The 101,724-nt window shown below is 46.6% G+C and overlaps 4 protein-coding genes and 1 pseudogene across 4 annotated transcripts; all 5 read right to left on the reverse strand.

Annotated features, from left to right (window-relative positions):
- Positions 1 to 28,484: 28,484 nt before the first annotated feature.
- Positions 28,485 to 36,558, reverse strand: LOC149128284 (pepsin II-4-like). Its single transcript, XM_089308178.1, has 9 exons — positions 36,404 to 36,558; positions 35,851 to 36,010; positions 33,971 to 34,088; positions 33,373 to 33,491; positions 32,532 to 32,731; positions 30,344 to 30,460; positions 29,697 to 29,841; positions 29,500 to 29,598; positions 28,485 to 28,810 (listed from the first exon to the last, which is right to left on the reverse strand). The coding sequence occupies exons 1-9, from the start codon at positions 36,457 to 36,459 to the stop codon at positions 28,661 to 28,663; spliced, it is 1,164 nt and encodes a 387-aa protein (XP_089164304.1). The 5' UTR covers positions 36,460 to 36,558; the 3' UTR covers positions 28,485 to 28,660.
- Positions 36,559 to 44,561: 8,003 nt separating this feature from the next.
- Positions 44,562 to 53,087, reverse strand: LOC138846893 (pepsin-3). The gene is made up of 9 exons (XM_089308181.1): positions 52,956 to 53,087; positions 52,448 to 52,607; positions 50,476 to 50,593; positions 49,329 to 49,447; positions 48,453 to 48,652; positions 46,999 to 47,115; positions 46,333 to 46,477; positions 46,136 to 46,234; positions 44,562 to 44,888 (listed from the first exon to the last, which is right to left on the reverse strand). Exons 1-9 carry the CDS (start codon positions 53,009 to 53,011, stop codon positions 44,739 to 44,741), a joined length of 1,164 nt encoding a protein of 387 aa, XP_089164307.1. The 5' UTR covers positions 53,012 to 53,087; the 3' UTR covers positions 44,562 to 44,738.
- A 7,746-nt stretch (positions 53,088 to 60,833) lies between these two features.
- LOC100356662 (pepsin-3) lies at positions 60,834 to 68,969 on the reverse strand. Its single transcript, NM_001329076.1, has 9 exons — positions 68,890 to 68,969; positions 68,382 to 68,541; positions 66,409 to 66,526; positions 65,262 to 65,380; positions 64,386 to 64,585; positions 62,932 to 63,048; positions 62,266 to 62,410; positions 62,068 to 62,166; positions 60,834 to 61,159 (listed from the first exon to the last, which is right to left on the reverse strand). The coding sequence occupies exons 1-9, from the start codon at positions 68,943 to 68,945 to the stop codon at positions 61,010 to 61,012; spliced, it is 1,164 nt and encodes a 387-aa protein (NP_001316005.1). The 5' UTR covers positions 68,946 to 68,969; the 3' UTR covers positions 60,834 to 61,009.
- Positions 68,970 to 84,912: 15,943 nt separating this feature from the next.
- LOC149128285 (syntaxin-3 pseudogene) lies at positions 84,913 to 85,543 on the reverse strand (annotated as a pseudogene).
- Positions 85,544 to 90,787: 5,244 nt separating this feature from the next.
- On the reverse strand, positions 90,788 to 99,367 carry LOC138844197 (pepsin II-4-like). Its single transcript, XM_089308187.1, has 9 exons — positions 99,276 to 99,367; positions 98,721 to 98,880; positions 96,881 to 96,998; positions 96,284 to 96,402; positions 95,354 to 95,550; positions 92,803 to 92,922; positions 92,163 to 92,307; positions 91,966 to 92,064; positions 90,788 to 91,108 (listed from the first exon to the last, which is right to left on the reverse strand). Exons 1-9 carry the CDS (start codon positions 99,329 to 99,331, stop codon positions 90,959 to 90,961), a joined length of 1,164 nt encoding a protein of 387 aa, XP_089164313.1. The 5' UTR covers positions 99,332 to 99,367; the 3' UTR covers positions 90,788 to 90,958.
- Positions 99,368 to 101,724: the final 2,357 nt, after the last annotated feature.

Raw genomic sequence — 101,724 nt, forward strand, 5'->3', positions numbered from 1 at the left:
GCAGTTTTTCTAGGTCCTTGAGGTGCGCTGAAAGCTCATTTATTTGGTACCTTTCCAATTTCTTGGTATAGGCACCTATTGCTATAAATTTGCCTCTCAATACTGCTTTTGCTGTATCCCATAAGTTTTGATATGTTGTGTTGTTGTCTTCATTTACTTCCAGAAAGTTTTTGATTTCTCTTTTGATTTCTTGAATGACCCAGTGTTCATTCAGGAGCATGTTGTTCAGTCTCCATGTGTTTGCATACTTTCTGGGGTTTCCTGAGTTGCTAATTTCCAGCTTCATCCCGCTGTGGTCTGAGAAGCTGCATGGTATGATTCTAATTCTTTTAAATTTGCTGAGACTTGCTTTATGGCCTAGTATGTGATCAATCCTAGAGAAGGTTCCATGCGCTGCTGAGAAGAATGTGAAGTCTGTAGATGTAGGGTTGAAAGTTCTGTAGATATCTGTTAGATCCATTTGGGCAATAGTGTCAATTAAATCTGCTGTTTCCTTGTTGATCTTCTGTCCGGATGATCTGTCTATTTCTGAGAGTGGAGTATTGAAGTCCCCCAGTACTATTGTATTGGAATCTAAATCTCCCTTTAAGTCCCTTAGCATATCTTTTAAATAGACCGGTGCCCTGTAGTTAGGTGCATATACATTTATAATAGTTACATCTTCCTGTTGAATTGAACCCTTAATCATTATATAGTGCCCCTCTTTGTCTCTCTTAACAGTTTTTGTATTAAAGTTTATTTTGTCTGATATTAAAATGGCTACACCTGCTTTTTTTTGGTTTCTGTTGGCATGGAATATCTTTTTCCAAACTTTCACTTTCAGTCTGCATGCCTCTTTGTTAGAGAGATGTGTTTCTTGTAGGCAACAAATAGTTGGGTTGTGTTCTGTGAGCCAGTTAGCCAAACGGTGTCTTTTAACTGAAGAATTCAGACCATTAATGTTCAATGTGACTATTGATACGTAGTGACTTTGCCCTGCCATTTTCCCGGAAATATTTTCTAGTATATGCTTTGAGCTTCCCATGCTCTTTTACTGGTAGGTGTTCTTCCTTTCCCTTCTTTCATATTGATGGCCGTGTTTCTGTGTTTCTGAGTGTAGCACATCTTTAAGTATCTTTTGCAGGGCCGGACGAGTGGCCACAAAGTCTTTCAATTTCTGTTTGCTATTAAAAGTCTTTATTTCACCTTCATTCACAAATGAGAGCTTGGCAGGATATAATATTCTGGGCTGGCAATTTTTCTCTCTTAGCACCTGTGCTATGTCTCGCCATTCCCTCCTAGCTTGTAGGGTTTCTGATGAGAAGTCAGCTGTGAGTCTGATTGGAGATCCTCTGAGAGTAATCTGACGTTTCTCTCTTGCACATTTTAGGATCTTTTCTTTATGTTTCACTGTGGTAAGTTTAATTACCACGTGTCGTGGTGAGGATCTCTTTTGGTCATGTTTATTGGGGGTTCTATGAGCTTCCTGTACTAGGATATCTCTGTCCTTCTCCAAACCTGGAAAGTTCTCTGCTAGTATCTCACTAAAAAGGCCTTCTAATCCTTTCTCTCTCTCCATGCCTTCAGGAATTCCTAGAACTCGAATGTTGGTTTTTTTAATAGTATCCTGTAGATTCCCAACAATATTTTTTAGGTTTCTAATTTCCTCTTCTTTTCTTTGGTTTGACTGTATGTTTTCCTGTGCTCTATCTTCTAAGTCCAATATTCTCTCTTCTGCTTCACCCATTCTGTTTTTAAGGCTTTCTAATGTGTTTGTCATTTGATCTATTGAGCTCTTCATTTCATTTTGATTTCTCTTCACTATAACACTTTCCTGTTCTACTAGTTTCTGAGTTTCATTTTGACTCTTCCTTAAAATTTCGTTTTCACGAGAGAGATTTTCAATCTTGTCCATTAAGGATTTCTGTAGTTCAAGGATTTGCTTTTGAAAACTAAATGTTCTTATCATAAATTTTTTGAAATCCGTATCTTGCATTTCTTCTATCTCATCATCTTCATACTCTTGGCTTGGGGTGTTTTGCTTATTTGGAGGCATCATAGTGTCATCGTTGATCTTGCTCCCTCTATTTCTGTGTTTGTTACTCGGCATAGTTAATTCTTCTTGCATCACTGTGTGTTTATTTTTTTTTTTATTTTTTTATTTTTTTTATTTTATACTGTGTCCGTGTTAAGTGGACTGCCTGCTGTTGGAGGAGCCTTGGAGGCTTGAGATGGGTGCGGCCTGAGAGCTCTGCCTGGTTCTTCCTGGTTAAGGGTGTGCAAAGGTGACACCCTCAGGTTATGCGTGGTAAATCTCTCTCTTTTTATTTATTTATTTATTTTATTTATTCAGGGGGTAAGTAACACCACAGGGCATGGCTGTGCAGAATTGATGGTATTTAGCTTCCAGTCTTTGGCTCCTCTGGACTCCCACTGGGTTGCCTAGGCTACTGAATTGTAGTGACTCAGTTCCTTAGCTCTCCCCCATTGATATGTAAATCCAGAGAGGAGGCCTGCTCTTTGTCTCTTCAAGCCTTGCAGCCTTGTAACCTTTGCAAGGTTAGGGGGAAGAGAAACCCCTGAAGCTTTTTTTTCCTTCTTTCCGGTAGTGAGTTTGCTGCACTTTCCGGCCCCCCTCTAGATTCTGACCCCTGTTTCCCCACCAATGTCTCGGGTTATTGAGCTCACCTCCCCTTCCAGCGCCGATGTGTGGACTCGGAGCCCTGAGCATCCCAAGTCTCCCCGCTGTTGTCTGTGTGGCATGCACTCCCCTTGGAGCACTGGCGTGCCGAACCTGGGGCTTCTGCGGCTCGGTCCCGCGACTTGGCTTCCGCGCGGTGGGCGACCTTGTTCTCCCAGTAGGTCCTCCGATTCATGATTCCCGTGCAATTTTTTCCTGGTTCTTTTTTTCTGCGGCTACCGTAACTCCCCTTTTATTAAACTAAATTTTCCCGGACTATCGGTGCGCGCCCTCACTATTCCGCCATCTTGGCTCCGCCCCTGTCTCTCCCTTTCTCTAACTCTCACATTTCAGTTAAATTTCAACACTTAAGAATAACTGTGTATTAATTACAGAATTAAACCAGTCATATTAAGTAGAACAGACAAAAAAACTACTAAGAGGGATAATGTATTAAGTTGTTCCTTAACAGTCAGGGCTATGCTGATCAAGTCACCGTTTCCCATAGTGTCCATTCCACTTCAACAGGTTTCCTTTTTGGTGTTCAGTCAGTTGTCACCGATCAGGGAGAACATATGGTATTTGTCCCTTTGGGACTGGCTTATTTCACTCAGCATGATGTGTTCCAGATTCCTCCATTTTGTTGCAAATGACTGGATTTCGTTGTTTCTTACTGCGGTATAGTATTCTAAAGAGTACATATCCCATAATTTCTTTATCCAGTCTACCGTTGATGGGCATTTAGGTTGGTTCCAGGTCTTAGCTATTGTGAATTGAGCTGCAAGAAACATTAGGGTGCAGACCGCTTTTTTGTTTGCCAATTTAAATTCCTTTGGGTAAATTCCAAGGAGTGGGATGGCTGGGTCGAATGGTAGGGTTATCTTCAGGTTTCTGAGGGATCTCCAGACTGACTTCCATAGTGGCTTGACCAGTTTGCATTCCCACCAACAGTGGGTTAGTGTCCCTTTTTCCCCACATCCTCGCCAGCATCTGTTGTTGGTAGATTTCTGAATGTGAGCCATTCTAACCGGGGTGAGGTGGAACCTCATTGTGGTTTTGATTTGCATTTCCCTGATTGCTAATGACCTTGAACATTTTTTCATGTGCCTGTTGGCCATTTGGATTTCCTCTTTTGAAAAATGTCTATTGAGGTCCTTGGCCCATCTCTTAAGTGGGTTGTTGGTTTTGTTTTTGTGGAGTTTCTTGATCTCTTTGTAGATTCTGGTTATTAACCCTTTATCTGTTGCATAGTTTGCAAATATTTTTTCCCATTCTGTCGGTTGTCTCTTCACTCTCCTGACTGTTTCTTTTGCAGTACAAAAACTTCTCAATTTGATGCAATCCCAATAGTTAATTTTGGCTTTCACTGCCTGTGCCTCCCGGGTCTTTTCCAGAAACTCTTTGCCTGTGCCAATATCTTGAAGGGTTTCTCCAATATTCTCTAGTAACTTGATGGTGTCAGGTCGTAGATTTAGGTCTTTAATCCATGTTGAGTGGATTTTTGTGTAAGGTGTAAGGTAGGGGTCTTGCCTCATGATTCTGTACGTGGAAATCCAATTTTCCCAGCACCATTTATTGAATAGACTGTCCTTGCTCCAGGAATTAGTTTTAGATCCTTGATCAAATATAAGTTGGCTGTAGATGTTTGGATTGATTTCTGGTGTTTCAATTCTGTTCCATTGGTCTATCCATCTGTTTCTGTACCAGTACCATGCTGTTTTGATTACAACTGCCCTGTAGTATGTCCTGAAGTCTGGTATTGTGATGCCTCCGGCTTTGTTTTTGTTGTACAAGATTGCTTTAGCTATTAGAGGTCTTTTGTGCCTCCATATAAATTTCAGCACTAATTTTTCCAGATCTGAGAAGAAGGTCTTCGGTATCTTGATTGGTATTGCATTGAATTTATAAATTGCTTTTGGGAGAATGGACATTTTGATGGTATTGATTCTTCCAATCCATGAGCATGGAAGATTTTTCCATTTCTTGGTATCCTCTTCTATTTCTTTCTTTAAGGTTTTGTAATTTTCATCGTAGAGATCTTTAACGTCCTTGGTTAAGTTTATTCCAAGGTATTTGATTGTTTTTGTAGCTATTGTGAATGGGATTGATCTTAGAAGTTCTTCCTCCGCCGTGGCATTGCCTGTGTATACAAAGGCTGTTGATTTTTGTGCATTGATTTTATACCCTGCTACTTTGCCAAAATCTTCTATGAGTTCCAATAGTCTCTTAGTAGAGTTCTTTGGGTCCCCTAAATAAAGAATCATGTCATCTGCAAAGAGGGATAGTTTGAGTTCTTCCTTCCCAATTTGTATCCCTTTAATTTCTTTTTCTTGCCTAATAGCTCTGGCTAGAACCTCCAGAACTATATTGAATAGCAGTGGTGAGAGTGGACATCCCTGTCTGGTCCCAGATCTCAGTGGAAATGCTTCCAACTTTTCCCCATTCAATAGGATGTTGGCTGTGGGTTTTTCATAGATTGCTTTGATTGTATTGAGGAATGTTCCTTCCAAACCCAGTTTGCTTAGAGTTTTCATCATGAACAGGTGTTGTATTTTATCAAATGCTTTCTCTGCGTCTATTGAGATAATCATATGGTTTTTCTTCTGCAGTCTGTTAATGTGGTGTATCACATTGATTGTCTTGCGCACATTAAACCATCCCTGCATACCAGGGATAAATCCCACTTGGTCTGGGTGGATGATGTTTCTGATGTGTTGTTGCATTCTATTGGCGAGAATTTTATTGAGGATTTTTGCATCTATGTTCATCAGGGATATTGGTCTGTAATTCTCTTTCAATGCTGCATCTCTTTCCGGCTTAGGAATTAAGGTGATGCTGGCTTCATAGAAAGAATTTGGGAGGATTCCCTCTTCTTCGATTGTTCTGAATAGTTTGAGAAGAAATGGGATTAGTTCTTCTTTAAATGTCTGGTAGAATTCAGCGGTGAATCCATCTGGTCCTGGGCTTTTCTTTGTTGGGAGGGCCTTTATTACGGTTTCAATTTCTGTCTCAGTTATGGGTCTGTTTAGGTTTTCGATGTCTTCCTGGTTCAATTTAGGTAGGTTGCATGTGTCGAGGAATCTATCCATTTCTGATAGGTTTCCCTGTTTGCTGGCATACAAGTCCTTGTAGTAATTTCTGATGATTCTTTTTATTTCTGTGGTGTCTGTTTTTACGTTTCCTTTTTCATCTCTGATTTTATTGATTTGGGTCTTTTCTCTTCTTTTTTTAGTTAGTTGGGCCAATGGGGTGTCAATTTTGTTTATTTTTTCAAAAAACCAGCTCCTCGTTTGGCTGATTTTTTGTAATGTTTTTCTTGATCCAATCCTGTTGATTTCTTCTCTGATTTCAATTATTTCTCTTCTCCTACTAGATTTGGGTCTGGTTTGCTGTAGGTTTTCTAGATCCTTGAGGTGATTTGAAAGCTCATTTATTTGGTGCCTTTCCAATTTCTTGATGTAGGCACCTATTGATATAAACTTCCCTTTTAACACTGCTTTTTCTGCATCCCATAAGTTTTGGTATGTTGTGCTGTTATCCTCATTTACTTCCAGAAAGTTTTTGATTTCTCTTTTGATTTCTTCTATGACCCATCGTTCATTCAGGAGCATGTTGTTCAATCTCCATGTGTTTGCGTATGCTCTAGGGATTCCTGAGTTGCTAATTTCCAACTTCATTCCTTTATGGTCTGAGAAGCTGCATGGTATGATTCTAATTCTTTTGAATTTGCTGAGACTTGCTTTATGGCCTAGTATGTGATCAATCCTAGAGAAGGTTCCATGTACTGCTGAGAAGAATGTAAAATCTTTAGCTGTAGGATTGAAAGTTCTGTATATATCTGTTAGATCCATTTGGGCTATAGTGTCGTTTAAATCTACTGTATCCTTGTTGATCTTCTGTCCTATTGATCTGTCTATTTCTGAGAGTGGAGTACTGAAGTCCCCCAGTACTATTGTATTGGGGTCTAAGTCTCCCTTTAAGTCCGTTAACAAATCTTTTAGATAAACCGGTGCCCTGTAGTTAGGTGCATATACATTGATAATTGTTAAATCTTCCTGTTGAATTGATCCCTTAATCATTATGTAGTGTCCCTCTTTGTCTCTCTTAACGGTTTTTGTGGTAAAGTTTATGGTGTCTGATATTAAGATGGCTACGCCTGCTCTTTTTTCATTTCTGTTGGCATGGTATATCTTTTTCCAGCCTTTCACTTTCAGTCTGTATGGATCTTTGTTGGAAAGATGTGTTTCTTGTAAGCAGCAAATAGATGGTTTTGTTCCTTAACCCAATCAGCCAATCGGTGTCTTTTAACTGGACAGTTCAGGCCATTCACGTTCAATGTGACTAATGATAAGTGGTAACTTTGCCCTGCCATTTGCCAAAGATAAGTTCTAATATATGCTTTGAATTCCCTGTGATCTTTTGCTGTGAGCTTTCCTTCCTTGGTTTCCTTCCTTTACCTTCTTTCATATTGATGACCGTGTTTCTTTGTTTCTGTGTGTAACACATCTTTAAGCATCTTTTGCAGGACTGGACGAGTGGCGACAAATTCTTTCAATTTCTGTTTGCAATGAAAAGTCTTTATTTCACCTTCATTCACAAATGATAGCTTTGCAGGATATAATATTCTGGGCTGGCAGTTTTTCTCTCTTAGTACCTGGGCTATATCTCGCCATTCCCTCCTAGCTTGTAGAGTTTTTGATGAGAAGTCAGCTGTGAGTCTGATTGGAGATCCTCTGAGAGTAATCTGACGTTTCTCTCTTGCACATTTTAGGATCTTTTCTTTATGTTTCACTGTGGAGAGTTTAATTACAATGTGTCGTGGTGAGGATCTCTTTTGGTCATGTTTATTAGGGGTTCTGTGAGCTTCCTGTACTAGTATTTCTCTGTCCTTCTCCAAACCTGGGAAATTTTCTGCTAATATCTCACTAAAAAGGCCTTCTAATCCTTTCTCCCTCTCCATGCCTTCAGGAACTCCTAGAACCCGAATGTTGGGTTTTTTAATAGTATCCTGAAGATTCCCGACAATATGTTTTAGATTTCTAATTTCCTCGTCTTTTCTTTGTTTTGACTGTATCCTTTCTTGTTCTCTGTCTTCTAAGTCCGATATTCTCTCTTCTGCTTCTCCCATTTTGTTTGTAAGGCTCTCTATTGTGTTTTTCATTTGATCTATTGAATTCTTCACTTCAGTCACTATCCCAGTTTCCTGTTGTACTAGTTGTTTCATTTCATTTTGATTCCTCCTTAATATTTCATTTTCACGAGAGAGATTTTCTATCTTGTCCATTAAGGATTTCTGTAGTTCAAGAATTTGTTTTTGAGAACTTCTTAATGTTCTTATCAATTTTTTGAGATCTGCTTCTTACATTTCTTCTATGTCATCATCCTCAGAATCTTGAATTGGGGTGTCTTTTTCATTTGAGGGCTTCATGGTGACTTCCTTGTTTTTATTACCTCGGTTTTTGCGTTTGTTATTTGGCATATTGGAGATATTTGGTTTCTTCACTGTGGTGCTTTTTCTTGTTATACTATGACTCTAGATTAAGTGTTTTTGATGGAGCCTTAGGGCTTGAGATGGGTGTGGCCTGGGAGCTCTGTTTGGTGTGCCAAAGGTGACACTCCCAGGTTAGGCGTGGTAAACCTCTCTCTCTCTCTCTCTCTCTTTTTTTTTTGATTCAAAAGGGAAGTTATTCTGCACAGCTGAACGAAGTTGGAGTTAATTAGCAGGCAAATGATATAGCCGCAGGAGCCAGAGATCAGAAGCTCTTTCCCAAGGACCACACAGGGAATCTGTTCGGCCCTCAGAGTGGGCTCAAATTCTCCTTCAGTCTCCCACTGGGTTGCCAAAGTTAGGGAATTGTAGCGTCTCTGGAGAGTGCTCACGTGAATTCCGTGAGTTCTCTCCCCCACCGTCTCTTTTTTCACAGTCTCAGTTCAGTAGCACCACAAATTTACTAGGTCCTAATCTCCTGTTAATTTGCCCTGCCCAGAGTCAGGTTTTTCTGCTAGGCTCAGGGCCGGTGCAGACCTGAGGTCGCTCTGCTTATGACGTATGTCCAAGATGGCGCCTGCTCTTTGTCTTGCTCGCCCTTGAGAGGTGAGCGGAGAGAGAGAAACCCGTGTCCGTACCAGTCACCTTTTTTTTTTCCCTCTCTCTCTCTTCCAGTCAGCTTGGTGAAGTCCCCCCCCCCCCTACCGGGGGTCGTTCGCTCTAGTCTCCTCTCTGCGCTTGCCTGCCGGTGTCTCGGGCTATTGAGGTTCAGCTCACCTCGCGTTCCAGCGCTGGTGTGTTGAGTCTGTCGCTGGTGTCCCGAACTGTGGGCTCCCACGCTCTCCACGCAGGTCCGCTCCCCTTCCAGCGCCGATGTGTGGACTCAGAGCCCTGGACGTCCCAAGTGTCCCCGCTGTTGTCTGTGTGGCACGCACTCCCCTTCGAGCACTTGCGCGTAGACCCTGCAGCTTGCGCAGCTCGGTCCCGTGGCTCGGCTTCCGCGGCTCGGTCCCGCGGCTCGGTCCCGCTGCTCGGCTTTCGCGCGGTGGGCGACCTTGTTCTCCCAGTAGGTCCTCCGATTCACGACCACTGGATCCAGAAGAGTTTCCTCTGCAATATTTTCCTGGTTCTTTTTTCTGAGGCTACCGTAACTCCCCTTTTATTAAACTAAATTTTCCCGGACTATCGGTGCGCGCCCTCACTATTCCGCCATCTTGGCTCCGCCCCTCAGTATATTGTACTTTTTTAAAAAAAGTATGTATTTGCCGTGTGATTTATTATAAGTCTACATCAACCTTTAAACTTTTACTCATTTTAAGAATTGTTGATCATTGTGTTTGGATGGCAGAGTGTTAGAGAACAAGAAAGGGGCAGAAAGAGTGACCTTGAGTCCACTGGCTTATTCTCCATGGGGCCACAATGACCCAGGCTGGTTAGAACAAAGCCAGAAGCAGAAATTCTTCCTGGGTCTCTCATGCAGAGAGCAGGGGCTCAAGTATTTCAGCCATCTTCCCCTACTTGATCAGGTACATTATTAGGGATTTGAATGTTAAGCAGAGCAGCTGAGACTTGAGCCGATACTGAAATATGGCATTCTGACATCTCAGGCAGCAGCTTAACCTCCTGTGCCACATTGCTACACCTTAACCATTTCTTGAAACATAATATGCACACAGAGAAGGTACAGATCATGAAGGAATAGCTTCATGGATTTTCAAAAACTAAGCACATCCACGAGACAGATTTCTATTCCTATAGAAAAATATCATGGGCAGGCAAATTTTATACAGAAAAGAGTTTATATTGGCTCATGCCCTGGAGAATCACATTCTGAGACTGGGCACTTCCCCCAGTACTGCCAGTGATGTTGGAGGACTTGCTGGCAGAGATCTGAGGCGGCCCAGGGAATTACAAGCGATGGCAGGAAGTGTGCATGTCTGCATCTTTCTCCTCCTCTTACGAAGTCCCAGTACCCTAGGCCCCACCATAAACACTGGAGCTGGATGAAGTTTCAACCCATTTAATGTCATTAATTTATGAGCTTGGGACGAAAAATCCTGCTTGTGCTCAGAGGGCCAACCATGTTCGCATCACGGCAGCAGCAACCACAGTCCAGGTGGGGACACAGCATTACAAGTGGTCCCACAGCTCCCTCAGGCTCTTGCAAGTCACCAGCAATATTCTGGTCCAAGGGTATCCCTGCCCTAGCTTCACACAGCATGGATTCACTTTGCCTGTTTTTGCACTTTAGATAAATGTAGTGGCACTGTACCAGGCACCCTCTTGCGTCTCACTTCTTTGCTCAGAATCACGTTTGTGAGATTCATCTCTGGTGTGTGATTGTAAGTTGGTTATTTTTCTCGTGGTGTGTTTTTCCACTGTGGTAATATATACTTTTCTGTTCTCTTCTTCAGTGGAGGGGAGGTGGGGAGTATCCATATGGGGTTCATGTGAACACTGGCTACGAACATTCTAGCACATGTCTTTGAGGGCACATATGCATAGGCTTCTATCTGGAATCTACCCAAGAGTGGAGCCGCTGAGTCACAGTGGAAGCATTTGTGTAGCTTTAGTCGAAAGTGCCACGCAACTTACCACAGTGATTGTATGTATCACTTAATTTTGCCACCTGCCCTGTATGGGAATTCCACTTGCTCCATGGCCTCCTCAATATGTGGTGTATCAGTTATTGTAATTTTAGCCATTCCAGTAGGTGTAAGGAGAAATCCTGTTGTTTTTTATTATTTATTTACACGAGAGTCTCACACACACAGGGAGAGTACGAGAGGGAGATAGAGAGGGAGAGGCAGAGATAGGTAGAGAGATGGAGACAGAAAGAGAGCCACAGAAATGCGGGTGGATTGCAGGCGCTGGTGGTTTGGAGCTGGGACAGAGGAGGAGCTGAATGCTGTCCAGATCTCCCCCGTGGGTGACTGGGCTCAAGCACTTGTGTCAAGATCTTCTGCTTTCTCAAGTGCATTAGCAGGAAGTTTAATCAGAAGCAGAGCACTCGGGACTCCAACTGGCCCTCCATTATCTGTCCTTCTAAATGTCCCAGCATGCCTTTCTGACCCCTAAACCAGACTGCTGATCAAAATGGAATAGGTTGTTAGGCAGTGGTGTCATTTATAGTTGGAAAATGAAAACAGATCCTCATTCACTGTTGTTTTGAAACTGGCAATGCACACGCCACACCTTTCCAAGTGTAAGGGTGGGAAGTGACCAGGTCCACACAGAGACTGAGAAACTTGGGGCACATGTGCATGTGTCCTCTGGGAGACTGGCTTTGTGATAGCCCTGTTTGTCCTTGGCCAAATGATCTGGGGAGCTTTGCTTCTGAGCCCTTCTCTGTCTTGGGAATTTGGTGCTCACCTTTCCCAAGCAGTTCATGCATTTTTTCCACAGGCACCTGCTGACAAGGGCCTCACAGAACAGGCCAGGCCCCAGCCCTCATGGGACCCATGTGCCTGTGGGAATTTGGATCTCAACCATTCTGCATGACTGTCTCCCCTTACACTGGCTGCTCTGACAGGCACCCAGGGACTCCATGAACTGTGCTGTCCTGTGTGTACATAAGCTGCCCTGAGTAAGGCCTTGTGCATCTTCTGTGTCCTGCAGTTGGGCTCAGTGGTCTGTTCACCCATGGACTGCTCCATCACCTGACCCTACGCTTTCCACCCTGACAGGCAGTGTTGCCCAGTGTGCCAGGGTGAGTGAGAACAGCTCCCTCCGTAGGCCATGGCTCTCATGAGCCCATTGTCCTGTGCCTTTGCAGACCACAACTGCAAGGTGGTGAATGGCCAGGTGCTCACCTGGACTGCGTGGGTACAGGGCCGTGACTGTGTTGGGGCATCAGGAGCAGTTCCTTGAGCCCATGTCACAGTTCCAGATGGGCTCCTAGTGAAGAGCAAACTCCCAGTTGGTACTCCTTCCTCATGTGCCCATCACACTGAATGCTTAGGATTTCAGATTTTCCAAAATACTGTTTACATAAAGTATGTTCAATGTTGCTGATCTAAAGTTTGTAAAGTTTTAGGAAAACGGTGGATTTTTTTCATTGATTCACAGCTGCTGTTTCCTCTTACAAAATTTGCCCCCCCCCCCCCCCCCCCCGTTGAGCTCCTTTGACCTCTGCAAGCTGCATTCTATCTGTGGGCAACTCTGCAGCTCTGTGGGTGATGGACTCCTGCTGTTGGAGCTGGGATCCCCACTGAGCCCAGAAATCCATTAGGTTAAGAACGATGAGCATTTTATAGATTTACTTTGTTTAACTGTTGCACACTCCTCTGCAACCTGGTCGCTGTCATTTCACTGGAGCTCTCAAAATGATCTGGTAGCTGATGTGCCAGCGACCCCAAGCGTTTTACCTGTGCTATCTCACACAAGCCCTTGGAGCAGTTGTTTGCCCAGATCTGCTGCTGTGTATTTTGCAGGTGAGCCAATAGAGTCTCCGCTAAATTAGGTTTTTGGTTGCAGTGTTGGGGTGAAGCCCGGGTCTCTCTCTATCTTATTCTTGACCCCATGCTCTTTTGTACTGTGCTTTCCTGCCTCCAGGTAGGGAAACTGAGGCCCAAAGAGAGGACTTAGAGAGCCCAACTCCATCTCCTGGCACACACGGCTTAGGCTGTGTTTACGCATTCCTCCTCCTAACAGGAGCTGCTGTTAAGGAAAAACTTCTATTGAAGTGGAGTCTGAACTGTGTACTTTTGATTTTTTATATATAAATATGTTTATCTATATATATCCACATATATATGTATCTATACATTGTGTGTGTGTGTATATATATATATATATATAGAGAGAGAGAGAGAGAGAGAGAGAGAATTCCTTTGCCATACTATTTACATGCCAGAGTGTATGATTCTGTGGGGTTTAATCTATTTACAGAATTTGCAATCAGCCTTTCAATAGTTTCTTTTTTTGCCATATAATTTATTTTATTTTAGTTTTTATTCCCCCCCAAAGAAACCTTTTAGTTAAAAGTACAAGTACAAGTGATTCTTCTGACCATACTCACCCTCCCACCCACTCTCCCACCTCTCCTCCTCCCTCTCCCATCCCCAGTCTCATTCTCCACTGAAATCCATTTTGTTTTTTAAGGGAAAGGGTTTATTGGAGGAAACCCAGCAGACTGGAGGGAAGGGGCAAAGAAAGAGAAAGAGGGAGAAGGAGAGCGTAAGAGAGAGACAGAGACAGAGGTCAGGAGACAGAGAGAGAGATGTGGAGGGAGGGAGAGAGGAGAGAGACACGTGCTCAGGAACAGGTCCTTTTAAAACTTTGCTGGGGTGGGGCAGACAGGGAAGTAGGAGCAGCGAATCCCATTAGGATGGGGGTGGAGCTTGGCACTGGTGGTTGGGCCATGTGGCCACCTGGCTTCCAGCAATGGCGGCAGGGGCTAGGGCCTAGGATGGTGTCAGGGTGTAGGTTGCTCCATAGATAAGACTGCACCATTTTCCTAACATTCCCCCCTTTTGTGTTTTATAAAGCAGGAGTTGTATGGGATTACATTAGTCCCAAAAGTCCAGGAGGGGTAGAGGGACGATGATCTGTCTTTAGAGCTAATTCCTGCTGACATGGAGTGATGAGGTACTCTTCACTGGCATGGGGAGATGTCTCAAGCCGCTGTCTCCTGGGTGGGGAGCCGAGTATATCCCTGTAGCAGCATTTCTTGACCACCTGGTTACTGAAGGCCTTGGATCATTCCATTATCAACTCCTGTAAACACTTAAACAGACACAGTAGTATAAAAGACAGCGTGAGAATAGCAACCAATGATTCTAAGAGAGGCATTAACCAGGTAATAAGAGGATTTCATAGAGGAGAGGAAATGAGGGGGGTCTCTGGACCCTAGTGAGGACAGTTTGAGGGAAATGGTTTAAAGCTGAACCTAGCCAAGACCGGGAGAAAAGCCACTCATTTTTTGTAGGTGGAGGGGCTTGTCTACAGAGAAAATCCTGAACAATCATGCAACATTGATCCTTTTTCAATTAACTTTATACACAGAAGACTAACTGTAGACTAAGTAAAGAGAAAAGCAATTTGCTTGAAAAATGCAAAAACCAAACCAAAGCAAAAACAACTGTTCCTCTACAGTTGAAACAAGGGCTGTTCAGAGTCATTGTATCTTGAAGTTAATTTCACTGCCTTTTTTTTTTTAACAAACAACTTTAAAGAAGCACTCAAGAATGACACATATTTTACAAGCACTTAGACATAATTATAATACAACTCTTTGAGGGCAGAGGTCCTGCATGGGAATTTAGTGCATAGTGACTCCTGTTGTTAATTTAGCAATTAACACTCTTTACGTATGACGTCAGTGATCACTCAAGGCTCTTGACATGAGCTGCCAAGGCTATTATGAAAGCCTTTTGAAACCACAAATTCCATCAATATTTAGACAAAGCTATAAGCAAAGTGGAAGTTCTCTCCTCTCTTCAGAGAAAAATATCTCCTTCTTTGATGACCACTTCTTTCCACTGGAGTCTCACCCACCAAGGACTTTCATGTAGTACATTTTTTGTCAGAGTGTCTTGGCTTTCCATGCCTGAAATGCTTTTGTGGGCTTGTCAAACAGACCGAATGCCTTAAGGGCTGATTCTGAGTTCACAGTACTATTTAAAGCAAATGTCATTCTATGACTCTGCTGTGTGGACTGCTTCCCATGTTGGAGCATTCACTCCTTTTTAATTCTATCTCTTATTATTATCAGACCCTCAAACATATCCAAATAATCACTTTTACTACCAGATTAAGGGGACTTGGGGTCCCATGGTAAGTTTTTAAACTGTACCCTTTGAAGTAAGTCAATGTATGCAGAACTATACATCTATATAGTTACAGACTTCATACACTTCATAATTACAACTTTAAGAACATGGTGATTATTCCCACTGTGCATGCCCTGTGGTTGTAGATGCTAGGATTGATTTCTAGCATTTCTATTCTGTACCATTGGTCTATCCAGCTCTTTTCATAACAGTACCAGGCTGTTTTGATTACAACTGCATTGGAATATGTCTTAAAATCTGGTATTGTGATGCCTCCTGCTTTGTTTTTGTTGTATGACATTGCTTTGGAATTTGAGGTCTCTTGTATTTCCATATGAATTTCAGCATCATTTTTTCTAGATATGAGAAAAAATATCGTTAGTATTTTGATTGGTATCACATTGAATCTGTGAATTGCTTTCAGAAGAATGGACATTTTGATGATATTGATTCTTCCAATCCATGAACATGGAAGATTTTTCCATTTTTTGTATTTATTGTCTTTTATTTCTTTCTTTAATGTTTTGTAATTCTCATCATAGAGGTCTTAGACATCCTTGGTTAATTTTTTTCCAAGGTATTTGATTGTTTTTGTAGCTATTATGAATGCTATTGATTTTAGAAGGTCTTTCCCAGCTGTGGTATTGTCTTTATATACAAAGGCTGTTGATTTTTGTACATTGATTTTATATCTTACTATTTTTCCAAACTCTTCCATGAGTTCCAATCCTCTGTTAGTGTAGTCTTTAGAATCCCCTATGTATAGGATCATGTCATCTGCAAATAGGGATACTTTGACTTCCTCCTTTCCAATTTGATCCCTTTGATTTCTTTTTCTTGCCTAACGGCTCTGGCTAAAACTTCTAGGACTACACTGAATAGCAATGGTGAGAGTGGGCATCCCTGTCTGTCTACTGGATAAAGAACTTGTCTATGGCCATACCACCCTGAACGCGCCCGATCTCGTCTGATCTTGGAAGCTAAGCAGGGTCGGGCCTGGTTAGTACTTGGATGGGAGACAATTTCTTTCAATTTCTGTTTGTTATGGAAGGTCTTTATTTCACCTTCATTTATAAATGGAAGCTTTGCAGGGTACAGTATTCTGAGTTGATAGTTTTTTTCCTCTTAAGACTTGAAATATACCTCACCATTCTCTCCTAGCATGTAGCATTTCTTACGAGAATTCTGCTGTTAGTCTAATTGGAGATCCTCTGAAAGTTATCTGGCATTTCTCTCTTGCACATTTTAGATTCTTTTCTTTATGTTTTACTGTGATGAGTTTGATTATGTGTCATGGTGAAGTCTTTTCTAGTCATGTATATTAGGAGTTCTATGTGCTTCCTGTACTTAGCTGCCCCTCTCTTTCCCTAAATTAGGAAAATTTTCTGTTATTATTTCACTAAAAAGGCCTTCTGACCCTTTCCCTCTTTCCATGTCTTCAGGAACTCTTAGGACCCATATGTTGGGTCATTTGATAGTATCCTGTAGATTCCCAATAGTGTTTTTTAGTTTTCTAATTTCTTCTTCTTATTTTTTGTCTGCCTGTATAATTTCCTGCGATTTCGCTTCTAAGTCAGATATTCTTTCTTCTGCTTCATCTAGTCTGTTAAGGCTTTCCGTTGTAGTTTTTATTTGTTCCATTGAATTCTTGATTTCTGAGATTTCATTTTGCTTTCTCTTTAAGATCTCAATGTTGTGAGATAATTTTTTCTTTCATGTCATTTGTGGATTTCATTATTTTGTAGTTGCTTCTGATTACTTCTAAGTAATCCTACAATCAAGTTTTTGAATTCCATTTCTGGCGTTTCTTCAGTTTCTTTATCTTCACATTCTATTATTCAGATGTTGTATTCTTTTGGAGGCATCTGTTGTGTTCCTTATTCTTGTTTCTTGAATTGGTGCATGTATTATTTGGCATTTGTAGAGATACTCATTGGTGTCTTTGCTTTTATGCTCTGGTGGCTTTTATCTTTGGACTATGTCTGTGTGAATTAGTGGAGTGACTGCTTTCAGAAAATACCTAGAGGTATATGGTAGGTGTGTCCAGGGAGCTCTGTTCAGTGCTCCCTTCTGAAGGGAGAATTAATGTGACACCCAGGTTCAGTATGGTTGTGGTAAATCTCTCTCTCTCTCTCTTTTTTTTTTTTTTATCAGAGGGGAGTTTTGTTCTGCTCCATTGGCTAACTTAGATTCATCTCATTTCCTCTGCTCAAAGGAGACCAGTGCCTGGGCTTTAGCCTGAGTGGGTATAATATTCTGCACTTCCACAAGGACCACACAAAGGATTTGTGCAGCCCTTGTTGTAAGCAGATTCCCCAGCAATGTCCCTCACCAGGGAACCTGAGAGCCCTGAGCGCATAGAGCCTCCCACAGTGACTGCCCAAAGTCCCAGCCACACCCTGAGCCTTCCCACGCAGCCTCAGTGTTGTCACAGTCCCTGCACATGAACCTCCCACAGTCATGAGCACCCAGCCCCCTGTCAGCTCTCCCTACCAGACTCAGGCTCGGCTGAGTTGCTGGGTGTGCATATGAGCTGGCACAGCTGTTATGTATGTCCAAAATGGTATCCACTCTCTATCGGCTTGTTATAGGGCATCACTGCAGGATGACTGGGGAGAGAAATGTGCTTCACCCCTTTTTCCTCCTCTCGTGTGGCAGGTTCATTGTCTTCCACAGGGCTCCATGCTGGATTCCCTCCAGGATTTTCCTGAAGCTTTATCACCAGTGGCTTGGACTGCTGCAGTCTGGTCTCACCTCACTCCAAAGCTGGGGCAGAGGCTCTCGGCTGCTAGGGTTCTGAGTTGGGCATGTCCACAGCCTCCACCTAGGTCCACTGTGTCCCTCTAATTTGCATGGAATTTCCTCTGCCATTTTCTCCCTCTCAGTGGTTTCTTTTTGTTTTTTTAAAGATTGATTTATTTATCTGAGAGTCAGAGATACACAGAGAGAGGAGAGGCAGAGAGAAAGAGAGAGAGAGAGAGAGAGAGAGAGAGAGAGAGAGAGAGAGATCTTGCATCCGATGGTTCACTCCCCATTTGGCCGCAACAGCCGGAGCTGTGCTGATCCAAAGCCAGGAGCCAGGAGCTTCTTCCGGGTTTCCTATGTGGGTACAGGGGCCCAAGGACTTGGGCCATCTTCTTCTGCTATCCCAGGCCATAGCAGAGAGCTGGATGGGAAGTGGAGCAGCCAGGTCTCAAACCAGTGCCCATATGGGATGCTGGCACTCCAGGCCAGGACATTAACCCACTGCACCACAGTGCCGGCCCCTCAGTGGTTTCTTAAATAGAATCATTCTAGCTTTTGAATGTATCTGAAAGTATCTGTCTACAGCTGAGCCCTTCAGTGTTCTCTCTTCTTGTGCTGCATCTACATAACATCTTCCTTTCCTTCTTTGTGCAGTCTGCACTGTGCTGACTGAGACTATAACATGTATTTATCCTATAATTTATTTTTAGAGCAGTGTTAACGTTCATAGCAAAATCAAGTGGAAATTAGAGAGTTCCCATACATTCAGGGGAGCTATGTGCCCTGCACAAGGTCACGCCTGAGTCCTTGGACAAGTCACTTTACTAAGCTGTGTTCCCCTTTTCGTGGTTCCTTTAGGGTCTTCTCTCCGTGGAGGCAAGAGCAGGTGCTTTCTCAGTGTGCTATGGCCCCTCAGATTACAGCTCTTGGTGTCTGTTTCCAGCATCTTGTTCTGAGCCATGTGGGCCACCAGTGGGCACTATTGTGCATCTGTTCTTGTTTCTCTGGAGTCCCTGCTAGGTAGACAGTTGTCCCTCCTTGTCCTAGAGTTGGCAGATGGAAGATATTTGAAAGAAATGTCAGACCAGTACTGAATGTGTAACTGATTTTTCTGGATGTTATTCCCTGAACAGTATGCTATAACAGCTGCCCGCATAGCATTTACATTGTTTCTGGGTCCTTCCAAAATTCTTCAAAAATGGAATTAAAAGATAAGTTTATTTAAATGCGACAAAAATTAAAACTATGCATAGTTTTCAAGCCTTGGCAGCTCATGACAAGAGCCTCGGGTGATTACTGACATCATAAATAAGAGTGTCAATTGTTAAATCAACAACAGGAGTCACTGTGCACCTACTCCCCATGTAGAATCTCTGTCCTTAATGTGTTGTACTATGAGAATTAATGGTAAACTCAAACAGTGCTTTATACTTTGTGTATCTGTGTGGGTGCAAACTGTTGAAATCTTTACTTGGTATATATTAAGTGGATCTTTATATAAAGATAATTGAAAATGAATCTTACATGAATAGGATGGAAGAGGGAGTGGGAGATGGGATAGTTGTGGGTGGGAGGGAGCTTATGGGTGAAAAGCCACTATAATCCAAAAGTTTTACTTTGGAAATTGATATTTATTAAATAAAATTTGAAAAAAAAGGCAGGGTGAGGGTTGGCATTGTAGTGGAGTGGGTAAAGCTGTCACCAGTTATGCTGACATCCCATATGGGTGCTGGATCAGTGCCCAGCTGCCCCATATTCAGTTTAGCTCCCTGATGGTGTTCTGGGCAAAGAAGTAGAAGACAACCCAGGAGTTTGGGCGCCTGCAAGCAGGCGGGAGACCTGGATGAATCTCCTGGCTTTGTATTGGCTCATCATTGGCCATTAAAACCATTTGAGGAGCAAACCAGCTGATGAAAGATTTGTGTGTGTCTCTATCTCTGTAGCTCTGACCTAGAAATAAATAAATAAACCTTTTAAAAAATGGTAGAACAACCGGGAGAGAGAGTTATCTCCCACCTCTGATCCATCCCAAATGCTCACAACAGTTGGGACCTGGCTGAGGCCAGGACGTGTGAACTCAATCCAGGTCTTGCATATGGATGGTTCTGCCCCAAAAGACTTGAACTATCACCTTCTGCCTCCCAGTGTGCAGCTTAGCAAGAAACTGGAATCAGGAGCAGAGCCAGGACTTGAACCCTGGTACTCTGATATGGGATGTGGGTGTCCCAAGTGGTTTCTTAAATGTGATGCCAAATGCCTGCCCCAACATGTTTTTTGTCTTAATTGTATTTATTTGAAGGCAGAGAGAAAGAGAAAGAGAAAGAGAGAAAGAGAGAGAGAGAGAAAGAGAGAGAGAAAGAGATGTTCTTATCTAAAAGTTCACTTGCTAAATGCACACAAGAATTAGTACCAGGCTGAGGCCAGGAGATCAGTCTGAGTCTCTCAGTGATTGGCAGGGACCAAACTACGTGAGCAAGTGCTTCTGCTAGAGTTCAGGGGGCAATTGATGGGCACAGTCATGGTGGGTGCCATGACCAACCAATCTATGTTTTGTTTCCCCATATGTAGAACTGGAGATAATTTCTTGGGTAAGAGTCACAGGAAGAAAGCTAATCATTAAGGTGTGTTAACAATACAGTCACTACTATGGGCACTCATTCATGCCGTGACCATCTAAGGGCTGCATTACACAACCTCAGGACCGTCCCCAAGGGTGTGAGATGCAGGGGCAGTTGTCCCCACTCTTGTTCCTCACTCTCTGAGACCTGTAGTATTCTTCTGGTTTATATTACTATAAGAGAATCACTGAGGAATGGTAACTTTATACAGGAAGGACGGTGATTGTTCTCACAATATTTAGGATCAAGGCCATGGATTTGAATGGTTTCAGTTCTGGAGTGGCCCTTCTTGCTGGCAGAGACCTGGGGCAGGACGTGGCCTGACATGCACAGAGACAGGTCATATGCTGGTCTGTCTCTGGTTTCTGTCCATCTTCTTACAAAGCCCCTAGAAGTCAAGCATGGGTGCTCACCCAATGATCTTATCTTTTATTTATTTATTTTTTTGAGAGGCAGAGTGGACAGTAAGAGAGAGAGAGAGAGAGACAGAGAGAAAGGTCTTCCTTTACCGTTGGTTCACCTTCCAATGGCCACTGTGGCCGGTGCGCTGTGGCTGGTGCACCGCACTGATCTGAATCCAGGAGCCAGGTGCTTCTCCCGGTTTCCCATGCGGGTGCAGGGCCCAAGGACTTGGGCCATCCTCCACTGCACTCCCGGGCCACAGCAGAGAGCTGGCCTGGAAGAGGGGCAACCGGGACAGAATCCGGTGCCCCGATCAGGACTAGAACCCAGGGTGCCGGCGCTGTAGGTGGAGGATTAGCCTATTGAGCTGCGGCGCCAGCCCCCAATGATCTTATCTTAACCTACTCACTTCCCAGAGGACACCTCTGGACACCATGGTCACAGGACATGTTCACCCATGGACATATTGCTTTGTGGAGGAAACTGCTGGAGATCTTGGTAAGGGGTGACACTGGGTTCATAGCACAACACTGGCTCCTGGTTCTGCCAGCTCTCTAAGACTGCAGCTAGCCCCACTGAAGGAGCCTGCCTGTTCCCAGGCACTGGAAGACTCCAGGGGAGGAGGTGCAGGAACCATCTGCCAGGATCTTGGGCTGAGCTAAGCCTCCAGGTGATATGTAAGACATGCTCTGCCCATGGGATGCCCCTGGAGTAGACTGCTGCCTGACCTGCCCTGGCTGCCACCAGAGGGCTCCAGACCGTCATTTGGTCCCCAGCTGAGTATAAACTGCTCTTCCTGTTGAGCTCAGGTGTGATTTTTTTTTTTTTTTTGACAGACAGAGTGGACAGTGAGAGAGAGAGACAGAGAGAAAGGTCTTCCTTTACTGTTGGTTCACCCTCCAATGGCTGCTGAAGCTGGCGCACCGCGCTGATCCGATGGCAGGAGCCAGGTACTTATCCTGGTCTCCCATGGGGTGCAGGGCCCGAGGACTTGGGCCATCCTCCACTGCACTCCCTGGCCACAGCAGAGAGCTGGCCTGGAAGAGGGGCAACTGGGACAGAATCTGGCGCCCCGACCGGGACTAGAACCCGGTGTGCCGGCGCCGCAAGGCGGAGGATTAGCCTAGTGAGCTGTGGCGCCGGCTAGGTGTGGTTTCTTACAGCCTGGTCTCCAACAGCATGAGGGTATTGCTCCTGGATGGAGACACAACACATTTCCTTGACTTTGGATTCCACTTTTAGGGTTCTGGACATAGTATGAGACGAGGGTATGGTGTTGGAAGCCTGCGCCATGGTGTTGATTCCCCTGGCCCTGGGACCTGCCCCAAGGCCCAAGTGATCAGAACCATTTCAAGAAAACTGATCATCGGTGTAGGGTTTGTCCTAGCAGGTAAGGTGCCTGCATTCTGCAGCAGAGCCCCTGGGTTTGATATGCGGCTCCAGAGTCCAGCTTCCTGCTAATGCAGTCCCCAGGAGGCAGTGCTGACGGCAGCATAGGGAAGTGGGTGTAGGTGGGAAAAGCTTAAGCTGCTTGCAGAGTGGGAGGATGAGCGGTATGTGCACTTTGTAGATTTTGCTTCATTTTAACTGATGCTCACTCCTCTGCAAGGTGGCCACTGTCATTGCCCCAGAATTCTCAAAATGATCTGGTAGCCAATGTGCCAGGTGTCCCAAGCATTTCACCTGTGCTGTCTCACTTACACGCTCACAGCCCCGTTTGCCCACGGCTGTGACTGCGACTGCTCTGTCTTGCAGGTGGGCAGATAGAGACTTGGAATGGTTAACTTTCTAGTGTGGAGTGTTGAACTGATTGAAGCCTGGGTCTCTCCCTTTCTTATTTCTCACCCTGTGCCCTTATGTGCTATCCTCTCCTGCCTCCAAGTAGGGAAACAGAGGCGCAAAGAGGGAACTTACGGAGTCCAGCTCCTTTTCCTGGCACACACTTAGGGTGTTTATCGCATGCCTGTTCCTAACTAGATATCCATTTAAGAAAAACTAACTTTGTATTGAAGTAGAATTTTAACTGTTTACTTCTAATTTAAAAAAATAGCATTTTTCCTGAGATGGAACTCCTAAGCCATACAATTTGCAGGTTTTAGTGTATGATTCTGTGGTGTTTAGCCTAGGACAGAATTTGCAATCAGCCTCTCAATGGTTTTTACCTACAGTCACTCTGGCTTTTGAATGAGCCCGACAATTTCTCTTTCCTTGTCACCCTTCAGTGTCCTCTCGTCCCTTCACTGCCTCCCTCTCTTAATGCTTCCTACATAGCATCTTCCTCTCCTTGTCTTCTGTGCACTGAGCCCTGTGTGTGTTCCATGCTCCTGACTGAGAATATAACACTTTTTTTTTTACTAGAGTGTACTTTTTAGAGCAGTGTTAGGTTAATAGAAAAATCAATGGAAATTAGAGTTTCCATAGTCAGAGGACCTATATGCCCTGCCCAAGGTCACCTCGTGAGTCCCTGGAAGAGCCACTTGGCTAAGCGGTATTCTCCATTCCTGGTTCCTTTTGGATGGGATCCCAGCAACTTGTCCAGATCCACGTGGGCCACCAGGGGGCACCATTGTGCAGTCCTTCTGTCCCTGACTCTAGTGTTTTGTTTTGTTGTTTTTTTTTTTTTTAACTTTTATTTAATAAATATAAATTTCCAAAGTACAGCTTATGGATTACAGTGGTTCCCCGCCCCCCATAGCTTCCCTCCCACCCACAACCCTCCCATCCCCCACTCCCTCTCCCATCCCATTCACATTCATTTTCAATTATCTTTATATACAGAAGATCAATATAGTATATACAAAGTAAAGATTTCAACAGTTTGCACCCACACAGAAACACTCTTTTGAGTACTAGTTATAGCATTAATTCACACTGTGCAACACATTAAGGACAGAGATCCTACATGAGGAGTAAGAGCACAGTAACTCCTGTTGTTGACTTAACAATTTGACACTCTTGTTTATATGGCATCAGTAATCACCCTAAGCTCTTGTCATGAGTTGCCAAGGCTATGGAAGCCTCCTGAGTTCACTGACTCTGATTATATTTAGACAAGGTCGTAGTCAGAATGGAAGTTCTCTCCTCCCTTCAGGGAAAGGTACCTCCTTCTTTGATGACCTGTTCTTTCCACTTGGGCTCTCACTCACAGAGATCTTTCATTTAGGTCATTTTTTCCCCACAATGTCTTGGCTTTCCATGCCTAAAATTCTCTCAATGGGCTTTTTAGCTGGATCTGAATGCCTTAAGGGCTGACTCTGAGGCCAGAGTGCTGTTTAGGAAATCTGCCATTCTATGAGTCTGATGTGTATCCCGCTTCCCATGTTGGATCGTTCTCTCCTTTTTAATTCTCTCAGTTAGTATTTTCAGACACTAGTCTTGTTTATGTGATCCCTTTGACTCTTAGACCTATCAGTATGATCAGTTGTGAACTGAAATTGATCACTTTCTAGTGTTCTTGTTTGCTGTAGAGGAATAGCAGGGCCCTGATCCTCATGGAGATGTGGAGTTGGGCAATGCTGCTAGGAGCCCCTGGGAAGAAACCATGAGTCCTGTCAACTGCAGCTCCTGCCCGGGGCCCCCACTGGCATCTCCTGCCAGGCCCGCTATCCCTCCCCTGCAGCTGCTCTGGACATGAACTTGTCTGACACACGGACTCCATCCACCAGCCCCTCAGGAAACCCAGTGCCTACTTCACCCACTCGGGGAACTGAGGACATGTCCCCAGGACAGTCCAGAGTCTCTCAGTCTCCTCAGCTCTCACCAAGGCCTTAGATGCCTCCAGGAGTCTCCATGCCACCTCCTGACATTCCATTGGGCTCCTTGGCCAATTCTTGTCACTCCAGAGGACCCCTTCTCATCCTCTGGGACCCAAACAGTGTCCATGTGGCCTTGTGTGCCCACCACTCTCTTGCCTAAAGTCTCAGCACTTTGCCTGCCCCACTGCAGCCCAGTGGAGGCCTCCATGCACACCTCTGGCCTCTCAGTCACTCTCCTTCCACCTCCACACTCCCAGCAACCACTGTGGCCCCCACCCATCTGGCTCCCAGAAGCCCCTGTGGCTGCAGCCTGCCCAGGGACCCAAGCAGCCCCCAGTGGAGACCCCAAGGGACAAAAAGGCTTCCTTGTAAGCTTGGTCTGTGCCTGGGGATCTCTGGACAGATGGCTCTAGGCTTGCAGCTCAGAGACCAAGCAGGTCAGCTTCTGAGTTCGATATGTGGCTTCCTAGCAAGGACAAACACCCCCACGGCTGACCAGAAGCTGCTCCCTGAAGGCGTTTGCCCAGCGCTGTGGAATTATGCAGATGTGTGCTCCAGGATCCTCCTTGGGCCCCTGGCACCTGTGCCCTGCGCAAGGGTGGCCTGCAGAGGAGGAGGCGCAGAAGGGGCCTGGGGCTCCCCTGGGACTGTGCCACCCATCATCTCCCGAGGTTTCCTGATTAGAGGTGGTCTCAGTTTCCCGAGGACACTCTGGTCATTGCCTTCTCACCTGTGGGGAGGGGGAATCCCAACTCCAAACCATAGATAGAGAAGGAGTTCCCCAGTTAACCCATTGCTGGCAGAGAAGGCTGCACCAAGCCAGGGCTGGGCTGGGCGGGTCTCCTGTAAGGCCCTGGGGGCCTCTGACTTTGCGAGCCCTCTAAAGTGAGTGGGGAGGACACTGAAGAAGGCTACGCAGGTTGAGTACCTGGGAAGGAGCATCTAGGGTGGATGGATCCCTGGGCACATAGGCCTGTCTTCAACACAAACAGCTGTGGGTGAGGAGGATGCAAAGAGTGAACAAGGGTCCTGCCACAGGGCAGGCCAAAGCCCCAGCCAAACCCCTGTGGAGCTCAGAGGCAGCAGTGGCCTGAGCTGGGGCAGGACACAGGGCTGTGTCCCCGTGCCGTGAGGACAGGTGTCGCTCCATGTCCTTGAATTCCACATCCGCATACCCTACCAACTGCAAAGGAAAATATTTGAAGGGAAAGTCAGACCCATACTGTATATGTGTAGGCTTTTATTTTTCTGGTCATTATTCCTTAAATAATACTCTATAACAGTTACCTGCATAGCACTTAGATTTATCTAGCCTTCCATACTTGAAAAATGGATTTAAGAATTAAATTGATTTTGATGCAAAATAGTTTTAATCCAAGGATATTTTTTAAAATTATGTGTTTGTTTGTTCGCTTGTTTAAAAAACAGAGACACCTGGAGAGAATGATATTTCCAACTTCGGATTCACTCCCAGTTGCCTGCAACAGCTGGGGCCAAGCTGAAGCTAGCAGTTGTGAACTCACTCCTGGTCCCCCACTTGGGTGGCAGAGCCTCAAGTACTTGAGCAGCCATCACCTGCTGCCTCCCAGTGTGCAGCTTAGCAAGAAGCTGGGGTCAGGAGCAGAGCCAGGACTTGAACCCAGGTACTGTGATATTGGATATGGGTGTATCAGGTGGTGTCTTAACTGGAATGCCAAATACGCTCTCTAAGATGTATTTTTTGTCTTAATTTTATTTATTTGAAAAGCAAAGAGACAGACAGCCAGAGAGGGTAAAAGAGAACAGAAAGATATTTCTTGTTCACGGGGTCACTTTATAAATGGCATAATAGCTGGGGTCTGGCTTAGGCCCGGAACTTACTCTGGGTTTCTGGTGTATATTTAGGGACCAACTACCTAAGCAGGTTCTTATGTGGGAATTCAGGCGAACAATTGTTTGCCACAGTCATGGTGGGCACCATAATTACATCGACTGTGTTTGGGTTCTGCCAAATCAGAGCTGGAGATAAATGTTTGAGTGAGAGTCATGGGGAGAAGGTCAATCGAGGCATGTTAACTAGCCACTCATTGCTGGGCAGTCGGTCCTGCTGGGACCTAGTGGGGACAGCATCACCCAACTTCAGGATCTTCCCCAAGGTGTGAGACGCAGTGGAAGTTGTCCCCGTAATTATCCGCACTCTGAGGCCTGCAGTTCTCATCTGGTTTTTATTACTCTAAGGGAATCCCTGAGGAAAGGTAATGTTATACAGGAAAGATGTTTGTTAGGTTCACAGTTTAGTAGCTCAAGGTCATGACCTTTGAATGGTCTCAGTTCTCATGAAGACTTTCCTGTTGGCAGAGACCTGGGGTGGCACAGATGTGGCACCCTGAGACAGGTGATGGGCAGGTCTGTTTTTCGTCTTACAAAGGTCCTGGGATTCAAACATGAGTGCTCCCTGAATGACCTTATCAAAGCTGAATTACTTGCCAAGGGCTCTCCTCTAAACCCCAAATCTGAGTAGGCATCCACCCCTTTCCTATCTGGGACAAATGACTTGGAGGATGAAGCTGCATGTGTGAGAGGTGAAACTGTATTCAAACCACAGCGCTAGCTCCTGGGCTGCTTGCTCACCAGGCCTGTAGCAGGTCCCACCCAATGACCCTGCCTGCTTCCTGTCTGCCTGCTTCCAGGCACAGGAAGCCTCCTAAGGAGGAGGTGCAGGAGCCATCTGCAGAGGACCATGTGTCTGGCCATGGCCTCCTGAGGACATAAAAGACCTTTCTGCCAATGAGACAACTCCGTGTGCATGGCTACATGTCCAGGACAGGCTGCCACGAGAGGGCTTCAGACCACCATGAGGACCACAGCTGAGTGTAAACTGCTCTTCCTGGGATGAGCTCTCTGCAGCCTGAGCTCAAACAAGCCTGAGGGTTTATTCTTGGATGGAGACTGAACACATTTGCCTGACCTTGGGTTCTACTTTAGGGTTCTGGACACAGTGTGAGATCAAGGGATGGTGTCAGAAGCCTGCTCCAAGGTGTTGATTTCCCTTATCCTGGGAGCTGCCCCACAGCCAAGTTATCAGAGCTGTTTCAAGAACTGAGTGTCAGGGTGAAGGTTTGTCCTAGCAGCTAAGATGCCCGTGTCCCACGCGGAGCACCTGGGTTTGATTTGAATACCTGCTAGTGCAGATGCCGGGAGGCAGGGGTGATGGCCACATATGGAGAGGTGTGGAGGTGGGAAAAGCTTAAGCTTCTCACAGAATGCTGAGACCACCAGTGTCGTGGGAACTTGGGGCAACAGGATCAAGTGTGGCAAGGAAGATGCAGATGAACCACAAAATCCATTCCAAAGTGTGTTGTTCTGTTCCTAATACAATCTGAGGCTCTCACTTGAATTTTAAGCAAAAGAAGGATGGGATCGACTTTATATTTCTAAAAAGACACGCACCTGTGCAAATGGGTAGAGTGGATGGGACTGACTCTGACACTGTGGCAAATTGGTAGGGGTGGTGAGTTGACACGGGGATGGCCTCGGTACTGGTTTGTAGAGTTCACACTAACACATGCCAGAAGCTAGCACCAGCCCTCAGGTGAACTCCTGCAGAGAACCTGGGGCCTGACAGCAGGGGAAGAAACTTTACAATTTTTTTCCAGTGCACTTGCCAAGGAGTACAGGACTAGCACATGGGTTTCCTCGCAGAGGAGGAAGCACTATCATTAAGTCATAGGTGGACAATCACTTGCTTTCCTTTTTTTCTTACCTCTTCCCTTTTTTCCTTTCTTCCTTCCTGTTTTATTATTTTTAGAAATAGCAGCTGACTCACACATGCACAGGCCTACGTGCCCTCCTCTGTGTGGAGAAAATGAGCCCAGGCTTTCTGGTTCCCAGGTCTTTTTCTGACACTCCCAGCAGGACCAGTTAATGCCCACTTGTCCTCCTTCCCTGCTATGAAATGTCACTGTGGTTGACCATGTCTAGTGGACATGTTTGTTTCTGCATGTCTGACTGGTGTAGTGACCCCAGTGATGTGAAGGAGACGTCCTAATGAGGAGGAGTCACACCCACATTTTCACGAGCTGTTTTTATTCTACTTTATGGGAATGGGTGGGAACAGGGTCAGCATCTACTACTATTGAAGGTGACTGTGTTTCAGGAAGGGCAGTCAGGAGAATTCTGTCCATCTAAGGGGTGCAGGGCTGGGGCCAGATATCTCTGGATGTGGCTTCAAAGCTGGAGGCTTAGACTGCGGCAGCCAGGCCCAGCTGATTGTTGGCCCGGTCGAAGACGGTGAAGTACTGGCGGATGAAGACGTCACCCAGGATCCAGAGCTCACCGGTAGAGGTGTCGAGGTTCATGCCTTCCAAGCCACTGATGCAGTCGTCATCTTCCTGCAGAACAGAGGGCAGCACAGCAGTCAAGAGGGAGGGTCAGGGTGACAGGGGCTGGGTATTCAACATCACGGCCTCCCTGGTCTGACTGCAAGGCTGAGGCAGAGGAGGGCCTCCTGGCTCTGTGTCCCGGGCTGTGGTTGTTGCAGACCTGGGGTGTAGCAGCAGCTGCTTACTGCACTGCTGGTGCACAGGGATTCTGGGTGTTATCTGGTGCCTTTGGAAGACACAAACCCCTGACCTTAGCAAAGGAGTTTAGGGGAAGTCAGCTTCTCTCTAAGGACATTAGGAAACCCTGATGCTGTTGCTGTTCCGCAGTATTCTCCTCCATGCCAGTGGTTAACTGGCAGCTGTGAGTCCTTTCCTCTCCCTGGGTTATAGGGCTGCAGCCTGGGCTGCATGTTAGAATCACGCCGGGGAGGGCCACATGTGAGTCCTCACTGAGGGAAGTCAGCTCACTGGGAAAACTGGCTTTGCACCTGACAGTAAGTGGATGGCATGGAGAAATTCTGTGGCTCATTGGAGTAACGATGTGGTCACTCTCATGCAGTTTCTCTACAGACCATGAAGAGCAGGTATTAGTCTTTCTCTTAGCTTCAGCTGGGAAAAGTGTTATCTCTCTTGTGCAGAGGGGTAGTGTGACCAGCTATGTGTGGGCCACTCCTGGGGCTGGCCCAGGGCCACCTTACCTTCAGGATGTAGGCACTGGCAGGCAGAGGGTACTGGATTCCGTTGATGGTGAAGACAATGTCAGGCAGGGAGTCTATGGCAGAGCAGCTGATGACATTCTGAAAGGTGGGAGGGTGGGAGGGTTACCAGGGGTTCCTTCTGCAGCATGGCACTCCTACCACTTGATCTAGAGAAGAACATTTTAGGCTTGACTTGCCTCGCCCAATAAGTTCTTGGAAGCTCCGATGTAGCTCTGGATGTTGGAAATGGCACTGGTGGGGCCAGCCAGCAGAGAGGTGCCCGTGTCCACAATGGCCTGGCAGCTATCAGCACAAGCGATGGTCTCTCCATTGATGGAGATGCTGAGGGAGAGATGCAAAGAAGCGTCCCCTGAGTCCCCAGGAGTTACACCTGTGACCCGGATTGTCACTCCTCAGAGGACAAAGCAGTTGGGAAGTCAGACTAGAACAGGGCCAAGGCAGGTATGTCATTTGTTCCTAATCCTAGTCTGCATTGACATCCTTCCTAGAGAGTGATGTTGTCTGATGCTTCCCAGGTTCCCTAAATGCTGAGATGTATGGCTATATGGGTTTGCTAAGCCTCACTGTGAGTGCAGGAGGTAAGCCTGCCTACTGGACACAAGTAATTGGCTATCTGATCCTTGTAGAGGAACTTGGTTCCAAGTCAGTCCTTTTTGCCTCCCCTTCCTATAAGGGGACTTTCCTGGGCTCTCTCTGGCTTGGCCAATTTCCAGCTTCCTCCTGTGCTGGCTTTTCCAGCAGATGGGGACAGCAACTCTCCTATGGGCATGTAAAGAATGGGACCAGGCCCAGGACGGGATGTCATCCAGCAGTGTGGTCTCACCTGTCCATGGTGATCTGCCAGTAGCCCTCATAAGAAACAGGCACCCAGTTCAGACTTCCAGTGTAGTAAGAAGAATCAATGCCACCAAACATCACCAGGCTGCCCTTCTCATCATCACTGTGGAAAGTAGAGGGAGACAGACAGGAATTCACTCATTCCTGGTTTGCATAGCTCTTATGTACAGCCTAGGAGCCACCCTTGATGATGTACTCATCAGTGCCAGGAGCTGTGCTGAATGTGTCACAGACATGAGTTCCTTTCGTGTTGTACCAAGTCCACACCATGGTCAGTATTATTATTTGCACTTTACAAAGACTCTGAGGGTCGAAAACATAAGGACCCTTGCTCAGGTTCACACAGAGGGGTACGGCAACCAAAAGCAAGGCCTAGAAATTGTGGTTCCCAAATGTGTAGTTTGTACCTGGATACCCATTAGAGGCCATGGGGAACACAACAGAGGTGAATACAGGATAGGGTTGATTCCTAAGGACTCCATGTTATATACCCTGGTTCTCGCCCAGGGCTGGTGTTTCGAATGTCTGGACAAATTTCTTATTGTCATGGTTGTGTGGGAGTAGAAGGGATACTGTAAGGGGTCATAGTCAGGGTCAGGGATCTGCCACACACTGTAAACAGAGCATAAGTCAACCTGGACAATGCTCTGAACCAAAATGTCCATTCTGCTGAGCTGGAGCCACCTTTGTCTAGTGGGGAGATGCACTGGCCCACAGAGATAATTTGGCCTTTATGGAAGCAGGTGATATTTAAGAGAAACTGAATAGTGAGTGTTTTAGAGCAATAAAGAATGTAAGAGCCCTTGTACTGGAAGCTTTGTTATTGGAAAATCCATTTTCTAAATCTCCACCATTTCTGGTAGGTAAGGTTGCAAATATAGAGGGCAATAAGAAATTAGTCAACGACTGGCCATTTATGAAACACAATCCCACTGACTTTAACCCACCAAGCTTTGCTGTAAACACGTGAGCGTGCAGTCAGCATGTAGCAGATTAGTTACTACCTGAGGAAAAACATGAGTGGTGACCAGCAGTGTCAAGAGAAGACAGTGAGTGGTAGAGAAAGTTGTTGACAGCCTTGAGTCCTGCATAAAAGTCTACTCAGGCAAAGCCTACCTGGTCTATTCTTTGTTCATTCTTTGACCCTACATTTGGATAATAAAAAAGAAGCTTGTCGCATTACTTTATAATTTCAGTGTTCAAGATATATGAGGGTACATCAAAAAGCTCCTAGAAAAATAGCATTAAAGGAATTTTATATCAGTGCTAAAAATTTTGGAATCTGTGCAGTCAATGGGTTTGCAAAATTTTCAAGGAAAATTAGTGTTAAATTAACAAAAAACTATGCCTGGATTTAAGCATATTTGTTCTATTGTAAACTTTTTTTTTTTTAATTTGAAAGGCAGACTGATAAGGAGAGACTGAAAAGTGTCATCCACTTGTTCAGTCCCCAAATGTCCTCAACTGTACCCATTTGCTCAGGTTGGAACCAGGCACCAGGACTCAGTCTGAGTCTTCCAGGTTGGGGAAAGAGACCCGAGTCCTAGTCACCACATACTGTACCAGGGTGCTCAGCATGAGGAAGCTGAAGAACAAGCAGTGGCGTCTGGACTCAGACCAAGTATTCCACATGGAATGTGGGTACCTGAGCAGAGACTTCACCACTCCCTAAATGTATCTTTGAATTTCTTTGTCCATAATCGTTGAAGTCCCCTCCTAAGTCACATCAAGTCTTGTGATATTTTGCTGTGATTTTTGAGCCCTGCTTTAGGCAGTTTCCCTCTACTTGGCATGTTTTAAAGGCCAATTATGAGGGAACCAATTCCAGAGAGCAACTGGCTAGGGACACTGGAGTTAAGTCAAGTCCAGGGACAAGGACATATGCTGGTAAATAACGGTGCATGAAGATGGTGTGTGTGTATGTGTGTGTGTGTGAGAGAGAGAGAGAGAGAGGGAGAGGGAAGAGAGAGAGAGAGAGAGAGAATGTGTGTGTGTGTGAGGGAGAGAGAGTTGGCAAAATTACTGCCCAAAGACTCTTTTCTCCAGACATTGACACCGACTTTGAAAATTTCATTCTTCTAAGATCCTCCCCAGCCCACCCAGCCCTGGATAAGTTCTTTCCTGGACCAGGTGAAAATGGTCCATGTGGGAGAGGCCCCAAATAGCCAACCTACGAGCTCAGGTAGACGGAGAAGAGGTCCTGGGACACCAGGCCCTCGTTCCACATGTTGTCAAAGACGGGTGTGGCATCAGAGGCAGAAATGCTGGGGTAGCCCAGACCCAGGATGCCATCGAAGGGAGCAAACAAGAAGGTGAGGCCGGGCTCTGTCTTGCTCAGGCCAAAGATCTGGTTGGTGTCTTCGATGCTTCCAACCTGTGTAGGGAGGACAGAGATGATGTCCACCATGAACACTTGTCAACAGAACACTGCCGATCTCTTGTCCTGGAAGCAGAGCAATCCAGCTTCATTTCCTGAAGGAGTCAGCATTCCCGGCATCAGGCTGGGAGGCCAAGAGAGGGACTATCTGAATGCTTGAGGGTCCCCAGTGGACAGGTCCTGGAGCTGATGTCCAGATAGCTACGGTGTGACACTGCCATGCCCTGTGGGGTTTGTGGAGCTCATGTGACTATGGAGCGGTGGCAGAAGAGAAGATACTAGCCATTTTAGCCATTCTGTCACCAATCCCTGATTCCTCCATGATATGCAGCATTGCGATTGGCCGAATGCTCCGGATACCACTCCCCTTATCTACATAAGGTTCAGCCCAAGGGTGTGTGACAGCCTTGCCATATCACCCCTTGCACCACCTAGTTAGTTTGCTCGTATGATCTCTTAACCCATCTTGCTGAAAGGACTGCTCTGGGGGATTCACTGTGGTTCTCCATGTCCTGAAGCTGGCCCTAGGACTGGGCATGTGATAAGGCAGGGAGTGCAGGTACTCCCTGGTCCCCAAAGCCCCTGGAAGCTCTCCCTAGGACTGGGCAGTGTTAGGGGGCAGAACCACAGGTGCTCACTTTCACAGTGTCGTATCCCAGGATACCAGTCATGCTGCCAGTGCCATAGGTGATAGAGAGAGTCTCGCTGGTGCCCTGGTAGGTGGAGGAGTCCTCAGGGTTGAACCGCTTGTGGAGGGCTGCAAAGCAAGAAGCCACATCATTAACCTCCAAAGGACAAGCAAGCAAGTGGGCTCTTTATGCCTTTTTGATGGGGTTTCTTGGCTTCGTTTGGGGTTTGGAGGAGAAAGGTGACCTTTGCCCCAACAGGACCTTTAGAACCCTGGTCCTCTCCTGACTTTGTTGTCAACACCATGTCATGGTGGACAGTCCCAGGCTACTCCATGTCCTTCAGAGATTCCTCCAGCAAACCCTGAGTACAGCAGCCAGTACTGTCAAATCCATCTGAGCACATCTATTCATCCTTTCATCCCACAGAGCACGTGTCCCAAACACTGATCCTAGTAACTGCCCAGAGAAGGCATCTTGTGTGAATGTCTGAATGGCTGCAGCAGGCTGAAGTTGGAGCTGTGAGAAGTCCCTGAGTGGTCAGGGTTCCCAGTGTCAGCTGGTGTTGGGCAGCAAAGGCCAGGCAGGCCAGGCAGGCTCAGGTACTCACCACAGGCAAGACTAGAGCAGTAGGTGGAGGGCACCCACAGGTTGGAGGAGCCCGTGTCAAAGATGACGGTGAAGTCCTGAGGGGGGGTTCCGATGCTGATGGTGCCAAAGTACTCAGCCTGCAGGGGTCAGGACAGTGTAGCTCAAGCACCTGGTCACCCCATCCATCCTCCCTGGGGGCCAGCTCCTCAGTCAAACTCTCCATCATCTCCTCTATTCTGACCTCCTCATCCAGTGCACCCTCCTTCAAAGCCCAGTCCTGGCCTCCATTCCCTCCTTGAAGTCTTCTCCGGTTGCTCCCTGATTGCCTCTGACTGTTCTCTGCTAAGCACATTTACACCCTCTTAGCCAGTGCCCTGCCTGTGTCATTCTGAACCTTCTACAGAGTAGATCTTCCCAGAGGATGAGGCATACCCTGTGGGCACCCAGCCAGTCAGGCCTCACATGCTTGTACAATAGTTGCTGATAAGGAGACACACAAGTCACTTAAGCATGAGAACCAATGGAAATCTCTTATTCCCAAATGTCACTGTGGACCGCAGATTTCAAAAAAATGGACCTGTCAGTGATTTTATTCTCAATATCACCACATTCCCCCTGGCTAGCTCTGCTCTAGTTACCCTGGTCTTTGTGCCTTTCACAGACCAGAACAAGCTCCTTCCTATGCTAGGGCTTTTGCAGTGGCCATTCTTTAGTTGGAAAGTGTTTTTTCGGGGTCTCCCCTTGGCTTCCTCCTTATGAATCACTTGGCACTCTCATCAAATGCCAGCTCTGCCAGAAAGTCTGCCCTACCACTTCAACCAATTCTGCCCGCTCCTCTGTGTTGCTTTATCGCTTTGGCGCAATTAATTACATAATACATTTTACTCTGTGGACCGTCTCATTACTTCACTTCATCTGTCAGTCTGGTTGTTCTCTTGTATAAAAGCCTCAGGCCCTTGGCTCACTCACTGTTGTGATCTCAGAATGTGTCAGCCTCTAGCAGGTGCTTAGTAAATATATGTGAAATGAATAAATGGGCCGATATCTCTGAGTTCTACCAAAGGCCTGCAGGCTGTGCTGAGCACTCCCAGCATCTCTATGGTGTTAATGACTTGTAGCCCCAGCTGCAGTGGATAATGGCTGTGAGTGGGTCAGCTCTCTAGGACAGGACCCTGAGGCTCAGGAAATGTAAATGACTTGGCCAAGATCACCAGGCCAGGAGGCATTAGAGCCCCCATTAGCAGAGGTCTGGTGGATCCTGCAGGTGAAGCCTTGACCACTGGTAATGGTGTTTTTGCCCTTGGCTGTGTGCTGTTCACACAGAGGACACATGGTGTCTACTGGTGGTCAGTATGTGCCAAGCATCCCAAATAAAAAGAGGTCTTGAGACTAAAATCTGATTGCATTTCCCCACTGATTGAAATCAATCTGTGGCAATTAAAGCTCATGCCCTGGCCTCTCTGTGGTCTGCCCCACCCATGGCCCCTCATAGTCACTTGAACCCTCCTTTCTTCTCCACCCTTTTCATGAACTCTGTTCTTCTTTCCCCAAAGGTACTTGGCTCCCTGTGCCCACAGGTTTACATGAGCCCTCCTGCTCTCTGGAGTCCCTCAACCACTTGGAAACCCCTTTTCTTATTTCAGTGCTCCCAGGAGTCATCTCTGTCATTCAAGGCACTGGTTCACTGAGTGACATTATCATTTGGTGTCCCACATCCTAGTCTTGCCTCTCACCAGATGCTGAGACCAAGTGAGGTCGTCTTTCTCCCCCACCCAACAATGCCTTTATTTACTGTTGTCTCCCTGAGATCAGGTGGAGTCTCTGGCTGTCACCCAAGCTCCCTGTTCATGCTCTGGCTCAGTCCTTGGGGCTGCCCCTTCCACCTGCCCATGCACTCACGTCCAGGTAGTTCTCCAGGCTCTCAGTGGACACCGTGGCGAAGGTCTCTTTGGGGAAGTACTTGGTGGCCGGGTTGGGGGTGTGAGTCTTCAGGTAGTCCTGCAGCAAGCCCTTCTCAATCAGGTTCTTCCTCAAGGACTTCTTTCTGACCAGGGGGACCCTGGGGCAGAGCATTGGTGCAGGCATGGTTACAGGAGGAAGGACAACTGGGCAAGGAATCTGCTCAGAGGGTGCTACAGAAACCCAAGAAAGGTGAGGAACCTGGTTCCACAGAAAGGAAGGAAGGAAGGGGGGAAGCTCCCATCTGTTACCGTATAGTGCGCATAGAGAAGTGACTACTGGCCAGGGGCGGGGCTAAAACCAAGCCCTGGCTGCACTCAGGGCCTGGGCTGTAAACCATGCCTCAGTGTGTCCTCCTCATAAAGGCGGAGAGAGATACCAGAAAACTCAAGAAGTTGGGTCCCAGGGAAGAAGAAAAGGAGATTCAGGACAGACAGGAGGCTGGGAAGTTGCCCCTTGAGATACTCCTACCACTGCCCAACCCCAAACTCACTTGTGGATGACGCACTCAGAGAGTGCCAGCAGGCCGAGCAGCAGCAGCCACTTCATGGTTCCTCCTGGCTCCCAAGTCAGTGGGGAAGGCAGGACGAGTGGAAGGTGTGCAGCAACAGACAGGAACCACTGCTTATATACTCATGGTCCAATTCTGACTATAATAGCTCTTATCAGTGTCTTAGTGCCACCTGGGACACACTCCAAACAGAACAGTTCCTGATAAGACAATCCCGCCTGGAGTCACGTCCTGAGAATTGGCCCGTGGAGTAGCTTTCCACTAACACCGCATCCTTCCATTGGAGTGCACTGCCCAGGGCCCACCAGGTGTTGAGTATTGGCTATGACTTTTAGAATGAGATGTATTCACGTTCAGCTCTCCAAGCTCAGTGTTTTGACAGAATTGTTCAGAAGTGCACAGAACACAGCACTGAAATTATGTTGCAGGAGCTCAGTGCACCCTGATTTGTTCCAGTTCCATAGATGGTTGGGGCCCTTAAGGAGCAACTGCCCAACTTAGCCATGGGTGCTGTTTCTGTATCTGCCACCTCAGAGCTTGTGGGCAGTCAGTGGTTTGGGGAGCAGGACCCACTTCCTTGTGCAGATGTCTTCAAACAGGTATGACAGTAGGGGATCTGTGTGTGTGCAGGTAAATCTGGTTTTTGTCCCTGTTTCCTGGCTCATCACTTCCTCTTCAAGGCACGGAAACTAGAATTCTCTTCTCCAAGCTGGGTCATAGGAACTCCAATCTCCCTGCCTTCAGCTGGCCATAATGAAAGTCTCTCCTCTGTGATTATCCCATAGTAGGTCCTGACTGCACAACGAGGGGTCCTGCCACAGGCACATCTGAAAGGAAGGCTGAAGAGTCCATGGTGGCATTCCCACCCCAGTTATTAGCAATCGTGCCCATGAAATGAAGTCCCCACACACCTCCCCCAACACAGGGATCACAGGACTTCCAGACAGCGTGTCAGGAGGACGTCAAATAAAGTCAAGCAGAAAGTTATTCATGTACTGGGAGGGGCACCCAACTTCTCAGGATCAAATGCATGTTTTCAGGGCCCATCCAGTCCTTACCATCCACATCTCCTCATCTGGATGGCCATTTCTGTCCTTTAAAATGTGCTGCAAAGTCTGTTCCTTAGTCCCATAAGACACTCAGCAAATTAAGAAAACTTAAGACTAGTCCATAGGAACCCCAATTTGTAGCTTGTGGGTATTATTCCTGCCTCAAAAGTGGGGCAATGCTGTTGACTTGGCCTTTCTAATGAGCTTTTATGCTCTCTCCAGGGAAATAGGCCCAGAACCAATTAATGAAACAAGATTTCACCCAGCTCATGTCAGTTGCTGCAGAATTGGTTGTTGGGAGTGGGGAAAGTGCCCACATATGTGACGTCGGCTGTGAGCTGTGTTGGGAGAGGGCCGTGTGAGAAACTGAGTCTGTGACTGAGTGAGGGTTTGTGTGGCCATTGTCTACACAGGCTTGATGTCAGTGAAGTGGGTTTAAGGAGAATGGCCCTGAATCCAGAGTCTCGGGGTTTGGGAAGGGAAAGAGTCTGAATGTAGATGAGAACTTGTGATTTCAATGACTGCGTGGTCAGCTCTGGTGTCAGCAGCAGTTCTGTCTAAGTCAATTGCTGGAGGTCAGAATCCCATTGGAATATAAGGTTGGATACAAGCCCTAGAGAGCTGGTTCCCTGAATGTGGAAGGAGGTGCAGAACTCCCATACCCCGGTTGTTGCTCTCTGTAGAAGCACAAACAAAGGGCTACTGTGTACCAGTTAACCATGTGTGTTGCCCAAGACACTGTGCCTCTGGAGACTTCCCAGATATCCCTGAAAGACTGCCTCCTGGAGGAACAACCTGGACCTAGACCATGGATACCCTCCTCAAGTCCCCGGGATCCTGAGTCAGCCATGATGAAGACAGAACCACATGACATTGTTCATTGTGGATGTCAAGGCCAACAAGCACCAAATCAAACAGGCTGTGAAGAAGCTTTGTGACATTGATGTGGCATGGTCAACCCTGCGATGAGTCCCGATGGAGGAAAGAGGGCCCTGTTTCCATCGTCCTCTGATTGTAATGCTTTGATGTCACCAACACTATTGGCATCATTTAAACTGATTTCAGGTTGCTTACTCTAAATCCATATCCTTTCTCTATAATCATGGTTTTAACAACACTGGAAGGCGGGATGCACCCAAGGGAACTCTTCAGGTCACCTAACTTTAGACAACTCCAATCACTTGGAGGAGTTATACGAATTCAGAAGATGAAGATTACAGTGAGAAATCTGCTCTGACATAGTCTGGTGCAGCCACAAGGCAGATTAATCAAAGCAACAATGGACAGAAATACTAGAGTCTCTTGGTTTTCAGTGAGGTTGGAGAAGTCCATGGGACTGGAACATTCACTAGTGTGTTGGGTAGGATGTGGAAGGTGGAGTATTAAGATAGGATTTAGGTGAAGAAGTTGTGTTTCCTTTAGCTGAAGACCCGATGGAAACAGATATGATGTCTTTCTGGGGAACAAGTTCTTCCCTTTAGAGTTGTAGTCCAGAACCTGGTGATGAAGTCCTGCAAGAGGCTGCAGGCTGGAAAGTGGTGGTTGATGGCATAAGATGAAAATTTGTGAGTACATTAGGGAATGCTGCCTGTGAAGCAGTTGCACAGCTTTCCCTTGTATTATAGGCTGGACATCAGATCTGACTGGGGAATATTCCTCCACCTGATACTGAAAACAGTAGGCACACGAATCTTGTCTTCCAGTGATTTCAACTGGACGTGCTATCCGGGAGTCAGGAACTTTGCTTGAATCCACAGAGTGTGGAGTAAGGAATGGGGTAGGGAACATCTTCTCTAGGGTTGGCTCCACGTGCAGCCTAAACCGAGCCTGGGGCAACAGCCTGTGTGCCCCCTCCCAGCGATGTCTACTGGGATTTTGGACTTGAGAATTCACCTCTGAATGGCATTTACTACTTTGTTGTGAATCTTTGAGTCAAAATACCACCGTGACTGGAGGTACTGAAATAATCTTGACCCTGGAAATAACCTGAATGTCTAAAATGATGTCAGAGATGCTCTCTCATGTGGAGGTTGGCACAAAAGTGTCTGTAGTAATGTGAACAGGGTTTGTACAGGGTTTGGCAAATTAGGAATGCAAGGAAGAGAAATGATCAGGAAGTAAATTTGACTCCAAGACTGGCTCTGGGTCTCTGTGTTAAGCCACTGGGTTCTAAACTGCATGCAAAAGAGCTAAGGAGAGCATGGTGTGGGGAGAGGGAGGGACCCTCTCACCTTGCCACCTGGAGGGGCTGGGTCACACTGAAGGATGATCCTGGGTTGGAAAGGCAATCAGTTCTTCCCACTGAGAGATGTTGACTTCCGGGGGAGGCTGGCATGCTTAGGGACCAATTCCAGGAGCAGGGCAGACTTTCTCTAGGATGGCCATGAAATGATTTGGATAACCCTTGGGTGCTGAATACCCCCTAACTCCCATGTGTTCTATGCTGGTCCCCAAGGTGGTGCTATTGGGAGGAGGTGGAACCATTAGGACTGAGGCATGGTAGGAGGTCCTTGGTCATTGGGTTATGCCCGTGGAAATCATCCCTCAGGATAGAGCTACTGTAAGCCTGAGTTTCAACCCGGCCACTGTCTCTGGAATCTGGGTCACCTTTTTATCCTTCTGCACTCACTTCACCATCCACTGTGGGCCCCTCACCAGGACCCAGTCCTCCCAGTGTGACTGGGACTTTGCGCATTCTGTGATGGCCAGCTCAGGGGTGCCAAAAAAGCTGTCCTCATTTCCCCTTTACCTAAACTCTTGAGAGACTGAAGGGAATCCTGACTCTGGGCCATCTGATCAGAAGCCAGGGCTGATCCAGTGCTGGTAGCAAAGAAGCTGTGTAATCTCACTGTACCAGGCTGGCCCAGCAAAGAGATAAGACAAGAACGTTTACCCTGCCATTAGCCCTGCATGGCACTCAGTGTGCCAAGGCCTAGTCTTGTGGTGCACTGGGCATAGAGTCTAATGCAGGCCTCTCATGCCAAGGGCCCAGGTGTTCAGCAATGTTCCATGAACATATCAGATTATTCAAAAGAATGAGGTTGAACAAACCATTCCTGGCAAGCCAGAGATGGAGCACGTAAGTGTGGCAGGTGCTATGGAGCTGATAGGCCTTGCGACACCATCACCCAGAGCTTTCCATCAAGGGCTTAGCTCAGGGCACCATCGTCCAACCACAGAGGAACACTGTGTTCTCTGCTTCTCAGCCCCAAACCCTCTGCTCTTGCAGAGATGCAGGCAGGTGTTAGGATTCCATTTACAGGCCCTTTTGTTTTGGTACAAGTGTGCACATAACATGAGGGGAATTCAACAAGTTCATGGAAAATAGACTAAATAGAACAAATAGACATCTATTTCACTAAAAATGTTTCAAAATATGTGCATAGTTTTTTAAAAACTTTTATTTAACAAATATAAATTTCCAAAGTACAGCTTATGGATTACAGTGGTTTTCCCCTCCATAACTTCCCTCCCACCTGCAACCCTCCCCTCTCAAGCTCCCTCTCCCATTCCATTCACATTAAGATTCATTTTCAATTATCTTTATATACAGAAGATCAATTTAGTATATATTAAGTAAAGATTTCATCAGTTTGCACCCACACAGAACATAAAGTGTAAAATATTGTTTCAGCACTAGTTATAGCATTAATTCACATTGAACAACACATTAAGGACAGAGATCCTACATGAGGAGTAAGGGCACAGTAACTCCTGTTGTTGACTTAACAATTGACACTCTTGTTTATGGCATCAGTAATCTCCCTAGGCTCTTTTCATGAGTTTCCAAGGCTATGGAAGCCTTTTGAGTTCGCCAGCTCCAATCTTATTTAGACAAGGTCATAGTCAAAGTGGAAGTTCTCTCCTCCCTTCAGAGAAAGGTACCTCCTTCTTTGATGGCCCATTCTTTCCACTGGGACCTCACTCAGAGAGAACTTTCATTTAGGTCATTTTTTCCCCACAACGTCTTGGCTTTCCATGCCTGAAATACTCTCATGGGCTTTTTAGCTGGATCTGCATGCCTTAAGAGCTGATTCTGAGGCCAGAGTGCTGTTTAGGACATCTGCCATTCTGTGAGTCTGCTGTGTATCCCACTTTCCATGTTGGATCGTTCTCTCCTTTTTAATTCTATCAGTTAGTATTTGCAGACACTAGTCTTGTTTATGTGATCCCTTTGACTCTTAGACCTATCAGTATGATCAGTTGTGAACTGAAATTGATCACTTGGACTAGTAGGATGTTTACCTAGGATAAATGTTTTAATCAGCTGTACTGTTCATTTTCCAAAAGAAGGAAGCATGGCTTGGGCCTTATAATTACAACTTTGGCTGTAATTTCAATCTAAATGGCTGCATATTTTTGAAGAAAACTACTTTTTTTAAAACATGAAAAATAATTTTGACTTTTAAACTTCTATATGCTTTATTTTACATTTTGATGAACATGTATTAAAATTTAACACTTGAGTACAATTATGTCCTATTTAGTACTTTAAATAATTACCGTACACAGAAGAAATTATGTACATATTTTGTTTACAACAATATAATCAATAATTTACTGACGTGAAGATGAAATTAAATTTCATGGAAAGAATGCAAAAAATGAGTTGGAGCTTATTGCTACCCAGGTCTCCCAAATGGATGACAAGGCTCAAGCACCTGGGCCATCATCTGCTGCTTTCCCAGGTACACAAACATGAAGGTAAATTGGAAGCCAAACACTAAGAACTAAAACAGGCTCTCCCTTCCATGAACTTTTGGAAGTCCCATAACACATTTATAACCCCTAAACCAGACTGCCTCTCGGCATCAAAAAGTGTGTTTGGCACCAGCATAATTTTAATTGGAAAAATGAAAACAGATCCTTGTTCTCCGCTGTGATGAAATGGGAAATGGTGATGCTGCATCTCTCCAGCTGTCTATATATGTGGAAAGGGGCCGGGTCCACAGAGAGACTGAGAAACACGGGGCTCTCATGCATGTGGCCTCCAAGGGGCCTGCTGTATGTTGGCTCATTTATTCACAGACAAATGCTTTGGGGAGCTTAACTCCTGGGCCCCTCTTTCTCCTGGGTGTTTGGTGCTCACTTTCCCCGGGCAGTTCATGCCTTGTTCCACAGGCACCTGCTGATAGGGGACATCACAGACAAGGCCAGGACCCTGCACTCATGGGGTGCATGTGCCAGTGGGAAGATGGATCTCACTGATTGACACCTGCACCCTGTGGGCCCATCTCCCCTGACCTGGCTGCTCTTACAGGCACCCCTTGGCTCTTCATCTGTGCTTTCCTGTGTGTCCATCAACTGCCATAAGCAAGGACTTTGTGTATTTCTGTGTCCTACAGCTGGACTCAAAAGCCTATACACCAGTGGACTGCCCCATCAATTGTCCCTACCCTTTCTACCCTAATGGGTAGTACTATTCAGTATGCCAGGATGAGTGAAGCCAGAGTGAGACCAGCTACCCTATCCAAGGCTCCCTTGCTGGCTATGGCCCTCACAGGCCCCTGTGTCCTGTGCCTCTGTGGCTGCAACTAAGAGGGCAGGAAGGTGGTGAACAACCAAGTGCTCACCTGGACCGTGTGTGTATAGGGCAGTGACTGTGTCAGGGGCATCAGGATCAGTTCCTTGAGCCCATGGCACAGTCCGGGTTGGGCTCCTAGGGAGAGGAAACTCCTGGGTTGGTGCCCCTTCCCCATGTGCCCTCGATGCTAGGATTTCAACTCTTTCCATTTGCTATGAGCATAAAGTACCTTCAGTGAGGCTGATTTTACACTTTGTAAATTTTTAGGAAAATGGGGAATTTTTTTGTTGTTGTTGATAGATACCTGGAAATTCCTCTTAGAAAATTTGCCAATTAAATTCCTTTGATCTTTGAAAGGTTTGTTCTGTTTATGCTCAACTCTGCCGCTCTTTGGGTGATGAACTCCTGCTTGAGCTCTAGGGCTGGAGACCACCACCAAGCCAGAATCCATTAGGTTAAGAAGTGGGTCCTTTAACGATTTTACTTCATTATAATGGGAGCACACTCCTCGGCAAGCTGGTCACCATCACACTCCCAGAGCCCTCAAGTCGATTTGGTAGCCAATGTTCTGGTGTGTCTGGAGCATTTTGCCCATGTTATCTCACTAAAAGCTCACAGCAGTGTCTGGCCACAGATGCTGCTGCTCTCTCTGTTTTGCAGGTGGGCTAATAGAGGCTCTGGTAAGTTCAGTTTCTAGTGCTCTTTTGTGGTCTGTTCTCCTGCCTCCAAATTGGGAAACAGGTGCAAGGAGAGGACTCAAAGAGCAGCACTGTGACATAGTGGGTTAAGCCTCCCCTTCAGTGCTGGCATCGCATATGGGTACAAGTTCAAGTCCTGGCTGCTCCACTTCCCATCCCACTGACTGCTGATGGCCTGGGAGGGTAGTGGAAGATGAAACAAGTGCTTGGGTCTCTGTACCTGCGTGGTCAACCCAGAGGAAGCTCCTAACTCATGGCCTTGGATAGGCCCAGCTTCAGCCATTGCAGCCATTTGGGGAGTGAGGCCTCCCTCTGTCTCAACTGCTCTCTGTAAATCTGCCTCTAAAACAAATGAATACATCTGAGAGAGTGAGACAGAGAGAGAGAGGACTTAGAGAGCCTAGCTCCTTTTCCCAACCCACACTGCTTAGGCTGTGTTTGCTACATGCCACTTCCTAACAAGAGCTTCCTTTAATGAAAAGTAAGTTTTTATTGACATAGAATCATACCTGTTTACTTCTAATTAATGAAAAATAATATATATAGAGAGAACAGTTTTTCTGAGCTAGGATTTCTATGTCATGCCCTTTAGTTTAGCCTATTTATGGAATTTGCAACCAGCCTTTCAAAGGTGTTTTGAATAGAATCATTCCAGCTTTTGAATACTCCCAATGGCATCTGTGTCCCGTTCACCCCTTCCATGTCCTTTTTCTCACTCTGCCTCTCAGTCAGTTGCTTCTGGCCCAGTTACGAAATGTCACTGTGTGTGCTGCTGTCCAAGGAGACATGGTCATTTCTGCTTGTCTGCCTGGTGTTCTGACCCCAGCAACGGGAGGAGACATACTAGTGAGGAGAAGGAGCCACAAACATGTTTTCATCAGCTGTTTTTATTCTACATTATGGGTGTGAGTGGGAACAGGGCCAACCATCTATTTCTATTGGAAGCTGACTGTGTTTCTGGAAGAACAATCAGGAGAAGTCCGTCCACCTACAGGGGTTGCAGGACTAGGCCAAATCTGTCGGGACGTGGTTTCAAAGCTGCAGGCTTAAGCTGCGGCAGCCAGGCCCAGCTGATTGTTGGCTCGGTCGAAGACGGTGAAGTACTGGCGGATGAAGACGTCACCCAGGATCCAGAGCTCGCCAGTGTAGGTGTCGAGGTTCATGCCCTCGAAGCCACTAATGCAGGCGTCATCTTCCTGCAGAGCAGAGAATAGCACAGGAGATGGGGAACAGGGTGAGGGTTACAAGCACTGGGAGATAACCATGAATGGCTCCTGCCTCTGGCTGCAAGTGCCATGCCAAGAGGGGATTTGTGGCTCATTTTCCAGGGATGTGGCTGTTGCTGGGCTGGGATCAGCCTGCAGAAACCGATCCCTGCACTCTTGATGGGATGGATTGCCAGGCATTGTATGCTGCCATTGGCAGACACAGGAACCCTGACCTCAGTACCGGGGTTTAGGCAGAAGTTGAAGTCAGATTCTGGGAAGGAGATTTGGATTCCCTGAGGGTGCAGCCACTTTTCATTATTTCTGTTGCCACCCATGGCACAGCTGACAGCCAGGGGTTCCTCCTCCTTCCTGTGTTACTCTGCTCAGCCTTGGCTGCAAGGCTGCACTTGCCTAGAGAAGGCACCAGGTGTGAATACTTCTCACAGAGTAAGCTCAGTGCATGTAGTAGGAAGCAAGGAGTTTCTTGAAGGTCGTTGGACTGAATTGTGCTCAGTCTTACCAAACCCCCTAAGTGCACACATGGGGGGATGAGCTGACACCTCCGGTTTTAGCTGAGGAAATGAATGCTGAGAGGACATGCACCTTGATCAGAAATGATGGGCAGGAGATTGGGATCTAGGGAGTCAGATACAGCTCTAAATATCAGAATCCTCCCCTTTTTTATTTTTTGACAGGCAGAATGGACAGTGAGAGACAGAGACAGAGAGAAAGGTCTTCCTTTGCCGTTGGTTCACCCTCCAATGGCCGCTCTGGCCGGTGCACCGCGCTGATCCGATGGCAGGAGCCAGGTACTTATCCTGGTCTCCCATGGGGTGCAGGCCCCAAGCACTTGGGCCATCCTCCACTGCACTCCCTGGCCACAGCAGAGAGCTGGCCTGGAAAAGGGGCAACCGGGACAGAATCCGGCGCCCCGACCGGGACTAGAACCCGGTGTGCCGGGCCGCAAGGTGGAGGATTAGCCTAGTGAGCCGCGGCGCCAGCCAGAATCCCCTTTTCACACCATCATCTTTTGCCTCACTTTTCCTTTAGGGGCTCCATCCAATTCTCGCTCCTGCATGGCTGTGATAGGCTCTTTTTGTCTACTGGCCATGCAGAGCAGGGGTCAGTCTGCCTCTTGGCATCAGCAGAGAGAAGTGTGAATTCCCTCCTGCAGAGGGCAGCGTGCAGCCTCCTTTTGTGTGGCCCGTCTGGCGCCTGGCCGAGTGCTCCCTTACCTCCAGGATGTAGGCACTGGCGGGCACAGGGTACTGGACTCCATTGATGGTGAAGACAATGTTGGGCAGGGAGTACATGGATGAGCAGCTGACGATCATCTGGAAGGTGTGAGTGTGGGGGTTAGAAGGGGCTCATTCTTTGTGCATGGCACTCCCCGCACCAGTGTCTAGCAGAGAGCATTTTGGGCTGGACTTGCCTCGCCATCAGAGTTCTCAGAAGCTCCAATGTAGCTCTGGATGTTGGAAATGGCACTGGTGGGGCCAGCCAGCAGAGAGGTGCCCGTGTCCACAATGGCCTGGCAGCTATCAGCACAAGCGATGGTCTCTCCATCCATGGTGATGCTGAGGGTGAGATGCAAGGAAAGGACCCTTGAGTTCTCAGGGGTTACACATGTGACCCTAGTTGGACCCTCTTGAGGGGTCAGAACAACTGGAATTCAGGCTTTAAAGGGCCAGGGCATGCTTGTTCTGTGAAAATTTTTCAGTCATTCACCCTAATACTGGACAGCCAAATGCAGTCTTGCTATAACGGCAGATTGTGTGCTGCTTTCTAGGTCCACTAAATACTGAGAGGTATGGACAGGAAGGTTTGTTAACCCTTCCTGGGTGTGCTGTGATGTGGTCATGTTCTTAGAACACCAGGAAGTGGTTGTTCCATCGTTGTTGTGGAGCTGGGCTCCCAGAGAGCCCTCTCCTCCCCTTCAAGTGAGGTGCCTTTTCTGGGCTCTCAGTAGCTTGACCAGTTTCCAGCTCTCCCATGTACTGGCTGTTCCAGGTAGATCTGGACATCAGATCAACAACAAGTCCATAAAGATGTGGGATCAGGGCTCAGCCCAGGATAACATGCAGTGGTGCTGTCTCACCTGTCCAGAGTGATCTGCCAGTAGCCCTCATAAGAAACAGGCACCCAGTTCAGGCTTCCAGTGTAGTAAGAAGAATCGATGCCACCAAACATCACAACGCTGCCACTCTCATCATCACTGTGGAAAAAGCAGGGGTAGGGGAGAAGACAGGAATTCACTCATTCATGGTTTGCATATCTGCTGTGTACAGCCCAAGAACTACCCTTGATGGGGTACTTTTAATTGCCAGGAGCTGTGCTGAATGTGTGCCTGTTGTGGATTCTTTCAATGTAACACCAGGTCCACACAGTGGTCTGTATAATTATTTTGACTCTACAAGATACTGTGTCTCAGAGAAGTAAGGCAACTTGCTCGAGTTCACATAGTTGTGTAGTTGCAGTCAAGCATAGAACCTAGAAATTTGGTTTCCCTCCTGTATGGTTTGCACCCTGATACTCATTAGGTTTCCCTGGGGTCCACAAGTGAAGTGAATTCAGGCAGTTTGGGCATTTAAGGACTTAATGGTGGCGATCACTCTTTCTCAACCAGGGCTAGTGTGGCTAATATCCAGAGACATTTCTTCTTATTGTTGGTTGGAGGCAGGGGTGCTACTGAGGTACAGTAGGTCAGGGTCAGGTCCATGGGACTGCCCAACAACATGCAACTACCTGCCCTAAAAAGGCCATAGGGCTGACTTCTAGAATCTTTGTTAGCTGGGGAGATACAGTGACCCACAGAGATGCTTAAGTACTCACGAAAGCACGTCATGTTTAAGAGGCACCTGAAGATTGAGTGGCCAAGGGCACAAAGGATAAAAGAACTCTCACAAAGGAGTCTTTGATATTGCAGAGTCCATTGGCTAAATCTGATGTTTCAGGTTAGATAGAAAGCAGGTATAGATGTTAACAAGAAATTAGTCAAAAAATACTGACCATTTCTAAGACTCAACCTCACTCACATTTACCCACCCAGTTTATAGTAAACATGTTAGTGCACAGTGCAGCACCTATCAGAATATTAATGCCTGAAGCAAAATATGACTGTTGGCCAATGGTGTCATGGGGAGGCTATGAGAGACAGAGAAAAGTTGAAGACAGCCTCGGCTACAATTTGGCAAAAGTGTACACAGCAAAACCCACCTTGGGTTATTCTTCTATCATTTTTAGAACTAACTAAATAAAAAGAAACTTGCTTTCCTTAGTTTGAAATGTCATTGTTCAAGATATATGAGGGTATTTCAAAATTTTCTCAGAAAAATAAAATTTAAGGGAATTTATATTGGTGCAAAATATTTTGGAATCTGTACATACAAGGAGCTTGTAAAATGTTCTTGGAAAATGCATGCTATTTGACAGTGAGTTTGCAAATCTCATTCTTCTAAGATCCTCCCAGCCCACCCAACCCTAGTTAGGTCCCTTGCTGGACCAGGTGAAAATAGTCCATGTGGGAAAGGCCCCAGGCTAGCCAAAACCTACGAGCTCAAGTAGACGGAGAAGAGGTCCTCAGACACCAGGCCCTCGTTCCACATGTTGTCAAAGACGGGCGTGGCATCAGAGGAGGAAATGCTGGGGTAGGCCAGACCCAGGATGCCATCGAAGGGAGCGTAGTACAGGAAGGAGCCAGGCTCTGACTCACTCAGCCCAAAGATCTGGTTGGTGTCCTCGATGTTTCCAACCTGTGTAGGAGGCACAGAGAGGAGGTCCACAATGAGCACCTGTTCATGGAGCACTTCTGGGCTCCAGCCCTGGACTCAGAGCGATCCTGCTTCATCTCCTGGAGGACTTAGCTCCCAGGGAACAGGACAGAAAGCAGGAAGAGGGACTATCCCCTGAAATGCTTGACTCTCCATTGGGCAGAACCTTGGCAGCTGCTGTCAGGTGGCCACAGTGTGTGACTCACTGTGAGATATTGCTGCAGGATGGATAGTCACTGTGCGTTTGGATTTTGGTTGGGCAGATGGAAGGCAGACTCCAGCAAGCTGGAGCACTTTACCCCTGCCATGCCCTGGAGATCTGTGGAGCTCATGTGACTAGAGGAAGGAGGAGGCTGTGGAGGAGATGCTGAAAGAGAATTGAGCAACTGTGTCCCCTCTCCCCACTTCCTCCATTCAGCACTGAGCGTGGCTGAGTTTCCCAGGCAGCACTCTCATTATGCTCATATGGTTAACCCCTGAGTGTGTGTGACAGCTCTGCCACATACTCCCTGCACTGCCTGTTAGATTTCTTGTGTGATCTCTGAGATCCATACTGTTAGAGTGAACTTGCTTTGGGACATTTACTGTGGTCCCCAAGTCCTTGGAAAATGGCCCGAGGCACAGGCTGTGTGAGAGTGCATAGCCCCCAAGTGCTCACTTTCACAGTGTCGTATCCCAGGAAGCCTGTCATGCTGCCAGTGCCATAGGTGATGGAGAGAGACTCGCTGGTGGCCTGGAAGGTGGAGGAGTCCTCAGGGTTGAACTTGTTATGGACGCCTGCAAAGGTAAAGGGTGACATCATTAACTTCCAGAGGGCAAACAAGGGTGGTGGAATGGGCATATCTTCCTGGGATGGGATTTCTTGGCTTGGGTGGGACTATGGAGGAGAAAGATGACCTTTGCTACAGGATGACCTTTAAGGTGGCCTTTGGATGGCAGAAATTCCAGGTTCCAATCGCAAGTTTTTGGCAGTCAGCACCATCTCTCTGGTGGATGATCCCAGCCTACGACAATTCCTCCCAAGGCACCCAGGCAAGCCCTGAGCACAGCAGTGTGGCTTTCCATGGTGCTGAGTGCTTTCACAGCCAAGGCTCTTGTTAGGGCACCCCTGATTCTACTGACAACTCTTCTTAAAACTCGGCCAGAAAGCAGGAAGAGTTTGGAACTTTAAACATTGTGGTGAATTCCAACGACAATGTCTCCTTCATTACCAGAGCAGTGATTTGTCTCTGTGTTTTTAATTGAGTTACACACTCATCTCAAGAGTCTCAGTCCAGCTTCTAGCCCACTGTGTCACATGGGACTCGGCATGGCTGGCCAACAAGCAGCACTTCATCCCTTCCTTGCTTTAAAATTCTACAGGCTTTCCAGTAGAATATGGCCCAAGTGCTTGGGCCCCTGCACCTACATGGGAGACCAGGAAGAAACACCTGGCTCCTGGCTTCAGATCGGTGTAGCTCCTACAATAGTGGTCATTTGGGAAGTGAACCAATGGAAGGAAGACCTTTCTCTCTGTTTCTCCCTCTCACTGTCTGTAACTCCACCTCTCAAATACATAAATAAAATAAAAAATGTTTTAAAAACTACTATATGCTTTCTCCTCCAGGAGTCTAACTCTCCATTTCTGAGTCATCACTTTATGCCCTGAGCACCTGTGCCTACTGCTAGCTCCTTGAAGCTGCCTGGGGAAACCTGTCCCTTGAATCTCTGAGTGACTCCTTCAGGTTTGAAGTGGGTGCTGTGAGAAGTCTCTGAGTGGTCAGGAAAAGCATGGGAAAACAGGGCTGGGCATGGCAGGCACTCACTGCAGGCAGCACTGGAACAGTAGACAGAGGGCACCCACAGGTTGGAGGAGCCAGTGTCAAAGATGACGGTGAAGTCCTGAGCGGGGGTTCCGATGCCGATGGTGCCAAAGTACTCGGTCTGCAGGGGCCAGGACAGCACAGTTCAAAGACCTGCAACTCCCCATCTGGGCCTGCCTCCAGAGCAGCTCCTCATCCAAGTCTCCATCGTCTCTTCCTCTCTTCACTTCCCCATGAAGTGCACACTCCTTCACATCCCAGCCCGCCTCACACCTCCCTGATATCTTCTCTGCTCCCTGATTGCCTCTGATGATCTCTGCTAAGAACATTCATTCCCCAGGCAGATCTGTTGTCCTCTCTCAGCAAGTGCCCTGCCCATGTCAGTCTCACCCTCCTGGGGAGCACACCTTCTCAGAGGGTAGGGTGTAACCTATGGCACCCAACCAGCTAGGCCTCAGATGCTTGTCCATTAACTTGTTGATCTGGAGACATGCAAGTCAGTTAAACAAGGGAACCCATGTGAATCTCTCATTCCCAAACCTCAGTGTGGACAGCAGATTTTAAGAAAGGAAACTCAGTATTTTATTCTCAATGCCAACACTCTCCCTTTGGTAGATCGTCTCCAGTTTCCATATTTCTATACTATTTTTGGACAATGACAAGCTCCATCCCACCCCAGGGCCTTTGTTCTGGCTGTTTGTTGTGCTGTGAAAATGTATGTTCCTGGACCCTCCCTTGGCTGACTCCTTCATCATTCAGAGCTCTTGTCCAGTGTCACTTTTGCCAAGCACTTCCTGACCACTTTAACCAAAGTGTCCCTCCCCTTCTTCTCCTCTTCCCACTAGTTAATTAAATAATTATGCTTTATGACACCTCTCATGATCATAATTCATCTCACATGCTGATTTGTTTGTCTACCTTTCTTGAATATAAGCCCTCAAACTTTGGCTTTCTTTCCACAGCAAATGTTGAGCCTCTGGCATTTAGTATATCTTCATAAATCTCTGTGCGATGAATAAATGGGATGGTGTTTCTGAGCTCTACCAAGAACCAGCTGGGGCCTGTGGGAAGCACACTCAGAAGCTCTATGGTGGTAATGATTTGCAACCACCCATGGATGGTGACCGTGAGTGGGTCAGTTCTGTAGACGAGGATGCTGAGGCTCAGAGAATATGAACAACTTGCTCAAGATCACCAGGTCTGTATGGACTAGAGCCCCCTTTTGTAGTGGGTCTTATGTATCTCAGAAGGGAAGCCCTTGACCACAGGAAAGGCAATGTTTATTGTAGACCAGAGTATGTCACTGGTTCCAAGTAAGAGTCTGAGTGTACCACTCCAGTGTGTTGGGTCAATCTGTGGCAAATAGGGTCTCAGCTATGTCAGTCCCTGGCTTCTGTGTGACCGGTCCCACTCAAGGCCCCAAACCTTACTTGGCACACCCTCCTTCCTTCACTATTATCACACACTCTTTTATTCCTTCCTCAAATGCACATAGCTCACTATGGGAACAGACTGAGTACAAGCCCTCCTGTTCTAGAATTTCCTCCCTCCTCTTGGAGATACCTGTTATTCTTTGGCAGCTCCCAGGAGGACTTACTGTCCTCCAGGAACCTCTCACTCAACAAGTAACTCCTCCTTTGGAGGACCTCTTCCTAACCGTGATTGTCACTAGGTGTTGATGCTCAGTGAGTCCATCTTTCTCCCCCTATGGAACTGTGACTGCTCCCTGCTGCCCCCTGGACCAGGCGCAAGGCCTGACACCTATCAGGACATTCAGGATAAATAAACATTGAAAGAACAAATGAATGAATGATGAACAAATGATAGCAACAATTATGATTGTGAGTTTCCTCGACTGCCATGGGCTGCTGAGAGCCAGGGAGCAGAACCTAGCTGTCATTCATGTCCCCCAGACACCCTCTCTGTTGCTGGCTCCGTCCTTGGGGCTGCCCCTTCCACCTGTCCATGCACTCACATCCAGGTAGTTCTCCAGGGTCTCAGTGGGCACTGAGTCGAAGGCAGCTTTGGGCAAGTACTTGGTGGCCAGGTTGGGGGTGTGAGTCTTCAGGTAGTCCTTCAGCAAGCCCTTCTCAATCAGGTTCTTCCTCAAGGACTTCTTTCTGACCAGGGGGACCCTGGGGCAGAGCATTGGTGCATGCATGGTTAGAAAAGGTGAGGTTAATGGGCAAGGGTCCAGCTCAGGAGATGCTACAGAAGCCAGAGAAGGACAAGGAAACTAGTTTAGGAGAAGTGAATTTAGGAGGAGGAGAGAAGCTCTGTACAGTGCAGAGGCGAGGTTACAGATCACCATGATGGGGCTGAAACCAAACCACGGCTGCCTCCCCATGGGAGTAGAAACAGAGACAAGAAAGGGAGACTGCATATGAGAAGAATGGAAGGTGAAATATGATAGACAGGGAGGCAGCAGCGGGCTGGGAAGTTGCCCCTTGAGGCATCTTCCCATTGCTGGTCACCAGGCTCACTTGTGGATGATGCACTCAGAGAGTGCCAGCAGCCCGAGCAGCAGCAGCCACTTCATGGTTCTTCCTGGCTCCCAAGACACTGGAGAAGGCAGGACAAGTGGAAGGTGTGCAGAAGCAGGCAAGAGCTGCTGCTTATATATGGCCCTTGTCCTGACTGTAATAGCCCTTATCAGCCTGTAAATGCTACCTGTTACCACAATCTCAAACAGAACTGTTCCTGATAAGATTCTTCTGCTCAGAGTCACGTTCTGAGAAGTTGCTAGTTGAGTAGCTTTCCACTAACACTGCATCGCACAGCTGGAGTGCACCTGGCAAGAGCTAGACATCCATTAAGTGGTGGCTGAGCCTTATGAAATGAGAGGGTCCATGTACAACTCCCCAAGCTCAGTGTTGTGGCAAGATTGGTCAGCAGTGCTCGGAACACAGCATTGATGATGTTGCTTGCTGGCTGGGGTTCTTTGAGAGCAGCTGCCCACTTAGCAATGGTTTGGGTTGCTGTATGTACCACTCTAGATCTTGTGAGCATTTGGTTATTTGGGGATCAGGACTCATCCCTCTCTAGATGACTTCATTTGGATGTGATATTATGGGACCTGACTATTTGTAGATACATTTTCTTTCTTCTCCCTGGTTCCTAGTTCATCACTAACTCCTCAAGGCACAGAATCTAGAATTTGTCTTCACCTGTAGGGTCAGAGTAACTCTAATCTCCCTGCCTTTTGCCAGCCATAATGAAATTCTCTGCTATGTGATTATAACATAGTAGGTGCTAAGACCCACCTCATTATAGAGGGTTCCTGTGAGTTGGGTGGAGGGAGTTTGAAGAATCCATGCTGAGATGTCCACTTAGCCTACCAATAATCAAGCCAAGGAAGACCCAAAAACTTCCCCAAATAGAGTGTTTCAGGGTTCTGGACAATGGGTTATTGGGAGTATGTGAATGTAAACAGAAAGTTATCCCTCTGCTGGGAGGGTGTTCCCCAATCCAGATGGTTGGGCCTTGGGCCCCTTCCAGCCCTTGCCCTCTCCATCTTCTCATCTGGATGCCTATTTTTATCCTTTAAAATGTGCAGAAAAATGGGTTTCCCTTAGGCCTATGAGCCAATGATCAAATTATTGAACCTGAGGAAGGGGCTGTGAGAACACAAATTTGTAGCTTATCAATCCTCAGCCTAGCACTGGAGTTCGGCGGGCTGGTGCCTTGACCCTACTCATTGGATCCTGTGCACTCCTCTGGTAGATGGGGGCAGAACTGAATCCAGCTGAATGGGAGGTCACCCAGATTGTGTCAACTGCTTCAGAACTGGTTTCTGGGGTGTGGAGGATGTCTCTGTACATCTGGCTTGACTGTGAGCTGTGTCTAGAGAAAGCTCTAGGAAAACCAATTTAAGACCTTGCGAGGGTCTTTGTGGGCATTGTCTGCACACAGTTGGTGTCAGTAGAGGGGTCTACCAGACTGGCCTTGACTCAAGAGACTAAGGGCTTGGGAGGTCAGAAGGTAGGGAGAGGAACATGTGGTTTCTGGGTTGCTACACACTCACATTGGGTTTGGCAGCAGTTCTGTCTCAGCAATTTCTGGATGCTAAGTCTTATTGGAATTTTATGGTGGGACCAATCCCTGCAGAGCTGGTTCACTGGATGTGGAAGAAAGTGCAAACCTAAAAACAAAACAAAACAAATCTTGCACCATCCTATGGTTATTCATCTCTGTAGCAGATCAGAATAACAGGTAAGAGACTCCTGCATGCACAGGTCACTCATATTCCTATGGCCTAGTTGGGTCTCTGGACACCACTCACTGTCCTTGGAAGAGCATGCCCAGAGAGACAGGATCGACCCCAGTGTCCACATCACATTTCCCTGACACTGAGTCAGCCATGATGAAGCCAGAACACACACCTGTGTTCACTGCAGATGTCAAGGCCAACAGTTCAAGGCCAACTGACTTCACAGTGAGTTCAAACTGACTATGAAGAAGCTGCACTGTGACACTGATGTGCCAAGGTCAACACCCTCATGAGGTCTGATAAAAGGAAGAGTGCACAGATTCCACTGGTGATGATTATGATATTTTTATGTTGCCAACATAATTGGCATCATCTAAATGGAGCACTGCTGGCTTATGATAAATACATGTTGTTTCCCCATATATCAGTGGTTTTAGAACAACACTGGATGGCTAGAAGTCCCCAAGGGAACTCTTACAGGTCATCTGACATTGGATGATTGCAAACAAGTTTGCTGCAAGAACTCCAGTTAGGAGCTTTAAGAAGTCAGAAGATCCAATGGGAAGTCTATTGTACCATGGTCTGGGGCAGCTGTTGGTCATTTCTTCAAGACGAGATGAACAAAAGAGCCAAGGTCTGTTGGCTCCCAGTGGGGTTGGAGAAGTCTATGGGATTGGAACATACAGACATGCACCTGTGATAGGACATGGGATGTGCAGTCTTCAGACAAGCTTTGGATGAAGTTGTTTCCTTTACCTCGAGTTGTTATGGGAGCAGATACGATAACTGTCTGGGGAACAAGCCCTTCCCTTATGTGGTATTGTTGCCCAGAACCTGGTGATGAAGTTCTGCTGGAGGCTGCGGTCAGTAATGTGCAGGTTGCTGGAATCAGAACAGGCTCCCTGCAAAGTGGCCACCTGACTTTGCTCGGCTATGTTATGGGATGGATGTTGGTTCTGACTCTAACGTTCCTTACATTCTGTTCTAAATCAGGAGGCAGGGGAATCTGCTCTTCCAGAGATTCCACTGGAGGTACCACCTGGGAGCCAGAAACTTTCCTTGAGCCCACAGAGTGTGGCTGAAGTGCTGCACTGGAGGAACACCCTCCCTGTGTGTTGTTTCCATGTGCAGCCTCAGCTGGAGCTAGAGGCAAGAGCTTATGAGCAGCTCCCAGCACCTTGTTGTGGGTCTTGACTGGAGCTACCACTGTGACTATTACTGAGGAACCTGAAATGATCTTGACCCCTAAAATACTCTAAATGCCCAGGATGATGTCAGGGAATCTATAATACAGCGGCCAGGAACAGAAGGTCTATAGTAATATGGACATGCCTTGTACAAGGTCAGGCTATAGTGGTAAACGTACCGAAATCTTTACTTAGTATAGAGTTGGTCTTCTGTATATAAAGATAAGTAAAAATGAATCTTAATGAAGAATGGGATGGGAGAAGGAGTATGAGGTGGGATGGGAGAGGGGTTGGGAGGGTGGGTATGGGGGAAAGAACTGCTATGTTCCTAAAGCTGTGCCTATGAAATTTGTATTCATTAAATAAAAGCTTTCTAAAAAAATAAGTAAATTACTGTTTCTGCTGTATCACCATCTTGTAGTTGAGGGGATAGGTGGTCAGAGCAGGTTCTCATAACCAAGTGTGAAACTGTCAGGACTAGACCTTGGGTCTCAGAAGAGCTCTTTCCTTAGAAGAATGTCCTATCTGGTTTCTGCCCCTGGGTCAGAATGTATTTGGTCCTTATGTGATGACCACACCAGGGGCACCCAGAGAAGCTGTCTTCATGGTCCTCTTTACCTGAAATCTTGGGAGACAGAGAGGAATCCTGATTCTGGGCTATCTGATTCACCTCCAGGGTTGATCTAGTGTTGGTGGCAAAGAAGCCACCCAACTCACTGTACCAGGCTGGCCCAGCAAAGAGATAAGACAAGAAAGTTTACCCTGCCATTAGCCCTGCCTGGCACTCAGTGTGCTTGTGCCGTGCCTGGCCTTTGGGGCACTGAGGATAGAGTTTCTAATACAGGCCACCAATGCCAACATCCCATGTGCTCAGCAATGTTCCATGAATGTTTCAGGTTAAGCAAAGGAATGAGGTTGAACAAATCATTCCTGGCAAGCCAGAGATGGAGTCTTGTGACAGGTACTATGGAACTTAAGTGACTGGCCTTGCAACAGCTGGTCCCTGGCACTGTCCAGCTTGTTCTGAGCCCAGGGCGTGGTCTTCCAACCACACAGGAGCACTGTGTTCTCTACTTCTCAGCCCCAAACCTTCTGCTCTTACAGAGATGCAGGCAGGTGTTAGGATTCCATTTACAGGCCCTTTTGTTTTGGTACAAGTGTGCACATAACATGAGGGGAATTCAACAAGTTCATGGAAAATAGACTAAATAGAACAAATAGACATCTATTTCACTAAAAATGTTTCAAAATATGTGCATAGTTTTTTAAAAACTTTTATTTAACAAATATAAATTTCCAAAGTACAGCTTATGGATTACAGTGGTTTTCCCCTCCATAACTTCCCTCCCACCTGCAACCCTCCCCTCTCAAGCTCCCTCTCCCATTCCATTCACATTAAGATTCATTTTCAATTATCTTTATATACAGAAGATCAATTTAGTATATATTAAGTAAAGATTTCATCAGTTTGCACCCACATAGAACATAAAGTGTAAAATATTGTTTCAGCACTAGTTATAGCATTAATTCACATTGAACAACACATTAAGGACAGAGATCCTACATGAGGAGTAAGGGCACAGTAACTCCTGTTGTTGACTTAACAATTGACACTCTTGTTTATGGCATCAGTAATCTCCCTAGGCTCTTTTCATGAGTTTCCAAGGCTATGGAAGCCTTTTGAGTTCGCCAGCTCCAATCTTATTTAGACAAGGTCATAGTCAAAGTGGAAGTTCTCTCCTCCCTTCAGAGAAAGGTACCTCCTTCTTTGATGGCCCATTCTTTCCACTGGGACCTCACTCAGAGAGAACTTTCATTTAGGTCATTTTTTCCCCACAATGTCTTGGCTTTCCATGCCTGAAATACTCTCATGGGCTTTTTAGCTGGATCTGCATGCCTTAAGAGCTGATTCTGAGGCCAGAGTGCTGTTTAGGACATCTGCCATTCTGTGAGTCTGCTGTGTATCCCACTTTCCATGTTGGATCGTTCTCTCCTTTTTAATTCTATCAGTTAGTATTTGCAGACACTAGTCTTGTTTATGTGATCCCTTTGACTCTTAGACCTATCAGTATGATCAGTTGTGAACTGAAATTGATCACTTGGACTAGTAGGATGTTTACCTAGGATAAATGTTTTAATCAGCTGAACTGTTCATTTTCCAAAAGAAGGGAGCATGGCTTGGGCCTTATAATTACGACTTTGGCTATAATTTCAATCTAAATGGCTGCATATTTTTGAAGAAAACTACTTTTTTTAAAACATGAAAAATAATTTTGACTTTTAAACTTCTATATGCTTTATTTTACATTTTGATGAACATGTATTAAAATTTAACACTTGAGTACAATTATGTCCTATTTAGTACTTTAAATAATTACCGTACACAGAAGAAATTATGTACATATTTTGTTTACAACAATATAATCAATAATTTACTGACGTGAAGATGAAATTAAATTTCATGGAAAGAATGCAAAAAATGAGTTGGAGTTTATTGCTACCCAGGTCTCCCAAATGGATGACAAGGCTCAAGCACCTGGGCCATCATCTGCTGCTTTCCCTGGTACACAAACATGAAGGTAAATTGGGAGCCAAACACTAAGAACTAAAACAGGCTCTCCCTTCCATGAACTTTTGGAAGTCCCATAACACATTTATAACCCCTAAACCAGACTGCCTCTCGGCATCAAAAAGTGTGTTTGGCACCAGCATAATTTTAATTGGAAAAATGAAAACAGATCCTTGTTCTCCGCTGTGATGAAATGGGAAATGGTGATGCTGCATCTCTCCAGCTGTCTATATATGTGGAAAGGGGCCGGGTCCACAGAGAGACTGAGAAACACGGGGCTCTCATGCATGTGGCCTCCAAGGGGCCTGCTGTATGTTGGCTCATTTATTCACAGACAAATGCTTTGGGGAGCTTAACTCCTGGGCCCCTCTTTCTCCTGGGTGTTTGGTGCTCTTTCCCCGGGCAGTTCATGCCTTTGTTCCACAGGCACCTGCTGATAGGGGACATCACAGACAAGGCCAGGACCCTGCACTCATGGGGTGCATGTGCCAGTGGGAAGATGGATCTCACTGATTGACACCTGCACCCTGTGGGCCCATCTCCCCTGACCTGGCTGCTCTTACAGGCACCCCTTGGCTCTTCATCTGTGCTTTCCTGTGTGTCCATCAACTGCCATAAGCAAGGACTTTGTGTATTTCTGTGTCCTACAGCTGGACTCAAAAGCCTATACACCAGTGGACTGCCCCATCAATTGTCCCTACCCTTTCTACCCTGATGGGTAGTACTATTCAGTATGCCAGGGTGAGTGAAGCCAGAGTGAGACCAGCTACCCTATCCAAGGCTCCCTTGCTGGCCATGGCCCTCACAGGCCCTGTGTCCTGTGCCTCTGTGGCTGCAACTAAGAGGGCAGGAAGGTGGTGAACAACCAAGTGCTCACCTGGAACGTGTGTGTATAGGGCAGTGACTGTGTCAGGGGCATCAGGATCAGTTCCTTGAGCCCATGGCACAGTCCGGGTTGGGCTCCTAGGGAGAGGAAACTCCTGGGTTGGTGCCCCTTCCCCATGTGCCCTCGATGCTAGGATTTCAACTCTTTCCATTTGCTATGAGCATAAAGTACCTTCAGTGAGGCTGATTTTACACTTTGTAAATTTTTAGGAAAATGGGGAATTTTTTTGTTGTTGTTGATAGATACCTGGAAATTCCTCTTAGAAAATTTGTCAATTAAATCCCTTTGATCTTTGAAAGGTTTGTTCTGTTTATGCTCAACTCTGCCGCTCTTTGGGTGATGAACTCCTGCTTGAGCTCTAGGGCTGGAGACCACCACCAAGCCAGAAATCCATTAGGTTAAGAAGTGGGTCCTTTAACGATTTTACTTCATTATAATGGGAGCACACTCTTCGGCAAGCTGGTCACCATCACACTCCCAGAGCCTTCAAGTCGATTTGGTAGCCAATGTTCTGGTGTGTCTGGAGCATTTTGCCCGTGTTATCTCACTAAAAGCTCACAGCAGTGTCTGGCCACAGATGCTGCTGCTCTCTCTGTTTTGCAGGTGGGCTAATAGAGGCTCTGGTAAGTTCAGTTTCTAGTGCTCTTTTGTGGTCTGTTCTCCTGCCTCCAAATTGGGAAACAGGTGCAAGGAGAGGACTCAAAGAGCAGCACTGTGACATAGTGGGTTAAGCCTCCCCTTCAGTGCTGGCATCGCATATGGGTACAAGTTCAAGTCCTGGCTGCTCCACTTCCCATCCCACTGACTGCTGATGGCCTGGGAGGGCAGTGGAATGAAACAAGTGCTTGGGTCTCTGTACCTGCGTGGTCAACCCAGAGGAAGCTCCTAACTCATGGCCTTGGATAGGCCCAGCTTCAGCCATTGCAGCCATTTGGGGAGTGAGGCCTCCCTCTGTCTCAACTGCTCTCTGTAAATCTGCCTCTAAAACAAATGAATACATCTGAGAGAGTGAGACAGAGAGAGAGAGGACTTAGAGAGCCTAGCTCCTTTTCCCAACCCACACTGCTTAGGCTGTGTTTGCTACATGCCACTTCCTAACAAGAGCTTCCTTTAATGAAAAGTAAGTTTTTATTGACATAGAATCATACCTGTTTACTTCTAATTAATGAAAAATAATATATATAGAGAGAACAGTTTTTCTGAGCTAGGATTTCTATGTCATGCCCTTTAGTTTAGCCTATTTATGGAATTTGCAACCAGCCTTTCAAAGGTGTTTTGAATAGAATCATTCCAGCTTTTGAATACTCCCAATGGCATCTGTGTCCCGTTCACCCCTTCCATGTCCTTTTTCTCACTCTGCCTCTCACTCAATTGCTTCTGGCCCAGTTACTAAATGTCACTGTGTTTGCTGCTGTCCAAGGAGACATGGTCATTTCTGCTTGTCTGCCTGGTGTTCTGACCCCAGCAACGGGAGGAGACATACTAGTGAGGAGAAGGAGCCACAAACATGTTTTCATCAGCTGTTTTTATTCTACATTATGGGTGTGAGTGGGAACAGGGCCAACCATCTATTTCTATTGGAAGCTGACTGTGTTTCTGGAAGAACAATCAGGAGAAGTCCGTCCACCTACAGGGGTTGCAGGACTAGGCCAAATCTGTCGGGACGTGGTTTCAAAGCTGCAGGCTTAAGCTGCGGCAGCCAGACCCAGCTGATTGTTGGCCCGGTCGAAGACGGTGAAGTACTGGCGGATGAAGACGTCACCCAGGATCCAGAGCTCGCCAGTGTAGGTGTCGAGGTTCATGCCCTCGAAGCCACTAATGCAGGCGTCATCTTCCTGCAGAGCAGAGAATAGCACAGGAGATGGGGAACAGGGTGAGGGTTACAAGCACTGGGAGATAACCATGAATGGCTCCTGCCTCTGGCTGCAAGTGCCATGCCAAGAGGGGATTTGTGGCTCATTTTCCAGGGATGTGGCTGTTGCTGGGCTGGGATCAGCCTGCAGAAACTGCTCCCTGCACTCTTGATGGGATGGATTGCCAGGCATTGTATGCTGCCATTGGCAGACACAGGAACCCTGACCTCAGCACCGAGGTTTAGGCAGAAGTTGAAGTCAGATTCTGGGAAGGAGATTTGGATTCCCTGAGGGTGTAGCCACTTCTCATTATTTCCGTTGCCACCCGTGGCACAGCTGCCAGCCAGGGGTTCCTCCTCCTCCCTGTGTTACTCTGCTCAGTCTTGGCTGCAAGGCTGCACTTGCCTAGAGAAGGCACCAGGTGTGAATACTTCTCATAGAGTAAGCTCAGCCCATGTAGTAGGAAGCAAGGACTTTCTTGAAGGTCGTTGGACTGAATTGTGCTCAGTCTTACCAAACCCCCTAAGTGCACACATGGGGGGATGAGCTGACACCTCCGGTTTTAGCTGAGGAAATGAATGCTGAGAGGACATGCACCTTGATCAGAGATGATGGGCAGGAGATTGAGACCAGGGAGTCAGATACAGGTCTAAATATCAGAATCCCCTTTTCCCACCATCATCTTTTGCCTCACTTTTCCTTTAGGGGCTTCCTCCAATTCTCACTCCTGCATGGCTGTGATAGGCTCTTTTTGTCTACTGGCCGTGCAGAGCAGGGGTCAGTCTGCCTCTTGGCATCAGCAGAGAGAAGTGTGAATTCCCTCCTGCAGAGGGCAGCGTGCAGCCTCCTTTTGTGTGGCCCGTCTGGCGCCTGGCCGAGTGCTCCCTTACCTCCAGGATGTAGGCACTGGCGGGCACAGGGTACTGGACTCCATTGATGGTGAAGACAATGTTGGGCAGGGAGTACATGGATGAGCAGCTGACGATCATCTGGAAGGTGTGAGTGTGGGAGATTAGAAGGGGCTCATTCTTTGTGCATGGCACTCCCCCCACCAGTGTCTAGCAGAGAGCATTTGGGGCTGGACTTGCCTCGCCATCAGAGTTCTCAGAAGCTCCAATGTAGCTCTGGATGTTGGAAATGGCACTGGTGGGGCCAGCCAGCAGAGAGGTGCCCGTGTCCACAATGGCCTGGCAGCTATCAGCACAAGCGATGGTCTCTCCATCCATGGTGATGCTGAGGGTGAGATGCAAGGAAAGGACCCTTGAGTTCTCAGGGGTTACACATGTGACCCTAGTTGGACCCTCTTGAGGGGTCAGAACAACTGGAATTCAGGCTTTAAAGGGCCAGGGCATGCTTGTTCTGTGAAAATTTTTCAGTCATTCACCCTAATACTGGACAGCCAAATGCAGTCTTGCTATAACGGCAGATTGTGTGCTGCTTTCTAGGTCCACTAAATACTGAGAGGTATGGACAGGAAGGTTTGTTAACCCTTCCTGGGTGTGCTGTGATGTGGTCATGTTCTTAGAACACAAGGAAGTGGTTGTTCCATCGTTGTTGTGGAGCTGGGCTCCCAGAGAGCCCTCTCCTCCCCTTCAAGTGAGGTGCCTTTTCTGGGCTCTCCGTGGGTTGACCGGTTTCCAGCTCTCCCCTGTACTGGCTGTTCCAGGTAGATCTGGACATCAGATCAACAACAAGTCCATAAAGATGTGGGATCAGGGCTCAGCCCAGGATAACATGCAGTGGTGCTGTCTCACCTGTCCAGAGTGATCTGCCAGTAGCCCTCATAAGAAACAGGCACCCAGTTCAGGCTTCCAGTGTAGTAAGAAGAATCGATGCCACCAAACATCACAACGCTGCCACTCTCGTCATCACTGTGGAAAAAGCAGGGGTAGGGGAGAAGACAGGAATTCACTCATTCATGGTTTGCATATCTGCTGTGTACAGCCCAAGAACTACCCTTGATGGGGTACTTTTAATTGCCAGGAGCTGTGCTGAATGTGTGCCTGTTGTGGATTCTTTCAATGTAACACCAGGTCCACACAGTGGTCTGTATTATTATTTTGACTCTACAAGATACTGTGTCTCAGAGAAGTAAGGCAACTTGCTCGAGTTCACATAGTTGTGTAGTTGCAGTCAAGCATAGAACCTAGAAATTTGGTTTCCCTACTGTATGCTTTGCACCCTGATACTCATTAAGTTTCCCTGGGGTCCACAAGTGAAGTGAATTCAGGCAGTTTGGGCATTTAAGGACTTAATGGTGGCGATCACTCTTTCTCAACCAGGGCTAGTGTGGCTAATATCCAGAGACATTTCTTCTTATTGTTGGTTGGAGGCAGGGGTGCTACTGAGGTACAGTAGGTCAGGGTCAGGTCCATGGGACTGCCCAACAACATGCAACTACCTGCCCTAAAAAGGCCATAGGGCTGACTTCTAGAATCTTTGTTAGCTGGGGAGATACAGTGACCCACAGAGATACTTAAGTACTCACGAAAGCACGTTATGTTTAAGAGGCACCTGAAGATTGAGTGGCCAAGGGCACAAAGGATAAAAGAACTCTCACAAAGGAGTCTTTGATATTGCAGAGTCCATTGGCTAAATCTGATGTTTCAGGTTAGATAGAAAGCAGGTATAGATGGTAACAAGAAATTAGTCAAAAAATACTGACCATTTCTAAGACTCAACCTCACTCACATTTACCCACCCAGTTTATAGTAAACATGTTAGTGCACAGTGCAGCACCTATCAGAATATTAATGCCTGAAGCAAAATATGACTGTTGGCCAATGGTGTCATGGGGAGGCTATGAGAGACAGAGAAAAGTTGAAGACAGCCTCGGCTACAATTTGGCAAAAGTGTACACAGCAAAACCCACCTTGGGTTATTCTTCTATCATTTTTAGAACTAACTAAATAAAAAGAAACTTGCTTTCCTTAGTTTGAAATGTCATTGTTCAAGATATATGAGGGTATTTCAAAATTTTCTCAGAAAAATAAAATTTAAGGGAATTTATATTGGTGCAAAATATTTTGGAATCTGTACATACAAGGAGCTTGTAAAATGTTCTTGGAAAATGCATGCTATTTGACAGTGAGTTTGCAAATCTCATTCTTCTAAGATCCTCCCAGCCCACCCAAACCTAGTTAGGTCCCTTGCTGGACCAGGTGAAAATAGTCCATGTGGGAAAGGCCCCAGGCTAGCCAAAACCTACGAGCTCAAGTAGACGGAGAAGAGGTCCTCAGACACCAGGCCCTCGTTCCACATGTTGTCAAAGACGGGCGTGGCATCAGAGGAGGAAATGCTGGGGTAGGCCAGACCCAGGATGCCATCGAAGGGAGCGTAGTACAGGAAGGAGCCAGGCTCTGACTCACTCAGCCCAAAGATCTGGTTGGTGTCCTCGATGTTTCCAACCTGTGTAGGAGGCACAGAGAGGAGGTCCACAATGAGCACCTGTTCATGGAGCACTTCTGGGCTCCAGCCCTGGACTCAGAGCGATCCTGCTTCATCTCCTGGAGGACTTAGCTCCCAGGGAACAGGACAGAAAGCAGGAAGAGGGACTATCCCCTGAAATGCTTGACTCTCCATTGGGCAGAACCTTGGCAGCTGCTGTCAGGTGGCCACAGTGTGTGACTCACTGTGAGATATTGCTGCAGGATGGATTGTCACTGTGCGTTTGGATTTTGGTTGGGCAGATGGAAGGCAGACTCCAGCAAGCTGGAGCACTTTACCCCGGCCATGCCCTGGAGATCTGTGGAGCTCATGTGACTAGAGGAAGGAGGAGGCTGTGGAGGAGATGCTGAAAGAGAATTGAGCAACTGTGTCCCCTCTCCCCACTTCCTCCATTCAGCACTGAGCGTGGCTGAGTTTCCCAGGCAGCACTCCCATTATGCTCATATGGTTAACCCCTGAGTGTGTGTGACAGCTCTGCCACATACTCCCTGCACTGCCTGTTAGATTTCTTGTGTGATCTCTGAGATCCATACTGTTAGAGTGAACTTGCTTTGGGACATTTACTGTGGTCCCCAAGTCCTTGGAAAATGGCCCGAGGCACAGGCTGTGTGAGGGTGCATAGCCCCCAAGTGCTCACTTTCACAGTGTCATATCCCAGGAAGCCTGTCATGCTGCCAGTGCCATAGGTGATGGAGAGAGACTCGCTGGTGGCCTGGAAGGTGGAGGAGTCCTCAGGGTTGAACTTGTTATGGACGCCTGCAAAGGTAAAGGGTGACATCATTAACTTCCAGAGGGCAAACAAGGGTGGTGGAATGGGCATATCTTCCTGGGATGGGATTTCTTGGCTTGGGTGGGACTATGGAGGAGAAAGATGACCTTTGCTACAGGATGACCTTTAAGGTGGCCTTTGGATGGCAGAAATTCCAGGTTCCAATCGCAAGTTTTTGGCAGTCAGCACCATCTCTCTGGTGGATGATCCCAGCCTACGACAATTCCTCCCAAGGCACCCAGGCAAGCACTGAGCACAGCAGTGTGGCTGTCCATGGTGCTGAGTGCTTTCACAGCCAAGGCTCTTGTTAGGGCACCCCTGATTCTACTGACAACTCTTCTTAAAACTCGGCCAGAAAGCAGGAAGAGTTTGGAACTTTAAACATTGTGGTGACTTCCAACAACAATGTCTCCTTCATTACAAAACCAGTGATTTGTCTCTGTGTTCTTAATTGAGTTACACACTCATCTCAAGAGTCTCAGTCCAGCTTTTAGCCCACTGTGTCACATGGGACTCGGCATGGCTGGCCAACAAGTAGCACTTCATCCCTTCCTTGCTTTAAAATTCTACAGGCTTTCCAGTAGGAGATGGCCCAAGTGCTTGGGCCCCTGCACCTACATGGGAGACCAGGAAGAAGCACCCGGCTCCTGGCTTCAGATCGGTGTAGCTCCTACAATAGTGGCCATTTGGGAAGTGAACCAAAGGAAGGAAGACCTTTCTCTCTGTTTCTGCCTCTCACTGTCTGTAACTCTACCTCTCAAATACATAAATAAAATAAAAAATGTTTTAAAAAATACTATATGCTTTCTCCTCCAGGAGTCTAACTCTCCATTTCTGAGTCATCACTTTATGCCCTGAGCACCTGTGCCTACTGCTAGCTCCTTGAAGCTGCCTGGGGAAACCTGTCCCTTGAATCTCTGAGTGACTCCTTCAGGTTTGAAGTGGGTGCTGTGAGAAGTCTCTGAGTGGTCAGGAAAAGCACGGGAAAACAGGGCTGGGTGTGGCAGGCACTCACTGCAGGCAGCACTGGAACAGTAGACAGAGGGCACCCACAGGTTGGAGGAGCCAGTGTCAAAGATGACGGTGAAGTCCTGAGCGGGGGTTCCGATGCCGATGGTGCCAAAGTACTCTGTCTGCAGGGGCCAGGACAGCACAGTTCAAAGACCTGCAACTCCCCATCTGGGCCTGCCTCCAGAGCAGCTCCTCATCCAAGTCTCCATCGTCTCTTCCTCTCTTCACTTCCCCATGAAGTGCACACTCCTTCACATCCCAGCCCGCCTCACACCTCCCTGATATCTTCTCTGCTCCCTGATTGCCTCTGATGTTCTCTGCTAAGAACATTCATTCCCCAGGCAGATCTGCTGTCCTCTCTCAGCAAGTGCCCTGCCCATGTCAGTCTCACCCTCCTGGGGAGCACACCTTCTCAGAGGGTAGGGTGTAACCTATGGCACCCAACCAGCTAGGCCTCAGATGCTTGTCCATTAACTTGCTGATCTGGAGACATGCAAGTCAGTTAAACAAGGGAACCCATGGGAATCTCTCATTCCCAAACTTCAGTGTGGACAGCAGATTTTAAGAAAGGAAACTCAGTGTTTTATTCTCAATGCCAACACTCTCCCTTTGGTAGATCGTCCCCAGTTTCCATATTTCTATACTATTCTTAGACAATGACAAGCTCTATCCCACCCCAGGGACTTTGCTCTGGCTGTTTGTTGTGCTGTGAAAATGTATGTTCCTGGACCCTCCCTTGGCTGACTCCTTCATCATTCAGAGCTCTTGTCCAGTGTCACTTTTGCCAAGCACTTCCTGACCACTTTAACCAAAGTGCCCCTCCCCTTCTTCTCCTTTTCCCACTAGTTAATTAAATAATTATGCTTTATGACCCCTCTCATGATCATAATTCATCTCACATGCTGATTTGTTTGTCTACCTTTCTTGAATATAAGCCCTCAAACTTTGGCTTTCTTTCCACAGCAAATGTTGAGCCTCTGGCATTTAGTATGTCTTCATAAATATCTGTGCGATGAATAAATGGGATGGTGTTTCTGAGTTCTACCAAGAACCAGCTGGGGCCTGTGGGAAGCACAACCAGAAGCTCTATGGTGGTAATGATTTGCAACCACCCATGGATGGTGACCGTGAGTGGGTCAGTTCTGTAGACGAGGATGCTGAGGCTCAGAGAACATGAACAACTTGCTCAAGATCACCAGGTCTGTATGGACTAGAGCCCCCTTTTGTAGTGGATCTTATGTATCTCAGAAGGGAAGCCCTTGACCACAGGAAAGGCAATGTCTATTGTAGACCAGAGTATGTCACTGGTTCCAAGTAAGAGTCTGAGTGTACCACTCCAGTGTGTTGGGTCAATCTGTGGCAATTAGGGTCTCAGCTATGTCAGTCGCTGGCTTCTGTGTGACCGGTCCCCCTCAAGGCCCCTAACCTTACTTGGCACACCCTCCTTCCTACTCCACTATTATCACACATCTTTTATTCCTTCCTCAAATGCACATAGCTCACTATGGGAACAGGCTGAGTACAAGCCCTCTTGTTCTAGAATTTCCTCCCTCCTCTTGGAGATACCTGTTATTCTTTGACAGCTCCCAGGAGGACTTACTGTCCTCCAGGAACCTCTCACTCAACAAGTAACACCTCCTTTGGTGGACCTCTTCCTAACCGTGATTGTCACTAGGTGTTGATGCTCAGTGAGTTCATCTTTCTCCCCCTATGGAACTGTGACTGCTCCCTGCTGCCCCCTGGACCAGGCGAAAGGACTGACACCTATCAGGACATTCAGGATAAATAAACATTGAAAGAACAAATGAATGAATGATGAACAAATGACAGCAACAGTTATGATTGTGAGTTTCCTCGACTGCCATGGGCTGCGAGATCCAGGGAGCAGAACCTGGCTGTCATTCGTGTCCCCCAGACACCCTCTCTGTTGCTGGCTCAGTCCTTGGGGCTGCCCCTTCCCCCTGCCCATGCACTCACATCCAGGTAGTTCTCCAGGGTCTCAGTGGGCACTGAGTCGAAGGCAGCTTTGGGCAAGTACTTGGTGGCCAGGTTGGGGGTGTGAGTCTTCAGGTAGTCCTTCAGCAAGCCCTTCTCAATCAGGTTCTTCCTCAAGGACTTCTTTCTGACCAGGGGGACCCTGGGGCAGAGCATTGGTGCATGCATGGTTAGAGAAGGTGAGGTTAATGGGCAAGGGTCCAGCTCAGGAGATGCTACAGAAGCCAGAGAAGGACAAGGAAACTAATTTAGGAGAAGTGAATTTAGGAGGAGGAGAGAAGCTCTGTACAGTGCAGAGGCGAGGTTACAGATCACCATGATGGGGCTGAAACCAAACCACGGCTGCCTCCCCATGGGAGTAGAAACAGAGACAAGAAAGGGAGACTGCATATGAGAAGAATGGAAGGTGAAATATGATAGACAGGGAGGCAGCAGCGGGCTGGGAAGTTGCCCCTTGAGGCATCTTCCCATTGCTGGTCACCAGGCTCACTTGTGGATGATGCACTCAGAGAGTGCCAGCAGCCCGAGCAGCAGCAGCCACTTCATGGTTCTTCCTGGCTCCCAAGACACTGGAGAAGGCAGGACAAGTGGAAGGTGTGCAGAAGCAGGCAAGAGCTGCTGCTTATATATGGCCCTTGTCCCGACTGTAATAGCCCTTATCAGCCTGTAAATGCTACCTGTTATCACAATCTCAAACAGAACTGTTCCTGATAAGATTCTTCTGCTCAGAGTCACGTTCTGAGAAGTTGCTAGTTGAGTAGCTTTCCACTAACACTGCATCGCACAGCTGGAGTGCACCTGGCAAGAGCTAGACATCCATTAAGTGGTGGCTGAGCCTTATGAAATGAGAGGGTCCATGTACAACTTCCCAAGCTCAGTGTTGTGGCAAGATTGGTCAGCAGTGCTCGGAACACAGCATTCATTGATGATGTTGCTTGCTGGCTGGGGTTCTTTGAGAGCAGCTGCCCACTTAGCAATGGTTTGGGTTGCTGTATCTACCACTCCAGATCTTGTGAGCATTTGGTTATTTGGGGATCAGGACTCATCCCTCTCTAGATGACTTCATTTGGATGTGATATTATGGGACCTGACTATTTGTAGATACATTTGGTTTCTTCTCCCTGGTTCCTAGTTCATCACTAACTCCTCAAGGCACAGAATCTAGACTTATTCTTCCCGTGGTGGGTCATAGTAACTCTAATCTCCCTGCCATTTGCCAGCCATAATGAAATTCTCTGCTATGTGATTGTAACATAGTAGGTGCTAAGACCCACCTCATTATAGAGGGTTCCTGTGAGTTGGGTGGAGGGAGTTTGAAGAATCCATGCTGAGATGTCCACTCAGCCTACCAATAATCAAGCCAAAGAAGACCCAAAAACTTCCCCAAATAGAGTGTTTCAGGGTTCTGGACAATGGGTTATTGGGAGTATGTGAATGTAAACAGAAAGTTATCCCTCTGCTGGGAGGGTGTTCCCCAATCCAGATGGTTGGGCCTTGGCCCCTTCCAGCCCTTGCCCTCTCCATCTTCTCATCTGGATGCCTATTTTTATCCTTTAAAATGTGCAGCAACAAGCTGACTTACCTCAAACGGTAGAGTTAGAAATATACCAGGGGATTCCAATTCAATCCCATCAAGGTGGCATGTACCAATGCCATCTCACTAGTCCCAGTGATCAATTTCTGTTCACAATTGATCATAACGAAAGGACTAAGAACCAAAGGGATCACATAAACAAGAATAGTGTCTGCAAATACTAGCTGATAGAATCAAAAAGGGAGAGAATGATCCAACATGAGAAGTGAGATACACAGCAGACCCATAGAATGGCAGATGTCCTAAACAGCACTCTGGCCTCAGAATCAGCCCTTAAGGCATGCGGATCTGGCTAAAATGCCCATGAGAGTATTTCAGGCATGGAAAGCCAAGACACTCTGGGGAAAAAAAAAAAACTAAATGAACGATCTCTGCGAGTGAGATCCCAGTGGAAAGAACGGGTCATCAAAGAAGGAGGTACCTTTCTCTGAAGGGAGGAGAGAACTTCCACTTTGACCATGGCCTTGTCTAAATATGATCAGAGTCAGTGAACTCGGGGGGCTTCCATAGCCTTGGCAGCTCATGACAAGAGCCTAGAGTGATTACTGCTGCCATAAACAAGAGTGTCAATTTGTTAAGTCAACAACAGGAGTCACTGTGCACTTACTCCTCATGTAGGATCTCTGTCCTTAGTGTGCTGTACATTGAGATTTAATGCTATAACTAGTACTCAAACAGTATTTTTCACTTTATGTTTCTGTGTGGGAGCAAACTGTTGAAATCTTTACTTAATGTATGCTAAACTGATCTTCTGTATATAAAGAGAATCGAAAATGAATCTTGATGTGAATGGAAGGGGAGAGGGAGCGGAAAGCGGAGGGTTGCGGGTGGAAGGAACGTTATGGGGGGGGGAGCCATTGTAATCCATAAGCTGTACTTTGGAAATTTATATTCATTAAATAAAAGTTAAAAAAAATAAAAAAATAAAAATAAATGTGCAGCAAAATGGGTTTCCCTTAGGCCCATGAGCCGATGATCAAATTACTGAACCTGAGGAAGGGGCTGTGAGTACACAAATTTGTAGCTTGTCAATCCTCAGCCTTGCCATGTAGTTGGCGGGCTGGTGCCTTGACCCTACTCATTGGATCCTGTGCACTCCTCTGGTAGATGGGGGCAGAACTGAATCCAGCTGAATGGGAGGTCACCCAGATTGTGTCAACTGCTTCAGAACTGGTTTCTGGGGTGTGGAGGATGTCTCTGTACATCTGGCTTCACTGGGAGCTGTGTCTAGAGAAAGCTCTAGGAAAACCCAATTTGAGACCTTGCAAGGGTCTTTGTAGGCATTGTCTGCACACAGTTGGTGTCAGTAGAGGGGTCTACCAGACTGGCCTTGACTCAAGAGACTAAGGGCTTGGGAGGTCAGAAGGTAGGGAGAGGAACATGTGGTTTCTGGGTTGCTACACACTCACATTGGGTTTGGCAGCAGTTCTGTCTCAGCAATTTCTGGATGCTAAGTCTTATTGGAATTTTATGGTGGGACCAATCCCTGCAGAGCTGGTTCACTGGATGTGGAAGAAAGTGCAAACCTAAAAACAAAACAAAACAAATCTTGCACCATCCTATGGTTATTCATCTCTGTAGCAGATCAGAATAACAGGTAAGAGACTCCTGCATGCACAGGTCACTCATATTCCTATGGCCTAGTTGGGTCTCTGGACACCACTCACTGTCCTTGGAAGAGCATGCCCAGAGAGACAGGATCGACCCCAGTGTCTTCATCACATTTCCCTGACACTGAGTCAGCCATGATGAAGCCAGAACACACACCTGTGTTCATTGCAGATGTCAAGGCCAACAGTTCAAGGCCAACTGACTTCACAGTGAGTTCAAACTGACTATGAAGAAGCTGCACTGTGACACTGATGTGCCAAGGTCAACACCCTCATGAGGTCTGATAAAAGGAAGAGTGCACAGATTCCACTGGTGATGATTATGATATTTTTATGTTGCCAACATAATTGGCATCATCTAAATGGAGCACTGCTGGCTTATGATAAATACATGTTGTTTCCCCATATATCAGTGGTTTTAGAACAACACTGGATGGCTAGAAGTCCCCAAGGGAACTCTTACAGGTCATCTGACATTGGATGATTGCAAACAAGTTTGCTGCAAGAACTCCAGTTGGGAGCTTTAAGAAGTCAGAAGATCCAATGGGAAATCTATTGTACCATGGTCTGGGGCAGCTGTTGGTCATTTCTTCAAGACGAGATGAACAAAAGAGCCTAGGTCTGTTGGCTCCCAGTGGGGTTGGAGAAGTCTATGGGATTGGAACATACAGACATGCACCTGTGATAGGACATGGGATGTGCAGTCTTCAGACAAGCTTTGGATGAAGTTGTTTCCTTTACCTCGAGTTGTTATGGGAGCAGATACGATATCTGTCTGGGGAACAAGCCCTTCCCTTATGTGGTATTGTTGCCCAGAACCTGGTGATGAAGTTCTGCTGGAGGCTGCGGTCAGTAATGTGCAGGTTGCTGGAATCAGAACAGGCTCCCTGCAAAGTGGCCACCTGACTTTGCTCGGCTATGTTATGGGATGGATGTTGGTTCTGGCTCTAGCGTTCCTTACATTCTGTTCTAAATCAGGAGGCAGGGGAATCTGCTCTTCCAGAGATTCCACTGGAGGTACCACCTGGGAGCCAGAAACTTTCCTTGAGCCCACAGAGTGTGGCTGAAGTGCTGCACTGGAGGAACACCCTCCCTGTGTGTTGTTTCCATGTGCAGCCTCAGCTGGAGCTAGAGGCAAGAGCTTATGAGCAGCTCCCAGCACCTTGTTGTGGGTCTTGACTGAAGCTACCAACTGTGACTATTACTGAGGAACCTGAAATGATCTTGACCCCTAAAATACTCTAAATGCCCAGGATGATGTCAGGGAATCTATAATACAGCGGCCAGGAACAGAAGGTCTATAGTAATATGGACATGCCTTGTACAAGGTCAGGCTATAGTGGTAAACGTACCGAAATCTTTACTTAGTATAGAGTTGGTCTTCTGTATATAAAGATAAGTAAAAATGAATCTTAATGAAGAATGGGATGGGAGAAGGAGTATGAGGTGGGATGGGAGAGGGGTTGGGATGGTGGGTATGGGGGAAAGAACTGCTATGTTCCTAAAGCTGTGCCTATGAAATTTGTATTCATTAAATAAAAGCTTTCTAAAAAAATAAGTAAATTACTGTTTCTGCTGTATCACCATCTTGTAGTTGAGGGAATAGGTGGTCAGAGCAGGTTCTCATACCCAAGTGTGAAACTGTCAGGACTGGACCTTGGGTCTCAGAAGAGCTCTTTCCTTAGAAGAATGTCCTATCTGGTTTCTGCCCCTGGGTTAGAATGTATGTGGGCATCATGTGATGACCACACCAGGGGCACCCAGAGAAGCTGTCTTCATGGTCCTCTTTACCTGAAATCTTGGGAGACAGAGCGGAATCCTGATTCTGGGCTGATTCACCTCCAGGGTTGATCTAGTGTTGGTGGCAAAGAAGCCACCCAATCTCACTGTACCAGGCTGGCCCAGCAAAGAGATAAGACAAGAAAGTTTACTCTGCCATTAGCCCTGCCTGGCACTCAGTGTGCTTGTGCCGTGCCTGGCCTTTGGGGCACTGAGGATAGAGTTTCTAATATAGGCCACCAATGCCAACATCCCATGTGCTCAGCAATGTTCCATGAATGTTTCAGGTTAAGCAAAGGAATGAGGTTGAACAAATCATTCCTGGCAAGCCAGAGATGGAGTCTTGTGACAGGTACTATGGAACTTAAGTGACTGGCCTTGCAACAGCTGGTCCCTGGCACTGTCCACCTTGTTCTGAGCCCAGGGTGTGGTCTTCCAACCACACAGGAGCACTGTGTTCTCTACTTCTCAGCCCCAAACCTTCTGCTCTTACAGAGATGCAGGCAGGTGTTAGGATTCCATTTACAGGCCCATTGGTTTTGGTTCGAGTGTGCACATAACATGAAGGGACTTCAACTAGTTCATGGAAAAAATAGAAGTAAAGATACATTTATGTGAGTCAAAAAATTTTGAGTTATGTGTATAGTTTTTCGTAATACAGTTTTCCAAGAATATGTTTTATCAGTAAATAAAAATTGGGGGAACAGATGTTTGAAGCAATGTTTAAGATGCTGCTTGGGATGCCCAGACCCCGTATTGCAGTGCTTGGGTTCCAGTCCTTGTACTCTCAGTTCCAGTCTCCTGAAAGTGCACAGCCTGAGAGCCATTCGGTGATGCATCAAGCCCTTTGGTCTTGCCACCAGTCTCTGATTTCTGGGCTGCTGTCTTCAGCCTCGCTCAATCACAAGCATGAACCAATAGAAGAAGAATTGCTCTCTCTCTCTCTCTCCCTCTCTCTCTCTCTCTTTCCATGTGTGTGTGTGTGTGTGTACATGTGTTTGTGTTTCTCAAACTGACTCTTTTTGAATAATTAAAAATATATTTAGCACCAATGCTGTGGCATAGTAGGTAAATCTGCTGCCTGCAGTGCTGGTATTCCATATGGGCATCGGTTCGAGTTCTGGCTGCTCCACTTTGGCTACAACTCTCTGCTATGGTCTGGGAAAGCAGTGGAAGATGGCCCAAGTCCTTGGGCCCCTGAGTCTGCCTGGGAGACCCAGAAGAAGGTCTTGGCTCCTGTATTCAGATCGGCTCAGCTCCAGCCATTATGGCTGGCCATTTGGGGAGTGAACCAGCAGATGAAAGACCTCTCTCTCTGTCTCTCTGCCTCTGACTCTCTGAAACTATGCCTTTCAAATAATCAATAAATAATTCTTAAAAATGTATTTAAATATCTTTTTAAAAATCCATTAAAATTTATTATCTCAGAATTCTGTCAATGATCAAAAATCTAGGGGTGCTTGATTGATTTGTCTTCTTCAGTTAAAAGCTGAAATCAAGTTGTCAGCAGTCCTAGGCTCTTATCTGGAGGCTGTGTGTCTGTGTGTATGGGGGAATCACCACATGCTCATTAGTTCCGTGTAGCATGGCTGTGGTCTCTGTTTCATCCCTGGTTTTCAGACTGTCTGTTAGCTCCTTAAGGTACCTGTATTGCTCTTCATGGTTCTCCTTTCATCTTCAAGCCAACTATGGTGCCTTTTATAGTGTTTCTCTTGATCTGAATTCCTTGAATACATTTTTTCCAAAGAAAACTTTTATTTAAGGAATACTGCTTACATATATTTCATAACTACAAGTTTAAGAACATGGAGATTCTTCCCACCATACCTGCCCTACCCACCCCACTTTCTCCTCCCTCTCCTATTCCCATTCATACTGTTTACTAAGGTTTATTTTCTTTTTTTAAAGATTTATTTATTTGGTTTTTTTTTTTTTGACAGACAAAGTGGACAGTGAGAGAGAGAGACAGAGAGAAAGGTCTTCCTTTGCCGTTGGTTCATCCTCCAATGGCCGCCGTGGCCAGCGTGCTACGGCCAGCACACGCCCACGCTGATCCGAAAGCAGGAGCCAGGTGCTTCTCCTGGTCTCCTATGGGGTGCAGGGCCCAAGGACTTGATGTGAATGGAAGGGGAGAGGGAGCGGGAAAGGGGAGGGTCGCTGGTGGGAGGGAAGTTATGGGGGGAAAAGCCATTGTAATGCATAAGCTGTATTTTGGAAATTTATATTCATTAAATAAAAGTTAAAAAAAATTCTTCCCTTAGAATAGAGCAGTAAGCTCCCTCCCTATTCCACCATCTTGGAAAACCATTTCTAAAATGTCTCAGAGTGACTCAAAACCCTGTTATCCAGTACAAACCAACATTAATGTTGTAAATAAATTTATTTATTTCCCTGTAAATATGGGACCATACAGTAGAGGACATACGTGCCTCCTGCTTTTTAAATTTTTAATATTTATTATCTATTACTTGCTTTTTTTTAACTTTTATTTAATGAATATAAATTTCCAAAGTACGGCTTATGGATTACAATGGCTTCCCCCCCACAACGTGCCTCCCACCTGCAACCCTCCCCTTTCCCAATCCCTCTCCCCTTCCAATCACATCAAGATTCATTTTCGATTCTCTTTATATACAGAAGATCAGTTTAGCATACATTAAGTAAAGATTTCAACAGTTTGCTCCCACACAGAAACATAAAGTGAAAAATAATAGATGATTTTTTAAATGATGATGAAATCAGATCAGACCTATTGTCATGTTTAATCCCAGTGAGAGTCAAGTTGGGAATTGATAATTTCTTCTCCTTCTTCTTCTTCTTCTTCTTCTTCTTCTTCTTCTTCTTCTTCTCCTTCTCCTTCTCCTTCTCCTTCTCCTTCTCCTTCTCCTTCTCCTTCTCCTTCTCCTTCTCCTTCTCCTTCTCCCTCTCCCTCTCCCTCTCCCTCTCCCTCTTCTTCTTCTTCTTCTTCTTCTTCCTTTTTTTTTTACAGAAGATCAGTTTAGTATACATTAAGTAAAGAGTTCAACAGTTTGCACCCCCATAGAAACACAAAGTGAAATATAATGTTTAAGTACTCGTTATAGCATTAAGTCTCAATGTACAGCACATTAAGGACAGAGATCCTACATGAGGAGTAAGTGCACAGTGACTCCTGTTGTTGACTTTACCAATTGACACTCCTGTCTATGGCATCAGTAATCTCCCTATGCTCCAGTGATGAGTTTCCAAGGCTATGGAAGCCCTCTGAGTTCTCCGACTCTTATCTTGTTTAGACAAGGTCATAGTCAAAGTGGAGGTTCTCTCCTCCCTTCAGAGAAAGGTACCTCCTTCTTTGAAGACCTGTTCTTTCCACTGGGATCTCACTCACAGAGATCTTTCATTTAGGTTTTTTTTGTTGTTGTTGTTGTTGTTGTTTTTGCCAGAGTGTCTTGGCTTTCCATGCCTGAAATACTCTCATGGGCTTTTCAGCCAGATCGGAATGCCTTTAGGGCTGATTCTGAGGCCAGAGTGCTGTTTAGGACATCCGCCATTCTATGAGTCTGCTGAGTATCTCGCTTCCCGTGTTGGATCACTCTCCCCTTTATTTATTCTTTTTTTTTTATTTTTGACAGGCAGAGTGGACAGTGAGAGAGAGAGACAGAGAGAAAGGTCTTCCTTTTGCCGTTGGTTCACCCTCCAATGGCCGCCGCGGCCAGTGCGCTGCGGCCGGCGCACCGCGCCAATCCGATGGCAGGAGCCAGGAGCCAGGTGCTTTTCCTGGTCTCCCATGGGGTGCAGGGCCCAAGCACCTGGGCCATCCTCCACTGCACTCCCTGGCCACAGCAGAGGGCTGGCTTGGAAGAGGGACAACCGGGACAGAATCCGGCGCCCCGACCGGGACTAGAACCCAGTGTGCCGGCCCCGCTAGGTGGAGGATTAGCCTAGTGAGCCACGGCGCCGGCCTTCCCCTTTATTTATTCTATCGGTTAGTATTAGCAGGTACTAGACTTGTTTATGTGCTCCCTTTGACTCTTAGTCCTTTCATTATGATCAATTGTGAACAGAAATTGATCACTTGGACTAGTGAGATGGCATTGGTACATGCCACCTTGATGGGATTGAATTGGAGTCCCCTGGTATGTTTCTAACTCTACCATTTGGGCAAGTCAGCGTGAGCATGTCCCAAATTGTACATCTCTTCCCTCTCTTATTCCCACTCTTATGTTTCACAGGGATCACATTTCAGTTAAATTTCACCACTTAGGAATAACTGTATGATAATTACAGAATTAAACCAGTCATATTAAGTAGAACAGACAAAAAAAACTACTAAGAGGGATAATGAATTAAGTTCTTCATTAACAGTCAGGGCTATGCTGATCCAGTCACCGTTTCTCATAGTGTCCATTTCACTTCAACAGGTTTCCTTTTTGGTGTTCAGTCAGTTGTCGCCGATCAGGGAAAACATATGGTATTTGTCCCTTTGGGACTGGCTTACTTCACTCAGCATGATGTGTTCCAGATTCCTCCATTTTGTTGCAAATGACTGGATTTCGTTGTTTCTTACTGCGGTATAGTATTCTAAAGAGTACATATCCCATATTTTCTTTAACCAGTCTACCGTTGATGGGCATTTAGGTTGGTTCCAGGTCTTGGCTATTGTGAATTGTGCTGCAATAAACATTAGGGTGCAGACCACTCTTTTGTTTGCCAATTTATATTCCTTTGGGTAAATTCCAAGAAGTGGGATGGCTGGGTCGAACGGTAGGGTTATCTTCAGGTTTCTGAGGAATCTCCAGACTGACTTCCACAGTGGCTTGACCAGTTTGCATTCCCACCAACAGTGGGTTAGTGTCCCTTTTTCCCCACATCCTCGCCAGCATCTGTTGTTGGTAGATTTCTGTATGTGAGCCATTCTAACCGGGGTGAAGTGAAACTTCATTGTGGTTTTGATTTGCATTTCCCTGATTGCTAGTGACCTTGAACATTTTTTCATGTGTCTGTTGGCCATTTGGATTTCCTCTTTTGAAAAATGTCTATTGAGGTCCTTGGCCCATCTCTAAAGTGGGTTGTTGGTTTTGTTTTTGTGGAGTTTCTTGATCTCTTTGTAGATTCTGGTTATTAGCCCTTTATCTGTTGCATAGTTTGCAAATATTTTTTCCCATTCTGTCGGTTGTCTCTTCACTCTCCTGACTATTTCTTTTGCAGTACAGAAACTTCTCAATTTGATGCAATCCCAATAGTTGATTTTGGCTTTGACTGCCTGTGCCTCCCGGGTCTTTTCCAGAAATTCTTTGCTTGTGCCAATATCTTGAAGGGTTTCTCCAATGTTCTCTAATAATTTGATGGTGTCAAGTCGTAGATTTAGGTCTTTAATCCATGTTGAGTGAATTTTTGTGTAAGGTGTAAGGTAGGGGTCTTGCTTCATGCTTCTGCACGTGGAAATCCAGTTTTCCCAGCACCATTTATTGAATAGACTGTCCTTGCTCCATGAATTGGTTTTAGATCCTTGATCAAATCTAAGTTGGCTGTAGATGTTTGGGTTGATTTCTGGTGTTTCTATTCTGTTCCATTGGTCTATCCATCTGTTTCTGTACCAGTACCATGCTGTTTTGATTACAACTGCCCTGTAGTATGTCCTGAAATCTGGTATTGTGATGCCTCCGGCTTTGTTTTTGTTGTACAAGATTGCTTTAGCTATTCGAGGTCTCTTGTGCCTCCATATGAATTTCAGCATCATTTTTTCTAGATCTGAGAAGAATGTCTTTGGTATCTTGATTGGGATTGCATTGAATCTATAAATTGCTTTTGGGAGAATGGACATTTGGATGATATTGATTCTTCCAATCCATGAGCATGGAAGATTTTTCCATTTTTTGGTATCCTCTTCTATTTCTTTCTTTAAGATTTTGTAATTCTCATCGGAGAGATCTTGAACATCCTTGGTTAAGTTTATTCCAAGTATTTGATTGTTTTTGTAGATATTGTGAATGGGATTGATCTTAGCAGTTCTTTCTCAGCCATGGCATTGCTTGTGTATACAAAGGCTGTTGATTTTTGTGCATTGATTTTATATCCTGCCACTTTGCCAAACTTTTCTATGAGTTCCAATAGTCTCAGTAGAGTTCTTTGAATTCCCTAAATAAAGAATCATATCATCTACAAAGAGGGATAGTTTGAGTTCTTCCTTCCCAATTTGTATCCCTTTAATTTCTTTTTCTTGCCTAATAGCTCTGGCTAAAACTTCCAGAACTATATTAAATAGCAGTGGTGAGAGTGGGCATCCCTGTCTGGTACCAGATCTCAGTGGAAATGCTTCCAACTTTTCCCCATTCAATAGGATGCTGGCCGTGGGTTTTTCATAGATTGCTTTGATTGTATTGAGGAATGTTCCTTCTATACCCAATTTGCTTAGAGTTTTCATCATGAAAGGGTGTTGAATTTTATCGAATGCTTTCTCAGCATCTATTGAGATAATCATATGGTTTTTCTTCTGCAGTCTGTTAATGTGGTGAATCACATTGATTGATTTGTGAATGTTGAACCATCCCTGCAGACCAGGGATAAATCCCACTTGGTCTGGGTGGATGATTTTCCTGATGTGTTGTTGTACTCTATTGGCCAGAATTTTATTGAGGATTTTTGCGTCTATGTTCATCAGGGATATTGGTCTATAATTTTCTTTCAGTGCTGCATCTTTCTCTGGCTTAGGGATTAAGGTGATGCTGGCTTCATAGAAAGAATTTGGGAGGATTCCATCTTTTTCGAATGTTCTGAATAGTTTGAGAAGAAATGGAATTAGTTCTTCTTTAAATGTCTGGTAGAATTCAGCAGTGAATCCATCTGGTCCTGGGCTTTTCTTTGTTGGGAGGGCCTTTATTACTGTTTCAATTTCTGTCTCAGTTATGGGTCTATTTAGGTTTTCTCTGTCTTCATGGTTCAATTTAGGTAGATTGCATGTATCCAGGAATCTATCCATTTCTGATAGGTTTCCATGTTTGCTGGCATACAAGTCCTTGTAGTAATTTCTGATGATTCTTTTTATTTCTGTGGTGTCTGTTTTTACGTTTCCTTTTTCATCTCTGATTTTATTGATTTGGGTCTTTTCTCTTCTTTTTTTAGTTAGTTGGGCCAATGGGGTGTCAATTTTGTTTATTTTTTCAAAAAACCAGCTCTTGGCTTGGCTGATTTTTTGTAATTTTTTTTTTTTTTTGGATTCAATCCTGTTAATTTCTTCTCTGATTTTAATTATTTCTCTTCTCCTACTAGATTTGGGTCTGGTTTGCTGCAGTTTTTCTAGGTCCTTGTGATGCGCTGAAAGCTCATTTATTTGGTGTCTTTCCAATTTCTTGGTATAGGCCCCTATTGCTATAAACTTGCCTCTCAATACTGCTTTTGCTGTATCCCATAAGTTTTGATATGTTGTGTTGTTATCCTCATTTACTTCCAGAAAGTTTCTGATTTCTCTTTTGATTTCTTGAATGACCCAGTGTTCATTCAGGAGCATGTTGTTCAGTCTCCCTGTGTTTGCATACTTTCTGGGGTTTCCTGAGTTGCTAATTTCCAGCTTCATTCCTTTATGGTCTGAGAAGCTGCATGGTATGATTCTAATTCTTTTAAATTTGCTGAGACTTGCTTTATGGCCTAGTATGTGATCAATCCTAGAGAAGGTTCCATGCACTGCTGAGAAGAATGTAAAGTCTTTAGATGTAGGATTGAAAGTTCTGTAGATATCTGTTAGATCCATTTGGGCAATAGTGTTGATTAAATCTGCTGTTTCCTTGTTGATCTTCTGTCCGGATGATCTGTCTATTTCTGAGAGTGGAGTATTGAAGTCCCCCAGTACTATTGTATTGGAATCTAAGTCTCCCTTTAAGTCCCTTAACATATCTTTTAAATAGACTGGTGCCCTGTAATTAGGTGCATATACATTTATAATAGTTACATCTTCCTGTTGAATTGAACCCTTAATCATTATATAGTGCCCCTCTTTGTCTCTCTTAACAGTTTTTGTATTAAAGTTTATTTTGTCTGATATTAATATGGCTACACCTGCTTTTTTTTGGTTTCTGTTGGCATGGAATATCTTTTTCCAACCTTTCACTTTCAGTCTGCATGCCTCTTTGTTAGAGAGATGTGTTTCTTGTAGGCAACAAATAGTTGGGTGTTGTTCCTTAAGCCAGTCAGCCAATCGGTGTCTTTTAACTGAAGAGTTAAGTCCATTACTGTTTAATGTTTCTATTGATATATAGTGACTTTGCCCTGCCATTTTCCTGGAGATATTTTCTAGTATATGCTTTGAGCTTCCCATGCTCTTTTACTGGTAGGTGTTCTTCCTTTACCTTCTTTCATATTGATGGCTGTTTTTCTGTGTTTCTGAGTGTAGCACATCTTTAAGTATCTTTTGCAGTGCCAGACGAGTGGCCACAAAGTCTTTCAATTTCTGTTTGCTATGAAAGGTCTTTATTTCACCTTCATTCACAAATGTGAGCTTAGCAGGACATAATATTCTGGGCTGGCCATTTTTCTCTCTTAGCACCTGGGCTATGTCTCGCCATTCCCTCCTAGCCTGTAGTGTTTCTGATGAAAAGCCTGCTGTGAGTCTGATTGGAGATCCTCTGAGAGTAATCTGACGTTTCTCTCTTGCACATTTTAGGATCTTTTCTTTATGTTTCACTGTGGTGAGTTTAATTACAACGTGTCGTGGTGAGGATCTCTTTTGGTCATGTTTACTGGGGGTTCTATGAGCTTCCTGTATTAGAATGTCTCTGTCCTTCTCCAAACCTGGAAAGTTCTCTGCAAGTATCTCACTAAAAAGGCCTTCTAATCCTTTCTCTCTCTCCATGCCTTTAGGAACTCCTAGAACCCGAATGTTGGGTTTTTTAATAGTATCCTGTAGATTCCCAACAATATGTTTTAGATTTCTAATTTCCTCTTCTTTTCTTTGGTCTCACTGTATCCTTTCCTGTTCTCTGTCTTCTAAGTCCGATATTCTCTCTTCTGCTTCACCCATTCTGTTTTTAAGGCTCTCTAATGTGTTTGTCATTTGATCTATTGAGCTCTTCATTTCATTTTGGTTTCTCTTCACTATCACACTTTCCTGTTCTACTAGTTTCTGCGTTTCATTTTGATTCTTCCTTAAAATTTCATTTTCACGAGATAGATTTTTCAATCCTGTCCAATAAGGATTTCTGTAGTTCAAGGATTTTCTTTTGAAAACTTCTAAATGTTCTTATCATAAATTTTTTGAAATCCGTATCTTGCATTTCTTCTATCTCATCATCTTCATAATCTTGGCTTGGGGTGTTTTGTGTATTTGGAAGTGTCATAGTATCATTGTTGATCTTGTTCCCTCGATTTCTGTGTTTATTTCTTGGCATGTGAGGTGTTTTTTTTTTTTTTTAATATACTATGTCTGTGTTAAGTGGACTGCCTGCTGTTGGAGGAGCCTTGGAGGCTTGAGATGGGTGTGGACTGACAGCACTGCTTGGTTCTTCAGGGTTACAGGTGTGTAAAGGTTATGCGTGGTGAATCTCTATTTATTTATTCATTTATTTATTTTATTTTATTTTTTATTCAGGAGGTAAGTAATACTGCAAGGCTGAGCAGAATGGATGGTATTTAGCTTCAGATCTCTGGCTTCTACCCAAAGAGTCTGTGCAGGCTTCGTTTCTCCTGAGGACTCCCACTGGGTTGCCTAGGCTACTGAATTGTAGCCTTAACTCTCCCCTTTTATTATGTATATCCCAGCTCTTTGTCTCTTGCTGGCCTTTGCAAGGTTGGCTGAGAGAGGAACTTGTCTGTACCAGTATGCCCTCACCTTTTTTTTTATTTTTTTATTTTTTTCCCTTCTCTCCTGCAGTCTGTTGAACTTTCCCGCTTCAAAGCCTGCTTCCCTCTAAAATTCTGTCTGCCGTTTCCCTGCCAATGTCTCCAGTTACTGAGCTCACCTCTGCTTCCAGCGCCGATGTGTGGACTTGGAGCCCTGGGCGTCCCTCCTCTCCCCGCTGCTGTCTCTGTCACATAGACTCCCCTTCCCGCACTGGCGCTCAGACTCTGCGGCTTCCGCGCGGTGGGCGTCCCTGCTCTTCCAGTAGATCCTCTGAGTCACCGCCACTAGCTCCTGAATAGTTTCCTCTGCAATTTTTTTCCTGATCCTTTTTCCTGAGGCTACCGTAACTCCGCTTTTATGAAACTAAATTTTCCCGGACTATCGGTGCGCACACTCAATATTCCGCCATCTTGGCTCTGCCCTATTACTTGCTTTTTAAAAAACTAAATTTTCATGTAATTTCCAAGTGACTTTATAAGTCTAAATCAGCATGGCAACTTTTAAATATTTTTAAAATACATCTTCTAAAAATCAGAATGATCGTTGTGGCAGGAGAAATCATTGATCTGCTGGTTCACATCCCACATGGCCATAATGGCCTGAGCTGGCCCATGGTGAAGCCAGGAGACCAGACCCATTGGGGTCTCCCAGGTGGTTGGCAGGAGCCCAAGTACCTTTTCATCTTCCACTGGTTTCCTTGGAACATTAGTAGAGTGTTAAATGAGAAGTGGAGCAGCAGGGACTTGAAACTCTGCTCTGATATGATCTATCAGTGTGAGAGCTTTTGGCTTCACCCGCTGCCCCTCAACACCAGCCTCGAAACTTTTCTTGAAATATAGTATGTACACAGGAAGATGCATGTTATAAGACTTAGGTACTTTCTCTTTAATAGATTTAAGTTGTATTTATTTGAAAGAGTTACAGAGAGAGAAGGAGACACACACACACACACACACACACACAGGGCGGTGTAGTGAGAGAGAGAGAGAGAGCGAGAGCGAGAGAGCTCTTCCGTCTGCCGATTCACTCCTCAAATGGCCACCACAGCTGAGGTTCTGCAATGCAGAAGCCAGGAGCCCAGAGCTTCTTCCAGGTCTCCCATTTTGGGGCAGGGGCTCCGGCACATGAGCCACCTGCTGCTGCTTTTGCAGGCACATTAGCAGCGAGTTGAATTGGAAGTGGAACAGCCAAATCTCAAACTGGCTCCCTATGGGATGTTAGCATCACAGGCAGTGGCTTTACATGCTATGCCACAATGCTGGGCCCAGATTGATGGGTTTTCACAAACTGAGCACCTCTATGCATGTTAGTCAGGTTTCCATTATTGTAACAAAATACTCCAGGCAAGCTAACAATAAAGGAAAGGGATGTATTTTGGCTCATGGTTCTGGAGATTCATAGGCCAAGGTCAGGCAGGCCCATGTTCTCAGACCCTGGTGATGGAGTCCTCAAGAACTTGGCTTCTTGCCCCCATATGGGAGACTCACTGGATTCCCAGGCTCCTGCCTTTAGCCTGTCCCAGCCACAGCTGTTGCAGGCATTTGCAGAGTGTCTCTCTTTCTCTCTGCGTGTCTTTCACATAAATAGAAGTTAAAGTATGTAAAAAATGATGCATAACCCCATTATCCATAACTAACCACTTCTAATTTTATAAGTGAATATTAATTTTTTTTACAAAAATTGGACCGCATCATGTAGAATACCATCTCACACTTGTTTTTAAAAGGAAAGTAAGATGGCTGGGTTGCCACTCTCTAATATCTCCTCCAGTTCCTCATCTGTTGTCTTTTTGCCAGTGATTTCAAGCTGCCGCTGGATTCTCCCTTTGCTGCGTTCCCGGAAGTCCACCTGAGCTTCGTTGTATTTGGTCATCACCTCCACAAACTTCCGGGAGAGGTCAGAGTGCTGAGATTTCCTAATTCGAAGGTCTGCAGATGACCAGACCTCATCTTCTTCAATGTGCCTCTCCATGCTCTTCAGCTTGTTCCGGACGTTGTTGGCTCTTTTCTTGATCTCAGTTGTGAGCTGCTCTAGGTCATCCTTGGTTTTTGGCTCTGGAATTGGTGCAGAAAAAATGATACTGTAGAGTTTCTTGGCCTCCTCCACGTGCTCTGAGATCTTGTCAATGTTGAGCCGAGTTTCTTCAATCTCTGAGAAGACCTCATCCATGAAAGCTGTGTTGTCAATAGCGATCTCGACCTCATCAGTGTCATCATCCTGTGTCAGCTGCTTGGCCTTCAGCTGCTCCAGCCGGTCCTTCATCCTGCCGCCTGGGTGCCCGAGGCTGGGAGCGCGTCCCAGGTGAGCGCGCCCCAGCCGAGCGCCCGGAAGTGGCGGCAGGCTGGGCCCCAGGGAGGGAGCTAGGAGCGCAGGCGGAGGCGGGCGGCGGCCTCTGGCGAGCAGGTGCGTCCCACACCACTGAGGCTCCGCAGCACCGCCCCTCCAGCCCCCGCGGCGGCCGAGTGCTCCAAATCCGCCTCCCGCTTCCAAACAAGCGCTCTGTGAGATCGAGGGTCAGCACAAGGACATCGTGAGGCTGGAGAGCAGCGTCAAGGAGCTTCACGACATGTTTATGGACATCGCCATGCTGGTGGAGAATCAGGGTGAGATGTTAGATAACATAGAGCTCAATGTCATGCACACAGTGGACTACGTGGAGAAGGCACGAGATGAGACTAAAAAAGCTGTGAAATACCAGAGTCAGGCCCGAAGAAATTGATAATTATCATTGTGATGGTAGTTGTGTTGCTGGGCATTTTAGCATTGATTATTGGACTTTATGTTGCACTGAAATAAGAGTGTCCCAAAAGGCTGCTGCAGTGAAATCCTGGAGTGGCCACCCTTGTCTGCAGATGGGAATGGAGTTTGAATGGCCTTCCTGAGAGTGCGTGGGACCTGTTCCTTTGTTTCCTTGTAAACCATCCTTGGATCTGACTCAGCAAACAGTCTACCCTGGAGGAATCTAACCTACCCGAAGCAACCCTGAGTTCTCAGAACCACCTGCTGCCCCACCAGCTCTGATGTACCATTCTCCTGGACCATATGAACCAGTGGGCTTCTTTTTCCTCCTGGGGTGTGCCAAATTATGCCTTGCACCTTGGAGAGCCCACGTGAGACCCTCCCAAAGGAGCTGTATGTTCTACCTCATGGGGTATTCTCCTAGCAACTTCAATGTACTTTTTAGGAGAGTATCTTCAACAAAGCAGAGGGATTCTTAGTTTGGCAACGGTAAGGCTGGCAGATGCCATTTTGGTCTGAGAGGCTGACTTGTTTGAAATTCTTAATTCCATATGTTCAGCTTGGGGCCACCTTGACTCTTTATCTGTGTCATATTCTCTCATGTTTACTAAGGAGGGGCCAGGATGATGCGGTCATCTGAGGCTGTCATTTGCAAAGGCTGAGAGTACTGCATATTTGTTTCCATGTCTGAGGCTTGGAAACTTTGCTATTAGACAGTGATGCTTTGTGAAGCCATTGCTTTGAGGTCAGAAATAACCAGGGATGTCAAACTGGGCCAGGGACAAGGTGCTAGAGTCTCAGACTCCAGAAATATTAGAGACAGTTTGAGTATTTGGTCACACATGTGTTCCAGATATATATATTTATATCTGTGTGTGTGAGATGTATGTACATGTATGTGTGTGTGTCTCAGGAAGTAAGAAACTAGAAGTGAAAGATATGACCTCAAAAGAAAAAAAAGGTTAGGCTAAAAATTGCAGACACTTGCCTACTTGCAAATGAATCACTATAGGAATATGATCTTCCCATGTCATCAAGAAACTTGTTTTCTAGTTGAGGAATGGGAGGATCAAATGATCAAATGAGATTTTTGGAGTGAAGATCTATCTAGTTGATCCCTACTCAGTTTTTCTGCATAGCAGAGAAGTGTAGTGTTTTGACATCTTCCCTATCTGCTGCCTATGATAGGCTCCCAAGAATATCCCACAGCAATTTGATGTTATCACGTGACCTATGGGATATTGTGTCTCCAGGACTGAGTCAGCTGGGAGAGACCAGCGACTACAGAGTAGATCTTCCTGTTGGGTTAATGAACTAGACCACTTGTGTCCCCTAATTCTTATTATGTAGGAAGCAACAGCTAGGATATCTTCCAGTGTCTGTGTTAACTCAGTGGCAAGTGCCTCAGATTCCCTGCTGGTCTTGGCCAGTCTCCCTGATTTGGGGTACCGGCTATATTTCAGCTTTGACATTAAAGCTTTCCAGGGTAGGGTGAGCAGCACCCTAATCCAGGGGCTGCTCATTAGCTTGCTTCGCAAAGGCTACTCACTCCCAGTCATCACCTAGCAATCAGACAGAACCAACGGATTGCCCCTTGCCCGTGGTTATGATGTCAACTAGTGGACTGACTCCAGCAACAGGGGAACAAACTTTACGCATAGGCCTTTACTGACCACTGAGAGTGAGGCCTCGGGCTCACAGACTGGGATACAGCATGTGAAGGCTTTTTTTTTTTTTGGTTTATAATTTTTAAAAGTGTAAAAGATTATTTTATTCCTAACTTAAAAATAAATGACTTTGTATTGATAAAAAAGGAAAGTAAAGTGGTTTATTACTTTCCAAATGATTTCTTGTAAGTCTATATCTACTTTTAAGCTTTTATTTTTTTATATTTATCATTTATTTGAATGGCAGAGTGATAGGGGACAGAGAGAGAGAGAGAGAGAATGTTCAATCCACTGGTTTACTCTCCTAGTGGCCACAGTGCCCCAGGCTAGTCCACCCTGAGTCAGAGCAGAAACTATACCTTGATCTCCAATGAGGGTAGCAGGATCTCAAGTATTCATGCTTCCTCCACTACTTTACCAGGCATACTAGTATGGAATTGAATTTTAAGCAGAGCAGCTGGGACTTGAGCCAGCGTAAAGATAGCATTCTGGCAACTCAGGGAGTAGCTTAACTCACTGTGCCGCATCTCCACACCCTGAACTTTTCTTGAAACATAATATGTGCACAGGAAAGGCACATATCATAAAGGAATAATGTGATGGATTTTTCAGAGCTAGAACATCCATGAGTCAGATAGCTGTGACTATAGACAAGTATCAGGGGCCAGAAAATTTTACACAGAAAAGAGATTTATTTTGGCTCTTGCTTCATGAGAACCACAGTCTTAGATGGGATAGTTCCCACTGGCTTAGCCCTAGTGATGGAGTATTCTCCGGCAGGGGGATTTTTCCACATACTTGTCCACACTCTTTGAGGTATGCAGTACTCATCTGGGTTTTATTACTCTAAAAAAAGAAAACCCCGAGGAGAGGTAACATTATACAGGAAAGAGGTTTATTAGGTTCACAGTTTTGCAGCTTAAGTTCATGACCTATGAATGGTCTCGGATCTCACGAGGACTTTCCTGCTGGCAGAGACCTGGAGCAGCACAGGTGTGGCACCCTGAGAGGTGACATGCAGGTCTGTGTCTCTATCTGGGGTCTCTTCATCATCTTACAAAGGCCTGGGAGTCAATCACAGGTGCTTTCCCGATAACTTTATCAAAACTGAATCACTTCCCAAGGGGTCCCCTCTGAACACCAAATCTGAGTATGTCTCTACCCCTTTCAAATCTAGGACTTATGACTTGGGAGGGTGAAACTGCATGTGTGAGTGGGTGGCGAGAGGTATTCAAACTATTCAAACCACAGCAGTAGCTCCTGGGCTGCCTGCTTGCCAGGCCTATAGCAGGGACCACCCAAGATCCCTGCTGGCTTCCTGTCTGACTCCTCCCTGGCACAAGAAGGCTCATGGGGAAGAGGAGCAGGAGCCATCTGCAGAGGATCTTCGGCAGGGTCAAGGCCTCCCAGGGAAATGGAACACCTGTTCTGCCAGTAGCACACCTCTGTGTACATGGCTCCCTGCCCAAGTCTGGCTACCACCAGAGGGCGCCAGACCATCATGAGGACCATGGCTGGGGATAAACTGCTCTTCCTGAGATGAGCTCTAGTGTGAATTCTCTACAGCCTGAACTCAGACAAGCATGAGGAGTGCTGAGGTAACCACTGTGATGGAGGCTTGGGTAAGGGGGGGGTCAAGTGTGGCAGGGAAGGTACAGAAGAAACAAGAAATTCAACTGAAAATATGTTGTTTTGTTCCTAGTGCAATTGCAAGGCATTCATTGAAATTTTAAGCAAAGGAGGGATTTGATCAGCTTTACGTTTCCGCAATATTATGTACCTGTGCAAATGGTAGAGATGATGGGACTGACACTGACACTTTGCATATGGGTAGAGTTGGTGGGACGGACCCTGGGACGGCCTGGGTACTGGTTTGCAGAGTTCACACTAGCACATCCCAGGGGCCAGCAGCAGCCCTCAGATAAGCTTCTCTGGCAGAGAGCCTGGGTCATAGACAGCACGTGAGGGAGCTGTATTGACATTTCCAGTGTAGCTGCCAAGGGGCACAGGACCAGTTGTGTAGGTTTCCTAGCACAGGAGGAAGAAGTGAACTCAACTGAAAGAGAGCTAACATGAAACAGATCTCGGCAAGGCTTCTTGTGTTTGGCACCTGTGCCTTGAGAGACTTGAAGAATGTAGGATGTTCCATACTTATTTTGAAGCTGTGTTGTTCATTAAATAGTTTGCTACAAAGCCCGCTCTAAGAAATGTTACTCTAAATCCCTCTGGTTTATGTTTCCCAAAGAACTTATGCTAATGAACGTCACTCTAAAATCAAAAACCTACTCCGGGAAGTGGAATCATCTGCTTTACATTTTTGCTTCCTACTTTTTTTTTTCCTTTCTTCATTCCTGTTTTTTTTGAAGGATTACAGAGAGAGAGAAGGTGAGAGAGGGAGAGACTGAGCCAGAGACACAGAGACATACATTCCATCTGCGGGTTCACTCCCCAAATGCCTGCAACAGCTGAGGATCTGCCAGAAGGAAGCCTGAAGCCTGGACCTCAGTCTGTTTCTCCCCTGTGGGTGTCTGGGACCCACGCACTAGAATCACCACCTGGTGCCTCCCAAGCTGTGCGTTAGGAGGAAGCTGCAACTGAAATCATAGCTGTGTTTTGGACAGGCACTCTGCTAGGGGATGCTGTATCCCAAGAGGCATCTTACTGTTGTACCAAATACCACAAACTGTCTTCCTAAATTACAGGTGAGAAAAGGATCAGTTTGTGGTCTTACACTTGGAATCTTAGAAGTTTCCAGTTGTTCTCAGTGCTCATCTCAAAGTGTAGCCTGGAAGATCTTGAGTGTTGGCTCCTGTGCTTTCCTGGCCATGTCTTAGAGACAGCACAGCCTCCTCCTGGCTCACGGGGACCATCACCATTGTAGCTCCTCCCCTTGATTCCCGAATTTGCTCATGGTGTCTGGTGTCTCTGTGAGAATTTGACTCCCACATGCACAGGCCTACGTGCCCTCCTCTATGTGGGGAAAATGAGCCCAGGCTTTCTGGTTCCCAGGTCTTTTTCTGACACTCCCAGCAGGACCAGTTAATGCCCACTTGCCGTCCTTCCCTGCTATGAAATGTCACTGTGGTTGACCATGTCTAGTGGACATGTTTGTTTCTGCATGTCTGACTGGTGTAGTGACCCCAGTGATGTGAAGGAGACGTACCAATGAGGAGGAGTCACACCCACATTTTCACGAGCTGTTTTTATTCTACTTTATGGGAATGGGTGGGAACAGGGTCAGCATCTACTACTATTGAAGGTGACTGTGTTTCAGGAAGGGCAATCAAGAGAATTCTGTCCATCTAAGGGGTGCAGGGCTGGGGCCAGATATCTCTGGATGTGGCTTCAAAGCTGGAGGCTTAGACTGCGGCAGCCAGGCCCAGCTGATTGTTGGCCCGGTCGAAGACGGTGAAGTACTGGCGGATGAAGACGTCACCCAGGATCCAGAGCTCACCGGTGTAGGTGTCAACGTTCATGCCTTCCAAGCCACTGATGCAGTCGTCATCTTCCTGCAGAACAGAGGGCAGCACAGCAGTCAAGAGGGAGGGTCAGGGTGACAGGGGCTGGGTATTCAACATCACGGCCTCCCTGGTCTGACTGCAAGGCCGAGGCAGAGGAGGGCTTCCTGGCTTGGTGTCCGGGCTGTGGTTGTTGCAGACCTGGGGTGTAGCAGCAGCTGCTTACTGCACTGCTGGTGCACAGGGATTCTGGGTGTTATCTGGTGCCTTTGGAAGACACAAACCCCTGACCTTAGCAAAGGAGTTTAGGGGAAGTAGGATTCTGCTAAGGTTGTCTGGGAACACTGATGATGCGGCTGCTTCTCAGTATTCTCCTCCTGGCCAGAATCGCCTGGGGAGAGGCCTGCTGGTGAGTCCTTCTCACTCAGGCGAGGCAGCTCACTGGGAAGACGGGCTTTGCATGTCACAGGAGAGTGGATGGCAAGGAGAATTACTGTGGCTCGTAGGATTAAAATGTGGTCACTCTCATGCAGTTACTGCAATTGCCCTAACCACACTGTGAGAGTGGATGGAGCTGTCATCGCTAGTTTTAGAAGAGGAAATGAAGGATGAGGGATGCTGCAACTTCTCAGAAATAATGGACTAGACATTGAGACTCGGGGCTCATGCACAGTTTTGTAGGTGGCCATAGTCTTTTTTCATGCCGTCCTCTTGTGCCTCATGTTTCCCAAAGAGGTTTTACCAAAATTATTCATGTATTGCTTGTGCATACACTGCAGGCCATGTTTTCAGGTATTACTCTGCCTCTTGGCTTCAACTGGGAGAAGTGTGCCTTCTTTCATACAGAATGGCAGTGTGTGTCCACCTGGGGGTAGGCCACCCCTGGGGCTGGCCCAGGGCCACCTTACCTTCAGGATGTAGGCACTGGCAGGCAGAGGGTACTGGATTCCGTTGATGGTGAAGACAATGTCAGGCAGGGAGTCTATGGCAGAGCAGCTGATGACATTCTGAAAGGTGGGAGGGTGGGAGGGTTACCAGGGGTTCCTTCTGCTGCATGGCACTCCTACCACTTGATCTAGAGAAGAACATTTTAGACTTGACTTGCCTCGCCCAATAAGTTCTTGGAAGCTCCGATGTAGCTCTGGATGTTGGAAATGGCACTGGTGGGGCCAGTCAGCAGAGAGGTGCCTGTGTCCACGATGGCCTGGCAGCTATCAGCACAAGCGATGGTCTCTCCATTGATGGAGACGCTGAGGGAGAGATGCAAAGAAGCGTCCCCTGAGTCCCCAGGAGTTACACCTGTGACCCGGATTGTCACTCCTCAGAGGACAAAGCAGTTGGGAAGTCAGACTACAATAGGGCCAGGACAGGTATGTCATTTGTTCCTAATCCTAGTCTGCACTGACATTCTTCCTAGAGAGTGATGTTGTTTGATGCTTCCAGGTTCCCTAAATGCTGAGATGTATGGACATATGGGTTTGCTAAGCCTCCCCATGGGTGCTGGGAGGTGGGCCTGCCTCCTGGAACAAAACAAAATGGCTGTGTGGTCCTTGTAGGAGAACGGGGCATCCGGTCAGCCCTCCCTCTCGTCTCCTTCCAGAGGTGACTTTCCTGGGCTCTCTCTGGCTTGGCCAATTTCCAGCTTCCTCCTGTGCTGGGTATTCCAAGCAAATCAAGACAGGGCCTCACCTAAAAAGAATGGGACCAGGCCCAGGACCGGATGTCATCCAGCAGTGTGGTCTCACCTGTCCATGGTGATCTGCCAGTAGCCCTCATAGGAAACAGGCACCCAGTTCAGACTTCCAGTGTAGTAAGAAGAATCGATGCCACCAAACATCACCAGGCTGCCTTTCTCATCATCACTGTGGAAAGTAGAGGGAGACAGACAGGAATTCACTCATTCATGGTTTGCATAGCTCTTATGTACAGCCTAGAGCTACCCTTGATGATGTACTCATCAGTGCCAGGAGCTGTGCTGAATGTGTCACAGACATGAGTTCCTTTCGTGTTGTACCCAGTCCACACAGTGGTCAGTATTATTATTTGCACTTTACAAAGACTCTGAGGGTCAAAGACATAAGGACCCTTGCACAGGTTCACACAGAGGGGTACAGCAACCAAAAGTAGAGCCTAGAAATTGTGGTTCCCAAATGTGTAGTTTGAACCTAGATACCCATTATACTTCCCATGGGGACCACCACAGAAATGAATACAGGACAGTACCCTGTGCACACCCAGGGCTGATGTTTCAAATGTCTGGACAAATTTCTTATTGTCATGTTTGTGTGGGAGTAGAGAGGATACTGTAAGGGGTCATGGTCAGGGTCAGGGATCTGCCACACACTGTAAACAGAGCATAGGTCAGCCTGGACAATGCTTTGAACCAAAATGTCCATTCTGCTGAGCTGGAGCAGCCTTTATCTAATGGGATATTCACTGACCCACAAGAAATAATTTAGCTGTCATGGAAACAGGTCGTATTTAAGAGAAACTTGAATACCGAGTGTCCTAGACCCACAAAGAATAAAAGAGCCCTCATATTGGAGGCTTTGTTCCCACAAAATTAATTTTCTAAATGTCCACCATTTCAGAGTAGATCAGGATGCAAATATAGAGGTAATATGAAATTAGTCAACGACTGGCCATTTATGAAACACAATCCCACTGACTTTAACCCACCGAGCTTTGATGTAAACACGTGAGTGTGCAGTCAGCATGTTGCAGATTAGTTACTGCCTGAGGGAAAACATGAATGGTGACCAACAGTGTCAAGAGGAAACTGTGAGTGGTAGAGAAAGTTGTTGACAGCCTTGAGTCCTGTGTAAAAGTCTACTCAGCCAAAACCTACCTGGTCTATCCTTTGTTCGTTCTTTGACCTACATTTTGATAATTAAAAAGAAATTTACTGCATTACTTTATAATTTCATTGTTCAAGATATACAAGAGTACATCAAAAGTTCTCAAGGGGCAGCTCTGTGGTGTAGTAGGCTAAGCCCCTGCTTGAGGTGCCAGCATCCCATATGGTGGCCAGTATATGTCCCAACTGCTCCTCTTCCAAACCAGCTCTCTGCTTATATCATCGGAAAGCAGTAAAGGATGGCCTGAGTTTTGGGGTCCCTGCACTGCATCCATGTGGGAGACCTGGAAGAATCTCCTGACTCCTGGCATTGGATCATCCCAACTCCGGCTGTTGTGGCCACCTGGGAGTGAAACGGAATGGAACATCTTTCTTTCTGTCTCTTCCTCTGTCGGTCCATAACTACCTCTCAAGTAAATAAATAAAATTAAAATTAAAACTCCTGGAAAAAATAATATAAAATACTCTATATCAGTGCAAAGGAATTTAGAATCTGTTCATGCAAGGGGTCTGCATAATATTCAAGAAAATTGGTGTTATAAAAAACACTATGCAGTTCTGTTGCATGGCATTCCTACCACTTGATCTAGAGAAGAATATTTTAGACTTGACTTGCCTCGCCCAATAAGTTCTTGGAAGCTCTGATGTAGCTCTGGATGTTGGAAATGGCACTGGTGGGGCCAAAGTTGTACCAAAGTTAACTTTTTTGGTTTGAATGTCAGACTGTTAGGGAGAGACTTGACAAGGATCATCCACTCGTTCAGTCCCCAGTGTCCCCAGCTGCACACATTCGCTCAGGTGGAAACCAAGGCACCAGGGCTCAATCTGAGTCTTCCAGGTTGGAGGCAGAGACCCAGGTGGGCAGTACGAGGAAGCTGAAGCCCAAGCAATGGACTCTGGGCTCATACCAGGTGCTCGATATAATGTCCCCAAAAGCAGTGACTTAACCACTGGAACTAACACCACTCCCTGAATGCATCTTTGAGTTTCATTTTCCATAATTTTTGAAATCCTAAGTTGCAATCAAGTCTTGGTATATTTTCTGTGAATCTTGAGCCCTGTGTTAGGTGGACTGGCTCTACTTCACGTCTTTTGAAGACCAATGATGAGGGAACCAATACCAGAGAGCACCTGACTATGATGCTAGAGTTGAGTAAGTCCAGGGACAGGATATATGCTGGTAAATGACAATGCATGAAGATGGTTTGAGAAAGAGAGAATGAGAACAAAAGCAAGAGTGAGAGACAGAGAGCGAGAGCGAGAACACATGTGGGCACAAAATTTCTGCATAAAGCCAACTTTCTCCAGACTTTGGGGTTGACTTCGAAAGATCTTATTCATCTAAGATCCTCTCCAGCCCACTCATCCCTGGACAAGTTCCTTGCTGGGCCATTGAAATTGGTCCATGTGGGAGAAGCCCCAGATAGCCAACCTATGAGCTCAGGTAGACGGAGAAGAGGTCCTGGGACACCAGGCCCTCGTTCCACATGTTGTCAAAGACGGGCGTGGCATCAGAGGAGGAAATGCTGGGGTAGGCCAGACCCAGGATGCCATCGAAGGGAGCAAACAAGAAGGTGAGGCCGGGTTCTGTCTTGCTCAGGCCAAAGATCTGGTTGGTGTCTTCAATGCTTCCGACCTGTATAAGGGGGACAGAGAAGATGTCCACCGTGAGAGCTGTCCATGGAGCTCTGCTGGACTCATAGCCATCCTACTTCATTTCTTGGAAGACTCAGTGTTCAGGGCATCAGGATTGAAAGCAGGGAGAGGAACTTGGCCCTGGAATGCCTGAGGCTCCCCACTGCACGGGTCCTGGGAACTGATGTCCAGATAGCCTCAGTGTGTGATTGCTGTGAGATTCTGCGACAAGATGAATGGTGACTGAGAATTTGCTCATCATTAGATGAGCAGATGCAAAGCAGACCCTAGCAAATTAGGGCCCATGACCACTGTCTACCCTGTGGGGTTTGCGGATCTCAAGTGACCAGTGAGAGGTGGTGGAAGAGGAGAAGATAATAGGCATTTTAGCCTTTCTGTCACCATCCCTATTCCCTCCATGACATTCAGCACTGAGATTCACAGAGATCTCCAGGTACCACTCCTTTTATGCACATAAGGTTCAGCCCTCACAGTGGGCGACAGCTTTGCCATGGCACTCCCTGTACCACTTAGTTAGCCTGTGTGATCTCTTAACCCATCCTGCTGAAATGAATTTCCTCTGGGGGATTCACTGTGGTTCTCCATGTCCTGAAGCTGGCCCTAGGACTGGGCATGTGATAAGGAGGGACTGCAGGTACTCACTGGTCCCCAAAGCCCCTGGAAGCTCTCCCTAGGACTGGGCAGTGTTAGGGGGCAGAACCACAGGTGCTCACTTTCACAGTGTCGTATCCCAGGATACCAGTCATGCTGCCAGTGCCATAGGTGATAGAGAGAGTCTCGCTGGTGCCCTGGTAGGTGGAGGAGTCCTCAGGGTTGAACCGCTTGTGGAGGGCTGCAAAGCAAGAAGCCACATCATTAACCTCCAAAGGACAAGCAAGCAAGTGGGCTGTTTATGCCTTTTTGATTGGGTTTCTTGGCTTCGTTTGGGGTTTGGAGGAGAAAGGTGACCTTTGCCCCAACAGGACCTTTAGAACCCTGGTCCTCTCCTGACTTTGTTGTCAACACCATGTCATGGTGGACAGTCCCAGGCTACTCCATGTCCTTCAGAGATTCCTCCAGCAAACCCTGAGTACACCAGCCAGTACTGTCAAATCCATCTGAGCACATCTATTCATCCTTTCATCCCACAGAGCACGTGTCCCAAACACTGATCCTAGTAACTCCCAGAGAAGGCATCTTGTGTGAATGTCTGAATGGCTGCAGCAGGCTGAAGTTGGAGCTGTGAGAAGTCCCTGAGTGGTCAGGGTTCCCAGTGTCAGCTGGTGTTGGGCAGCAAAGGCCAGGCAGGCCAGGCAGGCCCAGGTACTCACCACAGGCAAGACTGGAGCAGTAGGTAGAGGGCACCCACAGGTTGGAGGAGCCCGTGTCAAAGATGACGGTGAAGTCCTGAGGGGGGGTTCCGATGCTGATGGTGCCAAAGTACTCAGCCTGCAGGGGTCAGGACAGTGTAGCTCAAGCACCTGGTCACCCCATCCATCTTCCCTGGAGGCCAGCTCCTCAGTCAAACTCTCCATCATATCCTCTATTCTAAGCTCCTCATCCAGTGCACCCTCCTTCAAAGCCCAGTCCTGGCCTCCATTCCCTCCTTGAAGTCTTCTCCGGTTGCTCCCTGATTGCCTCTGACTGTTCTCTGCTAACCCATTTGAACCAAGGCTGATCTGCTGTACTCTCAGCAGGTGCCCTGCCCGGGTCAGTCTTGCCCTCCTGGAGAGCACACCTTCCCAGAGGATGAGGCATACCCTGTGGGCACCCAGCCAGTCAGGCCTCACAGGCTTGTTCATTAACTTGCTGATGGGGAGACACACAGTCACTTAAACATGAGAACTAATGGGAATCTCTTGGACTTGCCCGTGTTTTTGTTCTCAATGTCTGCACATTCCCCCTGGCTAGCTCTGCTCTAGTTACCCTGGTCTTTGTGCCTTTCACGGACCAGAACAAGCTCCTTCCCATGCTACGGCTTTTGCACTGACAGTTCTTTAGTAGGAAAATTTTTTTCTGGATCATCCCCTTAGCTTCCTCCTTAATCATGAGGCACTCTCCTCCAGTGTCAGCTCTGCCATGAAGCCGTCCCCACCACTTCATCCAAATAAACACACACCCCATGTTTCTGAGCAATAATCACGTAATACATTATACTGTGCATTCAACTGCATGACTTGGCTTCATCTCAAGTGCTGGTTTGTTGTCTTCCTCTCTTGTATAAAAGCCTCAGGTCCTTGGCTTGTTCACTGTTGTGACCTCAGAGTGCGCTAGCCTCTGGCACTTATAGGTGCTGGGAAGTACTTGTGAAATGAATATTGAGTTCATGTTTCTGAGCTCAATTTAGTTCCTCCCGGGCCCTGTGCTAAGCACTCCGAGCAGCTCTATGCTATTAATGACTTGCAGCCTCCAATTGCAGTGAATGATGGCTGTGAGTGGGTTGGTTCTCTAGAGCAGCACCTTGGGGCTCAGAAAATGTGAACGGCTTGCCCAGGATCAAAAGGAACAGAGGCATTACAGCCCCCATTCGCAGCAGGTCTAGTGGCTCTTGGGGCTGAAGCCTTGACCACTGGTAAGGGTATTTCTACCCTTGACTCACAGAGGACACATGGTGTCTACTGGTGGTCACTATGTGTGAAGCATGCCAAATAAACAAGAGAGGTCTTGAGACTAAAATCTGATTGCACTTCCCCACTGACTGAGATCAATCTGTGGAAGTTAAACCACTTGTCTTCTTGAACCCTGGCCTCTCTGTGGGCTGCCCCACCCATGGCCCTGCACAGTTCATTGGAACCACCCTTTTCATGCACTCTGCTCTTTCTTCAAATGCAATTGGCTCCTGTACCCAAGGTGGGCATGAGCCCTCCTGCTCTCTGGAGTCCCTCAACCACTTGGAAACCCCTTTTCTTATTTCAGTGCTCCCAGGAGTCATCTCTGTCATTCAAGGCACTGGTTCACTAGTGACGCCTTCACTTGGTGTCCCTCATCCTAGTCTGGCTTCTCATCTGATGCTGAGACCAAGTGAGGTCGTCTTTCTCCCCCGCCCAACAATGACTTTATTTAGTATTGTCCCTCTGAATTCAGGTGGCTGTCTCTTGCTGTCACCCAAGCTCCCTGTTCATGGTCTGGCTCAGTCCTTGGGGCTGCTCCTTCCACCTGGCCATGACTCACATCCAGGTAGTTCTCCATGCTCTCAGTGGACACCGTGGCGAAGGTCTCTTTGGGGAAGTACTTGGTGGCCGGGTTGGGGGTGTGAGTCTTCAGGTAGTCCTGCAGCAAGCCCTTCTCAATCAGGTTCTTTCTCAAGGACTTCTTTCTGACCAGGGGGACCCTGGGGCAGAGCATTGGTGCAGGCATGGTTAGGGGAGGAGGGGCAACTGGGCAAGGAATCTGCTCAGAGGGTGCTACAGAAACCCAAGAAAGGTGAGGAACCTGGTTCCACAGAAGTGAAAGAAGGAAGGGGGCAGATGATCCCATCCCTTACCTTATAGTGCACATAGGGAGGAAATTGCTGGCTAAAGGGGGGGCTAAAACCAAGCCCTGGCTGCACTCAGGGCCTGGGCTGTAAACCATGCCTCAGTGTGGCCTCCTCATAAGGCAGAGAGAGACACCAGGAAAACTCAAGAAGTTGGGTCCCAGGGAAGAAGAGAAGGAGATTCAGGACAGACAGGAGGCTGGGAAGTTGCCCCTTGAGATACTCCTATCACTGTCCAACCCCAAACTCACTTGTGGATGACGCACTCAGAGAGCGCCAGCAGGCCGAGCAGCAGCAGCCACTTCATGGTTCCTCCTGGCTCCCAAGACACTGGAGAAGGCAGGACAAGTGGGAAGTGTACAGTAGCAGGCAAGAGCCACTGCTTATATACTCATGGTCCAATTCCCACTATAATAGCTCTTATCAGTCTCTCAATGCCACCTGGATCACACTCCCAAACAGAGCAATTCCTGATAAGACAGTCCCGCCTGGAGTCACGTTCTGAGAAGTTGCCTGTTGAGTAGCTTTCCACCAAACACAGCATCCATCAGTTGGAGTGCACCTGCCAAGGACCTGCAAGATGCTGAGTATTGGCTTTGACTTTCAGAATAAGAAGGGTCCTTGCATGACTTTCCAAGCTGAGTGTTTTCACAGAATTGGTCAGAAGTGCACAGAATACAGCATTGAACTGATGTTGCAAGAGCTCATTGTATCCCAATTTGTCCCAGTGCTACTGATCACTGGGGTTCTTGGAGATCAGCTGCCAAACTTAGCCATCAATTCCATTTCTGTATCTGCCACCCCCGAGCAGGTGGGCAGTCAGTGGTTTGAGGAGCAGGACCCACTTCCCTGTGTAGATGGCTTGAGGCAGATATGACAGTAGGGGATCTGCGTATGTGCAGGTTATTTGGTTTCTGTTCCTGTTTCTTGGCTCATCACTTCTTCCTCAAGGAACAGAAATAAGAAGTTTCTTCTCCAAGGTGGTTCTTAGGAACTCCAGTCTCCCTGCCTTCAGTTGGCCATAATGAAATTCTCAGCTATGCAAGTGTCCTATAGTAGGTCCTCACCACACAGGGGTCCTGCTGCACCCACAGCTGGAAGGGAGGCAGAAGAGTTGATGCTGGCACTCCTACAAGTTTATCAGCAACCAATAAACACAAACAGGAAGTTATTCACATGCTGGGAGTGAGATGCCAGCTCCTGAGGATGGAGTCCATGTTTTCAGGGCCCTTACAGCCTTCACTCTCCACGTCTCCTCATCTGGCTGCCTATTTCTGTCCTTTAAAATGAACCACAAAGGCTGTTTCCCTGAAACCATAAGACACTCAGCCAATTAACTGAACCTGAGGACTAGTCCATGGGAACCCCAATTTGTAGCCTGTTGGCCTTGTATCTGCCTCAGAAGTAGGATAGTACTGTGGACTTGGCCTTACTAGTGTGATTTTATGCTCTGTCCAGGGACCCAAATAGAGGAGAATTCACCCAGCTCATGTCAGCTACTGTAGAATTGGTTGTTGGGAGTGGGCAAAGTCCGCACACGTCAGAAACACATCAGATGTGAGCTGTGTGAGAAACCGAGTCTGTGGCTGTGTAAGGGTGTGTGGCCCTTGTCTCCTGACGACAGTCCTTTAGTTTTGTGACTTTAGAATTTTATTTATTTGAGAAGCAGAGAGAGAGAGAGAGAGAGAGAGAACTCCTATCCACTGGTTCGCTCCACAAATGCTTGAAATGGCCAGAGCTGAGGCAAAGCTGGACCCTAACCGTCACTGAGAGCTGGTAATACAATCCAGTCTCCCATATGGGTGGAAGGAACCCAACTAATTCAGCTATCAGTGCTGCCTCCCATGGTCGGCCTTAGACAGAAAGCTGAAGTCAGGAGTAGAGCTGGGACTTGAATCCAAGTCCTCTGATGGGAGACATCAGCATTTAACCTGTGAAGTGTCAGTGTCAGTGAAGTGGGACCTAGTAGAATGGCCCTGACTCAAGAGCTTCGGGGTTTGGGAGGGGAAAGAGTCAGATGGTGAAGGATCGTGGCTACATGATCATCTCTGGTGTGGGCAGCGGTACTGCTTCAGTCAGTTGCTGGAGGTCAAAATCCCATTGGAATTTAGGGGTGGAATCAACCTCTAGAGAGCTGGTTGCCTGGATGAGGAAAGGAGTGAAAACTTACAGGACCAAAAGCAAAATGCACCATCACACGGTTATTGCCCTCTGTGGAAGCTCAAAAAAAAGGGGAAAGGGCTGATGGCAATGCATTACACACCCGTGTGTTGCCCAAGACTCTGTGACTGTGGAGACTGCCAAAACATCCCTGAAAGTCTGCACCATGGGGAAAAAACCTAGACCTGGACCTGGGCCATGATGCCCTCATCAAGTTCCCCTTGACCCTGACAGTCATGATGAAGATAGAGAACCACCTGCCTTTGTTCCTTGTGATTGTCAAGGCCAGCAGGCACCAAATCAAACAGACTACGAAGAAGCTGCTCTGTGACACTGATGTGACAAGGTCCACCCCCTGATGAGGTTTGATGGAAGGAAAAGGGCCCAGTTTGCATTGTCTCCTGATTGTAATGTTTTGATGTCACCAACACTATTGACATCATCTGAACTGATTCCATTGGATTACTCTATATGCATGTTCTTTCCCCATTATCATGGTTTTAACAACACTGCAAGGCAGGATGGACCCAAGGAAGTCTT

The sequence above is a fragment of the Oryctolagus cuniculus genome, chromosome 1 (genome assembly GCF_051225735.1).
Source record: "Oryctolagus cuniculus isolate XC-2025 breed Fujian yellow rabbit chromosome 1, ASM5122573v1, whole genome shotgun sequence".
In the NCBI taxonomy this organism is placed as follows: domain Eukaryota; kingdom Metazoa; phylum Chordata; class Mammalia; order Lagomorpha; family Leporidae; genus Oryctolagus; species Oryctolagus cuniculus.

Bases quoted from the DNA above. Each gene is read 5' to 3' on its own strand.
- LOC138844197 (XM_089308187.1), bottom strand. From the start codon at position 99,331: ATGAAGTGGCTGCTGCTGCTCGGCCTGCTGGCGCTCTCTGAGTGCGTC. The intron at 95,551-96,283 runs GTGAGCACCTGT...CCCCTTATACAG, and splicing joins TGGGATACGACACTGTGAAA to GTCGGAAGCATTGAAGACAC. The intron at 92,308-92,802 runs GTGAGACCACAC...TCTCTCCCTCAG, and splicing joins TGGCAGATCACCATGGACAG to CGTCTCCATCAATGGAGAGA.
- LOC138846893 (XM_089308181.1), bottom strand. From the start codon at position 53,011: ATGAAGTGGCTGCTGCTGCTCGGGCTGCTGGCACTCTCTGAGTGCATC. The intron at 47,116-48,452 runs GTAGGTTTTGGC...CTTTTTCCACAG, and splicing joins TTCTCCGTCTACTTGAGCTC to TGATGATGAGAGTGGCAGCG. The intron at 46,235-46,332 runs GCAAGTCCAGCC...CACACCTTCCAG, and splicing joins CTGAGAACTCTGATGGCGAG to ATGATCGTCAGCTGCTCATC.
- LOC149128284 (XM_089308178.1), bottom strand. From the start codon at position 36,459: ATGAAGTGGCTGCTGCTGCTCGGCCTGCTGGCACTCTCTGAGTGCGTC. The intron at 36,011-36,403 runs GTGAGTTTGGGG...GCTCTGCCCCAG, and splicing joins TCTGAGTGCGTCATCCACAA to GGTCCCCCTGGTCAGAAAGA. The intron at 29,842-30,343 runs GTGAGACCACAC...TCTCTCCCTCAG, and splicing joins TGGCAGATCACCATGGACAG to CATCTCCATCAATGGAGAGA.
- LOC100356662 (NM_001329076.1), bottom strand. From the start codon at position 68,945: ATGAAGTGGCTGCTGCTGCTCGGGCTGCTGGCACTCTCTGAGTGCATC. The intron at 66,527-68,381 runs GTGAGTGCATGG...TGGCCCCTGCAG, and splicing joins CCCTGGAGAACTACCTGGAT to ACAGAGTACTTTGGCACCAT. The intron at 62,167-62,265 runs GCAAGTCCAGCC...CACACCTTCCAG, and splicing joins CTGAGAACTCTGATGGCGAG to ATGATCGTCAGCTGCTCATC.